Source organism: Notamacropus eugenii, chromosome 1, assembly GCF_028372415.1.
Source record: "Notamacropus eugenii isolate mMacEug1 chromosome 1, mMacEug1.pri_v2, whole genome shotgun sequence".
Classification (NCBI taxonomy): Eukaryota; Metazoa; Chordata; class Mammalia; order Diprotodontia; family Macropodidae; genus Notamacropus; species Notamacropus eugenii.
Genome location: NC_092872.1, coordinates 737,164,113 through 737,307,838, shown reverse-complemented (window position 1 = coordinate 737,307,838; position 143,726 = coordinate 737,164,113). Strand labels below are relative to the sequence as shown.

Here is a 143,726-nt window from a genome sequence, read left to right as displayed (position 1 = left end):
TCACTTCCTGACTCTACACTCATTTAACCAGAGGATGGGTCCAGATAAACAGTCCTGTGTTCCAGGTGGCAAGTCTGTGGCCAGGAGGCCAGAAGAGAGTTTCCCAAGGTTACTGAGAAGATCATGAGGTAAGCTGAGACTAGAACTGTGTGTACTGGGACTGCTCCCTCCCCCATGAGCTATATGGTAACATGTGCTGTTGGCAGGCACCTGAAGAGCTCGTGTGGGGAGAGGCCAACCCAGACAGGGTAGAGTCTGTCTGTAGGAAAGGCTCTGATCTCAGCTGCACAGAGAGAGATCAGCTCCATGACTAGATAGAGCTCTGGGTGGAAAGAGGCCTGCTAAGGACTCCAGCTCAGGCATCAGAGACTCCTGGGTCAGTGCTAGAGGGGATAGCAGAGATCATCCAGTGTCTTGGAATGGTTGCTTTCCTTCAAGCCTGAGCCTAAGGACCATCTTCTACAAAAGACCTTTCCTGTTACTCACCCCCAATTACTTGTACCTTCCCAAACTGTCTCATGTACATTTGGTATATATACGGCAAACATACATAAATACTTAGAGGCTGTATCCACTATAAGCCCCTTTGGGCCAGGCAGAGGCTGTTTCCATTTTGGTTTTGCATCACCATAATTCAACATGTCCTTGGCACAGAGTAAGTTCTTAGTGAAGCATATTGACCGATATCTTCCTAGAAGTTATAGTGGACAGAATGATGGACAAGACCTGAGTTTGAATCTGGCCTCAAATGCATAGTAGCTGTGTGACTCTGGGCAAATCCCTTAAATTCTGCTTGCCTCAGTTTCCTCATCTGTAAAATGGGGATAATAATAGCACCTACCTATCTGGGTTGTTGTAAAGATCAAATGACACATGGGAAGGGTTTGCCAGATGTGAAGCTGCTGTATAAATTATAGTTGTCCTAGGTATTCTAGTTTAACGCCCTCATTTTTCAGAAACAGAAGGAAAATGAATTGCCCAAAGTCATGCAACAATGTAGTAACCTGGCCTGGCCTTAGTTCCTGTGCTGGGCTTTATGCCAGCTCTACTTATTATGTGTGGAGCTCCATAAGGGAGGAACTATCTGCTTCTCCCTCCAAGATCTCTGGGTAGGGGCCACTCCTGCTTTTTTGGTTCTCTTTCAAAATGCAGAGCCATAAAGAGCGTGTGTCAGCCCTCCACAGCTGCCCAGCATGATTAGCACACCAGTGTACAAATCGCCCTGGTGTTGAAACCCTTCCCGGGCAAGAGCTTCGCCAGTGACTCTCAATGTCTCCCTGAGGTCAGGACCATCCCCCATTATAAGACGCTTGGCCAGAGACTGTTTGCAATGAGGGGCACACACTGAAGGCATGTCTGAAGTAAAGACAATGGCATGACCTACCAAGGCCAAATAGACTGCTGTACCTCTTGCTCACATTTTCTGTCTGGTACCCAGCTTTCTGCTGCCTCCAGTCCAAGATTCCCAAGATTCCTACTGAGTGGGACAAGTAATCTGCCCCATCTTATTGTCAGGGTCATCAGAAATTGCTTTGCCAGTCTCTTTTCTTTCCTCAGGTCCAGAGGAAAATAATAATTTAGGAATGTAAGAAGGCAACGTGTGGTCTCATGTATAATCCTCTTTTGGGTATGGCAACCCTCTAAGGTATCGTTTTACACATAGGGAGACTGAGGCTCTGAGAGATAAGTAACTTGATCAGGGTCCCTCAGCTGATGTCAGAAGAAGGATTTGAACCCAGGTCTCCCAGGTCTCCTTGACTCAGAGTTCAGAGTTCTGTCAAAGATTCTGTTCTAAGGGAACCTGGTGTTCAGCATCCTGTGAATAGGAGTTTTGTGGGAATATTTGAATGCTACTGATGGTCTTCCCTCTAAATTATTAAATAAGAGACTACAGGCTAGGGACTGGACCAATGATTTCATTGGTAAAACTTGGCAAAAGAAACTTCCTTTTACAAATGTAAGTCAGTACCTTCTCTGTACCTTACAGCATTATATAAAGCCCCATCCCCAGGGTGCCACAGTCAGTACGTCAGAGGCAGGACTTGAAACCAAGGCTTAGCAATTACATGGTGAGCTCCTTGAGAACAGGAACTGTGTTCTTGTCTGTCCAGTGCTCACTTAGAGCAATGCCTGGCACAGAGTAAGCACTTAATAAATGCTTCTTTTTGAGGGGGAAGGTGTTTGGGGTTAAGTGACTTGCCTAGGGTCACACAGCTAGTAAGTATCTGCAACTGAATTTGAACTCAGGTCCTCCTGACTCCAGGGCCAGTGCTCTGTCCACTTGCTATCTAAGTGCCCCTTAATAAATGCTTCTTGACTTGACTTGAAAGCTTCCAACCTGGCTCTCTATCTGCCATGCCAGGCTGCTTCTCACATGAAACTCAGTGCTACAAATATTTTCAACACAGGTGAGTTTCCCTGTGAGAATCAGCTTACTCATCCATCCCACTCCCACCATCCTCATACCACCAGACTGTGGGGGTCATCTCTAGTGCACAAGCTCCATGTATGGGCTCCTTCCTTTGCAAGGTGGGACGTAGTTTTCATTTGGAGCAGAGTGCTGGGTTTGGGCTTTGAGTCTGGACTGGCTGAAGGGATTCCTTGGGCATCCAATATCCCTGCAGCACTTTGGTGATCTCATCTGTGAAGTGAGATAATAATCATTTCCCTTCCTATTTCTCAAGGTGTTCATGTCCTTGCAGATCCTAATTGTCACCCACGAATAGCTATCACCCATTAGCATTTTCCATGCCAGAGGGTCCCGTGGGCTAATTAGTGGGGAAAAGGTCTGACCGAGTTTCATCCTTTCCCAGATGAGGGAGAAGAGAACCAGAGATAAAAGTCATTCCGTCAGGCCTTTCCTGCAGGCCAGACCAGGAGATTCCTGGGTCAAGTCAAGAGGCCTTGGAGTCCACTCCTCATATAAGGGTCTCTGAGCCCAGGGGGCTCCTGAGGAGTAAGCAGCAGAGCTAGGGTTGAACCCAGGACCTCTAACTCTAAAGCCTATGCTTTGCCCACCACCTGATTCTGCAATCCCCCACCCCTAAGGCGGGGACCTGGGAGGGAGGTGGAGGGCAATGCTCTCTTGCTTGTATTGTTGCTGGGAGAACTCAGCCAGAAGTTCAGCCTCAAGCCAAGGATGAGGGAACTTTCAGGGTGTGTCACTGGACCCAATAAAGACCTTTATGGTTCCTTTCTGATGACCCATGGGTAAAATGAGTAAATGGTCTCCTCCCAGCTCCAAGATGGAAAATCAAAGAAACTTCTCTGCTGGGCTTGCACAGGCAGCCTCCACTCCCTTCCATCAGTGGTGCTCCTCTGTCACTGCCTTGGTTACAAGGATAAATAGAGGAGGTTGGAGCTTTAGCAACAGGGACAACAGGATGTTTAGTGCCTTCTACAATTCCCAGAGCACAAAAACAAAGCCCCTATGTATAAAGAGGGAGACCCAGAAACATCTCTGGACAGCCTCACCCCTACCTGCAGAAAGCAAAGGGTCTCTTTAGGTTTTAGCTGAGCCAGGAGACTCTCAGGCCAATTTGTGAGCAACCTATAGCCCTTTCCCAGAAGGTTGGTCAGAAGGGCCCTAAGGAAAACTCTTCAGAGTCATCTACCTCGCGGACATTGACTCGTCCTACTTTAAAGAGGTTGTCCCACCTGACCTATCACAGTTAGGACAAAGACAAGGATGGCAAAGAATCTCCAGAGAATTTTTTCAATCCTTTACTTAAGGGAAGAGCCTATCAATCAATTTTTCCCAAGTGGCATCTTGGAGGATGGATTCAGGTTGGTTAAATCACTGACTTTAGTGAGAGCACTTGGATTCTAATCCCACCTCGACACTTACTACCTGTGTGACCCTGATCTCCCCAAGCTTCAGATTCTGTAACTACAAAATGACAGGGTTGGACAAGATGGTCTTAGAGGTCCATTCCAAGTCTAGATCTAGGATCACTGGGACTCAAATATGAAGCCTTTGAATGGGAAGGCTCCATGCTAGCGAAGGGAGACACACAAGAAGCCAAAGCCACCATTGCCTTCGTAATCAGTGGGAGAGATCATGCAATGATTACTGTAACACAGAATAATGCATGGACATTTCAGAGAGGTGCAAAGCAAAGTCTGAAGGAAAGTCCGAAGGGAGGACAGTCTCATTATTACCCAGAAGGGAGGTCAGAGAAAACTTTATAGAGGAGGGAATGTTTGAGGTGGTCCTTAAAAGATGGGTGAGAATTTAGCAGGTGAAGGGAATGAGAGAAGACATTTCAATCTTTAAAAGTCAATCAGTCAATTAAGTGCCCATTGTGTGCCAGGCAGGGCAAGCTAGATACCAGTGAATAGAGTACAGGATCTGGAGTTAGGAAGATTCATCTTCCTGAGTTCAAATTCAGCTTCAGACACCAGCTGTGTGACCTTGGGCAAGTCACGTCATCCTGTTTGTCTCAGTTTTCTCATGTGGAAAATGAGCTGGAGAAGGAAATGGCAAACCACTCCGGTATCTTTGCCAAGAAAATCTCCACTGGGGTCATGAAAAGTCAGGCACAACTGAAATGACTCCACAACAAAATGGGCCAGGCACTGTGTGATTTTTAGAGGGACTAGGCAGGCTGCCTGCCTGCAAAATATTTCCCTCAACATCCTGTAGGATACCACCAAGTCCACCTTTACAGCTTCATTCCTTTGGTTGTTGATTGGTTGGTTATTGGTTACTGAAGATTTTTCTAGAAGGAAAAATGTGTTGAGTCCTTATGAGGTAAACCCTTAGTCGCTGGAAGTAAAAGGACTCTCCCTATGCGAAGAAGCAGGAGAAAGGAGAGAGAAGAGAGTTCTGGAGCAAGGTCTTGCCTAGGGCAGGCTATGAGTGCACTGTAATTCTTTGTGAGTCAGATGTGGCAAGATATGCCTTTAGGGCTGCCCTGGTGCCCCTGCTTACCTAGTCCAGTACCTTGCACAAAATAGTCAATTAATTAAGGGTTGATGCATGAACTAGCTGCTGTGAGTCAGTCACCCTCTGGTACCACCATCTCCCTTTATCATCTTTAGTGCTGAAGATCTAGCTGCTGAGTGAGGTGTCTCTCCTGGACCTCCCAACTGCCCAGTACCTCCCCTCGGAGGCTCCCTTCCTCTGCTCTGGCTGAATTATTGTTCAAACCCAAATGTATACACTCTGTCTCCCTCATTCTAATGTCAGTTCCATGAGGCAGGGCCTGTTTCACCCAAGCATTTAGCACAGTTCCTAGCACACAGTAGACAAATGATTCGTTCACCCATTAAAGGTGGCTACAACTCTATAAGTCCCTAGCTATTACTGATATATCACTTTGAGGACTGCAAAAGAATTTACAAATATCTCATTGAAACCTCCCAACAGCCCTATAAAGCAGGGGCTACTACAATCGATGGCTTGTTCAGTAGTTTCTCAGTCTTGTCCAGCTTTTTGTGACCCCATTTGGGGTTTTCCTGGTAAAGATGCTAGAATGGTTTGCCATTTCCTTCTCCAACCCATTTAACAGATGAGGAACTAAGGCAAGGAGGATTAAATGCCTTAACCAGGGTCATGCTCCAGTGTCTGAGGCTGGATTTGAACTCAGGTCTTCCTGACTCCAGGCTTGGCACTCTATGCCTGTCCTAATCCTCATTTTACAGTTGAGGAAACTAAGGCAACAGAAGTTAAGTGATTTTGCCCAGGATCACACAGCTAGTGATCTAGGGCAAGATTTGAACCCTGGTCTTCCTAACTACTCAAGTCACTGAGATACCTAGCTAGTTAGCAGGAAGTTGCTTGACACTCAGAGAGGTTGAGTGATTTGCCCAGGGTCACACAGCTCCTAAGTGTCAAAGGATTTGAACCCAGTTTTCCCGTCAAGTTCACATTGAGTTTATTTCCTTCAGTTATACCAGAAAGATGCATCAGAGATGCTTCCCAGGTGAGACCATAATTAACCAGTGACTGACCCCACTGTGACCACCCAGGGAAAGATTCAGAATTGTCAAAAAGGTCAGTCAAGAAGCATTTATCAAGCCCTTGCCATGTACTGGGCACCATTCTGAGAGACAGTATATAAATAACTAGGTACAAATTAGCTTTATACAGAATAGATTGAAGGCACGAGCAGTTACAGGGGTCAGGAGAAGCTTCCAGTAAAAGCAGAATTTTCACTGGGCCTTGTCAGAAGTTAGGGAAGCCAGGAGGTGGGGATGAGGTCCATGAGAGACCAGCTCCCATTGAAAATGCCAGAGGTGGTGGATGGAATATCTTGTTTGAAGAGGAACTAAGAAGCTGGCATCATTGGATTATGTGTGTGGTGAGGAGTGAGGAGCGTAGAGTTTAAGAAGACCCCTTGGAAAGAGAACTAGGCGTATTGGGGCTTTCTTCCATTTTAAAAGAGCTTTCTACAGGAAGATCTATCTAAGTTTATTATGGGAAACCAGAGGATCATCCACAGCCAAGGGAAGCCAATTTGAATTCATTTATAACCTCACTTTAAAGAAAGACTAACCAAGCAACAGAGGCATTCGTAACACAAGGCATTTGGGCTTCTTACTCATTTCTCCAGTCTCTTTGCTTGCAAAGGCATTGATTAATATGGTGGGATCCCTGTTACTGTTCAACTCCACATACTTTTTTTCTGCTTCCTAATAGAAGGGTGTTATAATAATTAAAGAGTCAGGTTTGTCAGGATGTTAGTCATGGGAAAGAGCACTGTGCCATCATCAGGGTTACTGAAGCGTCCACAAATGTGAAGGAAAGGAGTCTACACCTGCCCCCAAAATGGGATAAAGGAGGGTTTTAAGAACTGTTGTGGAGGAGCAACAGGGGAAGGGTGGAGGGGAGTTACAAAGAGGCAGATAGAGGCTCCATGCCAGGAAAGCCATCCTGACACTGGGAGCTATCCAACAGTGGAAGGTGCCTGGCTCTCTCCTTCCTCTTCTTATAAGACACCATTCTTCGTATCCTTGTCAGAAGTGCCATGAGTGGCACAGTTTTCTCATTCTAATACTTGGCCATTTCTTCAGATCATCATCCCTTCCCTTCAGGGTCTCAGACATTTTGTTTTCCCAATGCCAGGAATACCCATGCAGCATCCTTAGCAGGGTTTCCATTCGTGCACCATTATATGATTGATGACTTGGGATACTGTTATGGAATTCACTCTACTCCAGTTCACTGTCATCCAATGTAAATAACTCTCCATCAATTCACAAGGATCTTTCTTTGTAGTCTCTCTTTTTGTTAGAATCAAGGTGACTCTGACATCGTTGCTTTTTATCACCTACACTGTTCAGATGCAAGGCCTTTCCAGGCTTCGATATTCCCTCTTTCCTGTTTATCAGTCTCTTGCTTAATAACTTAATCCACCTTTCTGCTAGGAGAATAAAGAACCTTTTCCTGGCACTATTTTGGGCATGATGACATTGCTGAGGCTACTGCTGGCCCTGCAGGCTCCTCCTGGACCCCAAGCTCCACGCTTCAGATAGCAGGATATTTGTCAGTTGCATTTATTTGAACCTCACTAGTACAGTTGCTAGATTCTTTTTTTCCCCCTTTCAGTTGAATGGTGAGAAGGATTATAAAGCCCAGTGTCACAGGATGGGAATTTTAGAAGCTCAGGGACATTCTTGATGGGTCTCTGCAAAGCAGTGATTCAGAATGTCCTCTGAGGAACCGCAGCTAGTGTCCAAACCCTGGCCATTCCCAGAGGTTTTCTCTGGGACCCAGCGTGGAGTCACCACACAATGCTCCAGAAATGAACCCTTTATTGGAGGAAGATAAGGGGGATAGAGCTGTAGGTTTGCTACACATGTAGGCTAAGAATGGGTGGGGATTCTCGTATTAGCTGTGTGACCATGGACAAATTACCTGACATCCCTGGGCCTCAATTTGTCCATTTGTAAAAATAAGAGGTCTATAAAGTCCCTCGTAGCTCTTAATTCCAGGTTCTGATAAACAGTAACTGGAGTCCAATCCCTAGAGACTTGGGGGAACAACAGGAGCTAGTTTGGACCAAGAAGGAGGTTGTTTTTCTTCATATTTTACTTGATACTTTTTTATTTTTACATCACTTTCACTTTCTAACACTTTCTTCCTCTTTCCTAAAGTCATCATTTACAACAAAGAGGGGGAAAAGTGTGGCAACAATAATCAACATCTCAGCCTAGTCTGATGTCATGAGCAGTCCCTAAGTCCCCAGTCCCTACGTAAAAGGCAGGGTGCTAGCAGGGAGAAGGAAGGGAAGGAGAGGAAGGGTTTTTCTTCTAACACTTTAGGGCCAAGTTGGATCATTATAACTTCAGAGCGTTTAGTTTTGATTTGTCGTGGTTGTTGTTTCCATTTATATTATTATGGTCATTCTGTACACTGTTTTCCTGGTTCTGCTTTCTTTACTCTGTATCAGTTTATATGTCCTCCATTATATCCCTAGAACTTAGTACAGGTGCTAGGCATATAGAATAGAGACATGGACTGAACCTCCCAGGCTTGGAGTCAGTAGGACTCATCTTCCTGAGTTCAGATCAATTCACTTCACTCTATTTATTTCAGTTTCCTCATCTGTAAAATGAGCTGTAGAAGGAAATGGCAAACCAGCATCTCTGCCAAGAAAACCTCAAATGAGGTCATGATTTGGACATGACTGAAAACGACTGATCAAAAAATAAACACAGGGAATTCCCTCTACCTTTGTAGTTTGACATTTTTTCCCTGCAACTTATGCTCTTGCTGAACACTTAAAGAAAAGTCATATGACTTACCCAGAGTCACATGGTCAGTAGGTGTCATGTTATGTGTCAGAAGCAGGTCTTCCTGGCTTTGCGGCCAGCTCTCTGTCCACTATACAACGCTACTTTTCAAGATTCACTGTTTCTTGGATCACAACAATTTTCTGTCGTATTCACATACTACAATTTGTTTAGCCATTCTCTTACAGAAGGGCATCTACTTTGTTTCCAGTTCATTGCTAAGACACACAAAAATTCTCCTACAAATATTTGGGCGAATATGGAACCTTTCTTTCTGTTTTTGACATCCTTAGGATCAAAACCAGTTTTATGTGAAGTGACCATACTTCAGACCAACAAGTGTGAGATATGATCAGGAACAGGAGCAAGACAGAGGAGAAGATGGATCCAATCATTCAATGTGGATTGGAGTTCTTACTATGTCTAAGCACTGTGCTAGGAGTCAGCAGTCAATCCTTTCTGCTCTGATGCACCCTTCTTACCCCTGTAGGAACTTGGAGGAGAACAAAAGATCCCTCAGGAGCCTCAAGCTCCAAACCCAACAGAGTTGATAGGACAGCTCAGCACATGCTTTAGGGAATAGATGGTGATGCTTGCCCAACCCCCTCCTCGCCCCCCCCCCCCCCAATTCCCCAGATCCAGTATGATGCTGTATAATTGCATAATGCATAGAAAGCTAGACCTGGAGTCCAGAGGGACTGATTTCCAGTCACCAGATGTATGACCCAGGGCAATAAGCTCTCCCACCCTCAATTTCTTCATCTGTAGAATGGGAATAATTTAGACCTTTTCACATAAGCCTGTTGTAGGGATCAGCTGAGATAATCTGTGCAAAGCACTATGCAGTCCTCAAAGCAATAAAGAGATAGATAGATTGATTGATAGATATTTAGATAGGTAGGTAGGTAGATGATACAGATTTATTATTGTTATTACCATTATTTACTTGCATGTGGCTAGTGTACTTTGAATGTGACATAATTTTGTGTCTTAGTGAAGTTTTAAGCTTTAATATTTGATTTAAGCTTTAATAGCTTGACACTGTCCTTAGTCTTTTTGGAGTGCCTCTATAATCCATACCTATAGCCTTTGGATATGTACTCCTTTCCCACTGCCAGGACCTGAGGAGTGCACAGATGGGGGAACTATGTAGAAGGAGAGAATCACAAGAGAGAAATGGAGCACACAGGAGCAGGTGCAAGTATGCACAGTCCTTGGGAAAATTCTGGGAAGGAAGAGGGGAAGGAAGAAAGGATGGACTAGGAAGGAAAGAAAGACAAGAAAGGGAGCAGAAGGGAGGGAGGGAAGGAGGAAGGAAGGACTAGAAAGGAAGGAAGGACTAGGAAGGAAAGAAGGAAGGAAGGAAGGAAGGATTTGGATGGAAGGAGGAAGGAAGGAAGGACTAAGAAGGAAGGAATCTAGGGAGGGAGGGAGAACATTGATGAGTTGACTAGTAGTCAGAGATGGGTGACGAGAGAATACTGAAGGGGCTGCAGTCTAATCCATCTATGGATCAGTTGAAGGATCTGGAGGTGTTTATTTTAGCAGCTGAGATGGTTCTTAACCTGGTCCTGGAGAAGCCTCTGGACCCCTTCTCAGAATCATGTTCTTAAATGCATAAAATAAAATGTATAAGATTACAAAGGAAACCAATTACATTGAATCACCATGATCAAAATAGTTTTTAAAATCAAGTTCATGGACCCCAAGTTCCAAACCATTATTTTTAGTTTAAAGAAGGCTCACATGCAGACATAAGAGTTTGGAAAGGGCTCATGGAGTTTTGGTGTGTTCTGCTTGGTCCCAGAGGGCAGACCTGGGTATCCAAAGGGCAGAACTTTCAGGGTGGCCACGTTAGGCTCCTGATTTTCTAAGATATAGTGCTATTCCAAAGTGGAAGGACCCCCTGAGGGCTTCCCCTCTCTAGAGGTTTTCAAGAAAAGACTTGAGTGACCACTTAATGAGAATATTGCAGAAGGAAGTCCAGGTCAATCCAATTTGATAGATATTTTATTAAGCACTTACTATGGTATGGCATGGTGGATAGAGAACTGACTCTGGAGCTGGATTCAAATCTCACCTTCAACACATATTGAGTGTGGGATTCGGAGAGCTTTTCACTCTCTGAGCTGTCCATAAATTGCTAATCAGGTGCCAGTATGCACTAGTAGAGGGAGTTTCTTCATTGGGAGTTCTCTATACCAGTGGTATCAAACTCAAATAGAATAAACCAACAAACCTGACAGAAGTTTCTGTGGCAGCTGCATACTGCCTTAGAAAACCACATATTAACATTAACTATGTCCTATTGCATTTTTATTTCCTCTGTTAAATATTTCCCAATTTTTACATTTTAATCTAGTTCCAGCCACAGGGGCCATAGTGCAGCTGACTGACATCATGTTTGACCTCTACCATGTACCAATGAAATTATGTGTGTGGTCAGAGAAAAACCAACAATCTAAAATACACATGACCCTGAATAGGGATATGGAATGGACCTATAATTTTATTCATACAGGGAACAACAGGGACACAAGAACAAAATTAACAATCTCACCCCTTGAGGAAATTATGTTTTACACAACAAGGGTAGAAGAAAATAATCAGATACATCATTCTATAGGTACAGAAGACTTATCTTTGAAGGGGAGTTAGGGACATAAGTTTATCTAGGGATTAGAGAAAAAAGGCCCTTGAAAGAGCCCAGAGTCCTCAGCCGTTCACTCAGCAAGGGCCCTTATCATCTCCTTGGGCTGTTACTTCTCTTCTCATGTAGGCATGTCATATCCCTATCCCAAACCCTAGTTGCCTACATAGTGTCTTTACTATTAGTAGATGTTCAAGTAACATTTCTCAAGTAGCTGATAAAAAAACCCTACAGTAAGTATATTTGAAAAGCATACTAATTACTAGTTGATTACTAAATGATCTGTTTCATAAGCCTAATTTTTTGTCTATAATATCTATGCTACCTTTAGTATGTCAATATATTGGTTATATGCGATTCTGTTAGTGTGAGAACTCTCTTGACCAATGTAGCTCATGTAATTTATAGATGTGTCGAGGATTGGAGGCAATGTTGTGAATTCAAGAGGTCTAGAGGTCCTGGGTACAATGAGGCAGTGACAGGAGCAGGAAAGTGGCAGGGAAAGCTTCTGCCTTAGACAGGGCAACCTCTAAAAAGAGGATTAGTCCGAGTTTTACCAGCAGGTGTGTGCCAGGAATGATTTGGACAGTGTAGCACCAAGGTGAAATGTAAAATGTGTAACTGACATCCTGCAGACTACTTCATGTGCTGATGAAGTTTAAGTATCAACCTTCTGATAGATTGTAACAGTAGTTAGAATTTAAGTTACCAAATCCTGTCCTGAGCTTGTCTAGTCAAATGCCATTTATGACCCTCCTGTGGTTAGTGTTTCTTTTGTGTACAGGAATAAATTACCTATCCCATACCTGACTCACATTATACATTGAGTATTTTTCTTATTCCTCTCATGTTGGAGAAGATCCTAGACATGATTCATAAATAAAATCATCCCTGAGGATGCCAGGGTGGGAGGTAAGTGAGCCAATGAGGGTAAGAACAGGGGGCCCCTTCTCCTTCTCCTCAAGGTTGAGCCTAGTCTAAACAAAATACTTGGTTCTGTAGCACAGGAGCCCCTTGAGTGGATGAGAACGCGAATGCCTTAGTACTTCAACTCCATGGGACCAACGTTAAATACCAGAGAACCAATATTGTGAGGACACCTTTAAGTTCCAAATTTACTCCTGTTGTAATGGAAAATCCCTCACTGACCTTAGTGGCTGAGGCAGCCAGTTTCCAATTGCACAGCACCTGGGATAAACCCAGCTTGGCATCTTCTGATACCTCTCCTCTTCACTAGTCATAAAGACACAGCAGTTAGAGCTGTCAGCAGAACAGGCCTGGCACACCACAGAGGACTTTCAAATTTGGCCAAGCTGTCTATCTCAAGAGTGAGCTTCAGCCATGGAGATGGAGGGACAATCATAGGACGGCAGGAAGTGGGGAAGAGGATCTTGAGACTTGGGAGCAAGTGAAATGGCAGCTGCGTGTCCCACTTTTCTGTTTGGGAAAATCCTTATTATGATTTTTCTATCCTGAACCAGAACTTTGCTTCCCCACTGTCTTGGAGCTGGGCAGGGATCTCATTTATGACTTCCACACATAAAGTGAGAAGGAGAAACTGCCCCTAGGCCAGATAGAGCATGTGTGACAGGGCTAAGAATAGATTGTCCGCCCTGTAGCCCCAGGCCAGACTCAGTTCTCATAGCCAGCCTGCCACTTTGCCCCCAAGTACAGGTCAGTCTGACCACTTCAGCGTGTGAATTGTTTGTGATGCCTAGGAGGAGGCAGGATTGCTCCATGGCTCAGGGACCCCTTCCTCCTCTTCCTCTTTTCCTCTGTGGAGACTACAAGAAATTCAGAGTTCTGCTGTACAGATATATTGAATCTAAGTTGGGCTCTCATCATGGCCCCCAACATTGGTATTGCTGAGTTGGGGTATGGGTGCAGGGGGAGATGGAAGGCTTAGACATAGTACATAGACCAAATGCTACCACTATGTGCTGTATACTTTTCCTCCTTCCCCCTCCCTCTTTTCTCTCTCTATTCCTCCTCTTTACTTTATCCCTCCCTATCTTCTGTCTTTATCTCTGCCTCTCATTTTGTCTTTTCAATTCTCTCCCACACTTCCTTTCTCGGCTTTCCTTGTTCCTTTCCTCTCTCTTTACCTCTCTCTCCCTCTGTCTTCCTTTCACCCCTCCTTCCCATCTCTCCCTCCTGCTCCCTCCCCCTTTCCTTCCCTTCCTCCTTCTCTGTCTGCCTTTTCCTCCCTCCCTCTGTCTCCCTTTCTTCCCCTCCTTCCATCCTTCTCTCTCCCTCTGTCTTCATCTCATTTATCTTTGGCTAGATTTCTTTCCCTCTGTAGGTCTCTCTTCCTTTCCCCTCTCTCTCCCTTCCTCTGTCTCTCCCTTCCCCCCCTTTCTATCTGTTTCTCTTCCTCTCTCCCTTGGAAAACACATGCTGCATCCCTGAGCCAATTTTACTCACACAGGGGATCCTTTGTAGCTTTTGTTTTTAAATTTTCAGAAGGCTTCCTTTCTACTTCTACCTTCTTTGAATATGACGAGGGGGGAAAGTCAATCCTCACAGCACAATTAGAAGATGCCAAAAACAGTGTGCCCTTGTAATATCCATCTAATTAAATAGCTGAACTGATGACAGCCCCAGACTGTGACACCACAAGGGCTTCTGTGGACACTCGGAATAACACTGCTCTCTCACGCCTTTGAATTTCACTATCTTCCTGAAGCTTGAACCAGAAGAGACCCTCAGAGGGTATCCAGTCTAAACCCCCTCATTTAACAGATTAGGAAACTGAGGCCCAGAGAGGTAAAGTGGTTTTCCAAAAGTCACACAGGTAAGAAGTGGCAGCTCTAGGATTTGAACCCTGATGTTTTAGCCCCCAAATCCACCCCCTTTCCAGGGCTCCTCTTATGGTCCCTTCCCATGAGGTGCCTCTTCAGTCTCATATGTACTGGGCTCATCCCTCGGAGTCAGGAAGCTCCTTAAGGCAGGGGGTAGGGACTGGACCTTGAATTTCTTTAGTACAGGTAGCTCCCAAAGGAGGGAACTCCCTCTACTAGTGATGACAGATAGCCTCTTGGAAGCTTAGTATCTAGGTGAAAGCAAGCTACCTCAAGGCCTGCAAGGCCAAGTTCTAAGAGTTTAGGTGACTTGCCCAAGGTCACACAGCCAAGATGTATCATAGGCAGATCTCGAACCCAGGATATGAGGCAGCTCTATAGGGACTGTATTTTACTTCTTCTGTAGCCCTCTTTTGCACCAGGCAAAGTGCTGGGCAAATCTGAGGGGAATAACACCCTTGTAGAAGTGGCCAGAGGCAGAATTTACAGAAGACTTGTTGGATGGGTGTCATCACTTTGCCTATTTAGGTCTCAGTTACCTCGTCTACAAAATAAATGTTTGCATCGAATAACCTTTAAGGTCCCTTCCAGAGCTAACCTCACTATCCTATACCCAGACAATGGGTCCTTTGAAACATTCAAGGACGTTTTAAGACTTTCTGTCCTGCTCTTTTCTGGTAAGGCACTCTTGGGGGTGACTGCGATCAGGCCAGTAACGGTGGGTGAGCTGAATTGCCACTTACTGTCTTACTTTAGATGTCAGCTGACACCCAGCAAGCCTCACCTTTAGTTCGGGTTCACATAGCCAAGGAGAATGCTCTCTGTCTCTGTCTCTCTCTGTCTCTGTCTCTCCCTATATATATATACACATATATGTATACATATACATATACATATACATATACATACATATCTGTGGTCCTTGTGTGTCTTTGCTTCTGAATTTCCTTCTGCTCTTTTCTAGGCTGTTTTAAAAATGCTTCAAAGACCCTCTTTTCTTTCTTCCTTTTTTTTTTTGGTGGTGGTGGGGGAACTCTGTCTATAGCTTCTCTCTCCTCACCTCTCCCTCAAATCCTTGAGCACAAATGAGTGTAGGTAAACAAAGCCAGCATCCATGGGTTGATCTATCATACTTCATCATTCTTCCAGAGCCAAGGTTGGTTGCTGCATTGATCAGAATTCCTTCCAAGGTGATTTTCTTTGAAACGTTGTTATTTCTGTATAAAACTTCCTCCCAATTATACACACTTCAGACTGCATGGGTTGGGTCCAAATTTCTCTGGAAAAGTCTCTTTCACCATCTCTTATTGTGCAACAATATTCTATAAAGCAGCTTTAATGACATTTCCACTGGTAAAAACAATTAGCCCAGCCTGCCTTCCTTTGCATCTAGCTGCTGGAAGCTGCTTTTATTGGCCCGTATGGTCACCTTCCTGCACTATTGGAAAAGAACCTCTGAGTTTCTTTCTAGCTTTTGCTGGGGAGCAGATTCTCGCTCTCTGGAAATCTGGGTGGAGGGCCAGCTAAATGTTCTTTGTAGCTGGGCAGTCACTATGCATGAGGTCTAAAATGGAAAATTGAAGCTAGGCCTCTTCCAACAGCACTTGGCTAAGAAGTGAGAGCTTTTGGCTTCCCTCCCTTTACTAGCCACATGCTGGCCCATAGACCTAGCCACAGACTGACTCTGCTCCCAACCGTAGGCCACAGGTTATCTTTCCCTGGCCACCAAGTATTTGTCCAGCACTCATAGCCCTGCCACCTTCATGCATGTCTCCACCCCTCCAACAACATCTCAGCCTCTTCTCCACCTAAAACCACCCTGAGCCCACATCTAGACCTCCATCTGAGGTCGATGACATCATCGTACATCTAGCATTCCCCTCCCCCTTTCCAGTTCCCCTTTGTGTGGTGTATTTCCCCTTTAGAATCCTTAGCACAGAGCCTGGCCCTTAGGAAGCCTTAACAAATACTTTGTCTATCAGTCTAAACCTTTCAAATATAAATTCCTTGAGGGTAAAAATTGTTGTTGGGTTTTTTTTTCCTTGGCCTCTCTCTGGAATCATTCAACCAATCAACAAACATTTGTTAAGTACCTATTATGATCTAGGTGCTGAATATACAAAAAAAGAAAAAAAAGAAAAAGTTCCTGTCCTTCAGTCGTCAATCAGTAAATAAACATTTATTAAGCACCTACTGTGTTCCAGGGACTGTATAAAGCTCCAAGGAGGAGACAAAAAGAAGCAAAAGACAGTCCTGGTCCTCAACGAGCTCACTGTCTAACAGAGTAGACTACATCCTGTCATGGGAAAGAACACAAAACATGTACAAAGTGAATGCAAGCTGAGGGGGAAGGGGTACTAAGACCTGAGGGATCAGGAAAGAAGAAGGCAGCATTTGAGCTGAGCTTTGAAGTCTAAGGGCGGTAAGACCCCAACACTTCAAAGGCTTTATACTAGATGTGCAAAGTCCCAGACTAATGATGCCACAGAGGGAAGTGTGGAGGTTTTAGCTGGGGAGATTTGGCTAAGCCCTGTGGGATTTGTATTACATAGAACATCAGTTCCAAATGTGGAAATCTGAGAATCTGGTAGCCCAGAGAGAGGCATAGGGGCTTTAAGAGCTGGGTTAGAAAGAATTAGTAGCACAGGGACAAGAGATGAAAGGAAAAAGAAAAAAAGAAAGACTGAGCTGTGAGACCAAAGCAAAAAACAGGACCAAAACACCCATTTTGTAGAGGAGGAAACTGAGACCCAGAGAAGGAAGGAGTCAAGGAGAGTCCCTTTCAGATCAGAGACTGAGGGAAGCCCTAAGAAAAAGTTCTTATCCTTCCCCAATTTCCCCTTTCTGCCTGTTAATAAACACTGTAACATGCTGTGTTTGATTCTTTTACCCCAATGTTGCTGGTAATCTGAATTTTCCTCAAGCACAAAGAGGTCAAGGATGAGCCAGCAATAAAGACAAACTGAAATTGAGGCAGAGAGCCAAATTATTGTTGTTGCTGTTCATTTGTTTTCAGTCATGTGTGACTATTTGTGATCCCATTTGGGGTTTTCTGGACCAAAAAGAACTGGAGTGGTTGGCCATTTCCTTCTCCAGCTCATTTTCTAGATGAGGAAAATGAGACAAACAGGGTTAAGTGACTTGTCCAGGGTCACACAGCTAGGAAGTGTTTGAGGCTTGCGACTCCAAGGCCTGGCAATCTGATCACTGCACCACCTAGCTTCCTAAGAGAGAATCAAACTTCTATTTAAACAACAGGAATTTTTCTGAGGGCTCTGAGCAACCTTGATTGTACCTCTAAATTTTTGTTTAACATAAACTCCCTAAAGCAAAATAGGAGAGAACCACGTGAACCTTAGGGGCTATTGCGATGGCCCTAGGCTTAAAATGACTTACATATGTAATTTATTAGAGTTAGGATGGCTCATTAAATTTCAAGACACAAAAGGAAGTTAGGGAATAAAGGGCAGGAATGACTTTATTTACTATCTCTAGTCACCTATACCCTAAGCAATGAGCCCTATCTGGTCTGATGTTAACAGGAAGAGACTAGAGATATGAGAAAACCAGAAGTTAGGAGAGAGGGAATTCCAGGTGTGGGAAACAGACTAGTTAAGGTCCATTGGTAGGCAGCAAAATGGCCTGAGTAAGGGATAGATAGCAAGTGAGCCAATTTGGCTGAACTAGGAATAATAAGTCTGGAAGGGCAGACTTGGCCCAGATTGTGACAAGCTTTAAATGCCAGGGGAATTTGTGGCTTTTCCAGTTTCATTGATTTATTATTCTGAACTTTAAAAAAACAACAAATAAAATGAAATATATTTCCATATATAGAGTAGAACAGGAGAGCACAATCCTGCAAACTTTTCTATGTACAGTTTGCTTTCCTGTAATTTATCCAGAGGTAAGAGGGAGTCCCTGGAGCTTCTTGAAAAGGAAGTGACATCATCAAATCTATGATTTATTAATATCCCTTTGGCCATTGTGTAGAGGCTGGATTGGAGATGGGAAAGATTGGAAGAAGGGAGGCCAATTAGGATGATATGGCAATGATCCAGGTGAAAAGTGAAGAGAGCGTGAACTAAGATGGCAGCCAATGTGAGTAGAGAGAAGGGGATGGATGCAAGAGCTGTTGCAAAGGTATAATTGACAAGATTGGCAACTGACTGTATGTGTATGGTGAGTGAGAATGAAGATCCAAGGATGAGTCTGAGTTTGTAAATCTGGATAATTGGAATGATGTTAGTGGTCTAGACAGAAACAGGGAAGTTCAGCAGGAAGATGGGTCCGAGGGGAAAAACAATGAGTTCTGTGCTGGACATAGGAAGTTTGAGATGCCTAGAAGTCATCCAGTTGGAACTGTCTAATGGATAGTGGTGATACAACACACCAAGGTATATGACAAACAGAGTGCTGAACCTGGGGTGAGGATTACCTGAAGTCAGACCTGACCTCTGACATCACTAGCTGTGTGACCATGGGCAAGTCATTTAACCTGGAAGTGCCTCAGTTTCCTCATCTATAAAATGGGAATAATAGCAGCCCCTATTTCACAGAGCTGTGGTGGTGAGGAGCAAATGAGATAATATGTGTAAAGTGCTCTGCAAACCTTGAAACACATAAATGTTAGCTGTCATTACGGCTAGTGTTGTTATTACTGTTGCTGATAATAGAGTTGAAGGTCAGGGGTCAAACAGGCTAGGGCTAGATCAATCGATCAATAAGCATTTATTAAGGGTTCAGAGGGCAGGGAGAGTGCCAGACTGAACAACAGCAAACACCACCAGTGGAAACCCAATGCATGTGACTTAACAGCTTCCTTAAGGTGTTACAGTCGCACCTCTTACTCCCTGTGGTCTGACAGTTTGCTTTCTTACTGACACTCAAACCAGGCTTTCTATGATATTTCTCATATGATCATCATTCTGTCAACTCAAAGCTACCCCTGGGAAGAACCTTGCTGGCACAGGCCATATCTTCCCACTAACCGTGCCATGTAAGCCCCCCCCTCACATTAAAGCTTCAGAATACCTTCTTTAGAAAACATTTCCTAATCAGCTTTTCCTGCTCTCCAGCCTGTCAGTACATTCCCTGACTCAGACCTCTCACTCAGAACACTTGAGTAATTACTGCGTTTTTGCATGTGTGCATAGTTCTATTGAAAATATGCCTGCTTGAGTTTTCAGAGGAAGAAATTAAAGCTATCTATAGTCATATGAGAAAATGCTCTAAATCACTATTGATTAGAGAGATGCAAATCAAAATAACTCTGAGGTACCACATCACACCTATCAGATTGGCTAACATGACAAAGAGGAAGGTGATAAATGTTGGAGAAGGTGTGGGAAAGTTGGAACACTAATTCATTGTTGGTGGAGTTGTGACCATTCTGAAGAGCAATTTGGAACTGTACCCAAAAGGTTACAAAAATGTGCATACTCTTTGACCCAGCAGTATCACTTCTAGGACTGTATCTCTAAGAGATCATAAAAATGGGAAAGGGTCCCACATGCACAAAAATATTTATAGCAGCACTCTTTGTGGTGGCCAAGAACTGGAAATCAAGGGGATATCAATCAATTGGGGAATGGCTGATCAAGCTGTGGTATAAGAATGTAATGGAATGCTATTGTGCTATAAGAAATGATGAACAAGAAGACTTCAGAGAGGCCTGGAAAGAGTTATATGAACTGATGCTGAGTGAAAGGAGCAGAACCAGGAGAACTTTGTACACAGCAACAACCACAGTCTGTGAGGAATTTTTCTGATAGACTTAGTCCTTCATAGCAATGCAAGGATCTGAAAAATTTCCAATGGACTTTAGAGGCAAAATGCCTTCCACATTCAGAGAAAGAACTGTGGAATTGGATTGCAAAATGAAGCAGACCATTTTATTTCGTGTTGTGTTTTGTTTTGTTTTATGATTTCTCCCATTCATTTTAATTCTTCTATTCAACATGACTGTGCTGAAATTGTATTTAATGGGAATGTATGTATAGAACCTATATAAGATTGCAAGCTGTCTCGAGGAGGGAATGGGGAGGGAGGGAGTAAGGAGGGGGAGGGACAGGAAAAAATCTAAGATGTGTGGAAGTGATTATAGAACACTGAAAACAAATAAAATAATTATATAAAAAAAAAAGAAAAAAAAAAGAAAATATGCCTGCCTGCCTTGTTTCTCCTATCAGGGAGCACACTCAGTGGGCAGCACTCATCATTTGTCTGTTCCCCCAGTGCCTATTAGTTATTTAATTATAATCAAACAATTCCTAGATTTGGAAAAGTAGGCACTGAGATTCAGAAGATCATCTAAACCTTAAGGATCATCTACTCTAACCTCCCAAGAATTCCCTCTACAAAGAAATGAACCCATCTGGACAAATTTTCTTTTTCCAGCAATCCTTTGTTTTGGTAGTAACTGAGAGGCTGCCCACCAATTGGGAAATGACTGAAAAAATTGTGGTTTGTTTTTTGAAAGTAATGGGAAAATGGTGAAGGGGATGGTTTCAGGAAAACTTGGGAAGACTTGCATGAGCTGATGAAAAGGAAAGGGAACAGAACCTGGAAAACGGTTTCTACAATGACAAGAACATGGTAAAATCGATCAACTTTAAAAGACTTTAGAACTAGTCAATGCAGTGACATGTTGAAACATGCTGCCCACCTTCTTCCCCTACTCCACTTAATAGTATTTTATTTTTTCCAATTACATGTAAAGATAGTTTTCAACATTCATTTTTGTAAGATTTTGAGTTCCAAAGTTTTTCCTTCCCTTCCTTCCCTCCCCTCTCCCCAAGACAGTAAACAATCTGATAAAGGTTATACATGTACAAACATATTAAACATATTTCCACATTAGTCATGCTGTGAAAGAAGAATCAGAACAAAAGAGGAAAACCACAAGAAAGAAAAAAAAGAAAATAGTATGCTTCGATCTGCATTCAGACTCCATAGTTCTTTCTCCAGATGTGGATGACATTTTTCATCATGAGTCTTTTGGAATTGTCTTAGATCATTGTGTTGCTGAGAAGAGTTAAGACTTTCAAAACTGGCCATTGCACAATGTGGCTGTTACTCTGTATGATGTTCTGGTTCTGCTTACTTCACTCAGCATCAGTTCATATAAGTCTTTCCAGGTTTTCCTGAAATCTGCATGCTCATCATTTCTTATAACACAATAGTATTCCATTACATTCATAGACTACAACTTGTTCGGTCATTCCCTGATGGATAGGCATCCCCTCAATTTCCAATTCTTTGCCACCACAAAAGAGCTGCTATAAATATTTTTGTACATGTGCCCACCTTCTGACTGTACAGATTGAATTTTATTCTTTTTGGAGCTGGCCTATGCAAAAATTCATTTTGCTTGACTATACATGTTTGTAACAGGGATTTTGTTCTTTCTCAATGTGGGGGGAAGGAAGGGAGGAGAAAGAAAAGGCAGATTTTTGTTGATGAAAAAAAAATTTAATTTAAAAAATGTCAATACACCATGAACAGATAGCAAAGTTTAATGACAATAAAAAATAATAACAATTCATGTTTCAATTTTTAAAAAGAACCTTCTCTAAAGAAGCTCCGGCAGGCTTAAATACTTCCAGTGACAGGAAATTACTTTTAAAAGTAAACCACTCCTTGGTCAACTATTCTGTTAGAAAATTTTTCCTTATACTATGTGAAAAATCTTCCCTTCTCCAAAATCCATTGGTCTTTGCTCTGCTTTCTAGAGAAACACCAGATACATTTATTCCTTCCACATACCAGACCTCCAAAGATTTAGAGACAGTGGTTGTACCCCTACTCCAATTTTCTCTGTTCTTAACTAAATCATTGCATATGCCTCAGTTGTTCCACATGTGACATGATGCCATTATCCCCAGCAGTTCTCTAAGCCTCTAGGTTGCCAATGAGTTGCCGATTTGTGTTTGCAGAAGGATTTTCCACACTGGAAGTTACTGATAGACTGATGAAACAGTTTGGGAGGGGAGGGGAAGAAGAAGTTTCCTTGTTCCAAAAAAGTAATAAAAGCCTTAAAGGAGGTATTTTGGCTACTTTTAAAGAAGAAGGCAAAGGAGAAGGAAAGTCTCCCACGTTCCAAGCTGACTGGTAGGAACTCAGAATCATAGGATTTTGTGGATGGAATAAACCACAGCAGCCATCAAATGCAACCTGGACCTCCTCTAGGATGACATCTACAACAAATGTGACAACACTCTTCTCACTCTGGTGTTCCCATTTCTGCCAAGCACACATCAGATCCCTCTTCCAGAGGATGGCTATTCGAGGATGTCCTTGATAGCAGTGGTCATGAAGCCTCATGAAAAGCTCAAGTTCTTTTCTTTTCAAGGCCAAAACCCTCAGTTCCCTTAAGAGATTCTTATATGTCATGATCCCAAAGCCCTTTGCCATCCTTTGCCCTCTTCAGGATGCTCTCCAGCTTGTCAATGTATTTCTTAAGCTGTTGTGCCTAGTACCCAACTCAAAACTTCAGATGGGGTCTAGCCAGGACAGACCACAGAGAAAAGAGTGGGGAAGTTCAATTCCATTTAATTAAATATAATAGTGATTTATTAACCACCTACTGCATGCAAGGTCAAGAGGAGAGGTGGTACCAATAAACAACTAGCAGAGAGGGTCTTGGGATTTGCTGATGAGGTACAGCAGAACAGTTGGTCCTCAACCCAATTGTCTATACCTGAATTCATTGTCTTCCATCACAAGCCCATAACCTTTCCTGACTTGGAAATCTCTTGCACTACCATTGCCTCAGCCACCTTCAGCTGAAGCCTGGGAATCATCTTTGGCTCCTTCCTCTCCATCATGTCCCATATTCCCTTGAGTCTGACATTTTCTTCCTTTCCAGTATTCCTTGAATCCGTTCCTTCCTTGACATTCCCTCGAACAGCATCTCACTTAAACTCTTCATTTCCTCAAGCGGTAGCCTCTTAATGGGTTTCTCTGACTCTGGGCTCATCCTACACTTTCCTGTCAGAGTCATCTTAGATTGGTATGTTGTCATTCATCCTTCATTTTGGAAGAAGACCAGTGACATCAGTGGTGATGACTTGTATATGAACTGGATTTAAGTGAAGCAGAATTACACAAAATTGTCAGGCTCACTCTCCCTGAGTCATCAAAGTCCAATGGCAGAACAAAAGTCAAGATGACTGGCAATGGCCCAGGATACAATGGATGACTTTGGCATCTTTGATTCCTGACCAAACTCTAAGTGCTATACAGCCTTTGGAACAAATTGTTCTCATTCACCCATTCTGTCAGGGAAAGTCGTCACATACTTGGGGTAGACCCTCCTAACTCACTGACAAATTCGAGACTTGTTGGTTATCGTCAACCTGGTTTAGCCAATCTGCCAAGACAGTTGTGCTGAGGTGTGGCCATTGCACATGTTGCACCTTCTTGGAGCCACAGGTGAGAGCTGGGTGATAGGTGGATGGCAAAATTGGATGAACAGCCCTGAAATGGGTTTGGCATGTCCTCACACCAGAGGTATGAGTCCTCCCTTGAATACCTCCCACACCCCAGATTGGTGTATTACCTGCCTCAAATGCCTTTTATAGCTTCTCATGACCTACAGAATAAAATCCAAATCACTTAGTCTGATATAGTCTGATATATAAAGATATCTACTACCTGGCTCATTTTTCTTTTGTACTCTAGTTAAATAGCTTATTCTACTTGAAGAAATGACTTTGCCACCATTTGTGCCTCTTAACATTCAAGGCCCAGGTTTCCCTGAAGACCTTCTCAGATAACCGTAGGCAGAAGTAATCATTTCTTTCTTGGAAATTTCATAATATTAACCACATGGTACATTTTTTTGCTACCTTTTAAATTAATTGTATTAACTAATTTTTTTCTGAACTTAACAAAAAGTATAATTGTCTTCCATAGACAATAGCAAAATAGGATTGTACATAAATTTGCAAATATCTATTATATCCAGCTTGCTTTTTTTTTTTAAAGCATATAATAAAAGTCAAAATGTAGCTTTCATTTGTGATCCCTGAACCAATTTCTGTTCTTATTGCATTATGGTATAAGAATGATGTTTTAATTATTTCTGCCTTTTTATATTTGTTGACAATTTCTCTGTGTCCTAATACATGTCAATTTTTGTAAAAGTTCCATGTGACACATAGAAATATGTATGTTCTTTTGCAGTAGTATTTAGAAGATGCCATAAGACTTTTAGTTTATCTAGAAATGTATTCAGTTTTACAGTTTGCCTTTTGGAAAATCTTTTTGTTAGACTTATCTAAAACTGATAGAGGGATATTAGAGTTTCCTGCCACTATTGTGTAACTGTCTATTTCAATACATAGTTACTATGTCTATGCACTGATAGTTGAGAGCCTGCTTTCCCTAGAAGTTCAGAGCTTTGCACATTGGGTATTACTGGGTTGCATCTCTCAGTAGCTTTTTGATCCTGAAAGGCTTTAACCAAGTTGGCTTTTGAGACTTGAGAAACTTTCCACAGCCTCAAGGTGGAGTCCTTAAGGCTCTGGAAGGAGTAAGGGGAGACTGGGGTATAGGGATGGGCTTTTATGCAGGCCTTTTTTGTAGTGTAGCCTCACTGGGGGTAGAGTAGAAAGTGTAAGAAGGCTACTGAATGAACTCAGGGTCAGCGAGCATCAGTTCTCAGGTGTGGGGTTTTTTTAAGCCTCTTTTGGATTCTTGGTGTCTTAGATCATGGAAACAGCTGAAGTTGCTTTATCCTTGACACATAATTTCTATTTTGGGGAGGTTTAAGGGTTTGTGGGGGTAGGAGAAAATGTCTAGTATGCCATCTTGTTGCCCACATGACCCAGAATCAATATGTAACTTTCAAAGTCGAACTACTTATGTCTGATTCCTCCTGGCCTTCCTTCTATTTTATTTTATTTTAAAATGGAAATAAACTCTAATTTATTTGGGAAAATCCATAAATATAATTTTGGTGAAATAATTATTGAAATAATGAACAACACATTAAAATCCAATTATTAAAAAAAAACATTGCAACTCTAAATGATTGGAAATGTCTAGTGAATCTTTCCCAGCATGAAGTCTAACCTGTTGAGATGCTTTGTGGTGAAGGAAGTTCTAATAAGCAAATTAATATATTACTGAGGCTGAATTATTTTATAGTAGTGTTAACGTAAATTCTGTTGCTTGTTAAAGTGGCCTTTGTTCATTTAGCCTTAATCTAATATGAACAATAGTCATTAAAAGAATCTGGAGGTGAATTAGAAAAAGAACCAAGCATAATAAGACTTTAATTGAAGTACAAAATGTTGAAGGGGATTTTTTCTTTCTTTCTTTTAAAATGTTTATTTATTTATTTTTAGTTTTCAACATTCGTTTCCATAACATTTTGAGTTCCAAATTTTCTCCCCCTTTCCTCTCCCCCCACTCCAAAACACCGTGCATTCTGATTACCCTTTCCCCCAATCTGCCCTCCCTTCCATCACACTCATCCCTTCCCTTATCCCCATCTTCTCTCTTATCTTGTAGGGCAAGATAAATTTCTATACCTCATTACCATTTCTTATTCCCAGTTGTATGCAAAAACAATTCTCAACATTCATTCCTAAAACTTTGAGTTCCAACTTCTCTCTCTTCCTCCCTCTCTACCCATCCCCACTGAGAAGGCAAGCAATTCAATATAAGTTATATATGTGTAGGTTTGCAAATAACTTCCATAATAGTCATGTTGTGTAAGGCTAACTATATTTCCTTCCATTCTATCCTGCCACCCATTTATTCTATTCTCTCTTTTAACCTTGTCCCTCCCCCAAAATGTTTACTTCTAATTGCTCCCTCCTCCCATTTGCCCTCCCTTCCATAATCCCCCCTACCCTGCTTATCTTCTTCTCCCCTATGTTCCTGTAGTGTAAGATCGATTTTCATACCAAATTGAGTGTTCATGTTATTCCTTCCTTAAGCCAAATGTGATGAGAGTAAGCTTCACTTTTTCCCTCTCACCTCCTCCCTTTTCCCCTCCATTGAAAAAGCTTTTTCTTTCCTCTTTAATGAGAGATAATTTGCCCCATTCCATTCCTTCCTTTCTCCTCCCAATATATTCTTCTCTCACCCCTTAATTTTATTTTTTTAGATATCATCCCTTCCTATTCAACTCACCCTGTGCTCTCTGTCACTCTCTCTCTATATATATATTTGTGTGTGTGTGTGTGTATGTGTGTGTGTACAATTCCTCTAACTCTAAATACTCAGAAAAGTTTCAAGAGTTACAAATATTATCTTTCCATGTAGGAATGGAAGAGTTCAACTTTAGTAAGTCCTTTATGATTTTTCTTCCCTGTTTACCTTTTCATACTTTTCTTGATTCTTGTGTTTGAAAGTCAAATTTTCTTTTCAGCTCTGGTATTTTCATCAAGAATGCTTGAAAGTCCTCTATTTCATTGAAAGACCAATTTTTCCCCTGAAGTATTATACTCAGTTTTGCTGGGTAGGTGATTCTTGGTTTTAATACTAGTTCTTTTGATTTCTGTAATATCATATTCCAAGCCCTTTGATCTCTTAATGTAGAAGCTGCTAGATCCTATGTTATCTTGATTGTATTTCCACAATGCTTGAATTGTTTCTTTCTAGCTGCTTGCAATATTTTCTCCTTGACCAAGGAACTCTGGAATTTGGCTACACTCTTCCTAGGAGTTTCTCTTTTTGGATCTCTTTCAGGTGGTGATCAGTGGATTCTTTCAATATTTATTTTGCCCTCTGGTTCTAGAATATCAGGGCAGTTTTCCTTGATAATTTCATGAAAGATGATGTCTAGGCTCTTTTTTTGATCATGGCTTTCAGGTAGTCCCATAATTTTAAAATTGTCTCTCCTGGATCTATTTTCCAGGTCAGTTGTTTTTCCAATGAGATATTTCACATTATCTTCCATTTTTTTCATTCTTTTAGTTTTGTTTTGTAATTTCCTGGTTTCTCATAAAGTCATTAGCTTTCATCTGCTCCATTCTAATTTTTAAAGAACTATTTTCTTCAGTGAACTTTTGAGCCTTCTTTTCCATTTGGCTAATTCTGCTTTTTAAAGTATTCTTCTCCTCATTGGCTTTTTGGACCTCTTTTTCCAGTTGAGTTAGCCTATTTTTAAAGGTATTATTTTCTTCAGTATTTTTTCAATCTCCTTTAGCAAGCTGTTGACTTGCTTTTCATGATTTTCTTGCATCTCACTCATTTCTCTTCCCAATTTTTCCTCCACCTCTCTTACTTGATTTTCAAAATCCTTTTTGAGCTCTTCCATGGCCTGAGACCACTGCATATTCATTTTGGAGGAGTCTAATGGTAAGTATTTTTCTTCCTCATCTGAAAGGATGGAAGAAAATACCTGTTCACCAAGAAAGTAACCTTCTTGGAGAAGGAGCCAAGATGGCAGACTAGAAAGACAGACTTATGTAGGGTCTCCCCATGCAGCCCACAAAATACCTGTAGACAGGGACTCTCAACAAATTCTGGAGCAGCAGAAGTGGAGAACAACAGAGTGGAGGAGATTTCCAGCCCACAGTGACATAAAAGGCCCATGGAAATGCTGGTTGTGCCAGACGTGGAGTGGAGCACAGAGCCTAGCCCAGCATTGGCCACAGTGACACTCAATGAGACTCTGGGAGGAGGACACCTCAGGGGTGGAATCTCCAGTTGCAACAGCGGGGCCTCAGATCCCTCAACCCACAGGCGCCAAAGGTCAGTGACGGGTTTTATCAGCTAGCCAGGAAGGGAGAAGGGCCTTCCCATAGCTCCAGCAGCAGGCAGCAGGCAGCAGCCACAGAGGGTGCACAGCAGCCCGTACAGACTACTCATTGTTGGAGCGTAAAAACCCCTGGTGACACTGAAGAGCTGAGTCTTACCTAAGCCCTGGGTGGAAGACCTGGTGGAGCTGATCTTTGTTTCACACTGAATGGCGGCCCTGCCCATCTAGCTTATCTGAAAATCAACCCCCAGTGCTGACTTGGCGGAACCGGAGGCTAGGTGGCTGTGGAGAGGTAATTGCTAAGATTCTGGACATAAAAATCCCTCTCTGCATCCAGACCAGTACACGCTTGACTGTGCCACTTTGGAGGAACTGAGATCTCACAGATTCTCAGAGTATACCGTACTCTTGACAAAGGACCCAAAAGTCAAGTAACTGGTTGGGAAAATGCCCCAAAAAGGGAAAAAAAAATAAGACCATAGAAGGTTACTTTCTTGGTGAACAGATATCTCCTCCCATCCTTTCAGATGAGGAAGAACAATGCTTACCATCAGGGAAAGACATAGAAGTCAAGGCTTCTGTATCCCAAACATCCAAAATAAATATTCAATGGGCTCAGGCCATGGAAGAGCTCAAAAAGGATTTTGAAAATCAAGTTAGAGAGGTGGAGGAAAAACTGGGAAGAGAAATGAGAGACATGCAAGAAAAGTATGAAAAGCAGGTCAATGCCTTGCTAAAGGAGACCCAAAAAAATGCTGAAGAAAATAACACCTTGAAAAATAGGCTAACTCAATTGGGAAAAGAGGTTCAAAAAGCCAATGAGGAGAAGAATACTTTAAAAAGCAGAATTAGCCAAATGGAAAAGGACCAAAAGCTCACTGAAGAAAACAGTTCTTTAAAAATTAGAATGGAACAGATGGAGGCTAATGACTTTATGAGAAACCAAGAAATCACAAAACAAAACCCAAAAGAATGAAAAAATGGAAGAAAATGTGAAATATCTCATTGGAAAAACAACTGACCTGGAAAATAGATCCAGGAGAGACAATTTTAAAATTATGGGACTACCTGAAAGCCATGATCAAAAAAAGAGCCTAGACATCATCTTTCATGAAATTATCAAGGAAAACTGCCCTGATATTCTAGAACCAGAGGGCAAAATAAATATTGAAAGAATCCACTGATCACCACCTGAAAGAGATCCAAAAAGAGAAACTCCTAGGATGAGTGTAGCCAAATTCCAGAGTTCCTTGTCAAGGAGAAAATATTGCAAGCAGCTAGAAAGAAACAATTCAAGTATTGTGGAAATACAATCAAGATAACACAAGATCTAGCAGCTTCTACATTAAGGGATTGAAGGGCGTGGAATAGGATATTCCAGAAGTCAAAGGAACTAGAACTAAAACCAAGAATCACCTACCCAGCAAAACTGAGTATAATACTTCAGGGGAAAAATTGGTCTTTCAATGAAATAGAGGACTTTCAAGCATTCTTGATGAAAATACCAGAGCTGAAAAGAAAATTTGACTTTCAAACATAAGAATGAAGAGAAGCATGAAAAGCTAAACAGCAAAGAGAAGTCATAAGGGACTTACTAAAGCTGAACTGTTTACATTCCTATATGGAAAGACACTATTTGTAACTCTTGAAACTTTTCAGTATCTGGGTAGTTGGTAGGATTACAAACGCACACACAGACAGAGAACAGAGTGAATTGAATAGGATGGGATCATATCTTTAAAAAATGAAATTAAGCCGTGAGAGAGAAATATATTGGGAGGAGAAAGGGAGAAATGGAATGGGGCAAATTATCTCTGATAAAAGAGGCAAGCAAAAGACTTTTCAGTCGAGGGAAAAAGAGGGGAGGAGAGAGAAAAACATGAAGCTTACTCTCATCACATTCGATTAAAGGAAGGAATAAAATGCACACTCATTTTGGTATGAAAACCTATCTTACAATACAGGAAAGTGGGGGAGAAGGGGATAAGCAGGGTGGGGGGACGATGGAAGGGAGGACAGTGGGAGAAGGGAGCAATTTGAAGTCAACACTCTTGGGGAGGGACAGGATCAAAAGAGAGAATAGAAGCAATGGGGGGCAGGATAGGATGAAGGGAAATATAGTTAGTCTTACACAACACGACTATTACAGAAGTCATTTGCAAAACTACACAGATATGGCGTATATTGAATTGCTTCCCTTCCCAAAGGGAATGGGTGGGGAGGGAAGGATGAAGAGAAGTTGGAAGTCAAAGTTTTAGGAACAACTATTGAGTATTGTTCTTGCTACTAGGAAATAGGAAATACAGGTAATGGGGTATAGAAAGTTGTCTGGCCCTACAGGACAAAAGAGAAGATGGAGAGAAGGGAAGGGAGGGATGTTAGAAGAGAGGGCAGATTGGTAATAGGGACAATTAGAATGCTTGGCGTTTTGGGGTAGGGGGAGGGGAGAAATGGGGAGAAAATTTGGAACCCCAAATTTTGTGAAAATGAATGTTAAAAGTTAAATAAATAAATAAATAAAAAGAAAGTAACCTTCTATAGTCTTATTTTTTTTCCTTTTTTTGGGCATTTTCCCAGCCAGTTACTTGGTTTTTGAGCCCTTTGTCAAGAGAGGGGTATACTCTGGGGACTTGTAAGTTCTCAGTTCCTCCAGGATGGCACAATCAAGGGAGAGGAGTTTACTCCTCTCCTGGACTGTGCTCTTGTCTGGGAGCTACCAAAACTTTTTTGCCCAGCATCTGCAAATTCCAGAGCCTCCACCAGCTCCACCACACCAGTCAGCACTCTTCCTCAGCCCCGGGCTGCCACTCAGGATTGAGACCCAGATCAGTGGGTCAATTCCCCCAGGGACTTTAGGTGGAGGGCTCCAAAAATGGACACTACTGCTTCTGTAGTGCCACCACCACCAGGGGTTGGGGTTAGGGGAGGACCCTACTCCCTTCTCACCCAGATGAAAAAGCTTTCTTATTGACTTTTGAAACTTTCTTTGGTGTTTATGGGTTGAGGGATCTGAGAACTGCAGCTGCTGCCGGGGATTCTGCCCCCAAGGACTGTTCTAGTCCTGTTCCTGCTGGTGCTGCATGGCCAAGGCTAGGCTGCACTACATGGACTGTGCTCTGCTCTGCACCCTGTGCCATAGATCTTTCCTGTCAGTCTTTTAGGTTACCTTGGTCTGGAAATCTCTTTCACTCTGTTGTTTTGTGACTTCTGCTGCTCTTGAATTTGTTTAGAGTCATATTTTTATAGGTATTTTAGGGGTTGTGGGGGAAGAGCTAGAGTATGTGGACATTTCTACTCTGCCGTCTTGGCTCTGTCTCTCCTTCTATTTTATTTCATGGATTTAAAACAAACTTCAGTGATGCTTTTAGTTTCTTTTAATTCTGTCTATGCGTTGCCTTTTCTATTAGACTGTAAGTTCCTTGAGGCCAAGAATTGTGTTTTGTATATCTCTGTATCCTTTGCAGGTTATAGGATTTAAAATTGTAAAGGGTTTAGATGTCACCTAGCACAATTTCCTTGTTTTACACATGAGAAAACTAAGTCCAAGAATACTTAAGTGGCTTAATTAATGTCATACTTGGGTAATAAGTAGCATCCAAGCTTTGATTTAACTCAGATATTCTGCCCCCCCCCCCAATCACTCTTTCTACTACATCATATTGCCTCCATAATACCTTGCATATATCATGTATTCAATAAATATGTATTGAATGAATGAAATGCTGATAGGCTTATTAATGAAAGGGTCTCACGAAATTAACACCCTACCTTTGTTGTCTAGTCATTGACTCTCAATGATAGGAATTTCAAGGCAAATTGAAGGGGACCTCTATGGTCTTTGGTGAACACTTTGGGAGAAAAGCAAGACATATTTCGGACTGTTCATGTGTCTGGAAAACTTTGGGAAGACCAGTAGTAAGAAGCGTATAACCTTTTGCTTTCTTTTAGCTTCTAACCTTACTATTCAATTGAAATCACAGTCTGCAAAGTTATCAATGATTTCTCAGTTCACTAGACTAATGGGATTTTCTTAGTCTTTCTTTTCCTTGTTGTCTCTGCATCATTTGACACTACTGAGTGCTCTCTCCTAGAGGGTAGATATTCTCTCTTCTCCATGTTTTCCTTTCATGACTCTCTCCTAGTTTTTGTCCTATCTGTTTGACCATTCCTTCTTAGTCTCCTTTGCTAGATCTTCATCTCTGTCATACTTAGTAACTGTTTGGGTTCCCCAAGGTTCTGTCTTGGTCCTGACTATCTTTTCCCAGTCTACTATCTCATTTGAATTCAATTCTTATTTCTTTGCAGATAAATCCCCAATCTATCTATCTAGCCCTAATGTTTCTCCTTGGCTCCAGCCTACCTGCCTATGAGACGTTTGAAGTGGATGACCCAGAGGCATCTCAAATTTAACACATTTGAAACAACACTCATTATCTTTCCTTCCAAATCCACCTTTTTCTCTAACTTCCCTATTTCTTTTATGGGCAGCAACATCCTTCCAGTTACCCAGAACTGTAACTTTGGTGTCATCCCCAACTCCTCACTCTCCTTTACTCAACATATGCTACCCATTGCTAAATCTTGCCATGACTGCAGCTACAACATGTGGCACCTCTGTCCTCTTCTCCTATCCACAAAACTACTATGGTATTTTGGGTCCTCACTATTTCCTAGACTATTGCAATGGCTCCTTAATTAGTCTTCCTGCCTCAGATCTCTCCCTACTCCAATCCTTCCTCCAACAACTGCCAAAGTGAAATTCCCATCAATGGGAAATCCTAGTCTCTGTCATCTTGAGGCCACATGTGGCCCTCTAGGTCCCTGGGTGTGATCTTTTGACTGAATCCAAGTTTTACAGAACAAATCCTTTTATTAAGGGGATTTGTTCTGTGAAGTTTGAATTCAATCAAAGGACAATACTTGAGGACCTAAGGGGCCACATGTGGCCTTGAGGCCGCAGGTCCCCAACCCCCTATTAGGTCCAGGACCTGGTTTCTGGGGTGAAAGTTATGAGAAATTATAGGGTAGCAAAACTGACCATTCTTTTCTAGTGTCTGTGATGGAGGAGGAGAAAGCTGGTCACAGTCTTCCCAGATTTCAGTTAGTTTAGAGGAAAGGTAGCTGGAATCTCATGGCCTAAAATTCTACTGGGGAAATCCTCCCACGAGGGCTAGCAAATTCTCAAGAATAAAAATCTGAAGACCTAAAGGAAAGTAATTCCAATGAATAAAACCAAGAGTTATCTTAAGAGACCAATGAGGATGGTTAGAGGTCTCACCAAGCAACTTAAATTTTAAAAGGATATGGATAGAAGGTCACAGGTCTGTTCTATATACAGAAGAAAACAAGGACTGGGAAGGAGGCTGAATACAAAAGCCTAGCAAGTTCCTATAAGGACAGTGTCAGGAATTATAAGGAGCTAATATATGAGTTGATAAGGAAAACCAAGAAATGGGAAAGGGTGTGTGTGTGTGTGTGTGTGTGTGTGTGTGTGTGTGTGTGTGTTGTGTTGTGTTTTAAAGCTACACTGAGAGTAGAGGAACAAAAAAGTGATGACAGCTATTCAGGGGAAGATGGAATGATAACTGGCAAGAAAGAGAAGACAGAGTTTCTGATTTTTATGTTGCTTCTATTTTCTCCACCAGGAAGAATGACCTTTGTATTCCAAATAACAGAAATGACTTATGGAGGGTTGATAGCTGGGATGAGTACAAAGATGTTGAGGCAGCCTCTAGTTGCCTTGGATGACTTCACTACACCCTCGGGTCCTGGCAGAACTCGCTGGTAGAATTCCCCTGCCACTGCCAGTGACATTTCAGAGAATCACAGAATTTCAGAGTTAGAAGAGACCATCTAGCCAACCCCTCAGAAAAAGGCATCCTCTGCTTGAAGACCTCCAGGGAGGAGGAGTCTAACATATCCCCAAAGCAGTCATTTCACTTTTGGAAAATTCTAATTTCTAGACAGTTTTTCCTGACATCAAGCCTAAATTTGCTCCTTTGTAACTTCATCCCTTATTACTGGGGTTTTGGTCTGGAATTAAATAGAACAAACCTAATCCTTCTTCTACTTGACAGACCTTTAGACTGTTGAATACATCAGTTCCATCTCTGTTGAGAATTCTCTAGACCTTCTTCAGTCCTTTCAATGGACCATCATCCTATGACATGGACTCAGGGGCCTTCATCAACTTGGTGGTCCTCTTCTGGACATATATCAACATCCTTCCTAAACTGTGGTGCCTTGAATAGGATGTAATTATAATAATTCTGACAAGGGCAGAGAACAGTGGGATGATCACTTCTCTCTTTCTAGAAGCCCTGTCCCCTTAATGTTACCCAAGATCTCATTAGCCTTTTTTGAGCTATCATATCATAACTGCTCATTCAGATTGAGCTTGCAGTCCACTAAAACCCTCAGAGCTTTCTCAGACTACTGTTTAATCATGCCTTGTACTTGCGAAACTGATTTTGCAAACCCAAGCATAAGACTTTCCATATTTATCTATACTGAATTTTATCTTACTAGGTTCAATTCAATGCAGGAGAAATAGTACCTTACCTGGAAAAGGGCACATGTACTGATTTTCAAGAGGGAAGAAAACAGAATCTGCACACAATATGCCAATGAATTTAAATTATATTCTTGGGTAAATTCTTTTTTTTGAGTAGAAGTTTATTTTTTTAATTAGCAAAAATCTGCCTCCTCTCTCTTTCTAGCCTCCCCATTTGAAAAAGAAAGAAAAAGAAAACACCTGTTATAAACATGTGTCATCAAGGAAAACAGATTTCCAAATTGACCATATGTAGACACACATATACGTACACATGTGTAGATATTCATACATACATACATGTGTATATGTACACACACACATATATGTATCTATATATCTCTGCACTGAGTCCTTCACCTCTCTCTCCAGAGGTAGTCAACATGTTTCATCACGAATCCATGGGAATCGTGGTTAGTCATCATTTTGATCAGAGTTTCTAAGTCTTTCAAAGTTGTTTGTCTTCACAATATTGTTGTGCACATATAAATTGTCCTGGTTCTTCTCATTTCACTCTGCATCAGTTCATAGAAGTATTCTCTGAAGCCATCCCCTTCCTCATTTCTTTCTGGGCACTAGTGTGCCATCACATTCATTTACTGTAACTCGTTTAGACATTTCCCATTCAATGGGCAACCTCTCACTTTCTAATTCTTTGCCACCACAACAAGAGCTACTTTAAATATTTTCTACATTCTTATGTTTGTCCTGCTTAGGATGAATCCCTTTCCAGTCTACCTTCTCTTTTATTCTCCTTTCTCCCTCCTCTTCTTTTCCTCCTCTTCCCTTATTGAATGAAATGTATTTCTATACCCAACTTCCCTCCTTTGACCAGCTCAGATGATAGCAAGTTTCAAGTATCTGCAATCTTGCCCTAGCCTTTCTTCCTATTTGTACTTTCACACCTGATTATATGAGATAGTGTTCCTTAACTTTCCTCTTCTGTTCCCCTCTTAGTGTATTCACAGAACCAATCTCATTCCTGGGCAAATTCCAGGGTCTGTTTCCAAAAAGATGGCTAGTAAATGTCTAGATAAGGATCATGAAGAACCATCATGACTTATCAAAGACAAGTCACCCTTGAATTTATCACATATACATATATATACGTGTCTTTTTGTATGTCACCATTTACATGTTTACTCCCCCCTTCGACTCTGAGTTCCTTGAAAGCTAGGACTGGTTTTTTGCCTTTCTTTGTATCCCCATTACTTAGCAAAGTTCTTGAATGTTAATAGGTGCTTAACAAAAGCTTGTTGACTGATTGATGATGAAAAATGATACCTACTTCTTGACACAGAGGCCTTGACTCTGGATACAAAATAAGACATAGCCTTTGAATAAGACCAATTTAGGAATTTATTTTGTTTGACTATACATATTTGTTAAAAGAGTATTATTTTTCTCTTTTTAATTTAATGGAAGTGTGGAGGTAGATGGGAGAGAATATAAATTTCTGTTAATCAAAAACAATTTAATTAAATTAAAAAAAAAGAAAAACGCTCTGGGAAAAGAAAACATTTTTAAAGAAATTTATTTATTTTTAGTTTTCAACATTCACTTTCATAAGTTTTAAATTTTCTCCCTCTTCTTCCCCCCTCCCTCCACAAGACAGTATACAATATGATATGGCTTTACACATACATTCCTATTAAACACATTTTCATCTTAGTCATCTTGCATTGAAAAATTATAATGAATGGGAGAGAACATGAAAAAGAAAAAACAAAACAAAACAACGCACAAAAAAAGAAAATAATCTACTTCGCTCTGCATTCTGACTCCATAGATCTTTCTCGGGATGTGGATGGCATTTACCATCATGAGTCCTTTGGAATTGTTTTAGATCCTTTCATTTCTGAGAAGGGCTAAGTCTATCAAAATCAGTCCTCGCACACTGTGAACTGTATTGTTTCTGTGAACAATATTCTCTTGATTCTGCTCATCAGTTCATATAAATCTTTCCAGGATTTTCTGAAGTCCATCTGTTCATCATTTGTTATAGCACAATAGTATTTTCATATACCACAACTTGTTCAGCCATTCCCCAATTGGTTGGCATCCCCTCAATTTCCAGTTCTTGGCTATCACAAAAAGAGCTACTGTAAATATTTTTGAACACATGGGTCCTTTTCCCATTTTTATGATCTCTTTGGGATACAGCCCTAAAACAATATTCCTGGGTTAAAGGGTAATCATATTTTAATAGCCCTTTGGGTATAGTTCCAAATTGGTCTCCAGAATGGTTGGATCAGCTCACAGCTCCACCAACAATGAATCAGTGTTCCAACTTTCCCATATCCTCTCCAAAATTTTTCATTTTCCTATTTTGTCATGTTAGTCAATCTGATAGGTGTGATATGGTACCTCAGAGTTGTTTTAATTTTATATTTATCTAATCAATAGTGATTTAGAGCATTTTTTCATATGACTATAGATAGCTTTAATTTCTTCCTCTGAAGACTGCCTGTACCTATCCTTTGACCATTTATCAATTGGGGAATGACTTGTATTCTTGTAAATTTGACTCAGTTCTCTCTATATTTTAGAAATGAGACCTTTATCAGAGACACTAGTTGTAAAAATTCCTAGTTTTCTGCTTCCCTCCTAATCTTGGTTGCATTGGCTTTGTTTGTAAAAACTTTTCAATTTAATGTAATCAAAATTATCCATTTTGCATTTCATAATGTTCTCTGTCTCTGGTCATAACTTACAAACCATTTTAAAATTACAATTTGTAGTATTCCCAAACAAAGACAACATTACATGCTAAGATAACACACAGAGAACTCAGTGAAATTTCAGCTTAACCATTTTGGTTATTCAAATAAAACAATAGTCATAGCTTGTGGTGAACCTTAGAGAATCACTTTCCTAAGAAAACATTCAAGCTCTCTCTAACAGAGCCTTTCAAGCATTCTTCTTTCAGAATAATCAAAGGAAAACTCAAGAGATGTTTCTACTAATTGAATTAAGAAAATGCTTCTTAGTCTTAATCAAACACTCTTGGTCTCATCAGTACCATTGTCACTTCAGGTAGGAGTCCTTCCTGGGCTGATCAGGCTCTTTATACATTTATTAGTCCTTAAATAAGAAGGATGTTAAAAATAATTCAGTGCTCAACGGTGTTTCAGAACTTCAGTTTCCTTCAGCAGAGAAAAGAGCTAACACACAGGATTAGGAAGTTAGTGTTAATGTCTCCACTCTGTGATTATTTCCAGTTTATTACATGATTACACACACTTGTATATATGTACATGTATATATGCAATATGCACACACAGATATAGATATGGTTATATATTGTTTGTACATAGTTGTCTGGATGTTATCTCTTCTATTACACTGTGAGCACCATAAGGGTAGGGACTGGTTTTTGCCTTTTTTTGTATCCCTAGAGCTACGCTTGGCATACAGTAGGTGCGTAGTATATGCTTTGTTTGACTTGATTCGACATTCTAGAACATTGGTCTGTATCAAGTAAGATGAAATTTAACAGGGCTACATGTCAAATCTCACCCTTAGATTCTAGGCCTCTAGGGGCTTTTCTGAACAGCCGGTTCAGTGTGATTCAGCAGTATATGACTCCCCCCAAGAGAATGCAATCTTTGGCTGGTTTAAGAATGATTCATTTAAATACCCCAAGCAGCACAGGGTTATATGCGGAAGGGACCACAAAGGGCTTCTCATCAAACTCCCTCATTTTATAAATGAGAGAGCTAAGACCCAGAGAGGATATTGGGCTCAGAGCCAGGAGGTGTCAGGGAGAATGTGAACTTGGGTCCTTGGACTTCAGAGCTGGTGCTGCTTCCACTTTACCCAGATGGGTAGCTTCCAGGTCCTGGCCTGATCATACCTGGGATCTTGTGTTCAGCTCTAGTTACCACAGTATAGGGAGGATACTGATGAGTGTAAGAGCGTCCAGAGGACAGCAACCCAGATAAGGAAGGGCCCTGAGATTGTGACAAAGGGTTAAAGGAACTGGGCATGTTTCCCCTAGAAAAGGAAAGCTCAGGAGAGAAATGCTGGCTGTCTTGAAGTAGTTGAAATAATACTATATGAAAAGTGATTTGATTTGTGTCCTCCCCTTGGCCTTCTAAGCTCAGGTTTCAGAGCTATCTTTTCTAGAATGCCTTTCCCACTCCCCCAGGCTACTAATACCCTCCCACCTCCTAAAAATACCATTCATTTGGTGTATATTAATTACATATATATGTTGTCTCCCCAGTAGAATGTGACCTCCTTGATTGGGAGGGAGAGGGCTTTCATTTTCAAAATCTTCATATTCCCAACATCTAGCCCAACACCTCGAACCAGGCAGGTATTTAAGAAATGCTTGCTGACTGACTCCAGAGAGGAAAACTACAAGCAAAGGCTGGACTATGGGAAGAGGCAGATCTAGGCTTAAAATTAGGAAAAAACTTGCTAATTATTGAAATTAAACTAAAGAAGAATGGGTGGCCAGAGGAGGCAGTGCCTTCCCCACATTGGAGGTCTGCTCAGTAGAGAGGGTACAAAATCAGAGCAAAAGGAGCTGGGTTTGAATCCTGCCTCTGTCTCTTATTCCCTGGGTGACCTTGGACATCCATACTCTTTGGGACACAGTTTCTTCTGCTATAAAAGAAAGGGATTGGATTAGATGATGTCTAAGGACTTTTCCTGCTCTACATCTAAAACATGATTATTTGTTGTATGATTCCAGTAGAGAAAACAGAAAATAATGCATATGGGGATGGAGAAAGTCTCAGAAACTCTCTACTCTAATTTACTCATTTTACAAAAGAGAAAATGGAGGCCCAGGGAAATCAAGCCTCTCGCCCAAGGTCGGATAGAAAACTCAGAGGCCAGATTGAACCCAGGTCCTCTGGCTCCACAGTAATGTCTTTCCTTTGCGTTGCCCTGGCATAATTGCAGATTACATTAGGGAACAACTTCAGGGGAGAAGAATGTTCATTTCAGCAGTTACTGGTTCAGTCCTGGTCCTTAGAGCTAACACAAGACATCCAAACGACTCTTCTCAGTTGTATCCCACCGAACCACCAAGATCTTTACCTTGACCCTTTGCCTTAGACTTGGCCGCCACGCTCAGGCTGCTACCCCTCACTGCTCTCTAGACCCCGATGTCTTTTGTTTTTACAGAAGTCAGAAATAGAGAGTCTTCTAAAAACCTCCATAGTGGAGTTCATTGTCAGACTGCCTTTACCTGACCCACTAACCATGGTGGAGGATGAGCCTCCCTAATCTCCCTCTTCACCTAGAACTTCCAGAAATCATAGCTCTTCCCTCTGCGGGCTTTACACTTATGTCATACTGGATTTCAAGCCCCATCACTCCCCTCATCTGTATTTAAGAAGATAAAAAGGTTTATTGATAGCTTTTGCTTATGCAATTTACATTTATCTGTCTATCTATCTGCCTGCCTGTCTACCTATTTATCTATCTACCTATCTATCTGTCTGTCTATCTATCTGTCTGTCTGTCTGTCTATCTGTCTGTCTATCTATCTCTCTGTCTGTCTGCCTGTCTATCTGTCTGTCTGTCTATCCATCTGTCTGTCTACCTATCCATTCATTCATTTACAGATATAAATTCTTCTTTGCCCCATAAAACCTTCTTTATAACAAAAACAATTAAGTAAGCTCAAGTCACCTGGTGACCTCCCTGGTTGTGTGTGTGTGTGTGTGTGTGTGTGTGTGTGTGTGTGTGTGTGTGTGTGTGTGTGTGTGTGTGTGTATGTTTTAAAGAACTATATTTCAGTAATAGCCAGCCTTTATATAAAACTTTGGGCAGCTAGGTGGTGCACTGAGGCAGGAGAACCTGAGTTCAAATCCAACCTCAGACACTTAATAGCTGTGTGGGCAAGTCACTTCACCCTGTTTGCCTCAGTTTCCTCATCTGTGAAATGAGCTGGAGAAGGAAATGGCAAACTACTCCAGTATCTTTTCAAGAAAACCCCAAATGGAGTCACAAAGAGTCAGACACAATTGAAATGATTGAACAACAACAAATATAGCACTTTAAGGTTTACAAAGTATCTTTTATATCTCTCATCTGATCCTCACAACAACCCTGGGAGATAGGTGCTATAATTATCCCCATTTTACAGTTGAGGAAACGGAGGCAAACAGAGTTTAAGTGGCTTACCCAGGGTCAAACAGCTTATGACTGAGGCCAGATTTGAACTCAGGTTTTTCTGACTTCATGTACAATGCTCTATCCACTGTATTATGTAGCTGCCCATATAATTTACACCCTTTGTAGGCCAAGTGGGGAATAATTTCTTATACTGTGCTAAGCACTTTACAATTTCTCATTCATTTGATCCTCACAACAACTCTGGGAGCTATTATTATCCTCATTTTACAGATGAGGAAACTGAGGCAGACAGAGGTTAAGTATCTTGCCAGAGTACCCTAGCTCCAAACTCAGGTCTTCCTGATTCTAGGCCCAGGGCTCTGTGCATCCCCTAACTTTGAAATACTTTGTGTCTTATTTTGTGCATTAAGAAACAGCCTTTTGAAATGGTGTTCGTAGGCTTCATCAGGCATGGTCCATGCCCTGCTCAAAAGGAAGGAAGAATATGAGATGTATTACCTGTTCTCCAGGATCAAGATTGACCATTTAAATTACTCAGAAGCTGGTTTCCTTTAGTATTCTCATTTACACCCTTCTAGTTAGGAAGCTATGTGGTGCCATGGATAGAGCACCGGACCTGGGGTCAAGAAGACCTGAGTTCACATCTAGCCTCAGAGACTTACTAGCTATATGACTCTGTGTAAGTCACTTTATCTCTGTCTGCCTGGATTTCCTCATCTATAAAATGGGTATAATAAAAGCACCTCCCTCCCTAGGTTTTTAGGAAAATCCAGTGAGATAATAACTGCAAGGCCCTTAGCACTGTGCCTGGCACATAGTAGGCACCATGGAAACGTTAGTCAGTGCTTATGGCAGTATTCTATGTGTGCCTGAACTCCTCAGCTGCCTTTTCTTAGGATATATTAATGTTCTACTGTATTCATATACTGATTTGTTACAGCTCCTCCCTCATTGATTAGCATCCACTTTGTTATCAGTTTCTTGATGCCACCAAAGCACTGTATTTTAGGTCAGGACTATGTCCGTGTTGTCTTTGTCTCCTAAGCACACTAGCACAAGGAGCACATAGTAGGTCCTTCATCAATGCTTGTTCATTGATCGCCTCTGACCTCCATGGACTTGGGCCTGGGAGCTCCTCTTTCCTCTTACTTCCCTCAAGGGTCCTTTACCCCCTCCTTCACTTTGGCTTTGTTTGTACAGATCCCTGCCTGCTGAATTCTGGGATAGGGGGAGGGGCACTCTACTTGGGGAGCAGAAGCACTTACTCTGTGTTATACTGTATTGTCCTTGAGCTCTATGGTTTTGAGTTTATCCTCCTTAGTGGCCCTGTCCTGGCTCCCCATTCATTAACCCAGCTGAGTGGATAGATCAGTACCTTTCTCCTTGGGGACAATGGCCGCTGGTCACTGTTCTTTGTTTCCATCTGTAGGGTTCAAGTACTTCCCTACTTCAGGATGCTAAACCATGAGTCTAGGTTTGGTCTGTATGATACCCAAAGACCATGTACTCCGGTTCCACAAATGTTCTGCACACCATGCTAAATAAAAAAATGAAAGTGACACAGATCCTGGCCTCAAGGAACCTATCATCTGAAAACAAAAATCAAAATGACCAAAAAAGAATGCACAGGCCTCCCTCCTTTCAGGAGAAAGGGGGGGATCTGCTGGTGCGAAATGTCTCATACTCGTCAGAGTCATGGGTCTTCCTAATTGTTTTCTTTGCTCTAATTTGGAGAGCACCCAGAATTGGTTGCCATGTCAAAACAAATTCATAAAACTTATTTTAAATCTGGGCCTCCCTCAAAACCAGTGTTCCAGGGGTCACATAGTTCATATGATCTTCCCAGTAATCTGGCAGTGCCATTTCATCACTGACGACCCTGGATAGTTGTGAAGGGAAATTGTAATGACCCCTTCTCTGCTCCCAGCACTGGGTGGAGGGAGCCTGAGTGGAGTCAGTCCTTTCACAGAGGACTCTGCAGAAGTTAAATGTCCCTGCAAGTACTGCAATGCTTATGTGAAGAAGCTGGTGGCAGTTTTCTGAGCCTCTGACTCAGCCCTGAGATCTTGAAGCTGCTAGTTTGGTTTATCAGTTGGCATGGCCAGATCTGACCTGGAGATTCTCCACTTTCACCTGGAGATGGGTTAGCCGTGAACATGGTGGCTTGAGGAGCTACTGGGCACGAGGGAGCCACAGGGCTCCCTCTGTGCATTTCTGAAGTGTATAACCAAGTCCAAGAAGTAGAATTCACAGGACAGCTTCCATTTTTGCTTTACTGATGTCCTTCAATTCATGCATCTTGTTTGTCCAAAGTAGTGTACACTTTGTCTCCCCCATTTGACTGTGAGATCCTTGGGAACAAGGACTGTGTTTTTGCTTTTCTTTGCATGTCCAGTACCTGGCACATAGTAAGCATTTAATAAATAATTGTTGATTTTGTATTAAAAAAAACTTTATAACAACTAGAGCTTTCCAACAATAGGATGGGAAGTGGTGAACTCTTTGTTAATGGAAGTATTCAAGCTGAGGCTGGACAGACATCTGTCTGGGATATTATGGAGATTATTACTGCCTTAGATGAGAGACCAGACTAAATAACCTTTCATGTTCCTTCCAACTCTCAGCTTCTATAAAAAGCAGGCTAGAATTGCCCTGATCCTGGGGCCGAGCCTTCTGCCTGGTTCATTTTCAGAGACAGCAGCCGAGCTTTTGATCCTTCCCCTGCACAGGTTTCTCTTGGCAACTTGGCAGAGATCCACCAAGGGTTGTTTCCCTAGGCCAGGGCAAAGCCCTTCCCTCCTTTTCCCTTCCCCCCATTAGAAAAACAAATAAGACTCTCCTGCTGGGCATCTGCAGGCATTTGTGCTTTCCCCAGGCATTTTGTAATCCCAGACTTCTTCCTCCCCTCAGGGCCTGGGACCACTTGGTGATGGCAGAGATGTTTCAAAGCCACAACCAAACACAGATCATTCCCCAGTAATCAATATTAGGCTTTAGTAGGTCTTTTGTGACGGTTTTTTCTTTCAAACTGTATTTCCTTTCACCAGTCCATCAGGTGTTCCTAAGAATGTGGCTCCAGAAGCATGTGGGGGCTAAGCCAAGCCAGTGGGAGCTGGGGCCAAAAAGTAGACAATTCCCCAAGCAGAGGGATTCTGGAGAGTCTCTGTGGAAGAAAACCCAGCACATAAAACAAGGTTTCACTCTCCCTTCCCTCCCCCCAGTCAAATTCATTCCAATCTAATTCAGCATATTTATTAAAGTATCTACTCTGGGCAAGGTGGTTGATTGTTGTCCTCCTTTCTCGAAGAAAACCAAAACGACATCACTGTTGGATGTTGGAGTCAAGATGCAATGTGTCTGACTTGGGTTGATAAGACAAGTATGAGCTCACAATGCTCTAGCACAGGGCAGGCACAAATAGTCCATATGGACTTTGGAGTGGGGATGTCTCTACGTTTGTGCATCTCCAGTTTCTTTTGAGCTACTACAAATCTGTTTTGCTCTTAGAGCACAGCACTGTTTTTTGGTGTGGCCAAGCCATGCCAGGTGATCCTCTGCCAGCATTATCCATGTCACCTGATTGATTCTAAAGTTCTTCAGACACAACTTGGAAGTGTATTGCTTTTTCTGCCCACCGCTTGCCTTGTGTGACTTCTCTGTAAAATAATCTTTTAGGCAAACATATGGTTGGCATTCAAACAACATGTCCAACCCATCAGAGTTGTGCTGTCTGCAGTAGAGTTTGAATAAGTGGCAGTTTAGTTCGAGAAAGGACCTCAGTCCAGTACTCTATCCTTCCAGGTGATCTTCAGCATCTTCCTAAGACAGTTCAAATGGAAGTGATTCAGTTTCCTGGCATGACGCTGGTAGACTGTCTAGGTTTCACAGGCGTATAGCAATGAGCTCGGCACAAAGGCTCTGTAGCTCTTCAGTTTGTAGTCTACTACCTCTTCTCTCTTACACTTTCCTCTGGAGCCTCCCAAACACTGAGCTATCTCTGGCAATGCATGTTTTAACAGCATCCTCTGTGTGGACATCCCTGGAAAGTATATTGCCAAAGTAAGTGAATTTATCCACAGTATTCAAAACTTTTCCATTTGCTGTAACCACTGGTTCCATCTATGGAGTGGTGGTGGCTGATAGAGCACCTGATTTTTTCAGTTAAAATAGTTTACCATTCGTGTGGTAGCTTACCTTGGTGCTGTGCTAATCCTCACTGAAGGCTTCTGACAACATCGCTGAAAATATCACGCTAAAAAGCATGGAAGCAAGCACACAGCCTTGTTTCACTCCACTGGTAACTGGGAAAGCTCAAGAGCATCTCCCATTATTCAGAACGCAGGCAAACTGTCATGAAATTGATGTACAAGACTGATGAACTTTTTGACATAATTTTCCACAAGCCCTCATGACTGACAGTATCAAAGGCGTTAGTCAGATTGAAGAACACTGTGTGCAGATCTCTGTTCTGTTCCTGGCATTTCTTCTGGAGTTGTTGGGCAGCACACCCCATATCAACCATTCTTTTGTCCTTTCTAAAGTCACACTGGCTCTCAGGTAGATGACTATCTTCCAGGTAAAGGATCAGCCTATTAAGGAGGACTCTGGCAAGAATCTTATGACTAAGAAAGAGACACCCTCCCCTTCCCTCCCACTGATTATCACAGGACAATCTATTTCTTTTATCTTTATAGAGATGGACAATGGAGGAGTCCTTGAACTTCTGGGAGATAATCTCCTGTTGTCATATAATACAGAAGATTCCAGTCAGCTTTCGTATGAGCAATAGACCCTCTGCCTCTGGGCAAGTATATGTCAGGGAGTAATTATTAGAACAGTGAATTTGGAATTGGAGGAATGGGATCCAAATCCCAGTTCTGCCACTGACTGGCTATGTGACCATGGGCAAAGCTTTTCCCTTCTGGGGGCCTCTGTTTCATCACCAGTGTAAGTGTCATATATGTAAAATGAGGGGCTTGGACCAGAAGAGTCCTTGAAACTCCAAATCAGCTGTGCTATATTTTAAAAATAAACCCTGACCCTGACCCTTCCAATGGTGAACTATCGATATTTCTAAAGCATTTGGTAGCTTGATCACAATCCCTCATCTCCTCCCAATTCCTGTCTCATCCCCTCTGCAGTCTTTTTTAGACTCTCCCTTGTAACAAATCAAGCCCACACATTGACCAGGTGTAAAAATGTTTGCTTTCTTCTGAGCCTCTAAGGATCCAGGGGCTCTTCGGAGAGCCTTATAAACAAACCAAAAAAATGTACTGGCCCATAATAGAGAAATGCATGTGAACTGTGTGGTTGCTATTTGCCTTCCTAGTCAAATGGTACTGTATAGCGAGATAAATTACATCAGCAGTTTTCCTCCTGGCTTATCAGGCAAAATTGCTACTTATCTAAGGCAAATAGGTGACTGGTTCTTTACAAGGCCACTTCCCAGCATTACATAAGCATATAAGGATTCCTTGATTCAAGCTGGCTCCAAGACTCTGGTCTTACCATGGACCAAGTCCAAGACCGGCGGCTGACCTCTATGAGGATTATTTCTTATCTTTGGCTCATTGCTGTCATCTGGAATTACTCCAGAAACAGTTCTAATATAGTCATAGTGTGGCTCATACTTGTCTCCCCAAACAAGGATATTAGAATACCGTTCATGTACCAATACTCAAGGTACCAAATATCCATTGGGTTCATCTCACAAAACCCACAAAAAATGTAAAAGATAACCTAGGGGTTCATCAGACACTCAATAAACTTTTTTTTTTTTATCAAGTGCCTACTATGTGCCTACTATGATGGGGGATACAAAGAAAGGCAAAAAATAGTTCCTACCCTCAGAGAGTTCAAATATAATCTAATGGGGAAACTACAACAATGCACAAATTGTGCAACAATGTATAAACAAGCTGTACGTAAATTGCAGATCATTCGTAGAGAGAAGACATTGGTGTAAAGGGGAATCGGAAAAGGCTATTTGAGCTGAAATGCAAAGGTGGAGATGCGGAGGGACAGTGTTTCAAGCACACAAGGGGAACTGCTCACTCAGTAGATACAGTAGCTGGTGTGCAAAATAATAAAGAGGCTAGTGTCGCCAGATTAAAGAGTATATGAGGAGACAGGAGAAGACTAGAAAGGTAGGAGGGGGCTGCGTGATGAAGGGCTTTGCACCACAGAGATTTTTTATTTGAGGAGCCGTTGTTGCTCAGTCTTATCCGACTCTTTGTGACAAAGGTGGTCTTTTTTGGCAAAGACAGTGGAGTGACTTGCCATTTTCTTCTCCAGCTCATTTTACAGATGAGGAAACTGAGCTTCTTTGAGGTTAAGGGATTTGCAAAGGGAGGGGAGAGATGGGGGCGCTATTACTGCCCTCCTCTTCCAACTGGGGACAACTGAAGGGAACACTGACGCCCAACTCTCAGGCCAGCGCTCTAACCACTGCACCACCCAGTTGCCTACAACGAGCCCCTGGAAACACAAGAGCAGATTTACAGAAAGACTTCACAAGTGCCTGCCTCGCGGCCCCATCGAGGTGCCCTTGCAACCTCCCCTTGTTTCTGCCACGGACGCGACGGAAGCTCTCTGCGCCTTTGTCCGGCGCGGGGAAGCTCCGGCCCCTCGCCAACCGTTCCCCGGCAAGCGAAGCCAAGACGTCACCTCTCGTTCTCGTTACAATTTTGACAACCAGGGAAATCCCATCAAGACCCACCCCCTAACTCAGAGCTTTCGTAATGCTGATTGGTCGATCCATATCAGAATGGCATCCCCTTCGACCAATAGAGCCGTGAGCAAGGCCGGTTCCTGTGTAAACAAACCCCCAAGGCACTAGCCGCCCTGGGCTCCTCCCCCACGTGGGGACCGTATTGGCCCCTGGGCCAATCCCGGGTCCGGATTTAGTCTGGTTTTAGCCAATCGGTGGCAACCTTTCCGTAGTGGTCTTGCTCCACCCCGGGGGTGGGGGGGACCCCGCCAGAAAACCGGAGTGCCGAATGAGGGGGCGGAATGACGTTTGCAGCAACCAACCAGAAGCAGGGAAGGACCAACTGAGGGGGCGGAGGGAAACTCGTTTCTGGACCAATCCGAGCCAGGGATTCTCCGTCGTTGGGGCTGAACGGCAGGCCCCTCGACCCAATGGGGCCAGCGGGGCGGGGAGCGGCAGCCAATGGGGCGGACGCGGGGGCGGGGCGCGAGGCGAGTGTGCCGAGTGTGGTAACGGAGCGAGTGGCATCGGCGGCGGCGAGGGCTCCGGAGCTCGGGCTGCCCTCTTGGTGCGTGAGGACCACGGCGGCGGTGGCAGTGACGGCGACGAGGGCGGCAGACTCCTGGCGGGCGGAGGAGCCTCTTCTGGGCCCAGGTGAGGAGCAGCTTGCGCGCCGCTGCGCTCCGGCCACGGGGGCGCCCCTCGCCGCGTGCTCCCGGACTCGGCGCGCCCCGTCCCCCCCGCCCCCCCCGTCCCCCGGTCCCGCGTGCGCGCTCCTGAACGCGCGTCCCCGAGGCAGGGGGGGAGGGGAGCGGCGCGGGCGCGCGCCCGGGATTCCTCCCCCGCCGGGCTGCTGCCGGGGGTTCGAATCCTGCCTCAGCCAGGCTTCCTCGGCCTCAGTTTCCTTATCTGTCGTAGATCCCAGAATCTTAGGGGTCACTGGGTCCCCTCTCTCCCGATTGTACGGAAGAGGAAACTGAGGCTCAGGGCCACAAAGCTAGTAAGGATTCGAACCCAGGTCTTTGAGCACTTTACTCACTTCACTTTACAGGCAAGCTCTAAACGTGTGCCAGCCCCAAACCCTGTGATCTCGGTGCCCCATAAACGCCTGTTCGTTCAGGCCCCTTTTTTGGGGTGGGGGTCTCGGACAGTTCGTCTCTCCCCCCTCCCCCAGTCAGTAGGCAGCCCTCGTAGGAGCCCTCCCTGCCGCCCCTGTGGCTGCCTGGAGCCGGGGTCTCGGACTTTGGGGCTCCCTGCCTCCTGCTGACTCGCTTTTCCCCTCACCTTGTCCCCCCCATTCCCCCTCCCCCTCCCCCACCCCGGCTCCGCCTGGAAGAGATTGCCCCGGGGCTCCATAAGCTGGTAAGAAACAAAACTCTTAAACACTGTGGCCTTCCACCCCCATCCTGCCCCCCCTCGGATGGCGAGGTGGCCCTGGTCCAGTCTGCTGAGAATCCCCAACGTGGGTGCTGAGAGTGTGAGGTCGGAGTCATTTCCGTGGCTCCTCCTGGAGGGGACCGTGTGCTTTGGCACCAACGGTGGGCATAGAGATTGAACCCCCCTTGTTGAGGACAGCCCAGGCTGATGGGCCAGGGGCCTTGCTGTCTGACTCTGGGCAGCTGTGGCCCACTGCTTATTGAGAGAATCTGCGTTTCCTAACTGATTTTGGAGGACTCAAAGTGTCCATTCAGCCACTAGATGGGGTGGATTTTTTTTTAATGGAATGAAATTTGGAGTGGAGGCTAAACAGAAGCCTTCCGCGGTTTTTCACTTTGAGTGTTTTTGTGAAAACCCTGCATTGTGCTCTTGACCCAATCCCTGCTTTGTCTCTGATTTTACCAGACTGATCTAGGTTGTCCTTGCTTAGTGGCAGGATGGGGGAGTGGGGAGAATAGCGGTGGGGTGTCCTCCTGTTTGTCACTGTCAGAGCCTTTCGGTGGTGGGGAGAAGTCCCCTTCTCGCCCTCACTTGCTTCCCAATACACTTGTATGGGGCTCTTTTTAAAAGATGAAGCTTCTGCATTTTAGTCAAACAAAATCAGGAGTGGTTGTATACAGCATTGTTCAGAATTGTTATTGTAAAATAACACACCGGCTGGAGGTGACACGTGGCCCTGACTTTCCATATGTTTGAACTGGGTACAATTGCAGCTGTCATTAGGAAAGTCTCCTTATGTTAGAAGTACATGTGAAATGCAGGTCTTGGCCTCTAATGCTACAAAAAGTCTAAGACAGATTTTGTCATTAAAAAAAAAAAAGTGGTTAGACAGTCTGTGTGCCAGAGAGGGGTCAGAGGGAGGAGCTCCAAGTGGTGGGGGGCTGCTTCTGTGAGGCCTTGCAGCCCCTGCCACACCTGCTTTCACCCTGCTTGGTCAACTTTCTCGAATTATCATCAAACTAACACCTGTGCTTAGGCGGTCATTCTTTCCCTGTAGCGAAAAGTACTGCATAGCTCCTTAGTTTTTGCTGAATTTTATAAAACCAATCGCAGGACCATAAGTTTAGGACTGGAAGGGACCAACTCTGTTGTTTTACAGGTGAGGCCCAGAGAGGTTCAGTGACTTCATAACTGTAAGTGGCAGGGTCAGAATTTGAACCCAGGATGTTTCACTCCCAATCCAGGCTTCTTTCCTCTTTCCCACATTTGTTAAGTAATCTCATGTTTGTCTTAGAATATTAACTTAATTCAACTGAGTTAAAAAAAAATTTCAAGTTAGACACTTCCCCACGGCCTTGATGAAGGCCATTTGTTTTGACCAGTAGCCAGTCTGTGTAATACAGACCAAAACTAATCATGCTATACAGGCCATCACATCATTCTTTTCTACTTCTCTGAACTTCTTTGCAAGAATAATGTTCATTTCATGTTTGATTGTAAAACAGATTTCTTTGTCTACGTGACGTCTTGAACGTACTATGGCTGTGCCATATTTTCTTTTGTATTTGTGCAGATGCTGGAGCAGTGAATTGTGGAATTCTCCTTCCTGTCTATCCTGCTTTTAGAACAGTCCTTAAAACATGACTTTCTATTGCCTGTGGCCCCTAGACAGTCTAGGAACCTCAGCCCGAGCTGTCAAGGCTGCCCAGGTTTCCACTGGTCTCCTGTGGCCTTCCTTCCACGCATCCTCTGCTCTCTGCACTCGTCTGTCATTGAACAGGATCCCTTTAGTTTTCATAAGGCTGTGCTTATGCTTTCCTCTGTTCTGCCTTCTCTTTGCTCCACATGCTATGTCGTTCAAGCATCAAGGCTTGTGTGAAAGTGCCAGGAACAGATTTGTTGGTTTATAACTTTTTTGAACTTTTCTAGCAGTCAGAAAGTCAGATTTGGAAGGGCTTCTGGAAGCCAACTAGTCTGGTCTGTACCTGAGCAGGTTTTATTTCTGTGACCTCCAGACTTGGCTTGAAGAACCAGTGACTGCCTCCTGATGCCTCCCATCCCTCTCTCGACTTCTATGAGCTCTCCCTTATGTGTCCTCTGAGTCTGCTTTCTTGGGCCAAGTAAAGCAAGTTTGTTCATCTCCCAGACCTGCTTCTATCTCTTCTCCTCTCAGTCTTCTCTTCTCCAGACTAAACATCCCCAGTTCCTTCAGCTGATTCTCATATGACATAGTCTTGGTCCCTCTGTCGGGCCCTGTTATTCTCCGAACGGTCTCCAGTTTACCAGAGCCTTTCTTAAAATGCCGCTTCCCAGCTGGAGTCAGTATTCCATGTCTGCTGTTACCACAAAGTACTATGGATTTGTGCTTCCCTCCTCCCAGGCAGTTCATTATTTAATACAGTCCAAGATCATGTTAGTGTTTTGGGGGTGCCGTGTCATACTCTTGGCTCAGACTGAACTTGAAGTCAACCAGAACCCAGAGGTTGGTTTTTTTTTCTCCAGATAAATGCCATGCTTCCCTCATCTGATCCTTTGTAAAATGAACTTTTTGAAATCACGTATAAAATTTTAATTTGTCTTAACTAAATTTCACTTTATCCATATCATGAAATTGAACAATTATTTATTCCCATGATGTTCTCTAAATGTTTTAAATGGTCTTGGTGACCCAGATAGAATGCAAGTTTCTTTACAAGGGTAAAGATCAGAACTTCATAGATCTAGCATGCTTACAGAAAATTATGATCAATTAATAAAAGCTTTCCATCTGTGGAGTATTTGGGTCCTATTCATAATTAAATGTATTAAATTGTTAGAAAACTATTCTTGTCTCTTGTGACAGATAGCTAGCTTTAGAGACTATTTCAAATTAATGACAAGAACATACGTTTTTTGTTGCAGTTGATTCATTTTAGTTTATATTCCTTAACCATGCTGGACAGGGAAATTTAATTGCAGTTGTGGTAAAAACTGCAGTTGAATACGGGTTGGATTTCATTGAGCAGCCAGTCATTCTACAAAAGGGAGTTCTGTCATGTGATTTCTTTGATGTAGTACCTCTTGGGGAATCTGGCAGTAATGATATCTATATATGTCCTTGTCAGAGGAATAGGCAGTTGGCTTCTCCGGCTGTATGTTTGTCAAAGACTTTGGGTTTCATTATGTGGACCATCTGAGCTCCAAAATTTAGTTTTTATTTTTTTAAAAAAGTGTTTATAATCAAGTCTTGGATCATGGAACCATAGATTTAGACCATGAGCATCAGCCAATTCCTTTCATTTTATAGATGAGGAAACTGAGGCCCAGAGATGGGAAAGGATCTTCCCATAGGTGGTAAGTGGCGGGACAGAGGTCAGACAGAGGTCATGGAACTCTACAGGCAAGACCTCTTAGGAGCCTGTCTATGCTTTTCCTGTGAGAGAGTTATCTTTTTTTGGCATCATCATCATTATCATGTTCTCATTTGAAAGATTAAAAAAAGATTTTCAAGAAAGACTATCAAAATGGTCAGGGAATTAATATTTGGAACCAGAAATTACTTCAGTGTAGGAGTCTGTCACCTAGTATCAAAAGAGATCTAATTGTCATCTAATGACTGGGCTTCTGAAACCCGTTTAGATGGAAGTCTCTTCCTTCTGGGCTGGGTAGCTCCATTGTTGGTTCTAAGTTTATATGCTGTTCCTATTTCCCTGAGACTGTAATAACTAACTTTCTGTCACCTTGCCAGAGCAATGTGCTTGGCATTGTGGGAACTGTATGACCCTGGTGAGATGGGGCAGGGTCATGGTTCCTGCAGACAATGGCTTGTGATAAGTGGCATGCTATTTAATTGTTTGGAGAGTTTTGCAAACCTTTGGATTGAGAGACTAGGATAGTACCTCTTGATGTATGTGTATGTAAAGTCACTATATATGTGTGTGTGTGTGTGTGTGTGTGTGTGTGTATGTGTGTGTGTGTGTACATATAGTTTCTCTCAATGCTTTTGTATGTATGTATATTTCACTGCTTTTGTTTTTTTCTGGAAGTTACATTCTCCAGATTCTGTCATGTTACAGGTGAATATAGCATTTGATTGTTTTTGCTAAATTTTATTGCAGGTTACTTAGCTACATTGAACCTTCATTACAGTTTGGTACCTTGTTTTTTAATATGTATGAGAGAAGCTGTGATCATCCTCTGTATGTGGGAGAAGCGGATAATTTTGTTTCCCATAGAAGCAGCTGTGGAGAAACTTTGATTTACTATTGATAAGTACTAAGATATCCAAATTCTCTCTTTTTTCATGAACTTTAAAAATTAATTCTAAATGGTGCTTGGAGCAGGAGTACAGATCAGAATTGAATTACTGCCAGAAAGATTTTTTTAATGGGATGAACCAGTATGGAAATTAGGGACACAACCTTTTAGAGTTCCTGATAGGATTGGGATATGGGAGGGAACATGTTTGAGAATGTATCCATGACTTCTGAGGATTGTTAGGCTTTCTTTGGAGTACTAGCACTTTGTTTGGATAACAGACCCCTACCTCCCACTTAAAAAACATCTCTCATCTCTATGTAGGTGAGTACCCTGTCTATTGAGTTTAGTATATTGGTGTGTATGTTTGGGACAGATATTTCAAGTCAAGTCAATAAGCTGTTTGTCAGCAAACATTTATTATGCACCTACTATGTGCTGCGTGCTAAGTGCTAGGCATGCAAAGAAAGGCAAAAACATTTCCTGATCTCAACAAGTTCATAATCGAACTGGAGAGACAACATCCACAAAACTCCTATTTCTACTAATATCATAACTGGGATTTCTAGAGTGCTTGAAGGTGACTTGATTTTATCCTCACAGCTGTCCTGGGAGGTAGGTGCTGTTATTAACTCTGTTTTACATATGAACACTGAGGAAGACAAGGAACCACAACTAGGGTCATACAACTAGAGTCTGAGACTGGCTTTGGACTTTGGTCTTCCTGCCTTGGAGTCCAGCGTGCTGCCCGTTGTACCATCTAACCACATTTATGTCCAAATAAGATGGATCACAAGATTGGTGATAGTAATAGAGGGGGGACATTGGGATGAAAGGGAATGGGGAAGGCATCTTGCAGAAGACAGAATTTTATCTGAGACTTGAAAGTACTCAGGAGCATTCTAGAGGGGGGAATGGCCAGCAAAAATGCACAGAACCTAGAGATTGTGTGAGGAAGAGCTTGGCAGCCACCAGCATCACTGGATCAAAGAGTATTCAGAGCAGAGTAAGTCAGCAAGCCCTAATTAAGTGCTTACTGTGTGCCAGGTACTGTGCTAAGCCCTGGAGTAAGATGTAAGAAGACTTGAAAGAGGGGAAGGACCAGGGTAGGAAAGGCTTTAAAAGCCAAATAGAGGTTTTTATGTTTTGATCCTGGGGGAGATAGGGAGCCACTGGAGTTTATTGAATAGGACATTGACATATTTAGACCTTTGATCGCTGAAGAGAGGATGTACTGGAGTGGAGACTTGTGTGGGGAAGGCCAACCAGTGGCTAGTTGTAGTGATCCAGGAAGGAAGTGATAAGGGGCTGCTCAAGACTGGTGGCACTGCCAGAGAAGAGATGTTAAGAAGAGAGACTTAGAAGCTGGCAACAGATTAGATATGGGAAGGGTCAGGGAAATACTGAGGTTTTGAGTCTGGGTAACTGGTAGGATAGTGGTGCCCTTGACAGAAATAGGGAAATTAGGAAGAAAGGAAGATTTTGGGGAAAAGAAAATGAATTCAATTTTGAATGTATTTGGCTTAAGATGTTTGTGAGACATCCAGTTCAAAATGTCCAGTGGACATCTTGGTGTAACCCCAGAGTGGAGGTCAGCCAAGAGGTTTCAGCTTAATAAATGGATCTGAGAATCAAATGCAGAGATGATCATTGAATCCATGGGAGCTGATGTGATCACTACTGGAAATAATGTAGAAGGAGAAGAGAAGGCGGCTCCAGACAGACCCTGAGAGACGCTGACCTGGATGAAGATCCAGCAAAGCAGATGGAAGACCTAGAGAGAAGAAAGTATCAAGGGGAAGAGAGTGATAGTGTCAGAGGTTGTAGAGAGGTCAGGAAGGAGGAGGATTGAGAAAAGGCCATTAGATTTGCCAAAATTAGGAGGTCACAGTAACTTTGGAGAAAGCAGTTTCTTTTGAATGATGAAGTCAGAAAACAGATTGCAGAGAGTCGAGAAGAGAGGGAGAGGAAAGGAAGTGGAGGCACGTATTGTAGATGGCCTTCTCCAGTAAAAAGGAATGGAGATAGATGGGCCAGATGAAGGTTTTTTGAGGATGAGGGAGACACAGGCATGTTTGTAGGGAGTAGGGGAGCATCCAGTAGCCAAGGAGAAGATTGAAGATAAGGGAGAGAGTAGGGGTGAGAAGGGGCATCTGCTGGAGGAAATGGGGTGGAATGTTGGCCATGTAGAAGGTTGATTTTGGCAAGGAAAAGGGCTCTCTACTGTTATGCAGCTCTATGTCAATGGACTAATGCACGTAGAAAGCTTCCATATTGTCCAGAATTTTAAGTGACAATCAATTCTAAAGGGTTATGTGATGTATTGCAAAAGGAACTCAATTATTACTCAATTAACTCACTGACTTGACATGGGTAGGACTCTACCTGTCTTACTCCTGTCTATAAAACTGATTTAATTTTCCTTTTATGTACTATTTGCTCAGCTATCAGTTGGACAGTTCCAGCTGGATGGCCCTGTAGATATTTAAAAGCAGCATGCTCAAAGAGTTCATTATCTTTCTCCCTCTTCTAGCCCTCCTCTATTTCTGACTCCCCTGTTACTATTGAGGGTTCCACTGTCCTTGTTCCTATTTGCCCAGGTTTAATATCTTTGACTGTTCCTTCTCCATCTCTCTTTATTTCCATCCCTTAGAATCAATCCTTGACTTCCTCAGGTGCTGCTTCTGATGGTAGTTCTAGCCTGATCTCTCCCCCTTACTCCAAACTGCTTTGTATACGTATATGTGTCCATGTTTTAAACCCAGTTAAGGATACAAGCTTCTCAGGGACAGGGATTGTTTCACTGTTGCATGTTTCCCCAGTGTGTTGTGCCAGGGTCCCTGGACCTCTGATGGGCTAACACTCATCGTTTTTAGCCTGACCCCAACCAAGTTTTCTCTTCATGCTTTTCTCCTGTGATCCAGGCTCCACATCCTGCCAGGCATGTCACTGACCCACCTAGGATACCTGGACTTCCAGCTGAGCATTTCTAGCCCAGTTCAGCCCTCCATGCTGCTGTTCTCACTCTGCCTTCTCATCATGCTGCTGTCAGCTCTGACAGCAGTAACCAAATCATCTTTACTATTTCTGGAAGGACATGTCAGATCCTTGCTCTGTGACTACACTTACTATCCCCATGACTTTATTCACCAAAATACACCTTCCTGTTCCCCACTCCCAGATGTGTGATCTTCTGTGGTTAGGATGTATCCTCTTTGAGAACAGGCTTTTTCTGTTCGTATTATTAGTGTTCAGCATCACACGTGGCACATAGTAAGTACCTAATAAATGCCCATTGAATGAATGAGTGAGTGTTACTTTTATTTTGTGAAGAAAACCCATGTACTTTCTAAAAAAAAAAGTTTTTAGATGTTAAGTAAAATTTCAGTTACAGAGTAACAGGAATGAGTTTCAAGAAATGATACTTTGAGATATGCTTAACTATTGAACTAAACTGGTTGTTTGGCTATCTGCAACCCCAAGCAAAAATGGTATTCGTCTCCCTGGAATTGTACCACGTCAAAGATTACAGTTTTAAAATTCTTTATTTAGGACCTACTATGTTCTAGGTGGTGGGCTTTGTGCCGAGAGGAAGGGGGATATCATTGAAAACGTTTCAGCGGGCCCTATGTGGTGACCAAAACTATTAGGAAGCATAATTAATCAGTCAGGGGCATGCAGAGTGAACTGGACAGGGTTTGTGTTTGGATCCAATTCTAATGGACATGACTTAGCCCTCTTCACTATTTTGCTTAGTGACCTCATCAGCTCCCGTGGATTCAGTGATCATCTTTATGATTCCTACTTCTCCTTGTCCAACTTCTGACTTCTGATGTCTTCCTGAACTTCCACTCTCCTGTCTTCAACTTTCCATCTGGCATTTGGAACTGGATGTCCCACAGATATCTTAAACCATACATGTACAAAGCTGAACTCTTTATCTTTTCCCGAGATCTCACCCTCTTCCTAGCTTCCTTATTGTTGTCAAGGGCACCACCATCTTCCAGTTACCCAGGCTTACACCTTTGGTCAGATCATCACCAGCTCCTCACTCACACCCCCATATTCAGTCTGCTGCCTGGAGGTTATTTGATCCTGATTACTTCCAAGATCAAATGTAAAAATCCTATTTTGAAGCCTCTTTGAGCTCTGATGCTAGGATCTCAGGATATTGTGAAAATGGTCAGTAATTCTCAAAGGTGTAAGGTGATATGGAGGGTGATATTAGAGAGCCATGGTTATGTAACCAGGTAACATTTCCATCAAAGCTTTTAATGCATTTGGTCCTCATAGCAGTCCTATGAGGGAGGTGCTAATACTTTTAAAATGGGGAAAATAACAACCTTCCCTGTGGGACTTTTTGTCTTCTTGTTTTGAAAGTGGAGAAGAGAAGAAAGGAGAAGCCACACCTGCTGCTTTTCTTGGAAGAGTTTTGCTTCAGCCAGTTTTTCTTGTCTGTGATAGAACCTCCCAATTTCCATTTCTCTGCTGTGGCTAGATTCAGAAATGGCGGTGGGAAGCCTTGCTGGGTATGGCCTGGTGTAACCTGTGGTCTGTACTTGGAAGCTGACATCTGCCCTGTTTTCCCCCCAGGAGGAGGAGCAAGGGGAGGGGGGTGTGCACTGCCGAGAGGAAGGGTGGAGCCCGGAGCCTGCTGTCTAGACACATCTGGCAAACTGTTCCGACCAAACAGTGTGATGTCATCTCTGAGTCTGGAACCCATCCCAGTTCTCCCAGAAGATCCACGTGTCACATGGAGGGGTTCCATTATCTTCTTGAGGTTGGGTGGGAGACCCAGGATACAATTCCAGGGCTGGAACTTTGACTACAATAACATGGGTCTTGGCCAAATTTTCTTTTCCTTCCCAAGGTCTCAGGCCGTTGTTCTGAGTCCTTGGAGTCAGGGAAGAGCCAGGTTTCTTTTGGATTTCTGTAATTGGATAGGATATTGCAGCACACTCTGCACTTCCCCTGCCCCTCATCCGCAGTGGTTCCTAGGGGGGCTCTGGAGAAGCTCTTGGGCTGGGGTTTTTTACCTAGTCACATAGGAGGGAGACAAGAACAGCTTTCAGAAGCATCTGTAAGTGTAGGTCTCTCCTTAGAATATTTGTTGGGCTCCTCGCCAGAGCCTTCCCTTCAGCCATGATATTTCCCTAGAGCTGGTCTCTGTGCCGGTGTACCATTTCATGGAGAGCCTTCGGGTTCTCACGGTGCTTGAACTGGTGTCACAAAGTGCCCCAAATTACTAGGTACTTAGTGAGGTGGGTGTGTTTCTTTTTCTGAAAGTCATATTGTAATAATGAGTCTTTACTGAGTGTCCCAGGTTGGTTAGTCTGTTGGAATGATAACATCACAAACCTGTTAGGAAAAGCTGTTTATTTAATGTGCTTATTAAGGCTCAAACCTGGGTTTGAGGAGGATGGAGGCTGCCTTGACTTCTGTTGTTAATTGAATGATGTCTCCTCATGAAAATGGGGAGTGGTTTCAGGGGTGTTGCTGTCTCAGGTTAGAAGCCAGGACTTACCTAGTACTCTGAATTCACCAGGTATTTTTTATTGAGCACTTGGCACATCCCCAGGTTGGTGCCAGGAGCTGTAGGAAACACAAACAGAGGAGATCCTCAAGAAGCTTACCTAGCTGAACATGGATGGAGCAGGGAGAGCCTGGGTAAGCTTCCCTCTAGCTTTACAGCCTTGCTACAAGAGCAGTTTGCACAATACACAGACTGCAGCGTGGTCTTAATTTCTAATCATTCAGCATAAACCAGTCCTTATTAAGTGGTAGGATAAGACTCAAGTTCTTAGGCTACTAAGGAGAGGTCAGTAGGGTCATTTTGGTAGCTGATTAGCATTGTCATTTGTTTGAAAGGATGGTAATTAGAACTACATTTCTTAATTTCTTTTTTTGGCTCTGCCGTTGATTCATTCTGTGACCATATTAAAAATTCTTTAGTTGACCTAAAACTCGGTTTTTTAACATAAATTGGTTATCAAGGCAGGACCCAGTTTGTGAAGAGGTTGTGTTTTTAAAAAGTTTTTTGTAATTCAAAATACATGTTCTAATTAAAAAGAAGTATAATTCCAGTCCAGCTGTCTGTTATCTGTCCTGCAGCACTGACTTAGGACTGAGGAGATAAATAGGTAATGAGTCTGTTAAGTCCTTACTGTGTGCCGCCCTTTGCTAAAGACTGAGAATACAAATGAGAGCAAAAAAGACAGAGGAGCTTACGTGGGAAGGGGTGAAGATGGCGCCTAAAACCAGACAACCAGCATTTATGAAGCACCTGCTGCGTACCAAGCTTAAAGGTTGGGGGGAGAAGTGGGCAAGGGGCAAAGTGAGAGCATGGCTGTCTTGGGCACTTCCTCCACTGGAGGTTCTCCAGAAGACTTCTCCAATCAGAGGCAGAAGTTGAAGGGGTGGAGGTGGAGTTCAGAGAGTCAGGAGAGGACCCAGGAGAAGATATATAGGACCCCCCCAAAAAAGGAAAAACCAGCAACCAGACACAGACCCTGCTCTAAAAGAAATTAGATTCTACTACATAAACCAAAAGGTATATGTCTGATGATTTGAGATGTTGCCAAGGGAATCAACCAGAGTTCCAGGTAGGAGACTTCCCTGGGGAAGGAGGCTTGAGATTCTTAGAGGTAGAGGTGAAGAGGGAGGGCATTCTAGACCTGGGGCATGCCTTGGGCTAGGGGGAGAGGGCACAGAAGCGGGACCAGGGGATGAGTAAGGGGCCCAGTTTAACTAGAAGGCCGAGTGTGGGAAAGGGAGCGTCGTGCAATAAGGAATTGGTCACTAGGTTTCCATGCTACTGTCAGAGTATTCATCTTCAATTTGTAGTCCTGTGAACTGTGGGTCAGGTGGCACAAGAAGGATGAGGGAATCACCTCTCTTTTTCTGGGTGGATAGCTGTTCTTTCCCAAAACCTTTTCAAACGCAGTTTGTTTCTGTGATTATCTCCCAGGGTATTCCCCTGCCCCTGCTGAACCCCAGCATCACTGGGCTCAGCTCACCTCTGAGGCTCCTGTCTCCTCCTATGATTGAACTATTTTAAGATCATGAGTATGGTTTTAAAGATAATTCTTATTGAATACAAATGAATCTCCGATTGGTAGAATTTCCGACAGCATCAGGGAAGAGATTTCAGGGAGTAGGAAGACTGCCACATATGTCCCCCTTACTTGAGAGTCTGGACCTTTCCTTCTTCCCATTCATTTTAGCTACCACACACCATTGCTGACTTCCTAGCTTATCGCTTTCATTTTTGAACCCACAGGCTATCTAAAAGTTAGATGCTTTCATAATGACATCATGGCAGTGAGGCCTCAGGTGGTTTGGGGGGGAGAAGGGAGGCCAGGGAGGAGAGTTTGGAATTTGGGGAAAGTTACCTGTTCCCTACGAAGTTAGTCAGAGGGCCCTTGGTTAGTAGAATGATTGATGCGTTGATCCAAAGGTGAATTGCTAGTTATATAATATTACATGGGTTTCTTCCAAGATTTCGTCAGAGTTGTCTTTCTTTGAAAAGCTCACCAGGCAATCCTGAACAACTCCCCTTACTTCTGTGTTTATCACACTGTATTTATTCATCTTAGTAAATTCCTTTTTCCTGAAATACCTGCTTCCCTGTTCATCAGGTATTTTCCCTTTATTCATAAATTTCCCACAATCCTACTCTTCTTTCACACAAACACTGCAAATGGGAAGATGCTGGTTTCTTTTCATTTCCTTCTTAGTCACATTTATTTCAGCGCAGCTTATAAATTTCTCCATTTTGAGCCCTCAGTTCTATTTTAGGTTGTGGATTCTTTGTGTGTCTCAGTCATGGTGGTGGGGCGCTGTTTTTCGGGTATTCTCACTTTTCATTGAAGGCAAAGACTGTGTTTAAGTCCTCTTGTGTACAGTCCCCCTCGCCCTGCCCCCCATGTGCTGATGTTTACTTTGGAGGCCTTGAAATGGCCAGGAGCAGGGGAGGCCAAACTCTGTCTCCTTGAGTCAGCATCTTCACTGCAGAACTAACCTCTCAGGGCTCTGGTAAGAACAAAAAAGATGCTGTTTATAAAGCATTTTGCACACCTTCTTCAGATGTTACATAAATGCTGCAACTTGGGTCCAGCTCTGAGGAGGCTGGATTTGATTCAGTTGGTTATTACAGGGAAGGCACCAGAGGAAATGATAACCAAAAGATTCCTTGTCCTTTAGGGCCTGTGTTCTGGTGTGGGAGAAGAGGCAGAGAACAGGGAGGGGGGAGGAGGGCTTCCACGTGCTGGCAGAGCAGACTTGAAGAGGCCTCGGAGGCAGAGTGGAGTAGGCATGGCCTGGCTGGTGTGGCTTTATGCAAGTGGAAGAAGGAGTATCTGGTTTGGCTTGAATCTAGAGGATGTAAAGTGGAGTAATAGGACAGAAGCCCAGAGGGGTCAGTGGCAGCCAGCTCGTGGAGAGCTAAAAACACCAGGCCGAGATTTTGTATTGTAATCTAGAACACAGGTGGGGAACCTGCAGCTTCAAGGCAACATGTGGTCCCCTAGGTCCTCAAGTGCGGCCCTTTGACTGAATCCAAACTTTACAGAATGAATCCCCTTCATAAAAGGATTTGTTCTGTAAAACTTGGACTTGGTCAAAAGGCTGCACCTAAATAGTTTCCCTACCCTGATCTAGAGGTTCCGAGAGCAGCTGGAGTTTTTAGAAGGGCAGTAACAGGGAGAGCCTTGGTCCTTAGGTAGATTCCTTTGGCATCTGTGAGTAAGAGTGATTCGAGAGGATATGGAGGCCACTTGGGAGGCTGTTAGAATCATCTGGGCCTGAACATGGAGGAGGGGAAGTGGCAGCTCATGTTTTGGGAGGGAGAGGCCAGGGGGACATCAGGGAGGGTGGATTGATTGTGAGGGAAAATAATTCCCTGTGTTTTTGACTGGTTGAGTTAGTGATTCAGAAAGTTGAGTATGTGGGAGCTGGAATTCTGATGAGAATTTTTTGGGGCTGGCTGTGTAGATTGTGGAATCATTTGCATGGATAGAATAGAACTCCTGGGAATGGATGGGAACATTAAATCAGCCAACAGGTGTTTACTAAGCACTTACTGTATGCCAGAAATACAAAAAAAACAACCAAAAATATAAACGTAAGGTAAACTCTCCAGGAGCTTACATTCTGGTAGAGAAGACAGTATGGACAACATTTTGCATGTGTACGATTGTATAGCGTATGGTGAGAGAAGAGAAAAGTCCCCAGGACAGAACATTCACTGAGAGATCCCAACACTTCAAGGGCTGTGGCAGTAAAGACTGAGGAGGAATGATGAGATCAGTAGGAGAACCAGGACATGGCTCCATCAGGGAGGTCTGGGAGGGAGACAGTGTCCAGGAAGAGGAGGTAGACTAGGGTCAAAAGTCAAAGGCTAAGGAAAGGTGGTTGAGCTTGGCAGTGAATGGGTGGAGGTGTAGGGCAGTAGTATGAGGGAATGGTTAGGTCCACAATGAGGCAGTGGCAAGCAGCCAGTATGCAGGGAGAGACTGAGAGAGGGGAGGAGGGAGGGCGTGGAGCTAGCATGAGAACAAGGGCGCATGCAGAGGAGATGAGAAGAGAGGCTGAATGGAGATGGGGGGTTATTGTGGTGTGCAGGGGGAGGGAGGCAGGGGACCCTCAGTTTTAACAAATGGTTTTTACTATGGACTTCACAAATATCCACAAGCATGAGTGTAAAATGGATTGTATTTCAGAGCCTGAGCATTTATTATTTAGTTTCTTGCACTTGTATTCACTTTAACATAATTTGTGTCACCTTCTGAACTTTAAGGCCACACTCTTGAGGCTAGTCCCCTACACGTGCCGCCATATTCATTCTCATCTCACATTTGAGTCACTCCGAGTGCTATTATAATTACTAAAATTATAATCTCATTAGTTAGTGAATCAGTTCTAAGCCCCCATCCCAGTTTGTTAAATAATATTAATTTGATAAACTGTAGAAATATCTTTCCCTATAAGCAGTTCTTCTTGTCTCTCTTTAGAGCCAAACCTTTCATCTCCTATGAAGTAAACATAAAAGCCACTAGCTATGGGATTTATTAACAGTAGAATAAATAAGACAAAAGCGTCCATGATCATCTACAGTGTTTCCACTGTGAGAACTCTCCCCAAGCACCTCTAACCAGCACTTAACTGCTGGTGTCTCAGTTCTGGAATACAGCTTTCCCCCGTCTAGTAGCCAAAGCTGTTCAAGAATTCTCTTCCTAGTGCTGATTCCCAGGAGGGAGGTGCAGCCATCTTGGTGGCCTACGCTTCTGATGCCTCCTGCAGGGGGAGGCTGAGGTTGGCCCACTGCTAGAGCCAGGACTGGCTTTGCTTTTCTCTACGCTCAGTGCTTTGCACGTGTTGACTCAATAAATGCTTGTATATTCACTCAATGGAGAGTGTCAGGTTTGGGGGTTTTTTGTATCTAACACTAGGATTTATAGGATGTAGTCACAAAGCATATGGTAATGAATCTTTTTTTTAAAAACTAAATTTCCTACCTAAATTTCCCCCAGTATATTTTCCCATTCTTTCTTTTCTCAATCCATTTCTCATAACAAAGAATTTTTTTAAATAGAGAGGAAAGATGTTCAGCCAAACCAATCCATACATTGAATAAATCCGACATCATGTGCTGTGTCACCCTTGGGCCCCCTGCCTTTTTAAGGGGGTGAGGAGGTGTCTTTCCGTATCTGTTCTTCGTAGCCGACTTTGCTCTTTATCATTTTGCGCCATTTGTTCTGGCTTGCTTTGGGCGCTTGGTTTTTACTTCTGCTTGCTGTAGTCATTACGTATATGTTTTTTCCTTGGTTCTGCTGACTTTACTCTGTTTCACTTAATGTAAGTCATCCCATTCTCCGTATTCATCAATATTCATTTTTCTTAAAACAGTCATGTTGCATTTCATTTATGCACCACAGTTTGTTAATTAGGCATTCTCCAGTTGATGTGTGTTCTTTGTTTCTAGATCTTTGCTTCTATAAAAACTGTTTCTTTTTGTCGGTAAGAGGGTATTGTCGTTTTAGTCATTTTATTTGCCTCATTTCAAATTTCTTGGCAGAATGGATGTACTGATTCCCAACTCCACCAGCTGTGTCTTAGTGGGCCTTTCTCCAGCCCCTCCATTATTGATTATTCCCATCTTTGCCTGTTTGCTGCATCTGAATTGAAACGTCATGGTTTGTTTTTTTTTTATATTTCTCTTATTGGTAGCGATTTTCAGTCAACAAGTATTTGTTAAACACCTACTGTGTATGAGGCATTGTGCTAAATGCTGATGATACAAAGAAAGACAGAAACTGTCCCTGACCCTAAGGAGCCCACAGTCTGATGGGGGAAACAACATGCGAACAAGATGTGTGCAGGAGCTAATCAGCAGGGGAAGGCTGTAGCGTTGAGGGGGAGAAGGAAAGGCTTCTTGTAGAAAGTGGGAGTACAATATTTCTGCCTTAATATAATTTCCATGGATAAAACGGTGTCTACTGTTGAACCATTTGATGATGCCAAAGACTTTGGTGGCAGGCTTTTTCCAGCTTGTAAGTAGTTGTTGCTTTGGTGGAGGTGGGGATTGTAGAAGGAGTTACTCAGGCCATATCTCCACTGGGATCACTCAGCTGAGGGATGGCTTTGAGGACTGGGCTGAAAGCAGAATGGATGGTTAAGGGTTTTTTAGTGGGGGAAGCTGCAGAGTAGAAGGTACTATTAGTATTGCAACACTAAGAAAGGAAAGAAAAAAATACAAGGAAATATAAAATACACAGAGAACAGATAGCTGTTCAGAGACAATCAGGACATTGTGGAATTACTATGTTACATTTTTTACATGTTTTTAAAAATAATTACATATTTGAGATTCATGGTTTCACACACAATTCTCTTTTTCTGTTGTTTGCATAAGGATATGATCATGTTTGTTGATATCTGTGAAGTTCATAGTAGTCAATAAAGTAGAAGGTGGCACCTGGCTGGGCCTGCCTGGACTAGTGAGCCAAGTGAGCCAGCCCAGGAGGCCTGCAGGCCCCATTCTTGAGAAGCCCTGACATCACTGGGGTAATGCTACACATGTTGTATCAGATAAATCTGCTAAATATATATTTTTTAATTTTTTTCAACATTGGTTTTCTTTTCTTTATTTTTTAAGAATATCCTGGTTTCGCCAATGATATGTAAAACCAGATTTGACTTTTTTCTAAAGTTTTGAGTTCCAAAATTCTGTCCCTCCCCTTTCCCTTCCTGAGATGGTAAATAATCTGATATAGGTTATACATGTGCAATCAAGTAAAACATTTCTACATTAGTCGTTTTGTGGAAGAAATCTCAAACTAAAATTAAAAAAAGGAAATGAAAAATGGTGCAGTTCAGTGTGTTTCAGACATCATCACTTGAGTCCTTTGGAGTCGTCTCAGATCATCATATTGCTGAGAAGAGCTAAGTCATGCATAGTTGTTCATCATATAATATTGCTGTGATTGTGGACAGTATTCTCCTGGCCCTGTTCACTTTACTCTTTATTAGTTCATGCAAGGCTTTCCAGGTTTTTCTGAAATCATCCTGCTTGTCACTTCTTAAAGCACAATAATATTCCATTACATTCATATACCACAAATTATTCAGCCATTCTCCTATTGAAGGGAAACCCTTGAGTTTCCGCTAATTAGCCACCACAAAAAGAGCTGCTTGAAGTATTTTTGTACAAAAATGTTTTTGATCTCTTTGGGATACAGACCTAGCAGTGGTGTTGCTGGATCAAAGGATATGCACAGTTTTATAGCCCTTTGAGCATAGTTCCAAAGTGCTCTCCGGTCCATGATTGGATCAGTTCACAATTCCACCAGCATTGCATTAGTGTCCCAGTTTGCACACATCCCCACCAGCATTTATCATTTTCCTTTTCTGTCATATTAGCCAATATAGTGGGTGTGAGGTGCTACTTCAGAGTTGTTTTAATTTGCATTTCTCAAGTCAGTAATGATGTAGAGCATTTTTTCATATGCCTATAGATAACTGATTTCTTTGTCTGAAAACTGCCAGTTCATATCCTTTGATCATTTATCAGTTTGGGAATGATATGTATTGTTATAAATTTGACTCAATTCTCTATAAATTTGAGATCTTTTTAAACCTGCTTTGGTTTTGTTTGTGCAAAATCTTTTTAATTTTATGTAATCAGAATTATCCATTTTACATTTTGTAATGCTCTCTATGGTTTGTTTGGTGCTAAAATTTATGACCTAAATTCTTCCTTTATACATAGATCTGACAGGTAAACTATTCCATGATCTCCTAATTTGCTTATGGTATCAACCTTTTTGTCTAAATCATGTAACTATTTTAACCTTATCTTGGTGTACAGTGTAAGATGTTGGTCTGTATCTAGTTTCTGCTATACTTCAACATTCATTTAAAAACAATGTTAAGTTCCAAATTCTTTCCCTCTGTCTAGTCCCTTCCCTGCCCATCGAGAAGGCCAGCGATATGATTCCTGTTATACGTGAAGAGTCGTGTAAAACATTTCCATATTAGCCATGTCCTCTGCCACCTCCCCAAAAAAAGCTCTATGATTTTTAGACAATTGACTTACCTTCCTTCTCTAAGTTCTGTTCTCCTCATCTCTATAATCTGGGCTGCATTTTGCCCAAGACACTGTCTGTTCCAGCTCTGACATTCTTTGACTAAAGACTTACCCAGAACTGTTTTCCCCCTAGGAATAACTATGAAAGCAGGCCTCTATATGGGAGGGAAGCTGTATACCACAATAAATCAATGCCATCAAGGCAGCATGGACCCTCTACCTTCACTCTGTCTGGTGGAAGGTACCCAGACTCTTTGTACCATGCTATTAAGTGACGTTCCCTCTTACACCAGGTGCTTCTTTGGCACATGTTAAGATTATACGGGAATCCATGATAGATCTAAACATCAAGTTAAATTAACGACTTCAGGATTATTTAACAGCATCAATTGAAAAGGTGTTGGCCAGTCTCATGAAGGACATCCTATGAAAAGGCCAAATAGAAAAGGCTTCCCTGGAGATGTTGAGGTTTTCCAGGTGTTCTTTGAGGTTGTTGCTGTACTGATCACATGGGGTCCCAGAATTATTATTGAGCTTCCTCAGTGAGATCAAGAGCCTTTCAAAAGAGATTAGTCCAACAGTTCACCGAGGAAGAACCAAGTGGATGGAGAATGCGTATTACTCATGTGCATTTGGAAGAGCAATCAGGTAAGTTGGTCTGGTAGTACGTTTTTGTTTTTTCGAACAGACACTAAAAATGGACATTGAGCTGAGCCCAGAACTGAAAGGAAAAAGCCAACTGGGTCACATTCTGGAATCTGCGCTGAGCTTCAGTGATCTCAGAATAGTTCTGGGCCAAAAGCACTCTTTTTTTTTAAAGAGCATTATTCTTTTATTGCCTCTGTAAAAGTCCTCCTCTGATGTCTCGTGATGATAACATGGAGCTTACCCAAGTTCTCTCAGGCCAGGCTGACAGTGCACAAGCTTTGACAGGTTTTTCTGAGCTAGAAAGTCTTTGGTTGTGGCCCTGGTCACAAACAGTGTCTGTGGGAAAAACCAGCCCAGTCAATCCAGCAGCAGGTCTACTTCTGTTTCCGGTCATGCATTTACTTAATCATGTCTGTCTGTCTGTCTGTCTCTCTCTCTCTGTCTCTCCCTCCCTCTCTCTCTCTCTTTTGCCAAATAATAATAACATCTTTTTCTTCCCAAATGACTGTTCTTACTGTGCTCACCTTAAGTTGGATTATTCAGATTACTTCTCTGTTTGCTCTTTATATAATGTAGGGCCTCCCATCCAGTTGGTCACAAAGCCCAGCTTGGTTGATGGCAAGATAGCATACTTGCCATGTTCCCCTTCTCAGAGCAAGAGAGAATTGCCATGAGGGAGGCCATAGCTCAGAAGGCTGCCACCTTTCTGCTCTCCCTTCATCCCCCGTGTATACTCACTTTAGCCATGGATTTAGCATCCAGCATTTGCTACTCTCAAGGCTTAAGAAAAATACAAAGTAAGCTCTTTCTGTAGGAAGATTGGAAAAGTGATTTACAGTATGGGACATTTTCAGCTTAAAATTACTATCCAGAAAGTTTATACATATTCTGAAAGTTGGTGGTTTAGAATTTAGAATTCATTTTTCCATGGAAACAGTGTTAGGAATTATAAAGACTTTTGCTGAGATTCTGAAGGGGACTTCTGGGCACTTTCAAGGGCATTAGAGGTTGATGACACTGGTTATTATGTCTAATTTTGTTTTATAACTTAATGATTTTCCTTTTTCTGAATACAGATTTATCATTCACACTTCGTGCTTCTCAGTAACGATCAAGGTCACTTTTGGGGCACACAAATGGAATGAAGAGAGGGACAGAGGGAGAGCACAGGAGAAGAGAGGGAAAGACAGTTTCCTGAGGTAACTGGGGAAGAGTTAGAGAAAAAAAGAGAAGAAAGAAAGGGGGGAGGGGATTAGAGATTTGTATGTGCCTATGAGAGAAAATCTGTATAAACTATAATTCATTGAGCCATGGGGAGGAAAGGAGGTGGTTGAGAAGAGACTTTGTGTTAAGTGTTTCTCTTGCCAGTCACTAGACAGGGAGGGTAGCCTTGGTTAGAGTGGAACACACAGTTTGTAACTAATTTTTGATGACTATAAGATGGCTTTAACCCAGGGAGAACTTTATATGTCTTTTAAAGGGGATTAAGTATGTTTCACTATGAGCCTAAAGGAGATTAGGGAATATCTGTTATTGAAATAGGGCAGCTATGGGACACAGTGGATAGAGCACTGCATCTGGAGTCAGGAAGACTCATCTTCCTGAGTTCAAATCCAGCCTCAGACACTTCCTCACTGTGTGATCCTGGACAAGTCACTTAACCCTGTTTCCTCATCTGTAAAATGAGCTGGAGAAGGAAAGGGTATCTTTGCTCAGAAAACCACAAATGGGGTCATGACAAATTGGATACAACTCAAAATTGTTGAAATAGCTCCTTAGTATTTGAGAAATTTAGGCAGCTATGACTATAAATTGTTGAACAAAGTTTCTAGTTTGCTTTGGTAAAGTATACCCCAACTCAGTGAAATCAGAGGTCCAGACTAAAATCTGAGTGATCCCAGGGCTTGAGCCCAGTGTTAGGGACCGTACTGCTATGGCAAACTAAGGAAAATAAGATTCTTTGTAAACCATAAAGCTCTCTGTCAATGAATGGTTACATTTTCAGCATCCCTGGGGCTTTGCAAGATAACTCGGTGGGGTATGGGTTTTACCTTTTTGACATCATTGAGCAACCATAACAAAAATAGAGTGGAAAATAGGTTAGAACCTAGTGACATCATGTCAGATTTCAGTTATTTCTTCTGCTTGCAATTTACATTTAAAATAAAGTTGGTTTCCTTTTTGCCTTTTTAACATCTTTTTCCATGGACAATTGCTTGAAACCTCCCCTTTCCCCCAACACTTTCTTGGCTTCTTTACATGTTGAGCTTTTGAACACTTACTGTCAGACTTCTTTGGGTGAATGAAATCAATGTTGTGTGTACTTCCAAGGCACAGGCGACACCTTTTTACTTGGATTCAGTGTAAGGCTGCTAAGGCAGCAGCATTTGTACACCAAAGCTGCTGATGGATCATTTGCAGGGCGGATGCCAAGAAATCCCTTTATGATCTCTTAGAATACCACACTTCTTAGGGAGCAAATAGAATGAATGGTACCCTGCATGGAGGAGATGGACTGTCATTTTGAGACCGACATAGGACAGTAGACACATGCACACACATGCACACGCACACGCACACACACACACACACACACACACACACACACACACACACACACACACTCTCTCTGTCTCTCTCTGTCTCTCTCTCTCTCTCTTAGCCCAGACTTACATCTCTTCCTGGGAGATCCCAGAGAAGAGCAGTGGGTTCATTTAGTAAATGAGAGAGCGGATAGTGATGTTGAAAACAATAGAAATGTAGTTGTGATTTTTCATGAAAAATGTTTGACTTATCCTATAGCTTATTTTTCAAATATTTTTGTCTTTGAATTTTATTTTTAAAGGAGGCTCTAAGTCTTTAGTTCATTATACTCAAGTCACTAAAGTTAAAGACAGGAAATGTGTACAAAACAAGGTTCAGCCTGAAAAGAAAAATATTTGGCAAAATACCTGGAAATAAAAGAATCCTGTACTGAAGAAGAAATCGGAGGGTTAGACAACAGTGGTAAGGTCACAGGTTGCCTAGCTAGAAGTGAGGAATAGACGACAGAGGGAAGGAAGAACGGACGAAAAATGAAGCTGGTGAAAGTGATCAAGGAAAAGCAGCCTGAAATGTGGCTCCTGGAGGAGCGAATTGGAATCTGCAACTCTCCCTAAGAGTGAGGAGTTCCTATACGCTAGTTAAACCAGACTGTTCTGTGTGTTCTGCACACTAAGTAGTCCTTACATTGAAGGCACTCTTCCGAGTTCAGGCCTATAAAGACGGTCCAGTCTCTGTCTCAAAGAAATTACAGCCAGTAAAGGAGATGAGATACACACAAGTAATAACTGTAAAGCAGGGGGAAAAATGACCACCTACATTGAAGAGATCAAAGAGAGTGAACTGAGATAAAAAGAGGGGCAGGAGCATTTCAGGGGTGAAGGGAGGTGGCAGCTTAGCCAGGTCTAGAGAGATGGGAGGAAAGAGTCACATACCATCTCAGGCATGGGGGCAGGGGCAGGGAAGGAAATTCTAGAGGACAGAAGGAGGTCAGGAAGCACACCGTTTGAGAAGAAGATGGGATTCCGCAGAATTGGAATACTTGATTCAATATAAATTAATGGGGAACTTAAAGGATCTAACCCTTTAGAGAATTCTGAGACATGGCTTCTCAGAATTCAAATTTTAAGACTTTGACTCCGAGAGCAGAAAGAACTAGAACCTTTGGGGTTACAGAAGGAACTTGCAAACAGGGAGAGCTGTCCAGCAGTGGAAGACACTGCTTTGAGAGCAAATGAAGTGAATACTGGCCAGTGTTCAAGCTAGAGGCTGTCAGGTATGGAGTAGAGAGATGCATTCTTGCATGCGGTGGGAGGATGAGTTCCATGACCTTGAGGCAATTCAGCCCTTAAGGTTCAGTGATATTGCTTATGCTGGCAACATGCTAGCATCTGGGTTAGAGAACATCAAAGGGAAACAAAAATGAATGGAACCTAAGCCTGGAATGATGCTGCTTGATGTCAGTAGATCTAGGGTTGGTAATTGTCCCAACGGAAACATCAGTGGTTTCAAATTAGATTGGATGAAATGGCTAAAATACTGAAGGCCTCCAAGCAGTCCTTCTCAAACACGTGCCCCAGTTGTAGCTTGGTGTGGTGTATGTGAATTGTTGGGGACTTGTGCCTGTGTGCACAGGCAAGGCTTTTCAAATTCTGTACCACAACAGAACTCCTCATGGCAAAGAATCCCATTGGGCCTTGAGCAGAAAAAGTTTTAAGAAGTCCTGTGAGTGGGCAGATGACTCATTTTTGCCCCCGTTGCCCCAGCAGGCACTTTCTGGTTCTTCATAAATTAGTTCCAAGGCTGGCATGGATTGGCAGATACAGTGTCACAGCAAATGAAGACCTTGGAGTTCAAAGCACAGCTGGTTTTCAGGTCTAAAACACTGGATTTTCAGGGTGCAAAACTGATGAAATGTGTACATGAGATTTAATGTAACATTTGTAGATATGAGCTGCCCCAGGCCAATCTCAGCCACTGTCTTTTATTTGCAGACCCTAATCCGTAATGGAGTGTACTGGACCAAATTGTTGCTTAAGCATTTTTTTGGTAGTAAAAAGAACCATATGCTTTCTGTCTTGAGCCAGAATGCACAGCTGCTGTTTCCCATCTTCCAGAAATTTTTCATTAACTTCTCTGTAGAAAAGAGTCTGGTTTTTAAAAAAAATCAAGTTTGGCTTTCAGAATATAGTTGAGATCTAAGCTTCAGAAATACCCAAACCGAGCATGTAACCCCTTACCTGTCACAACTGTTGGTGGGAAGTTGCCTGGAATGATAAGCTTCCACAGCCTAGCAGTGACCTATAGGCTTGGTTGTTTGACCTTTTGTTTTGGGTAGGTGAAAGGCATCATGGCACCTAGTGTTTAATTTCTCTTGATTAGTATTTATTGAACTTGCTGTAGGTATTACGGTATGTTAGATCCTAGGGATGTTATAAAGAAGAAGTGATCCCTGCTCTGTAAAAGCATACAGTTAGATCGGGTAGAGGGGACAGTAATATATACACCTCTCAATCAAGCAACAGATGTACAGAACCAACTACATATAAATGTGAAGGGATAAATTTGAATGGAATTTCTAAACCCAAATGTAGTGAGATGCAAAGGCTTTGTGGAGGCTTGTAGGTTTTTGTTGTGAAGGAGTATGGGCATTTAGGGAGAAGGACCACATGCTAAGGTTTCAATCCAGGGAACATAAGATATTGGCAGGTAAGAGCAAATTGACTCTATTGGAGGGCAGAGCACAGGTGAGGATGGTGCTCCTCAGCAGCAAGTATTTCCAGTGGATTGAAGAGATGAGAAAGAATTCCAAGATGGTGCTTTAACTTCTTTGGAATTCATTTTTCTAGTACCCTAAATTAAGGGACCATTAAGAATTCTGTGGATGATCTTTCAGCAGAACCAGTATCTCCAAGCAGAACACTTCTTTAAGTGTTACGTAACGTTTTTCTAACCCTGAGCGATGTTGGAACACATTCTGCCCTGAGACTTGTTGGGCCAGCTATTTATTAGCCCAACTCATATGTGATTTTTAAAATTTTCCATTTTCTCCCAATGGGTTTTCTTCTGTGTTTTGGCTCCAAATGGGGATTTCCTTGCTCCAGTTAATATAGATAAATGTCCCCTTCTAAGGAAAGGTGAATATTTTTTCACTTAAACTATTAACAGATCCACTTCCAAATGCATATGTGGAAGCTTTATTCATTGTTCTGACAGAAAAATGCTTTTCACCTGAATCGTCTGCTCATTGTAGCTAAAGCAGAATTCTCACCTGTGCTGCCAAGATAACTTAACCGTGAAATCTGGAATGAGAGGAGTGTTTGTTCTTTGGGTGCCTTTCTCATTGACTTCTTGCCTCCCGGGATTATTTCAGAGAAATCCTGAAAAAGAAATTAGTTGGTTTGAAGGTACTTGATTCCTCTTTACAATATTATTTTTTCTTATGAAAAATTTAATTTGCCTTTTGATCCATCTTGTAACAGAAAGGTGATGAGTTTGGCAGCATCGCTCAGAGCAGGACTGGCCACTTTTCAGAGGTGGTGCCAAATCATCATTAATCCTCTGTCTCAAAAGGGAGAAGGCAGAGACAAGGGTAGACAAGTCCCTACTTGATGGAAAGATTTATAGTCTAAGAACACAGTGTAGGTGTTAAATGTTGGATTTAAATCTGTGTATAAAGGTCAAGTAGACCATTGAAGCCAAGGGGACTTTTCTTTTTTCCCCCGCAGTGAATACATTTTATTTTTTTCCAGTTACATATAAAGATAGTTTTCAACATTCATTTTTGTGAGATTTTGAATTTTTCTCCTTCCCTTCCCTCTCTCCCCCCTCTCCAAGATAGCAAGCAATCTGGTAGAGGTTATACATGTACAATCGTATTAAACATATTTCCACATTAGTCATGTTATGAAAGAAGAATCAGAACAAAAGGGGAAAACCAGGAGAAAGAAAAATAAACAGCAAAAAAGTGAAAATAGTTGACTTCCATATGCATTCAGACTCCATAGCTCTTTCTCTGGATGTGGACAGCATTTTCCATCATGAGTCTAGATATTGTCTTGGATCATTGCATTGCTGAGAAGAGCTAAGTCTGTCATAGTTGATCATCAGACAGTGTTGCTGCTACTCTGTACAGTGTTCTCCTGGTTCTGCGCACTTCACTATTGGTTCATGTAAGTCTTTCCAGGTTTTTCTGAAGTCTGCCTGCTTATTTTTTATAGTGCAATAGTATTCCATTACATTAACATGCCACAGTTTGTTCAGCCATTCCCCAATTGATGGGCATCCCTGCAATTTCCAGTTGTTTGCCACCACAAAAAGAGCTGCTGTAAATATTTTTGTGTACGTGGGTTCTTTTCCCTTTTTTATGATCTGTTTGGGATACAGACCTAGAAGTGGTTGTTGTTGTGCTTGTTCTTCGTTCTTGAAGAGGACCGTGACATCAAGATGATGACATGACTTGCAGTTGACTTTGATTTGAGTGAGGAAGGGCTGTGCAAGGTCACCAACCTCACCTTCTTCTCCTGAGCCATCTGGATCAGGACGACTGGAGATGGCCCAGGATGCAATGGGAGACCTGGGCCCTTTCAGGCCAAGGTCTTATAGCATTCTCACTTTGGGTGAGATACACCCATTCAATGAATAGACTTCTTTAAGTAGTTTCTCAAGGGATGGCCCCTTTAATAATAACAAAAAAAAAAACCCAACATCAAATTGGGAGGGGAAGACCCTCAGGGTTCCTAGAAGTGATTTTGCTGGGCCAAGGGGGCTTTTCTAAGAGTTTCTCTAAATTGGTCTGTCAATAGCACCCACCCCCCCAGTGGAGGATAGCAGACCCTTGTTGTCATTTTGGACCTTACTTGTAAGGGTACAAGTCTTTAAGGTGCTAGTCTAAAAAATCATGGTATATTCTTGGTCTTGTTAACATTGTGATTCCCCTGTGTTAAATCGGAAGGTTTTTAGTTTTGTCGACTTTTAAGGGATACAAACCGATCCAAGTCTGGACTGCGTAGGAGCTCACACTCTAATGGAGGGGACAACATGCAGATTTCTACCTAGAGATAAGAGGGACCCACTGGAGTTGGCAGAATAAGGGAGTGACATGGCCAGACCTGAGCTTTAGGAATATCATTTTGAGTGGAAGATGGACTGGAGTGGGGAGAGGCTTATGGCAGGAAGGCCAACCAGCAGGTTACTTCAGACGTCCTAGCATGAAGTGATAGGGCCTGCACTGGTGTGGTAGGTGGAGAGGGTTGGAGCCCACAAGATGTGGCATCCGACTGACTCTGGAGGTGAGAGATGTAGGAGTGGAGGACCACACTTGGCTCTAGATTCTCTCTGGAACCAGACACTGCTCCTCACTTTTCAAGCCTAGGGTTATCTCCCCTCACCCCACTTCCTAATCCCTCTTCCCATCTAGAATTTCCAGATTTGACTAGAGCAGTAATGGATGCTAGTTGCCGAAGCTCCCCTTTCTTGTTATTAAGGAAGAGGACAAAGGATCTCAGCTTTCAGTCAAGGGCCTGCTGTGGGCCAGGTAGGGGCCCGCACTGGGGACACAGGGCCCTTGGCTCACTTTCATAGTGCCATGCTGTTTCCCATGACACTGTAAGCTTCTTGAGGACAGGCACTGCCTTTTGCCTTTCCATGGATCTCCATGCTTAGCACTGTGTCTGGCACATGGTAGGCACTTCATAAATGTTTACTGATTCCTCCACAGGCAGCTAGGTGATGCAGCGGATAGAGCACTGGTGCAGGAGTCAGGAGGACCTGAGTTCAAATCTCACCTCAGATACTTGGCACTCACTAGCTGTGTGACCTTGGGCAAGTCACTTAACCCCAATTGCCTCATCCTGGGTCATCACCAGTTATCCTGATGAAGGTCTGGTCACTGGGTTCAGGTGACTTTGGAGGAGAAGTGAGGCTGGTGACCTGCACAGCCCTCCCTCACTCAAAAAACAAAGTGAAATGCAAGTCATATCATCATTTCTGTGATGGTGTGGTCTTCTTTAGCAACGAAGGATGGACACACACACTGACTCCTCCAGATAGTTAAGTAGATGATACCTGTTCCCCTGCCATTGACCTTCTCTTTTGACCTCTGTAAATCAGCACGCTTCACTTTGAGGAGCCCTGATAAAAGAAAATCCTTGATTGACGATCATAGAATGATGAATTTAGGGTTGGAAGGGACTTTGGAAAGTCTCTGATTGAGTTTCCTCATTTCACCAATGAGGAAACTGAGCCTGGGGGAGAAGTAACTTGCTGAGTCTGCCAGTGAGTAGGGCATCCACGTTGGAGCCCATGCCCTCTGCCCCTCTCCTGAAGGAGAGACTGTAGAGCCCTAGAACAGGGTCACTCTACTGAGATTTAAGAGCGTGTTTATAAAACCAAATCACATTTTAAATATCCCAAGGGAGCTATTGAAAAGACTCCTGTTGGATTTACTTCCTTTGAAAACATGCATAAAACTTATAGCTGTGTAGTTCTGTGACTGTGGCGCGCTGATCAGTCTGAGCTTGCTTCGCCCTCTAGTGCCAGGTTTTGTAAATGTTCTAGCTTGATTCCATGTGCGAAGGTGTAGTGGGACTGAAGGGAGTGAGCCCTTCCTTAACTGTTATTTACTGGGATTCAGGATATTTAGTTTCTGGTCACCAGACTTCTCTATCTGCAGATGAGGCTTGGTCTGCATGTTGTCCAAGGACACTTCCGGTGTTAGGCCTGCTTCTGATATAACTGAATGTTAGTTGTTCTTCAAAGTTTATACCAACAATGCTGCCCTCAAAGCATTTGAAGAACTGCTCTCAGAGTCTGGAACATTCTTTGAACATTCAAGCTGGTGGTGTATTCTTCGATGGTGGATCTGATTTTTTGTGTGTGTGTGTGATAACCAAAAGTCATTTAAAACGAAATCTGGTGGTCAAATTGGGTAATGACATTTTGGAATTTAGGAACAAAATTGTGACTGTTAATCAGTGAAACATATTTTCTAGTGTGGCTTGTGTCCTGTCTCTGAAGGCACTTTTTAGAATGAGGAATTTACAAAAGATGATCCCTAATGTGGTTTGGGCATTAGCATCATCGTTGGAGCACATGAGTGAATTTTCAAATTTACTACTTTGAAAGAACACACTCATTGACATGGATTAATCTCGGTATGTTAAATGTTCAGTCTTGTTGTTTTATTAGTAGAAATCCTATTACACAGATGTCTTAGTGGCTCTGTCCCATTTCCTGTTATGAGATACCAGGTCACTGGCCCTAGTCTGGCACTACATCCAAGGGCAAAGTATGACTAGAATTAGGAATGATTCAGCTGGAGGCTATATTTAATGGGATAATAATTTTACCTTAGGGACCATAACAGTCTGACTTGCTTTCTTGTCTTACCCATGTGGATGTTAAGTGAATATGGTTGGTAGTGTTTGCTTCCAGTTTTCTGTACTTAACATAAGAATCCATGCTGTCTGTCCGGATTGGCATGTACCTGGAAACTCTAAGTGCCAGGCTAAAACGGTGAAATGTCTAGTGATGATTAATGGGGAGCTTAGCTTTCTCTGTGTGCTGATCCCTGCTTTGACTTTGCCTGAGTCCACACAAGGAAGTTCAGTGACCGAAGGCAAAGGAAGAGTGTGCCTCCGAGAGATTTCTGCCACCATTTGGACACGAGCTCCTGTCACACACACACCCAGACTTGTGCATGGCTTATTTGGCTTCTCACAATGTACTGAGGAAGTATACGGTGTGCTAACGTGGAACACTGCCTCTGGAAATGTCTTGAGAAGTCAGCTACCCACTGGGTATTCTCCAAAGAGAGCTTGAAGTATATCAGAATGTCCTGGAAATTTTCAGCTCATCCTTTTTTCTGACTTGAGAATTACTAAAAGAACCTTGAAGCAGATTGGTCATGATTTGGGGGATCTTTCAAAGACTAGTTTCAACATGAATGTTTCGTTCTTTCTTTGGCTGGAGAAGAGAGGTGCTTGCTGGCATCTGGGACTGATGCATCACACATATTAGCTGCTTGGTAGCATTTTTCCAAAATGTTATATTTTTGTATTCCTGTCTATTAAGCTTGATTTTTAATATCAAACTAAAGATTTTTTTCTTGCTTGTTGTCTTGAGTTGTTTCTCCCGATTAATAAATACAGGCTAACTGATTGAACCAGCTTTGCTTTTATAGTTTCTTGCAGGGACTGATGTAGGCCTTGCACCTCCATGGTACAGTCTCTTCTTCCTCAGCCTTTCCACTGAGGCTGCAGGAGCACCGTGGCAGGTGGACTACAAAGCTCCAGCCCTTTGGCACCGCTGTCCTCAGACCCCTTCACACCTTTGCTTAGCATTCCAGATGCTACAACTGTAATCTTTTCACCTTTTTTGTCTTTTCAAGTTTCATAGATGGCTTTTGTTTTTACATTAAAGTTGTTTTAGAGTATTAATGTGACTGCTTCCACACTCTGATCTCAGTCGAATTCTCCCTTCCGACAACATCTTGTTAAACCAAAGCAACTGACATTGTGATCCATGCAACATTGCCCACCTGAATGACCTACCAGTCTGCTGAGAGAAGAGAGTCCTCACCATCTTCTGGGGACCGAGATTGGTCATCACCATTACATAGAGATCACTTTTCTTTTGGGGTTTCTGTGCAGCTCTTAGCAGCACTTTCTTTGATATCGCCTATTCCTACCTACATGTTTTACAGTGTAATAATTTTCCATTACATTCATGGACCACAATTTGTCCCACAAAAAATGTCCCATTTAGGGGCATCTAGGTAATGTAGATAGAGTACTTGAGTTACAAAAAGCCTATGTTCCCATCCTGTCTCAAATACTTAACATTTATGTGACCCTGGGGAAGACATTTAACTTCTTCTAGCCTCAGCATATTTACCTGTAGAAATGAAAAGACAATAAAGCACCTATGTCCCATGCTTGTTGAAAGAATCAAGTGAGATAATGTATGTAAAGCATTTCACACACCTTTAAGCTCTGTAGGTGTTTGCTATGATTATTATTAATTGATAGGCAGCTTGAGTACCTTTGTTCTCTGGATGCCTTTTTGAAATCCCCATAATGAGTTTCATACTGAGTAGAAACCAAACATGAATTTCTGTGAAAAAGCCTGGTAAGAGGCATAAAGTTGGATCCACGCTAGCTGCTAGTGTGGGTGAAAAGCCCATCTCGCAGTCTGTCCCAGTCTTGCTGAGGTGTCTGGATTATTCTGGGTGCTTCCTCACAAACATAGCCTTATGATTGGCTGCTTATGTTCCTGTCTTGTTGCTCGAGCAGTAGGGTGATTGGTGCCTCCTTCCTCTTAGCCTTCCAAAAAGATTTGATTAGTTTCTCTGGCTTAGGCAGATGTTTCAGAGAACTGAGCTTTAGTTTTCTGTGGATGCTCTCCACTTGGGTAGGGAGAAATGAGCTGGCCATTTGTTATATCTGCCAAGTGCTTTTCAGGAGGGGAATGTTGTAGCTTGCCCTTTCAGCAAGGTGAAGGATGTTACTATGAAACTTCATTCAGTGTGTATGGCTCATTTTGTTGTGAGAGTCGTTGCTGGTCCTGCTTTGAGGATATCCTCTTGCCTGTGTGGCCCATATGGCATTGGCAATAGGCTTGCCAACTGTCCAATAGATGTAATAGAATTCAGTGTGGTAGAAATGTTTTAGGAGGAGCATTTGATAGCAACATCCTGAGGAATGATCCATACCTCCTCCAAGAGGCTACGTAGGGAAATTTCATCTTGGGTGACCTGTTTTAACGTCTGTACTGTCTCTTGTCTTGCCTTTAGCAGCCTGTGTTATTTTCCTCCTCCACATACACATTAGAAAATGGCATAGATTCTGCTTAAGGATGGACCTAGGTTACAGATCATGGATTTGGAGCTGGAAGGAACTTTGGAGTTCCTTTATTTCAGGCATTTGTTACAGGTTTGCCTCCATGGAGCAGATTGTTATGTTTGTCTACAGAGCAAGAACATAGAAACAAGAAGGGTATGTTTTAGGGAGCAGGGTATTGGTGACCACTAGACTTGGAGCCAAGGCCTTGATTGAGTTCTGATCCCCTGATTGACTGGCCATTGGGCCTTGGGCAAGCCTCATTTTCTCTCTGTGTATATTAGGGTTATAAGATCATGGATGCAGAGTTGAAAGGGACCTCAGAGATGATCTTGCCCAGGCCTGTCATTTGGTGGATGAGGAAACTGAAGCTGAGAGCCTTCTTGTTGCCTCCCTTTTCTCTCCAAGATCATCCCCTTCACCATCAAACCTGCTTTCTCACTTACATTCAGTCTCTCCTTGTCTCCTGGCTGTTTCACTGCTGCTGCAAACTGCACCCCCCCCCCCCCCCGACTCTGCCAGGAGTCATCCTCTCTCCCTCCTCCGGAGACCATCCACAGCAGGTGCCTCCTCTGCAGCCTGGCCTCTGACTCTTAGTGGCTGAGCTGAGCGCCTTTTGTAATCTTGTCCTTCTTGGCTCTCACTCTCTGTGCCTCGAGATGCTCTATGTGTTGTCATGGCCCTCCTTTCTCCTGCTTCTCCTCCTGCCTGTCTGTCCACTGCACAGTCACTAAAATGTGTCCTTCAGGGCTGTGTGCTGGGGTCTTGGGGATCTCTTCATTCCCAGGTCTCTGTCCAGCTCCCATTTCTTTCCTGGTCTCCAGTCTTGCATCTCCAACTGCCTTGCCTGTAAGACATCCTGAATCACATGTCCTGTAAGCATCTTAAATTTAACACATCCAAAATGAAACTCATTGTCTTTTTCCCCAAAACTATTCTTCCTGACTTTCCTTTGACTGTCTCAGGCATCCAGGCTAATAGCTTAGGTGTCATTCCTCACTCTCACCCCCTCCCCTTTCTAATCTGCTGCTAATTCCAATGGGTTCTGCCTTTTTACTGTCTCTTATAGGACTCCTCTTCTGACGCTGCTACAGCCTTGTAAAGTCTTTTATCACCTCCTGCCTGGCTTAAGCAAGAGCCAACTGGTTGGTCTCTGTATCTCAAGTCCATTCTCCACTCCAGCTATCATAGTGGGATTCCTAAAGCCCAGGTCTAACCAGGTAATCCCCACATTGATTAGACTCTACTGGCTTTCTATTGCTTTCAGGATAAAACAGAAAATCCATCATAATCTGGCCCTTTCCATTCCTCTTCTACGTTATTCACCCCATGTACTCTGTGAGCCGGTGACATTGGTCTTTAGCTCTTGAACAGAACACAAGGCTTTCCATATGCCAACTCCTAGGCTGAGAATGCTCTCCCTCCTCTTTTAGGTCTCCTGGCTTCCTTCAAATCCCAGCTAAAATCCTACCTTCTGATCTTCCTCAGTCTGTTTTCAGTTTGTCCCACACAGTTGTTCTGTGTCATCTTCGTCTTGTCTTCTGGACTCTCCTTTCCCTTGTGTCCTGTGCTTGACCCAGAGCAGCAGCATTGCTGCCCATTGCCCAGCGATGCTGCAGCTGGACGTGGTGTTGGTGCCCCCTGCCTGGGGACGCAGCGGCCAGATGCAGCATTGGTGCCCATTGCCCAGTGATGTTGCAGCTGGACATGGTGTTGGTGCCCACTGCTTAGTGACAAAGTGGCTGGATGTGGGGTTGGTGCCCACTGCCCAGTAATGCAGCGACCGGACCAGGCAGTGTTCTATTTTCCCTACTCTCCATTGTTCATTTAAAGGCTCTTTCTGTCAGATATCACATGGCCCTTGAGTACGTGTGGGAGGGGCAAAAGCAGAAGGTCACATACCAGCCACCAGGGAGGGAGGAGACGATCCAGGGAGAGAACAACCCCGTTGTCACTGAATGATTTTGAGCTTCTCCTGATGTGGCAAACACAGACTAGAACCCTGGAGTCTATGGCTGTGTGACCTAAGGTAAGTCACGTACCTCTTTGGAACCTCCCTGACACTTAGGCTACCTCTTTCCCTGGGTGTGCTGATCAGATGGGGATAGTCTGTCTCTTTGCTCATGCCATCTGTTTAAAGCAGCTGTTATTTCTCATCCTTACCCTCCCTTCCAGTCTGGTGGAGGAAAACTACTGAGGGCTTAGCCGGGGGGCCCTGACCAGCCAACTGTGCATGCTTCTGTCTGGCTTGGAGGAAGGGCAAGGAGCGGCACAAACTAACTCCTAGGAGAAGTCTTCGAGGGTCGTGAACCTTGAGTTAGGTAACATTGGAAGTATGGCCAGGAGCTGTGCAGACGGGGAGGGGCAGGGAGGCGTTTGAGGTGGGGGAGCTGGGCCTGGCCTCAGAGAAAGCCCTGAGCATGGCACAGGGCAGGCAGAGGGGAGGGTGGTTGGACTGGAGAGGGTTGGGAAGTAAGGGTGCCGAGGGAGCATGGGACCAGCGTTGGGATTGGCAAAGCCAGCACAGAGAAGGTTTGGGAACATGATGAGAACCATACTGTAAGGGATCACTCCGACGCTCTCTCTTTGAAGCTGAAAAGGACCTTGGAGGCCATGAAGTCTGGCCTCTTCATTTTTCAGATGAGGAGCTAAGTCAGCTAGTAAGTGCCCACAGGCACACGGTGTCTGGACCAGTCTCACTGAGACCCAGCCCAGAGCTCTGCTCTCCTCCAAGCTGTGTTTCCTAACCTGGAAGAAGCAGAAGCTTTCCAACCATGAGACCCACTAGGGGTTATAATCTAGGTGTAAGGTGAGGAAGGTTTGGACTGGGATGGGAATAGCAAGCCTGGAAATGAAAGAGTTAATCTGACAGCTAGTTGTAGATCAAGGGGGGAATCCACAGCAGTTTGTGATTAACTGTGGGGAATATTGTAATAAGCGGAGACAGTGACAGTAAGTTTGTAAAAAGCGTCAGTGAAACATTTATCTTTTTAGAAGTCATAGCTGCTTCTCAGATTGGGAGCTCTCTTAGGGCAGGGAGCACGTCTTCTGTGTCTCGGTATTTTCCTCTTGTGGTAGGGATTCTTAATTTCTACAGACATTTATTTATAGTTTAGAGCTATGGTGTCAAACTAAAATAGAAACAGGGCCACTGATTCATGTATTAGGATCCCTGAGGCCATGTATTGACAGTTTTAAAATGTATTTTGTCTCTTTTATTGAACTTTTACTCTTTTGGTTAAATATTTCCCAAGTATGTTTTAATTTGGTTGAGTGGCATTGGGGCATGTTGGTGGCCACATGTGGCCCCTGAGCTATGTTGGAAGCCTCTGGTGTAAGGGATAAAGAGCTGGCCCCGTGTCCAAGAGATGCGCCTCTCATCCGTGCTGGCTGTGTGACCCTTAGAGAGTCTTAGGCTCTCATTAGCTCATGCCTGGATCTCTCCCTGTTCCAGTCCATTCTCCACTCAGTTACCAAAGCAGTTTGTTAAAAATATGGATGTAATCTAGTCACTGCCCAACTCTCCACTCTGTAAACTCAGCTGGCTCCCTGTTATCTCTTGGGTCAATTATAAGATCCTTTTGTTTGACTTTTAAAGTCCTCTCCAGCCTGGACTCTTCCTGCCTTTCCCTTCTTATGCTCTGCTCCATCCATATGTTCTAAAACTCAGAGACGCCAGCCTTTCCTTGATGCATCCCTTTTCACCTGCTCCCCGCCATTCTCCTTCTCAAACTTTTGGCTCCTTCCAGACTTAGTTCAAATTCCAGTGTAAAGGTGGCTTTTCTGATTTTTCCTTTTCCCTCTCCTAGCACTTCTCTCAGAGATCTGTGTAGCTCTGTGTGTGTGTGTGTTGTATCTTACCCAGCAAATGCTTAATAAATACTTGTTGACCTACCCAGTCAACTCCAGTGGCTTCCTGTTGCCTCTCAACCACATATAAACTCCTCTGTTCAGCTTTTAAGTCTCATTTTCCAGCCTTTGCAGGCATTACTGCGCTTTCTGTACCCTTCAGTCCAGCCAGATCGACCCTCTCTCAGTTCCTTGGTGCGCTCCCATACCCGTGGTACGCTCCCTTGTCCCTGCTTCCTCAGAGCCTTCTGTTCTTTTTTTTTTTTTTTTTTTTTAAATTTATTTATTTAACTTTTAACATTCATTTTCACAAAATTTTGGGTTACAAATTTTCTCCCCTTTTATCCCCTCCCCCCCCAAACACCAAGCATTCTAATTGCCCCTATGACCAATCTGCTCTCTCTTCTATCATCCCTCTCTGCCCTTGTCTCCATCTTCTCTTTTGTCCTGTAGGGGCAGATAGCTTTCTATACCCCTTTACCTGTTTTTCTTATTTCCTAGTGGCAAGAACATTACTTGACAGTTGATCCTAACACTTTGAGTTCCAACTTCTCTTCCTCCCTCCCTCCCCACCCCTTCCCTTTGGAAGGCAAGCAATTCAATATAGGCCATATCTGTGCAGTTTTGCAAATGACTTCCATAATAGTTGTGTTGTATAGGACTAACTATATTTCCCTCCATCCTATCCTGTCCCCCATTACTTCTATTCTCTTTTGATCCTATCCCTCCCCATGAGTGTCGACCTCGAATTGCACTCTCCTCCTCATGCCCCGCCTTCTATCATCCCCCCCACCCTGCTTGTCCCCTTATCCCCCACTTTCCTGTATTGTGAGATAGGTTTTCCTACCAAAAAGAGTGTGCACTTTATTCTTTTCTTTAGTGGAATGTGATGAGAGTAGACTTCATGTTTTTCTCTCACCTCCCCTCTTTATCCCTCCACTAATGAGTCTTTTGATTGCCTCTTTTATGAGAGATAATTTGCCCCATTCAATTTCTCCCTTTCTCTTCCCAATATATTTCTCTCTCACTGCTTGATTTCATTTTGTTTTAAAGATATGATCCCAACCTATTCAATTCACTCTGTGCACTCTGTCTCTATGTATGTGAGCGTGTGTGCATGTGTAATCCCACCCAGTACCCAGATACTGAAATGTTTCAAGAGTTACAAATATTGTCTTTCCATGTAGGAATGTAAACAGTTCAGCTTTAGTAAGTCCCTTATGACTTCACTTTGCTGTTCACCTTTTCATGGTTCTCTTCATTCTTGTGTTTGAAAGTCAAATTTTCTTTTCAGCTCTGGTCTTTTCATCAAGAATACTTGAAAATCCTCTATTTCATTGAAAGACCATTTTTTCCCCTGAAGTATTATACTCAGTTTTGCTGGGTAGGTGATTCTTGGTTTTAGTCCTAGTTCCTTTGACTTCTGGAATATACTGTTCCATGCCCTTCGATCCCTTAATGTAGAGGCTGCTAGATCTTGTGTTATCCTGATTGTATTTCCACAATACTTGAATTGTTTCTTTCTAGCTGCCTGCAGTATTTTCTCCTTGACCTGGGAACTCTGGAATTTGGCCACAATGTTCCTAGGAGTTTCTCTTTTTGGATCTCTTTCAGGCGGTGTTCTGTGGATTCCTTGAATATTTATTTTGCCCTCTGGTTCTAGAATCTCAGGGCAGTTTTCCTTGATAATTTCATGAAGGATGATGTCTAGGCTCTTCTTTTGATCATGGCTTTCAGGTAGTCCCATAATTTTTAAATTGTCTCTCCTGGATCTATTTTCCAGGTCTGTTGTTTTTCCAGTGAGATATTTCACATTATCTTCCATTTTTCCATTCTTCTCTCTTTGTTCTGTGATTTCTTGGTTTTGCATAAAGTCATTAGCCTCCATCTGTGCCATTCTAATTTTGAAAGAACTATTTTCTTCAGTGAGCTTTTGAATCTCCTTTTCCATTTGGCTAATTCTGCTTTTGAAAGCATTCTTCTCCTCATTGGCTTTTTGAACCTCTTTTGCCAATTGAGTTAGGCTAGTTTTTAAGGTGTTAATTTCTTCAACATTTTTTTGGGTCTCCCTTAGCAGGGAGCTGATCTGCTGTTCATGCTTTGACTTCATGTCTCTCATTTCTCTTCCCAGCTTTTCCTCCACCTCTCTAACTTGATTTTCAAAATTCTTTTTGAGCTCTTCCATGGCCTGAGCCCATTGGGTGGGCTGGGACACAGAGTCCTTGATTTCTGTGTCTTTGCCTGATGGTAAGCATTGTTCTTCCTCATCAGAAAGGAAGGGAGGAAATGCCTGTTCGCCAAGAAAGTAACCTTCTATAGTCTTATTTCTTTTCCCTTTTCTGGGCATTTTCCCAGCCAGTGACTTGACCTCTGAATATTTTCCTCACACCCACCTCACCTCCTGATCCTCCCAGCCCGTGTTTGTGGTCTGAGATTCAAATGCTGCTTCCAGCCTCAGGGCTTTTGGCGGGGGCAGGGCTGCTATTCAGTATGAGATTATGATCTGGTGCTGAGATCGGGGCAGGGCTGCCTCTCAGGCTCAGTTCCCTCAGGGGGTTTATGCACAGACCTTCCGCAATGGATTCAAGCTCCCGCCCGCTTGGGGAGCCCCTGTCTGCAGCCGCCTCTCAGCTTCTACCTCCGGGGGGGGGGGCCTGAGTTATGGGGGCACCCCACTCCCCTCTCGACCCGCCAAAGAGACTCTCTCACCCACCCCTGTCACCTGTGGGTGGAGGGACTTGTGCGGCCGCTGGAGATCCAGTCCCTGAAGCCTGCTCGGATCTGTTTCTCTCGGTGCCGCAGCCGTGGCCGCAGCAGGTCTGGGCTGGGCTTTGTGTCTGCAGCGCGACGAACCTTTTGCGAGAGGTTTGCAGATCCCTCTGTGGGTGGAGGGACCCGCGTGGCCGCTGGAGATCCTGTCTGTGAAGCCTGCTCGGATCTTTTCCTCTCGGTGCCGCGGCCGCGGCAGGGCTGCACTCAGCTCCCAGTCCCGGCTCCCAGTCCGCGGCGCGAAGGACCCCCCCGCGAGAGGTTTGCAGGTCTCTCTGGAACAGAAATCTCCCTCGCTCCAATGTTCCGTGGCCTCTGGGTGTGGAATTCGCCGTGAGTTACTTCCCTGTAGCCATTCTATGGGTTGTGGGTTCAGCGCTATGTGTATATGCGTCTTTCTACTCCGCCATCTTGGCTCCCGAGCCTTCTGTTCTTTCAGCACCTAGTTCATGCTCCCTTCCCTGACCCACCTAACAGACAGGTCATGCCTTTCTTCCCAAACTGCCTTGTATTTATTCACTTTATGTTTATGCTCCATATATATGTATGTGTGTATACATGTGTGTATGTGTGTATATATGTATGTACATGTTTGTTGTGTGTATGGGGTGTTCAGGGAGGACTGGCACCTCTGGGCTGAGGACTGCTCATCCACCTTTGGTGTCCACCTTCACCTAGCTCTTCCCCAGAAATCCAAGAAGCTGTAGCATATGCAGCAGTCACACCTAGTAAACCATCTCAGCAGATGGGCTGAATCAGGCTGAGGGTAGCCAGCAGGTCACAAACAGGTGAAGACTTCCCTCCGTGGAATGGGTGAGTAAGAGCAGTTTGCTCCAGTGGCCATAACGATTGTCTGGAGAGCTTTGTCAGAGAGCAGAGACCGTAAGGTCACCCACCGCATTCTAGGCCATCACCAGTCATCCTGACTCTTGTCCTGTCATTGGACTTTGGAGACTCTGGAAGAGAGAGTGAGGCTGACAACTCTGTGCAACTCTACCTCACTTAGATCCATGACCCAGTGATGTCATCGGTTCCCTTTGACAACCAGAGACCACCACCACTGACAACACAGGTGCATGTGCTTGTTGTTTCCCCATTGGAACATAAGTTTCATGCAAATAGAGACTGCTTCATTCTTTGGGCCTGACAGTACCTGGCCTATTGGTTAAATGCCCAAGCACTTAATGCTTTGATTGATGACCAGATGTGGCTCAGGAGAAGAGAAAGTTCCTCCCTGTCCCTCCCCAGCATGGCGAGAACTCTGCAGACGTCTCTCCCTTGGTACACACTGGTCACTTCTGCAGAACTGCTTCGTTCCTTTCTTCATTCTTTGTTACAAGGCGTAGTTGGAAATGTTGGGTCAGGCAGAAGGGAAGTGATCAAAATGAGATAAAATGATGACTGCTTTTACAATGTTAATATGTTCTCTGTACATGTTAAGGGACACTCCCATATCCTATATAAGTAGGTCACAAGAGAATTGGAATTCAGAGTAAGATGACCTAGTTTGGAATCCCTGCTTTACATCATGGTGCTGTCGACAGTGACAGGAAGGTTTTTTGGAGAAATATTAGGAGTTTTGTTTTGGAGATGTTGAGTTTGGGATACCAATGGAACATCCAGTTTGAGGTATTCAACAGGGGAGAGACAGCATTCAGGAGAAACATTGGGGCTGGATGCATGATTCTGGGAATCATTTACATAAACCCATGAGAGTTAAGGAGATCACCAAGTGAGGCAGAATAGAGGGCCCCTGACAGAGGCTTGGGGGACACCCATGGTTAAAGGGGAGTGACCTGGAGGAAAATCCATCTAAGGACTAAGAAAGCTTGGTCAGACAAGAGGAAAACCAGGAGAGAGAGAGAGCGGTGCCCCAGAACCTAGAGAAGAGACTCGGGTGATCATTGAGTCATCAGTTGCAGAGAGGTCAGCAAGGATGAAAATTGAGAAAAGGAGATTTGTGGATCAAGAGCTAATAACATGGGAGAATGCAGTTTCAGTTGAATGGTGACAGCAGAAGCCAGAATGTAGAGTTCAGAAAACCTGAGCAGACTTAGGGTCAGGGGCTCACCTGCCAAGGCACACCCAAGCACAGAAATGTTCAGCAATATAAATGAGCGTGCTGTACAGCTGAGATCAGGCTCACATGCCACCTGCAGGCCTCTAGTCTATTTCTCCAGAAGCTTAGCTGAGGAGATAAAGGGTTGGTGTAGGCAAGGTTTTTAAGAAGAGACAATACCTTCACAGGTTTGTGGGCAGAGTGAGAGTGAGGATTAGAGCATGGCCAGGGAAGATGGCAGGGGATGGGGTCAGGGATGTGTGTATAGGGGTTTTCCTTGGCCAGGCACCTGAGCATTGTGAGATAGAGGGGAAAAGAGGAAGCTCTAGTGGAGTTGTGAGGCCTGCCAGCTTTAACTGATAGAGGAGGAAATGAGAAGGATTGAAGCACAGTTCACTCATCACAGTGATGAGTGAGATTGGGATTCGTTAAGGGAGGTGGAGCAGGGCACCGAGAGCCCAACTGTGATTGTGTAACATAAACTGTAGTGTAGCTGGTTTCTAGGGTTTTGTGCCTTTCTCTTGCTTCATTCATAGTACATGAACAGGAGCCAAGGATGCAGATGGAAGGAGTAACCTTAGTTTGAGGTCTGCTAAGGAAGGAAAGGCCACAGAAAGAGGATGGTACCTGAGCTAGACTTTATAGAAGGCAATTCTCTGAGACAGGGGTGAGGAAGACACCTGTTCCAGACATGAGGGATCACTTGTGCCACTACAGAAAGGGAAGAGGAGAGAGGTATTGGTCTGTATATGAACAGTTAACAGAGAAGTTTGATGGAAAAGGACAATGGGAGATGGAAAGTTAGAAGAAACAAGACTGGGAAGGTTTATGGGAGCCAAAGTGGGTGGGCTTAAATGCCAGGCCAAGCAATCTGTATTCTGTTCTGGAGGGAACAGGGAGTCTTTGAAGAGTTTTGACTGGAAATAGGAAAATTTAAAAACAGGCGTGAATGTTACAAGTTTAGTTTTGTACTTGTGATCCTTATAAGGTGCAGATATCCAACAGGAAGTTGGTATTGCAGAACTGAAGTTTGGGGGAGGGATTAGGTCTGGATATCTGGTCTATATAAAATATGAAATGTAGATCTACATAAAGCTGATAATTGAGTTCCTGGGAGCTGGGGAGATCACCATGGCGGAGTCTATCTACAGAAGAGAAGAGGACTGGGGATGTAGCTGAGAGGGCTGCCCATAATTAGAATCTGAGAGACAGATGATCCAACAAAAGAGACTGAGGACAGGTCAGGTGGGTGGGATGGAAAGCCAAGAGGTGGCATTGGTGTGGATGCCAAGGGAGAACAGTGTCCAATGCTAGCATTTTTATAGCACAGTCAGGCCTTCAAAGCTCTGTGAGAACTGCACTGAGGTCAAGTAGAGTGAGGTCTTATCAAAGGCCATTGAACTGAACATTTAAGAGATCGTTGGTGCCCTTGGAGAACAGTTAGGGTTGGTGTGAGTTTAGAGAAGTAAGTGTGAAGCTAAGAAATGGAGGCTTGGGAAAGAGAGGATATAGAAAAGATGAGAAAAGAAGGGCAGGGCCAAATGAAGGCTTTTTAAGCATAAGGGAGACCTAGACATGTTGATAAATTGTGGATGAATGAGGAGAGAATGAAATCACTATCATAGCTCTTGAGATGGACGATGCCGTGCCAGTTACTTCAAGCCCTGGATGACCTAGGGCCTCTTAGCTGAGTCCTTAACCACTGAAAAGGAACACCTCATCATTCATAACTTGGAAAGAACCAGACATGAAGAATTTCTGCACTAGGATTTAAGGGCAAATGGACAACAGATTGGGCCCAGGATTAAACTGGATGATGAGGAGAGTGAACTGGATTGCCTTTAGGGAATTATGAAACTCTTTTAATGACCTGAAACTTTTCAACAGAAATGAAAGATCATCTTTCTTCATATCTGAATTCTCCCATTGTTTTATGACTGTGATTCGCGCAACACTAAAATCTTTGGAGACTTAAAAATGAGTTACTCTGGGGGTAGTGCAGAGGCATGGCAGGGTGTGTGCATGTGTGTGTGTGTGTGTGTGCGTGTGTGCATGTGCATGTGTGTGCACACTCACATAGGCTGCAGTATGACAACAGTTTTAGAAGGGACCCAGAGGAAAGGATATAGTTAGAGAAATAAATGCAATAGTGATAATAAATGAGCTAAATGGTAGCAGCGGAGGACCGCTGGTGGACAGCCTGTTGGTGTTTCGGGAGGCTCGACCCCTCCTGGTCTGCAGGGAATGGAGCAGGTTCCCAAAGAGAGATGGAGAGGGGGATACATTGTAGAGCATGAGTGGGAGGGGTCCATGCTTGCACAGAGGCTAGAGAAGATGAGGAAAGAATCAGGGGACAGCAGACCGTGGCTTTGAGCTGCAGTGGGGAAGGGAATTCTACATTTTCTGTTTAAAATGAAGCCACTAACAAGTTCCCTTCACTTCTCCATGACATCCTTCGGATAGGGATCGATCTGATTTGTGCCTTTTTATATGTTGCCATGCTGTTCTCCCAAAGTTAGTCCATGGTCCCACCAATAATGTAATAGGGTGTGTTTATCAGAAGCCCTGTAAATAATCATCCCTTCCACATCGAGACTTTCCCCATTGTGGTTGGATCATAGATCAGCATAAGAAATTAAATGGGAATTTGGGGGGAGTTTTGTAGAAGCTGCAGACAACACAGAAAAAGATCAGAAACTCAGAAATGCATAAAATATATGTGTAGTGTTTTATAATATCACGGGTTTTATCTTTTAATGCCATAGTAATTCAGACTTCTTCTGTAGTACAAAGGGAGGGCCAAAAAATTTTATGCAAATTTTCCACATCTTGGGTTCTGGTGGAGAGAGGGGCACCCTGCCCCTAACCCCCAGAGGTGGAAGGAATAACGTATTGGATCTTGTTTGGGGGGGGCCTAGGTTTTCCCATTTAGTGGGTGTAAGGTGTTATCTTAAAGTTACCTTGCTTTGAATTTCAGAGTGTCAGCATCCCTTCATGTGGCTATAATCAGCAGTTTGTATTTCAGAAATTCTGTTTATGCCCAGTGTTGTCTCATCGAAGAGCAGTGTGTATTACTTTTATAATTATATACTGTTCTTTATATATGTCAGATTTCACTTTGATTTATCTGTTGAAAATATCTTCCTCGATCTATTGCTTTTTATTTTTGTTATTTTGCATTTGATGTACAAAATCCTTATATTTGGATGATCATTAGTGATTTTGTTTGGCTATATAGCTTACCCCCTCTCCATGTCAGAGTCAGTATGTATGTGTGCACAACATGTAAACACCGAGGTCGCAACTAAGTTTTATGTTGGTGACTGTGGGGAAGTGTGTGCCTAATTCCCCCCTCCCTCCCCGCCCCCCCAAGTAATACAGGTGCTCCCTTCCCCTAGCTTAGCAAACATTCTCCTCCTGTCAGCTTTTGGAGTTAATGCTTTTTAGTACATTTTTGTCTAAATAGAGCAAGTTTTTTGCTCAGTTCTTATTCATAATCTTTACATTAACAGAAATACATAATCCCCTATAACCAAGCTAATGGCAAGGCCTGATGATATCACCTTTGTGACTTCTCCCAAATGGTCCCCTTCTCTCCTGGAACACTGATGCCATCCTGGCGCAGGCCCTCATCACCGCCTGCCTGGCCTATTGCTGTAGTTCTGGTGGTAGTTCTGCCAGCCTGAAATCCCTCCCCTCTCCTCTCCATCCTCCATTCAGCCACAGAAGTCTGACCATGTCACCCCCCACTCTCTAGTGGATTACTGTAGTCTGTATAAACTGTGCTGTTTGGCATTCACAGTTCTTCATAACCTAGCCCCTCCTACCTTCTGGTCTTCTTACAGTACCTTCCTTTCCAAAACATACTCTTCAGTCCAGTGACACTGGTCCTGACTGTTCCATGTCCAGGTACGAGACCCTCCATCTGGCATCCAGACACTGGCTGTTCTCTGTGTCTGGAATGCTTTCCCTCCTCCCCCCTACCCCCTGACCTCCCTGGTCTCTTTAAGTTCCATGGTGTCATGCATGACAACAACTTCTCCAACTAAAATCCCATCTTTTATGGGAAGCTTTCCCCCACCTCTCTTAGTTCTAGTACCTTCTCTTTGTTTGTTCTCTCCTAATTATCTTGTATGTATCTTGCTTTGTATATATTTAGAATGGAAATTCCTTGAGAGCAGGGACTGTATTTTGCCTCTTCTGTAACTCCTTGTTGATTGATTGATGATACCTTGTTAGAGAAGAAAGAAACTCTGTAAAGTGCCTGGCCTGGAATCTAGAAGTCTCATCTTCCTGAGTTCAAATCTGGCCTCAGACGCTTATTAGCTGTGTGACCCTGGCCAAGTCACTTAGCGCACTTTGCCTCAGTTTCTTCATCTGTAAAATGATCTGGAGAAGGAAATGTCAAACTATTCTTGCTTTTCCAAAAACAAAAAACCAAACAACCCAAATGGCATTTCAAAGAGTTGGACACATCTGAAACAACTGGACAGCATCCCCTTGTTACAGAAGCATTTAAGTAATTTAAGAAACTATTTGTTGTACTTGCCTTTAAGGATATTTTTGTATATGTTGTAACTGTTAACCAGAATATTTCAAGTAATCATACAAGTTTTAGAGCCACAAAAGGGACTGCAGCACCCAGTCACCTAAGATATGCCCCTTCTTTTACAGTAAAGATGGAGAAACTGAAACAGAGGGCAAAGCTCTTTGCTCCAGATCAGTTTGGAGAGTAAGTGCCCGGGCCACTGTGTGCTCAAACCCATATCTCTCTTGTGCTATTCCTGGTCAGACTGGAGTTTCATGTACCGAGCACGTGCAGTATACATATATATGTGGGCAGCTGTGTGGGCAGTTGGCTCCAGTGGGTTTATAGTTCTTAGGGAGTTCCTTAAGGCCCACTTCCACCCCCCCAAAGGAAAGGAAAAGTAGACTAAGCTCTTTTAAGATGTACAGCCTTGAAGGAGCAGCAATTACATATGCTCTGATTTCTTTTTTAATGTTCCTGCTTATGGTTAACACACCCATGGAGCAGTGACAAAGCCATGGCCTTGGGCCTGCTGGACATCGATATGAGACAACAGCGTAGCACGAATAGCTATTTCCATGTGCTTGTTTTCTAGCTCCCTGTGCAGTACAGACATTTGTGCACTTGATAACTGGAGACGTGGGCCTTATGGGACAGGAGCTCAGCTTTGTTGGTGTTAACTGCAGATACTGGAGTTGTAGAAGATGGAGTCGGGGCCACGTTGCTAGTCTCCTTCACACTTTCTTTTTCTTTTTTTAGATTCTTTAATGATGAATGGGTCCAACGTTGCCAACACAACACCCAATGCAAAATCCAAAGAGGACCAGGTAGTGAATGGGCGTGACGAGAAGGAAAACAACCCCTTTGCCGAGTACATGTGGATGGAGAACGAAGAGGACTTCAATAGACAGGTAAAGGAACGTGTGAGTACCAATCCTCTTTGGTTTTTGGATGCCCCCCTGGGCCTCTCCAGGCTTCCACCTTCTGGCCCCCACCCTATCGCCGGCCTCCGGGCCACGCCAGCCTTCTCTCTGTTCTCTGTCCCAGCTCTGGGCTTTCCACAGATGGTCCCTCATGCCTTGCTCTGTTTCCTTTCTCATTTACCTCTTGGCCTCTCTCATCATTCCCCTTCATGCTAGTGCCTTCCCTGTGTTGATTATCTCCAATTTATCCTGGTATAGCTGGTTTGTACATAACTCTATTAGATTTGAGCCCCTTGATGGTCCCTGTCCATCTCTTGCTTTTCTTGTCTTCCCTGTGCTTTTTACCACAGTGCCTGGCATATCGTGTGGGTGCTTAATAAATGTTTATTGACTGGTCCCGGGCTTTGGAGGGTGAATGTGATTTGATAATAGGTACTTCCCAGATCCGCTTACCTTGGAGTGTCCAAAGATTAATTAGAGAACTTTATTGTTTGTGGCTTTTCTGGAGAGGCTTTGGTTCAGAACTGGCTCAGGCTGGGTAGGGAGGCTCTGTTCTAGTCTCTGGGTGCCTCATGGGGCCTTCTTTTAGTTAAGCTATTCTGGAAAGACTCTAGAAGATCACTAATGAAATAACAGCTTGATTTCTTAGGCTAGAGCTCCCCCAGTCGCAAGCTTAGACATAAAAGGGATCATCTAATCCAGCCCTCTCACTTTTTATAGAGCAAGAAACTGAGTCGTCAGTGAACAGAACTGGTATTTGGATCGGGTTCTCTGACTGCAAGCAGCATTCTTTCTACTGAACCACAATTAGCTTAGTTTGGAGTCTGTCTTCCTAGTTGACTCTCACAAGTGGTCTGACCAGGACAAAGTGCCATCATTAACACTTGCTTCTTGAGGTCCCCGACCTCTGCTTTTTATCCTGCTTTGTTTCACGTCTTTTTCTTTTCCCGCTCCACGTAACTGAATTATAGCCAAAATGATAGCAGAATCATGGTATTTATCAAATGTCCACGTGGCACTAGGTGAGAGAGAGGTTGAGGAACTCTTCTGATGAAGACCAAGAGTCTGAGTCAGCTTGCAGTCTGCCTAGTCTCAGTGGACTTAGAATGATTTTAACAGCCTGTCTAGAATAGCAGGATGCTTTCTGACCTTCCCCTTGTCCTACTTGGTTGGATTCTAGGGGCTTCATTGCTATCTGGTGACCTAAAATGGAGGCTGACGCATACTGAGAGAGGGACAAAATTTACACAAGTAATTCTGCTTCATTCACAAAACGGTGCAGTGGATTGGACTAACTTGGATTTTCTGTAATTTTCTACTGTGAGACAGGAAGCTTTCTTTTGATGCTTGAAATATCCTACTTTTTAGAGTTGCGTATCACAGAATTTGAGAATTGGCAAGGACCCCAGAGGCCAACCAGTCCAACCCCCACACAGAAGGAGTCCCCCTGTTCCCCCCTCCAACAAATGGTGATCCAGGTCTAGCCAGCCCATTCCAGTTTGGGCCAGCCTTCATTGAGGGAAAGCTTTCTTCACTGTGCTCCCATCCCTCAGATCTAGATTGGCCCCTCTGCAATTCTGCCCATTGCTCCTTGTTCTGACCTCTGGGCCAGACTGGTTCTTCCTTCTGCTGACAGAGCCTCAAATGTCTGAAAACCATGTTCACGTCCATCCTCAGTCTTCTCCAAGCTCAGCACACTCATCTTTCTTCCTCATCATGGTTATCCTCTGTAACATCATCCTTAATCCAGAACGACCCAGGACTCTCCATGAAGCTAACCAGAGCAGAGAGCAGTAGGACTGTGGTCTTTCTTCCTGGCAGCTCTGTCCTTTTTCATTAGTGTTTTTTAAATGTCCTATTGCATGGCTAACTCATTGAGTTCGAAGCTAACTAAAACCCCAGATATTTTTCAGAACAATTTCTGTCTAATAGCATTTTGTACTTGTGAAGTTTATTTTTTTGTACCCAAACAAAAGCCCTTACATTCAGCTATATTGAATTTCATCTTCATAGTGAGCCCAGCCCTCAAGCGTCTTGATCCTGACTGTCCCCCACTGTTAGCTTTACCTCCCAGCTTTGTCTGCACATTTGATGACCTTTCCATCTATGCCTTGTTTCAAGCCATTGATAAATAGGCTGAGGCCCAGCACAGATCCCCGGGGGTGCTCCTGCTGCATGGATGTTCATGACTACTCTTTGGAGTCCAAACCTGCAGCCAGGTCTGGCCGTCTTTCAAATGCTCTGCAAAACTTGTATGAGATGCTTTGTCATAAGCTTGGCTAAAATATAGGTAAACTACTTAATGATCCTTCCAAGAATTTATCCAGGAACCAGAGTCAAGCTTATTGACCTATAGTTGGCAGACTGTATTCTCCCTCCTGAGCTGACTTACTCTAAGCAGCACTGAAGGAGTTGAGAGTGGAAAAAAGTTTATGAAGCTCTGCCCTAAAACACCATATTCCATGGGATTGTACTTATGTTTCCTCTGAATTCATTAACAGCTGCTTTCCCAAAACCTAGGGTGCCTGTTAGACTGTGCCCAGAGTGCCCGTCCTCTCTTATGAACTCTAGCTGTAATTGGTTACTTTCCTTCAACTGTTCCCGTCATTGCCACATCAGTACTCTCCACTAGTAAGAATCAGATCCAGAATAGGATTTTCCCTGATCAGTTCCTCTATCTTTTAAGGGATGAAAATGTGACTAAGACTACTCCAGAAAATCATTAGCTGTTCTGTTCCGGTGAGTGTCTGGATAGTTGAAATCTCCCTTCTCCAGATAGCTTTCCTCTGTGCCAGACCTGTGATGTGACCCTTACTCGGGGTCCCTGTCCAGATCCCATCACCTCTCACATAGACCCACAAGGTCAGGTGTGTCACTGTGTGTCCCAGCTTCTAGTTCCTGTTCAGCCATGAGCTTCATTGTCTTTCTTCTGAATGAAAAATGCAAAGTTGAAAATGGCATTTAATTTATACCAGGACAGAGAGGTAAAGAGAATGTGGCTCCCATCTGAGCCTCAGAGGAATCTGGGCATTCACAGGCACAGGGTGCACAGAGGTGAGCGATAGGGCTTCTCCTAGTCCCTTTGGCTGGATTGTCAAAAGGAAGAAAGATGAGACAGTGCTGGGAAAAGACAGCTTGTAGTCAGGTTAGGGAGGTCCTGAAATGTTGGGCCACTGGTTTGGTATTTTGTCCAAGCATTAGGGTGCCGCCGGAAGTTTTTTAATACGAAGATAGCATTGGCTGCTATTGGGAGAATGAATTGGACAAGAGAGAGACTGGAAGTCAGTAAACCATTAGGAGGCTGGGGCAGATTTGAAAACCTGGGACCCAAACAGGTCATTTCTTTTGTGGGGGAAGGGAAGGTGGGAATAGTGTGAAATCAGTATACAGGCAAAAAGTGATCAAGAAACAGAGCCACCTGGGTTTAGAAGGAGAGTTTGGGGTGTTAAAAGCCTTAGAGAAGTTTCAGAAGTTGGTGCCTTCTCCAGAACATCTTCTAGGAGTGCATGCAGGGCCAAGAGGGAACTGAGCCACTTTGAGGGGTAATTCTTACATCCCTAACCCTCTCATAGCATCACCTCAGTTCAGTGGCATCTCCCTCATCACCGCTGTGCCATCTTCCTTTCTGAGCATTTCCCAAGGAACTCCCTGACCCTTTTCTTCCTCTCTGGAAGAGTCACAACTTTCAGAATGTGGCATCCCGACCTTCTATTACCCTTGGAGACATTCCTGAATAACCTTGTTCTGAACAGTGCCATTTTGTGACTGGCATTTTCTAGATAATGGCTGCAAGGGAGTGCCGTAGTGCACAGAGCACCAGGCCTGCAGTCAGGGAGGCTCTGAGTTCAGATCTTCGTGTGTGACCCTGAGCAAGTCACTTAACTCTGTTTGCCTCAGTTTCCTGGAAAAGAAAATGGCAAACCACTTCAGTGTCTTTGCCATGAAAACCCCAACCCCACTGGATTCATAAAGGGTCAGACACTACTGAAAAACATCTCAACAACATTTTCTAGAGGACTACTTTTTTTAAAAAATAGAATTTTATTTTTTGCACTGACATGCAGAGATAGTTTTCAGCTTTCATTCTTTACAACATTTTGAGTTCCAGATTTTTCTCTCTGTCTTTCCTCCCCCTCCTGAAAATGACAGGCTATCTGATAGAGGTTATATGTGTGCAACCATGCAAGCACATTGCCACATTTTACATGTTGTGAAAGAAGAAACAAGATGAAAGGGAAAGCCATGAAAAACAAAAACAAGTGAAAATAGTGTGCTTCATGGGTGACTACTTTCAAGAATGTTGTCAAGTGGGATCTTGTTGAGGTTCAGATTGCCCTGAATTGGCCCCTGGGGCCCCTTCCCACCAAGGGCAGTGGTCCTCTGACTTCTCCCTTGTCCCAGATGATACAAACCTTTGCCAAGAATGGGAAAGTCTCTCACTGTTCATTCCCTTTTCAAGAGGTCGCTTGGGTCACGTTCCTCACTGGTTGGCACATTTTACATGTGCACAGCCGTGCAGAGTGCGGTGCTTTGTCCAAGGATGCAATTAGAAAGAGCTAAAGAGGGGGGAGGTAGGAAGAAGTTTATTAGAGTTTTAGCTTGACTGAAGACTCTTGAGTAGTTTACTTTTGGGGTTTCATTTGTAAGATGAAGGTTGGATTTAATGTTCAAGGACCCTTGCAGAAGAAAGAACTTCAAAGATAGAGAGGACAATGTGGCTTCATAGGTGATGCACAGGGAAAGAATACACCATTACACTGGGCTTAGAAGTTTGTCCTGGGGAGATAACAAAAAACATACTTTAAGACCCAGGTAGAGCCATTTCTCCCCTTCTTTCCTAACTTGGCTCTGAGAGGGGAGTTTTATTGTCTTGTGTGAAGAGGCCTCCAGCCTCAAAACTGGAATGAGAGTGGGGGTACCTTATCTGTCAAGTGGAGATGATGACATCTTATGGGTTCCCTCTCAGGGTCAGTGTGAGGAAAGTCCTCTGTGGACCATAGGGCATTCTAGAGATCTAAGTAGTCTCAGCAGAACTTGCTCCCAGACAATACTCTAGACCAAATAATAGAAACAGCTGACATTTCTAGAGTCCTTGAAGGCTTGTAGACAACCACGTCCTTTTCACATCTGCGTCTCTGAACCTGGGACCACATTGGATCCTTACAAAGAGGAGGCAGCAGATGGTGCAGTGGGCAGTGCACCTGGAGTCAGGAAGACCCGGGTTGAAATCCAGCCTCTGACAATTCTGTTGTAAGACTCTGGACAAGTCACTAATCTCTGCCTCAGTTTCCTCAGCTGAAAGTGGGGATAATAGCCACTCTCTCTCCGGTTGTTATGAGGGCCAAATGAGATAATTTTAAAAAGCTCTTTCCATAGAGCCTGGTGTATAGTAAGTGCTCTACAAATCCTTGTTCCCTTTCTCGCAATCCTGTGAGGCATATCTCTATTTTATAGATCAGCTCAGCCTGAGTGAAGCTAAGTGATTTGCCCAGGGAGACCCAGCTGATAAATGTCAGTGGCCGATCCTTCCTGATCCTTCCTGACTGCCAAGTCCAGTGTTTGAGCCACTGTATACTGTCCTTTCCCTGTGAAAGCCATGGAATGAAGTCTAGTTAAGTCACCAAATGAGTTGTAAGCCTGTGAAAATATCTGAGGAAGGCAGCGTCCTGAGGGACTAGTGAAGGCCATGGAAAACCATTAACCTTAATTCAAAGTATTTTTCACTCACTCAAATAATTACCAAGTGATAAGTGTTTTTTGTGACCTTTGATGCTTGTAATGTCTGAGGTAAGGATTTCTTTTTGGAAAATATAAATCTAAAAGCTCAGTAAGATAGGACTGAAACAGGCTGAAAGGAAGAAAACCTGAACCTTTTATGGCATTAAAAAACTCAGTTTGTTCTAGCACTTGTATCTTTGTGTAGCCCCCTTGAGTCCTTTGACTTTTTCAGACCTGTCACTCATTGCACACTGAGATCTATGGCATATCCTCTTTGGTAAATTGGGAATGGTTCCCAGACCTTTTTTTTTTTTTTATTACATCCAGTACACCTGGGACATGAGTAAATTAAGGAGGAAAAATCAGTTTCACTTTCATATCTATTATCAAATCAATTTCTTCTTGGATAGACCATTCAGGCTTTTAATATGCAGAGAATAAGAAAGCATTTGAAGGAAATCAGTGGCCCACCTATTTTTAGTCAGCACGACTAGTCTGGTATCTTGAAGAACCTGAGTACAGTTTGTTCTGTCTTTTTTCTTTCTGTAATGTTTTCTTTGGAGTAGAGTGGCTGGTTGGTTTGGGAGAGTGAAGCAGAGGGCACTTTGCACAATTGTGGGGGAATTTTCTTGCCCTAATGATAGTGATCCTTGCCAGGGATTATCTGTGCCCCTCACAGTGACAGCTGCAGACACACACACACTCCATTGGCTCCTGTGCTCAGAACGCTTGGTCTTGGGGGTGCTGAGCCTGACCTGGTCTGGAATATGGCCGTTCACAGAGCACAGACCACAGGACAATGGTTTGGGGCCTGCGTATAGATGGCAGGTACCATCGGCAGTGATTTCCAACTAGAGAGGCAGGCTGTGGTTATAACACGTAAGTGGGGTCAGGAGAAGCCATCAGTGGCTCTGACCCAGTGGGAATCATGAAGGATAGTGGAGAGTATGACCTGAAGATGTACATGAAGGGCTTGAGTTTGTCTCCCAGGGCTGGCCGTGTCACTTTGGTCAAGTTGGCCAACTCTGCATTTGTGTTTCCTCTGGAAGAAATGGAGAGGTTTAAATGAGATGATTTCAGCTTCAAGCCCATGGTCCTGTGGCTCTGCTGTCACGTAGCAGAGAGACCAGACATCAATGCAGTTCAGATAAAAAGTTAACAGGGCCATGACCAGCAAGGGGAGGAGAAGTCCTGGAGCCAGAGTCAGGAAAACTCAGGTTCAGTTACTGCCTTGGACACTTGCCAGTGATGTGACCTTGGCCAGTCACTTAAGCTCTGCCTGCCCTAGTTTCTCATATATATCTATACATATATATCTATATACGTGTATATATACACATATGTACATACATATGTATGTATGTACACATACATACATATATGTGTGTGTGCGTGTATATATATATAAATAGTATGTGAACCTTAAAGTGCTATATAAACGCTAGCTATTATTATCCTCATAACTCCTCAGACTTTTCAGGACCCCCTCACCCAATATTCATTGACCCGTACAAAACCCAAGTCTGTTCCCTCCCCATTTCCCAGTGCTGCAGAAAATCCAAAGACAGAAACTTTAGTCTGAGACAGCAGCCTGGCAGTGCTTTTTGCTATGGCAGAGTTTAGTTAGAGACTTGGGGAGTAGTAGGAAGTATGACTGGACACCTTGTGTGGGGCTGGGTGGCAATCCCCTAAGCCAAGAGAACCCAGCATCCAGCTAGGGCCAGTTCTTTCTCCCCAGAACTCATCTGGGGACAGGAACTAAGGCTACTAAAATGTCAATTGCCCAGTGTGGGTTATAACTCTGAAGTTCAATCTCTGGGAAACCTCCATCAAAGGAGTCAGAAAGTGAACTGTAGGGGATATAAGGAAAACAGATTGATATCAGGAGGAAGAAAATTCAGTGAAGGACCTTGTGTGTAAGCAGACAAACCAACAGGAAAACTATTAATAACATAAGGGGATATGGCTTTCAGATCAGCCAGAAGAGTCCACAGATCTATAAATAAATATTCTTACAATATTGGACAAAGGAAAAAGAATCAACACCTGATGAGGTAGGGGACCCTGGGGATTCCCAAGAGATGGAACCACAATGGAATGTTCCCAAATGGTCTAAAAGAGAAATAAGAATTGGGAAAGAAAAACGTATGGCCTTCGAAGCAGAGATCATTGTCAGACTAGAAAAACTTGAATCTACTGTGATAAGAATCCCCAAAGGAACCAAAGAGACAATAACCGATTGGGAACGCGGACACAGAGAAGGGAAGGTCAGTCTGGAAGATGAAGTAATAACATTAAAAAAAACACTCTCAATACAAAGCAAAACATGTGATCTTGATAGAATGCGGAGAAACAGCTTAGGGATTATAGGTCTCCCAGAAGAATAGGAATCAAAAAGCCTGAATACCACAGTGCAAAAAATCATTCAAAAAAACTGCCTGGAAGGAACTTCTGAGTGCAGAAAACAAAGTGACAATTGGAAGATTGCCTCCAGAAATAAAGCCTGGTGCTGCAAACGTTTAGCTCATAATTAGCTGGCATTTACTAAGCCCCATGCTAAGATCTGGATCACAAGTACACACAAAAAAGGACCTGACATTGTAACTGAATGAATTCTTCCAGTCTCCAGAGGAAGTGTGAGCTCTAAGATTACAGTGACCTTCCAGGAGGAGGAGGCTTCTGTGGCCTGATGGGAAAGTCCAGAGGAGCACGTCCCCTGCAACCTGGAGCCCAGCCATTTATGTAGAAAGATGCATGGTCAGTCAGAGGAGGTGTTTGAAGCTTTCCTAGAAAGAAAATCAAACCTGAAGAGATTATCTGCTCCTCAAACACCCTTGGCACTAGAAATATGAGAATGAACACAAAAACAGCAGCCAAGGACAACAGCAGAGAGACCAGTCAGATCTAAATGTACGTGAGAAAAGGGTGAAAGTGGAAGTTACATACGTGATAGTGGAGAAATAGGCTTGAACCATTCTGGACTAAACCTCACAACACTCTGCCTACAGATGTATGAAGAGGTTGGGTTGTTTGTTTTTTGTGGGACTAAATTACAAAATGAGATGACATAAAAGGGGGAGGGGAAGAAGATGAGAGAGGTTAATAGGTAATGTACCCTAACAATAAAGGGAAAATAGTTACTGTAGTCCCTCAGGAACATGAACTCCTGAGGAGAATGGGCAAAGAGGCAAAAGGAGGGACTGAAACAGGGAAGGAAAGGGGGAAGTTTTATTTCAGTGATAAGCATAACCATGACAGAAGAGAGATATTCTATAAAGGGAGAGGGAGCCTTACAGAAGTAGGATTCTCCAGGATTTGGGTGCTCAAAGAAACTGCTCATCTGGCTTCAGGAAAAGGGGGATCAGAGCTCCTGTGGACTACTCATTGAGACAGTAGCCTCAGCAGAGTTGCAGGCTACAAAATAAACCCTGAGAAATCAAAGCCATTTGTATATAACTATTATAGGATTCAAGAGGCAAAGGGAAATCCCATTTCAAGTAACTACAAAATTAATTAACTATGTGGAGATCAATCTACCACAACACACAAAATGCTTGTATATATTCAATTACCAAATGCTCCTTAAAGAAATAAAGGATAACTTTAATAGTTGGAGGTATATTCAATGCTTATGGCTAGGCCATGCTAATGTAATAAAAATGACAATACTGCCTAAGTGAATTTATAGTTTTAGTGCTATACCAGTTAATATATGTTATAGAACTTGATAAAATAACTAAATTCATTTAAAAAAATAAAAGATTTAGAAAATCAAGAGAAATAATAAAAAATGTAAGGGTGAAATGGGAATGGGACCTCCAGACCTCAAACTGTACTATATAGAAGCGATCATCACAACCATCTGTAATTGTTTAAAAATTAGAGAGGTAGAACAATAGAACAGACTGGACAAGAGAAAATTAGAAACAATGAAACTCAGTATTCCAATGTTGAGTAAACCAGTCAGTAAAGAGTTCCCTATTTGATAAAAACTATTGGGAAAACTAGAAATCTATCTGGCAGAAAACAGGCTTAAAACAGTATCTTACTTATACCATGCTCCACAATACATTCTAAATAGATATGTTAAAGATCATTCTGTTTTTAAAAATTAGAGGAGAAGCAGATTTATACCTTGTCAGTGTGAGTAGGAGATGTATTCCTTTTTTTCTTTCTTTTTTTGTCTTTATTTTTTTAATGTAAATTTATAAATTTTCAGTTTTCAACATTCACTTCCACAAAATTTTGAATTTTAAATTTTATCCCCATCTCCCTCTACCCCCACCCCAGGACAGCATGTATTCTGATTGCCCTTTCCTCCAATCTGTCCCTCCTTCTGTTCCTCCCCCACCCCATACCCTTCCCTTCTGTTTTCCTGTAAGGTAAGAGAGATTTCTATACCCCATTGTTTATGTGTCTTATTTACTACTTGCATGTAAATACAACCTCTAACATTAATCTTTAAAGCTTTGAGTTCCACATCCTCTCCCTTGCCCCCTCCCCACCCACCCTCATTGAGAAGGCAAGCATTCGATACAGGTTATTCGTGTGTGGTCATGCAAAATACCTCCATAACAGTTATGTTGTGAAAGACTATTTCCCTCTATCCTGTCCTGCCCTCCATTTATTCACTTCTCTCCTTTAACCTGTCCCTTTACCAAAGTGTTTATTTCTGATTACCCTTTCCCCAATCTGCAGTCCCTTCTGTTATTCCCCCTTCTCTTATCCCTTTCCCTCACTGCTTCCCTGTAGGGTAAGATAAACTTCCATATTCAATTGAATGTGATTGTTATTCCCTCCTGAAATCAAATCTGATGAAAGGAAGTCTCACTTGTTCCCTCTCATCTTCCCCTTCCTCCCCTCCGTTGTAAAAGCTTTTTCTTGCTTCTTTTGTGTGAGATGATTTACTACATTCTACCACCTGGAGATGTATTCTTAACCAAACAAAGATAAAAGTCTATTAGAAAAGATAAAATAGGTAACTTTTTATGATGTGAAAATGAACAACTTCTACACAAACAAAATCAGTGTACCTAGGATAAGAAAGATGGGTTGAAATAATCCGAAAAACCTATAGATCAGATTTTTCTGATAAAGGGTTTAATATCCAAGATTAAAACTCTCTTTCTCTGCCTCTGTCTGTCTCCCTCTCTCTTGTGTGCATACATACATACAAATACATATATATGACCAAAAAGTGAATCAAGGGATATAAGCAGTTTTCAAAAAAAGAATCTCAAAATGTTAACAGTATATGAAAGAACTGTCCAGTTCATTAATAAGAGAAATAAAAATTAAAAAAAAACCTAAGGTTTTGCATCACATCCTGCAAATTGGTAAAGACAACAAAAGATGGCAAGAGTTAATGTTGGAGGAGTTGTAGGAAGAGAGGCACACTAGTGCATTGTTGGTGGAGCTGTGAATCAGAATTGCTTTGGAAAGCTGTGACTGAAATGTCTGTACATCTATTAGCCTTATACCCCAAGTTGGTGATTGATAAGAAGAAAATCTCCATTTACACCAAAACACTTAAAGTAGCCCTTTTTGTTACAGCAAAAAATTGGAAACAAAGTACATGCTCATTAATTATGTAATGACTAAACAAATTGTGGTATGTGACCGTAATGAAGTGTAACATGGAATATTACCTACTGTAAGAAATGAATGTGATGAATACAGAAAAGCATGGAGAGATCCACATAAACTGAAGCAGAAAAAGTGAGCAGCCAAGAGAACAGTACACACAGCGCTCCCTTGTAAATGGAAAGGAAAACACTAAAAAACCCGAAACAAATATTGCAAAATTATACAGAACGTGTGGCTTGAAAAAAAATAAATAAGCAAATCTGCTCCCCCCCCTTCTCTGTTGCATAGGGAAGACGTCTACAAATGTTATGCATGGCCCATATTTTCAGATTATTTTGATTTATTGATCCAGGATGCTGATTTTTCCCCTTTATCTTTTTTAATCCTTAAAAAATACTATTTTTGTATAGAATGGTCTCTAGATGGGAGATTCGGGGTGAAATTATGGTGATGTAAAAAAAGCAAACCGAAGACATCAATTAAAAACTCATTTAAAATAGAGTAATGAGTAGTTTCAAAGGTCAAAATTGTCTGTCACATACTCAGCATTTAAAGAAATAATGTGGTCAAATTAAGTTTTAATTTTCTGAATTTCCATTCTTCTCTTCATCCTAGGAAGTTATGAAGTGTCTGCAAGTTAGGCAGCCAGAGACAGAACCATAGGAAGCAGAGTCTGTGTAGCTTGCAGACTTAATACTTAATCAGTTTTTACATAGGTGATCTTTGAAATAATTTTGTACAGTTTTTATAGATGTTACCAAATTAAAAGGTCTCTTGTTTCTTTTTAGAGAAATACTCCTTAAGGAAACAGAAATCAAGATTTGTTTTAAGCATTCATGGGCTTCTTATTTTGAAAAATGAAAAAAACATGTTCATTTCAGTGAGAGGCCAAGTGTTGACCACGGTGTTCTTCATAGAAGGGTTTTGAGTGTACCTAGGTGCCAGGCCACTTCCCAGTTGGCCTTCTCAGTTCTTCCCCATTATAAATGTCGAGGGCATCCCCCCAGAGCAGCTTTGGGAAGAGGAGTCAGAGCCATAAGGCCCAAATTCGTCAGTCCCTCAGGCCAGATTGTTTTGTGTCTCATGATGGAGGAACTCTCATATCATTCGGAGCAGAAGTTCCCTTCTCACATTTGTGGAGTTTACAGTTGATTGAGATCTTTGAGGCCCTGTTGAAACATAGGACTGGACTGAAAATGGGCTGTTTCTTTGTTCTCCAGCTCCGCCTGAGTCATACCAGTCATCTGGTCTTTCTGCGGGCCTGGCTGACAACATTTTTAGAATGGTTGCCCTTTTCACATTTATTTCTCTGCCCACCACTCAACAAGCCTCCCCCTGTAACAAAGATTAAAAAGATAAACAGATTCAGTAAGACCAAATGTGGCTCAACCAGTGACCATTTATTACGCACTCACTGTGTGTCAGGAACTGTGTTAATTGCTAGGATTACAAAAAGAGACAAAACAGTCCCTGGCCTCAAAGATTTTACATTCTGATGGAGGTGATAGTATGTAAGTAACCAGGTACATTCAAGAGACATACAATAGACAGAAGGTAACCTCCAAGCTGCAGGCTCCAGCCAAGGGTCAAGCCAAGGGCCTTCTGCAGAGGGAGGCCAGACAAAGTGAGAGATCCCAAAAGGAAGAACTGAGGCGGGAGGGGACAGCCATGGCCAGGCGCCTCCCCTCCCCTTCCTTCTCCCCCCTTCCTCATCTCCCTCCCCCTCCTCTTCCTTGTGTTTGAGGAGGTCCCTATGACTTTTCTGTCCAGAATCTGAAAGGTGGAGGAAAGAAAGTGTAAGAAGACTGGACCAGGAGCAGAGGGCCAGGTCATGGAGAGCTTTCAGTACAAAAGATAGGGCTCTGTACTTAAGACAGTCCAGGGAGGAAGGTGTGTTTTCTGTCCTCTGGGTGCACCCATGGTCCTCACAGCTCCCTAGGGCTTTGTGTCTGTTGCATTCCCTTGCACCGAGCTGTGGTCCTTGTGCATGTAGCTTCCCTGCCCTGCTTACCCACCTCTCTTTCAGGCCACAAAGGTCCTTTCTGACTCTGAAGGCCCCCAGGCACTTTATCACCCTTCCTTCCTGCTAGGTGGAGGAAGAACTTGAGGAACAAGAATTCCTGGACCGCTGTTTCCAGGAGATGCTGGATGAAGAAGATCAGGACTGGTTCATCCCCTCTCGAGACCTGCCCCAGGGCATTGGGCAGCTGCAGCAGCAGCTCAGCGGGCTTTCTGTCAGCGACAGTCACAGTTCAGAAGATATCTTGGTAAGGCTTGCTGGGGAGAGCACCACCACTTTTTCTCTAGGCTCTCCATAGTGTACTCTCCTTCTGTCTTACTGACTCGAGAAAGGAGACTGCCATTGTGGGGAGAGGGTGAAAGCTGGGTCTGGGCTTAGTGCTGTGTAGCTTGCCTTCCTCCTCAGCCTGTCTCCTCAATAGGGTGCTGAGTCCTGTAGGGATTGGCTTGGGGCTTGAGAAGGGTTCTTCAAGGCTGTTGTTCAGCCTAGAAAGTAGAAGCCCAAACCTATTCCACATTCTAGCTTGGGAATGAGTTTTATATCAGTGTCTAGGGCAGCGTAACTTCAACAGCACTTTGCCAGCAGGTGTGTGAAGGGTTCAAGTATTTGTTCACTTGCTAGCAGACAGCCTTCTAAAATCAGAAATTAAGGCAGGGTGGGGGGCAGGAAATGAGCACTAAGTAACCGAGCTAAAAAATAGCCTCAGTCTTATCTTGTGTTGGCTTTGCTTTGTAGGCTGAGAACTCAGCTCTTTCTGTCAGACATAGAGGTTCTTGCAGTAAGATTTTAGAAGGTGTCATGGAGCGGATTTGCTGACAGGGGAGACTGGCTGAAGGACTGGGGAGAAACAGCCTGGCCTCCCCCTTGTGCTCCCTGAGGTCTTCGTCTAGTTAGACACGAGCAATGGGATACCTTGCTTCAGTTGTTCAGGTCCCACTGAAAGCAAGAGAAAATGAGGGCTTTTCCTGAAGCTTGGGCTGCCTCCACAGGAGACATCAGTGCTAGGAGCTGGTTAGGATCTCTGACTTCTGGTTCTTAACCATCTTCTTTTGATTCCTCATTTCAGAGCAAAAGTAACCTGAACCCCGATGCCAAGGAGTTTATTCCAGGAGTGAAGTACTGAATCTTCCTGAAACCTTTCAGGAGGACTTGGGGGACCCTCTTTCCAGGCACAAAACTGCACAAAGAGGCGGGGGCTGGAGGGGGTGGGGGGTGCTCAGGGGAGGGGAAAGGAAGAGCTCGACACTGTGAATCGAGTCACTCTAACGTGGGCAATCTTATGGACAAGCTTCTGCGTCTCTCTTTTGTTCTGCTAGCCTGCATTTGGACACTTTGGATTGTTTTTTTATGTTTTCTTTCTATTTTTCCCTTTTTCTTTTAACATAATGGCTCTTTTTTCCTTTTTTTGTTTGTTTTTGTGTGAGAGGATTGCAGCCTACTTGTCTTTCCTTTCCCTTCTGTAGAGGATGTTTGTATGTGTTAAGCATCTTTTTCCAGGATTAGTATTTAGAGAATGCCCTTCCCATCTTGCAGCAGACTCATCCGATTCAAGGAGAACCTGAAGAATTCCTTCCCATATCCACTGAGCTGGGTGAGGAGGAGGAAGAAGGGAGAGTGGGGAGGAGAGGTGAGTTCCACACTCCCATACCCAGAGGGGGCCTGGTGGAACTTCTGTCAACCTCCTTTTCTCTCTACAAAGAACTCCATCCTAGGACATCCAGAGAGCACAGCCTGAGCAGCAGGATGCAATCAGTCATGAATTCTCCTTTCAAAAGTCGTCATTGCCAAGGTCTCTGGTCCTTGGGGTCCTACGATGGAGCTCTTAACTGTCTGTTTATAGCCATCTTCAGTCTCATTGTATGGGAAGGAAAAAGAACAGTGGGGTCAGTTGGCCATCTCCTCCTCCAGCATCCTGGCCCTTCTTCTGCCTCCTCTCCCCCATGATTCCCTTGGCTTTTAAGACAGTGTTACCACCGCGCAGCTCAGGCCTAGGGAATTCCTGTGAGGATGATTTTAACTCAGAAGTCGAGCTGCACAACTGTGATTTTCACAATACTTACCTCTGTTAGCGTTTGGTACTGTCTTTACCTCTGCCAGCTTTCTTCTTCATAAAGGCTTTATTCCCTGGGCACTGTACACAGCAGGGTGGGTGATGTCCAAAGATTTCTCTCCAGGCTAGTTCTTATTATTCACATGGGTCCCTCCCTGGATGCGAGGGGAGGGGCACATTCACCTCCCTGTCTGTTATGTCTGTCCTGCCAGACCTGCTGAGGCTGTTACACATGCTAGCATCCTGTGTGTCTCCTTGGGTGCTCCTCCTTACCAGAGGGGGTCTTTGTTCCTCCTACTCATGAGAGAGACTTAACCAAACACTAGCTGTCGTGGTCAGGGAAAGAAGCCTGCCAAACTTTCCTTCCCTCTGAGGCCTAGCACTTGCCACCACATCTGGGTGCCTGTGCAGTAGCTCTGGGGGCAGCCAGGAAGAACAGATGACCACTTTGGCATAGCTGGGAGCATGTTGGAATGCCCAAGCTGTTGATGAGAAGAGCCACTCTTCAAAAGCCTTTGATTTCTTGACGAGCCAGATTAGGGTCATTTTTTAAAACTCTGGACTGTTTCTCTTCCTTCCATAATGTACCCTGGTATTTTTTGCCCTGCTCATTTGGAGAAAACTGTCTCCCAGTCTTGGCTGGGTACAGAGCACTACTCCTCGGAGAGCAGGTCGCCCATTCAGAGATGCCAGCAGGGTCTCCTTCCATCCCTGCCTTAACTAGAGATGATAGCATGCCACTTTCAACTCTGGGCATCAGATACTCCTGTTTATATACCCAGATCCCAGAGGGTCAGGGAGCTTATGAAATAAGGTCTCGCTGCACTTCCTGAGCCTTTAGGGGTAGTTGTGATGGGGAAGGGGATGGTGGCTTTAAGTAACCATCATCTACAATCAGGGGTGCAGGTGGAAGGGCTTCATGGGTGACCTGGAGCCCCAGCCCTTTCCTCTGTCCTGCTTCCGGGGTCTTGGCCTTCTGCCAACACAATCTCTATCCCGTCGCCTATTTGGCCAGTACCATATCCCTGTGGGCAGAGGAGCCTTTGGTACCAGGCTTCCTTGGAAGCCAGGGGAGCAACTTTTCATTGGTGGCAGGTTGTTCATTCAGATCCTCCCCATTGATCTCCCTGGCTGCCTTCTTTTCACCCAGCTAGCCCCTGTTGCTGTCCCAAATTGAGTGGGGGGCAGGGATGGGAAGGGGTGGCTCCTTTGAGCTTTGTGGGGAGAGGAGGAGGAGGAGGAGCCCCTTGAAAGGTAAAGCTTGTATTTTAGAGGCCTCTTTAGAAGGGGTTGGGCCTAAGTGATGATTTATTTCAACTTCAGTATCTTTTACTTGGAAATGGAACTTGTATAGTTGTAGGGTCATAGAATAAAGCTGAAATGGACCTTAGAGGCCATTGAGTCCAACCTCTCTATTTTACAGTGAGGAAAATGAGGCAGACAGAGGCTAAGTGATTTACCCAGGTCACACAGCTAATAAGTGTCTGAGGTTGGATTTGAACTCAGGTCTTCCTGGCTCCAGGCCCAGCTGCTTCTCCAGTACTGGCTTTTGTATGCACTTAACCCTGGGTCCTGGTCAAGCCTAGAAATCCTAAGTTAGGAGGGATTATAATTCAGGATCGGTTTAATGATTAAGAAGAATTCCTCACTGAGAGGTTTTTTTTTTTTTAAATTCTCTCTTTAAAATGGTGGCAGTCACCTTTGCCTTTTCAGGTTTCCCCTCAATCCCAGCTGCAGACTTTACTGGTATCTCCTTAGGTTCTGACTTCAGATCCCCATTGCCGGTGCGGAGACTGAGACTCGAGAGTGTGGGGGGAGTGGCAGATAGGAACCAGAAACACATGAAAAGCTTGAATCATGCCCCCTAAGCATCGGTAAATTAGGGTGTTTGGGGAGGCCAAGTAGCAGCAATGTTGATTAAGTTTGCCGTTATGCATGTTTAGAGTTTTCAAGAAATGTCCAGCATTGTTGTGATGGCAGCAGAAAGTGGAGATGAGGGAACTCAAGGTCAGTGCAGATGGTGGGCAAAACTGCTGTGGTTTGAATGGTTGGTTGTGTGAGAAGAAAGATGAAGAGAGAGATGGAATAGCGCTTTTCTTGTCCAGAGTGACACTGACAGTCTACACATAAGAACACTGGATGGGGATAGAGTACAGAAGCAGGCTCTAGCCTTAATATGTGGTGTGTCAGAGCCTTGAAAAGAGTGTGATTGAATTGGTGGGAAGGTCAGTGGACATGTTGAGAAATGATGGACCAGCCTGGAAGGGATGGTCAGATCTTGGGGGTCTCACGGCTTTGTGCTACCCCCTTAACTCCTGGCTGTACCAAATTAGTAATTTGGAGAGGTAGGCAGAAGGGGAAGTAAGAAAGGGGCTTTAGCTATAGACTTATTTTCTAGTTTGCACTGGCTGACCTCCTCCCTCGTTTCCCCCCAGATCCCATGGGAATGTCCAGTTCTGATGGTTGGTTATCTCCAGTGACTTGTGGAAGCCTATCCACTGCACCTTCCACTGTCACAGACTAGAGTTGCAGTTCTAGACAACAGTCTAATAACAAAGTTCTGGGGCAGGGGGAAGAGGGGAATATCTATGTGTGCATGTATACATATACATATATACATACATTTATATATTTTTTCCATCCCTCCTTGCTAAGGGAGTTGGACCTGCAAGAAGGAAACAGTGTCTTGCATTTCCCATTAGCCCTTTGATTTTCTCTCCCCCTGCCAGTCTTGTACAGGAGGCTGAGCACACGGGCCTTGTAGGTTTCCCAGCTCACATGCCTGTCCCTGGGGCAGAGGAAAGACCTTGAGGTCTTCCTGTTGCTAAGCACACTCATTTGTCCAATTAATTGTTCCCATGCTGGTCACTTCCACTTGGAAAATAGAAGCACATGGCAAAAGCAGAAACTTTGGTTCTTTAAAACTATAAAAATACAGAGTTTACTGTAGCCATTACTGAATGATAACTGTGCCCTGTCTAAGAATTCAGAGCCCTTCCTGTTTGCTGCTCTGATGAGGATCCTTCATCACAAACACAAAGCACACCTTGGCTTTCAGCTGCCGTTACCTCAAGAAGAGCCATAGGAACAGTCAGAAAGTGGCCCAGACCTGGCTCCCTCCAAAGGAAAGACCCTTCAGAGCCAGTTTCATTTCATACACTATTTTCCAGGAGCCAGAAAGTTTGTGTTTGTTTTTTAAATGACAACTTTTGCTTCTCATTGAAAGGCTCCGATCCCATCTTCCCTCTGTGCAAACAGCCCTGGTGACTTCCAGGGCACCTAATGATGGGGTAGATCATGGAGCAACAAATGGACAGAACTTGAAAGCACCGAGTAGAGCCGCCTCTCCAGCCCAGTGTTCTGATCAATGTGGTGACCTCCCTCCACGGATTGTGCTGCCTTTGTTTGCTGGGGTTGGGGGAAGGCAGAGGAGGGAGAAAAGGGGCTCCAGGGGAGCTCCAACAACAAAGGAGGCACATACTGGGGTGTCTAGACTACCTTTTTGAGCTGCTGCTGCTGGAATTGGCCCCTTGTTGCCTCTTGTCCCTGCAGCCTCCCGGGGGTGGGGGGTAGACTTTCGGGTGTGGCTCTTGCAGTTCATGTCTTGCAGAAATATTCAAAAGCACTTTGGAGAAACACGTGCTACATAGTAGTTGGGTGAAGAGCTGTCTACAATATTTTGTTGGGAGAGGGAGAACAGAAGTTTAAAATTGAATTTTTTTTTCATAAAAATGTCAAAAAGGGGAAAAAAAGTTGTTTTCTGAACTTTGCTATTCAAACCAAATGGCAGCTCTTGAAAATTTCAATAAAATGAGAAGGCAATGATCAGCTGTGGTAGTCAGTCCTTCTGCGTGGGTCCTTCCTACATCAATCTCAACTGCTCTGAAGTCTGCAGCAAAGACTAAGGACTCCTACCACCTTCTCTCCACACCTTTCTGGCCCAAGGTCCCCTGCTTCACTGTGTGAGTATGCTTTGCTGTTTCAGAAGGCTGTGTGCAGCCCTGTGCAAAGGTTAGAATAGTTAGGGCTCCTGGTCCCCAAGGAGATTACTACCTCATGAGAAGGATGCCAACTTACTTTTCCATTCATGTTCATCCAGTGCCCCCTTTCCATTCTCTGTGATTCAGGCATCCTGGACTTTTGGGGTGTTTCTCATATAAAACACTCCATTGCAATCCCTGCGTCTTTATAAAACATGTCCCAAGCCTGAATGCCTTCTCTCCTCTTTATTTCTTAGAATCCCTTGTTACCTTCTACCTGAAGTTTTCCTGACCCATTCCCCTACCCCCCAGATTACTTCATATTTGGGCACTTGGATGAGATCTCCATGGAAGGGAAGTCTATCGGTAGGAAGGAGCCATTTCATCTCTGTCCATCACCAGAGCCTGGCATAGAATACCAACATCTCTTGTGATTGCTTAGTAGATAGGGAAGCAGGTGAGCCTAGCTCACTCCAAGTGAGGAGGGGGTCAGTAGCTGCCTATCTGGACAAAAAGCCTAGCCACTGGCCCCTGTGAAACAGCCGTGGGCAGAGGGAGATGGGGAGAAAGCATAGGAACTAGGTCCTGCCTCTCCCAGTCCTAGGAGTAGGTAGTATCAGCACATTGAAGAGCCCTAGGCTAGAAGAAGGAGTGCTAGGTTCAAATTGCAGTACCGACACTTGACAGATACATGGCCCAAGGAAAGTTCATCTCACCTGTCTGCCTCAGTGTCCCTATCCAAAATGGGGATGGTGAGAATAGCTTTCATCAGCATAATGGCTTTATGGATTACAAAATGCTTTAGGGACAGCGTCTCATTTGATCCTTAAAAACCTCTCCTCCCCAACGAGGTCAGCATCTATAGTTTCTGGTGGGGAAACCAGTTTACCCAACAGTGAATCTGCCGTGGTCACACAACTAGTTGGGACAAACCTAGGTCTCACTTGACTCTAGAAGCGGAAGTCTGTCCCTTGTGGTGGCTCCACTCCTCGTTCTTCGGAGCAGTGGACATCCGACCCAAGTTAGACCCTTTCATACACCCTAGTGACATGACGTGTCCAGTGAGAATCCCATCTGCCCTGCCTTCCTCAGGGAGATGTGATGAGCAAAGATCTTGTGAAAGATTCCCCTCATCAAGAAGTCCTGTGTCCTTGGCCTAGGGTGATTGTGTCCCTCCCGTGCTTGAGAAGTTCCAGAGCTCCCTGTGACCTCTAGGCTTAGCCTATCTTTCCACATTTGTTCTCTCTCCCCTTCATGTCAGTTCCCAGAGGAGGCTGGGACTGCTCCTTTTTCATCTGTGTTCTTAACGCATCATAGTTGATAGTTCATAGCTATGGCCATTTGCAGATGAGGTAATGATCTGCATAGGCCAGCCAGACTGGCCCTGAGGCGCCTCACATACCTTTCCATCTTCTGTGCAGGAGGTTCTCCATGGCTACAATGCTCCTCCTCCTCACCTAATTCTTTGAAGCTCAGGCCATTGGCCACCAGCCTGTCTATATTCTGAATGGACTTCTACGTGGATGCAACATGAGCCCCAACAAAGTGTAAAATCCTTCAAGGTGGGGACTTTTTCTATCTGCTGGACCTAGCACAGAGCCTGACACAGTAGGCACCTCAATGCTTATTGATTGGGGAAGCAGCTTTATTATAGACTGTACGTTATGGGGCCCAAATGCCAACATTTTGGCACTGTCAACTATGAAATAATGGGATCTTTTGACAAGGAGTCTGTGATATTCAGGGGTGGGGTGGGGGGATTGTGGAGAGCAGTAACCACCATCTCAGCATCTCATACACGGAGGGAGTTGCCTAGAAGGAACATAGAGACCGAGGGTCACAGAACTAGGGTCAGAGGTGAAATCTGAATCTAGGTCTTGCACAAAGGGACTTAATAAAAATCTGAACTGTGTCTTCTCCATAGCCTTATCTGTAGGGAGTGTAGTGTAGTAGGCACACCTCACTGAGGCGGGTGAGACATAAAAGTTTGAGAGACATAATTTCTGGGTAATTAGTTATTTTATCAATGTCAGCATTTTAAGAAGTCAGTGGTACTCTCAAATGCCAAAGATGGCAGTGGACTCATGGCTTATAAATCATTTTTCTCCTTGTTCTTGTGGCTCAGGGTCAAGATTGGAGTCAAAGGAGACATTCAGAGAACGTCTGCCTGGTAATAAGAGGTTTACTTAGCCTTAACGTGGAAAAAGGAGGACAAAACAATTGGTTCAAAGAGATGCCGGCCCCTCTCCTGGCCAGCAGAGCAGGGGGTGGTGACTCACATGCACCCTTGAACACTGGCTAAGAGGAAAGACCTCCAATTTCCTTTATGCTGCTGGGTGACCAGGAAGCCACGGATTGAGCATTGGCTTTTGCTGGGTATTTTCTCCTATCATGTGTAGTAAGGACACCCTACCGATAAGCATACTGAGGCTCAAATGACTGCCAGGCTAGCAGGGAATACAGGTGGGGTGACTCTCAGGCCTTGGTTCTTTCCAACAGGTGGCAGGAACTGTTTTTAGAGCTAGGCCAAGGAAGAGACCTGGCATTAAAGCAGCATGTCTGAAGACAGGAGCAAAGATGGTTTATTTTCTTTCATATGTGACTGATTCAGAAGCAGGTAGTAGGGGACACTGTGGATAGAGTGCTTGACTTGGAAGTTACCTGAATTAAAATCCTGCCTGAGGCACACTACCTTACCCCTAGTAGGTATCATTCAAATAGGGATGATAATGACTTGGGCAAAGGCACAGATGGTATGTTTCTCACATTTGCAGGTTACACCGCTGGTAGATAACTAACCCACCACTGGGTGACAGGCAGAAAAATGCTAGAATTAGGTTCAATCAAATCAGATGAAGCTTAACAAGAATAAATGCAAAGCCTTACTCTTGGGACAAAAATCAACTTCATCCAGTTTAAGATTGGGGAAGTAGTTCAGAAAGAGACCTGGGAAGGACAACAGGGTGATGGGGACACTGGCTGCATCATCTAGGTGGTGCTAAGTCCCCAATCAGACCTCATCTGAGTGTTAGCAACTACAACTTAAGGCAAGTGATCAGCCAAGATGGTGAAGGGCCTTGGGTCCATTCCATTGAAGACTGGTTGAAGGGCCTAGAAGCTTTGGCTGGAGAAAAGGCTCAGGGAGAAATGCTGTTTTCCAGGATGTTCACAGCAAGGTCAGACCAGAGGATGATTAGGAGCAGTAGATAGATGACGCAAAGAGGCAGATTTAAGCTTGAAATCAAGAAAAAAAAAATCTAAACAATTAGAAAGGTCCAAAAGGGAGATGGGCAGCCTCCCAAGGTGGTTGGCTCCAGCAGAAACCGGTCAGCCACCTGTGGGGTGCCCTGGAGGAAGGAGGCCTTTTATGTATAGGTTGAACTCAACATGAGGATCTCTCCAACTCTCCAGTTATGTGACATGGTTTCTGGACCTCGCTCTGATATACGGATAAAGTCCTAATAAATTTTAGCTTCTTTATTCATTAACAAAAGCATTTTAGTTTTCAGCATCTGATGTCCACTGGCCTTACAGTGGAAACGCCGGCCCTAACTAAGGAAGGTGTGTTCAAAGAAGATATCCACATGGTTGTTATACTCCAGGGGAAGGACCTTCCCTATAAACTGAGCCCCCAAGCTGGCTCCCCCCAGGGCAGAGGAGTACTTCAGTTTGAGCAGGGTGAACTTGGAGAATGCCTTCTGGACATACCTTCCCTCGGTCAGAGTGGAGACAAAGGCTAAAATGGGAGAGAGAACAAGGGTTTGGGCACTGGGCAGGCCATGGGGCACTGTCCAGAAGCTCAGGTGTGGCAGATTTCCTTGGGTAGTATGTGGTGGCTGGGCCCATTCCTCTCACCCCTCCCTGCCTGCTCCTCACTCGGATCCCTGTTCACCTTCTTCCATCAGCTCCCAGCTCTTCCATACGGAGCCTACACAAACGATGGGGAGGCCCAGTGGCCCGTGGAAAAGCATCTGAGGGGAGATGAGAGAGTTATTACTAATGCTGACTCTGAGAAGGGAGAAGCTACCAGCTCTGGGTCTTTCAGCAGCCTGGCCTCTTCCCATAACTCCCAGACTGAGGGGGCCTCAAAGTGGTTGGAAGTGGTGGATGGGGGTTAATGGGAGGTCAGAGGAATTCAGGACTTGGAGATCATTTAGTCCAATACCTTCATTTTATATTGGAGGAAACAGGTCAGGCCAATGAAGTATCTTGGCCAAGGTAGACCAGGTCCCACAGGAGCTATCAAGGGGCAGAACAAGGATTCTAACTCAGACCCACTGTCTGCATACCCAGTGTTCTCTGTCTGCCATGCTCTACCACTCCCCTTTACAAAGTGTGTGTATGTGTGTTGGGGGAGGGGAGTCTAGCCCTGTGATTTATTCCAGGGAACTTCCTGTGTGGCAGTATCTGCTCTCAGTGGAGATGGGCAGTTCCTGTATACGTAAGTCTGTTTTTAGCCCAAATGGGCTCTTCTCCTTACACAACAGCTTATCCCCTGACTTTATACAGGCTGTTCTCCCAGGCCTGTAACTACTCCCTTCTCACCCCCCTGTAAGAAGGCCTAGTTTCTTTCAAGGTTCGGCTCCAGAGCTTCCTCAGCAATTCCTGATCCCCACCTTGTTCATGCCTCCCCCCAACTCCTTTCCCTACTCTATATTTACTCATCTGCATAGATAGAGGGCACATTTATTAAGCACTTGTGAGGTTTCTCCTATACAATGTGAGCTCCCTGAGGGCAGGCATTATTTGTTTCTTTCTGTTCTCAGCACAGTGCCTAAAAATAATTAAGTCTTGCTGAATTGGAGTGAATTAGAAAGTTGCCCAAGGATCTCTATAGGGGAAGTAAGCTCCTCAGGGTCTCCCACCCGGCCATTATGTAAGTCAGGGCTTCCTAACTCCAAGGCCAGCCATCTGTCTACTACATCATGCTGCCTCTTGAAGAAACAAACTCAGGTTAAGTGAGAGAAGGACAGAGATGTGGGTGAATGGGGACAAGGAGCTAGAATAGATAGAGATAAATGGAGTCAAAGTGAGGCTCATTTTCAGCAACCATGAAGATGGTTATTTCTTTGCTTGTCTATTGCCCAGCCCCACAGTGCCCAGCTTCCCCATTCCCCACCTCCACTTACCACATGCATCTTGGGTAACACAGCCAGTATATGTCTGGCCAACAATTCTCCAGCCTTCTCAAAAATGTAACGGCAGAGGGTGTCACCCTCATAAGCACCTAAAATGGAAAAGCAAGGGAACTGAAGAACCAGAAAGCCTGGGCTCAGCTTTGTCTAGCCATTCATTCATTCACCTATACATCATAGAATCAGGGCTTTACAGAGCATCTCTTATGTGTCCGACCCTGACACTTCAAGGAACGGAAGAGGAGAGAGATATGAAGTTACTGCGATGGGGAGCTGGAGAAACCTGATCCAGTGAGAACTTCTGAGCAAAAGAACAGATGGTCAGTTCCAATTCCATGCATGAAGAAGCTTGATCTAGCAGCCACTGAGTGTGAAGAGCGAATGCAGGAATCCCTGATGGCCAGCATTGCAACAGCCCAGGGGGTGGCAATGAGGGCTAGTCAGAGGGTGGTGGCAGTGGGCATGGTGAACATACAAAACAGTCAGCATTTGGTGATATATTGTACGTGGAGGTGGGAAGGACTCTTGGGGCTGGTCTAGAACCAGTAAATTTTAGCTCTTTTGGATTTAAGGGAAAATAAAGAAGGAAGTCAGGGAAAAGTTTTATCAAAGTCCAAAGTTTTGGTTTTGGTTTTGGTTTTTCATTATTGCTGCCTCTTTTTCCAGAAAGAGACGGGTGCTCAGTGACCTGGGCCTACTGAAAGAGAACATGTTTTAGAGTGAGGCCAAGCCTTAAAAAAATCATTCAGTCCAATCTGTTCATTGGAAAGATGAAAAAATTGAGCAACAGGAAGAGAGCCAAGGAAATACTTGTTTAAATGCACAGAGAACAGAAAAAAGTTCAAAATGAAGCCCAGACAAGCAAGGCAGTTATGAAAATAATATGCAGAAATCATACATATTCTTTACAAGCACACAAGGAAATGGAGATTCAGTTTCATAGAAAATCATCTTTGTGTGATCTGCGGATATGGAAATGCGTGTATGCGTGTGTGTGTGTGTGTGTGTGTGTGTGTGTGTGTGTGTGTGTGTGTGTGTGTGTGTGTGTGTGTGTGTGTATGTGTGTGTATAGAAAAAAAAAGTTCAACAAAGTTTCCAGAGTAGGACAAAAGTTGATGGGGTTTGGTTGGAGTGAGGTCTGATTCCTGATTCCCATCTCTGCTACCTGCCCTTCCCCTTATGGGGGCCCTGCAGGAACCAAGCTGGACAAGACCACAAGGGGATGCTTCCCACCCCATCCCTCCTGTACCTTCTGCAACTTTCCGGCAAAATCCAGCAAATTTGGATTTGTCAAAGTTTCTATATAAGTGGTTGAGGAGTCCCATCCGGTCAGACACCTGAGGGGACAGAAAAGAAAGCTTTCCCAGGCAGCCCTCCAGTCCCATCATGAGGAGGGGCAGCTGTATGGTCTGAAGACCACTGGAGGAATGACTGGACTTCATCATAGAAATTCTATGAAACCTGAGAACTGTATTGTTAAAGGCTCAAAGTGACCTTAACAGAATCAGAGCCACAGAATTACCAGAGAATGCACCTGAGGATCATCTAGTCCAACGCCCTCATTTTACAAATGAATAGACTGACCCTTACAGGGGACAGAACCTGTCCCAGGCCACCAATCTCCTAGAGCCAGCACTAGAATTAGGTCTCCAGACATTCATTCCAGGTTACTATCCACTTCTGCCTTTTTCCTAACCAGTAGCCTCTTTTGTAGGAAAAGCTAATTCCTAAGACTTCATCCTGAAACCAGAGACCATCTAGAGTGTAGATCAAAGCCTTCATTTTATGACAGAAGAAAACCAAGGCCTAGAAAGAAGCTCTGAATTGAAGGTGTTCAGGTTTTGAGTCCACCCCGAAAAAAAACACAGCTTCCTGAAATTTCAGTCCAAGACTTTGTCCCCACCTGTACTCAAGAATTAAATAATTAAAAAAAAAATCAAATCACCAGTATCAAAAATTAAAAAGGTGAATATACCACTAATGAAGAGGAAATCAAAGCAGTTAGGAGTTATTTTTGATATTCTAAGGATAGCATGATATCCTAATAAATTTAACAATTTAAGTGAGACAGAAGAATATTTACAAAAAGATAAAATAACTAGATTACCAGAAGAGGAAATAGAATATCTAAATAAACCTGTTTTAGAAAAAGAAATTAAACAGGCCATTAAACATGCTTTCTAAGAAAAAAGCATCAGGACCAGATAGATTTGTAACTGAATTCTACTAAAGATGAACTTCGAATATTAAATAAATTATTTGGAATGATAGGCAAAGGAGTCCTACCAGACTTCTTTTATGAAACAAATGTAGTGCTGCTCCTGAAACCAAAAAGAGCAAAAACAGAGAAAGAAGATTACAGACCAATTTCACTGATGAACAGGGCAGCAAAAATCCTAAATAAAATCCCAGGTAGGAAGCTACAACAACACATCACAAAGCTTATACCTTGTGACCAAGTGGGATTTACACCAGGAATACAAGGATGAGTTAACCTAAGAAAAACTATTAGCATAATTAATTATGTCAAGAAAAGTAACAAAAATCATAAAATATCAATAGAGAAAAAGATTTTGACAAAATACAACACTCCTTAAAAACACTTCAAAGCCTAGGTATAAATGAATTATTCCTTATAATGGTAAGAAGTATCTACCTAAAACAGGGGTGGGGAACTTGCAGCCTTAAGGCCGTATGTGGCCTTCTAGGTCCTTAAATGTAGCCTTGACTGAATCCAAATTTTACAGAACAAATTTGTTGACTAGAGGAGGACTAATGTCCCAAATTACAAAAACGAAAAAAGAAAAGAAAAGAGCCTGCAAACTTTTGGCCAGTGAGCTTGACTTTGATTCCTGGGAAAATTCTAGACTAGATTATTAAAAGGTGGTTGGTGAACATCCAGAAAGGGAAGCAGTGATATAAGAGCCAGCAGGGGCTTCACTGAGAGTGGGTGATGCCAGACTAATTCTTCACCTCTGTTTTCCTCATCTTGTAAAATGGAGAAGTTGGACTTAGAGGTATCTAAGCTCATGGCCCCTGACATTGTACCCACACACCTGTAAGCTGGTCTTGTTCACCTATCTTTATAGGCTCACATTATCCTGGCTCCATTTATCCAGCCTCTTGCTACATGTGTGTATATGTGTTATCGTGCTACCCAGAATCCTGCTGTGACAAAATGTAGACTTCCTCCCCTTCCCTCCCAGCCAAGGTAGGTGTAGGGAAGGTACTCCTCTCCTTACCACTGGCTCTTCTCTTTCCCTTCCACCGCACAGAGCCTGGGACAGATGAGACTTGGGGGAGGAGAGACTTACCTGGAAGTAGTTGTACATGGCTTTTTTGAGGTAGTCTATATTATGTGGAGATGCCTGCAGGCCATCCATGCTGTCAAAAATTATCTTCACTGCCTTATGTGCAATCCAGTAGGCTGTGGAGGAAATGGGTATGCTCAGGGCTAGAAGGGAGCTAGTCTCCTCTGTGGTGCAAGTGAGGAAGCTGAGGCCCAGAGGGTCAGTAAGTCACACAGCAAAGGAGCATAAGGGCAGACACCAGAGGTCTGGGCTTCCTGACTAAGGCTCTGGTGCCACAGTAAAGTCAGAACTGGATGTGGTGCAAAGGCCTCTGGATTTGGAACCAGAGGATATAGATTCAATCTACGCCAACTCGGGCATGTTACTTCCCTTCCCTTCCTTGGGGCTCAGTTTCCTTATCTGTAAAATGAGATGGTTGGATTAGATGATTTCTGAGGTCCCCTCCACCTAAAATCCTACGATCCTACCCCCACCTGGGACCTAGGGGAAGGTGTCCCATCATCTCCAGAGTGGTTGGAGTGTGGTGACTCTGCCGTACTCTGGTGTCCACTCAGAGACATGTTAGCATCTGGAGACTAGGAGGGCTGAGGAAGGAACTGGGAGTGTTTAGCTTGGAGGGGAGAAGATTCAGGTGGGGCATGATCGAAATCTTCAAGGGGCTTAAAGGGCCTGGTGATAAACTCAGACTTGTTCTGTGGCCCCCACAAGACAGAACAAGCCTCAGTGGGCTGCCTCGTGGGGGTGGGGGGGAAAAGAGTGGGTTCTCTCTCATTGGAAGCAAAGGTAGAAGAACCCCTTGTTGGAATATCACAGGGGATTCCCAGAGGTAGGCAGCTAGGTGGATGAGGGGAGAGAGCTCCAGGCTTGGAGTCAGGAAGACCAGAGTTCAAATCCATGACCCTCTACTCTTGAGGGCATTGGGCAGGGAGAGATACAGCTGACGTCCCACCATTTCCCATTCTCACCAGAGCCGTCATCACCTATGATGTGTCCCCAGCCACCACAGCCTTCCTCAGAGCCATTTGGGTTGACCAGTCTGCAGTTGGACCCTGTCCCAGAAATGAGCACCACTCCACCTGGAGGGAGAGAGGGCATGGCTCAGCAATTTTCCATTGGCAGAGACACAGTTAAACACCTGCTCCCTGGAGCCTAGAGGATCTGTGGCAGGAATCTTGTTCTTCAGCTAAGGAGAGTTTTCAGACCTCTGCTGAGGATAACACAGTACATCCTCCCAGAAAGACTTTATTTTGTGGGGTCCTTTTTCCCAAGGAGTGAGGATTGTATCTGGAAAAGAAACGGTATAATCTGAACCCTGGATTTCCCAGTCAGTAGGCTGGCTACCCTAGAAGGGACTGTACCACCTGGCTAGCTGCCAGATCCCCCTTCTTTAGAAAAACCCTAATCTGGACATACTCTGCACTAACATTTAACCCTGTCACTTTGACTTTCCTTCTTTGACATTTCTCTGCTTCCAAAGCAGGGGTTCTTAGCTTGGAGTCCAGGAATTTGTTGTTTTTAATATTCCGATATCTGTATTTCAATATAATTCTATTTTATGTATACTTTATTTTATATACTAAAAAACATGATTCTGAGAGAGGGTCCATGACACAAGAAAAGTTCTTGAAGCCCTGCTCTAGAGGGTCCCTAACTTTGGACTCCTCCCCAACACTTTTTCCCTTTCATCAAAATCTGTCTCCTGCCCTCCCTGCTCTGGGTTACCTGGAGGGGGACAGAAGGTGAAGTCGGACGACCCTCAGAGGACGTCTAGGGTGAGGCTTAGGACCTAAGGAAGTTGGTACCAGCTGTTTCCTCCAGGGAGCAGAGAACTCTGGAGGGAGCCAGGCCTCTGAGTATCCGAAGTTAGAGGTCCTGGGGCCCTGTCAGTGAGGCCGCTCTTACCGTTGGCTGTGGCCGTGGCAATGGACCCGGCTGCATCTGTAGAGACGTAGTAGTTGTCACTCAGCTGAGGATTCAGGATTTGCAGATTTTCAGTCAAGGAGGTCACTGCAGTGCTCTGTTCTGCCCCGCTCAGGCTGAGGCCCTGCCGTTGGGAAAAGGTCTGAGTTCAGGGATGGTGCTGCCATCTCCAGAACCCTCTTCAGTAGATTCTTCACTGTCTGCAGAATCCCACCCAACCTCTTTATCCTACAAGTTAGGGGTCTTTCCCCCTGGCTCCAATTTGCCTCTGCTGCCTCATCTTCATCCAAACTCCACTCCAACCAAGCCAGTCTCCCCCACTATCTAACTAGGCCAGCCTTGGAGTCAGAAAGACCTGTGTGCACACCCCTGCTTCTGGCACATATGATGGCACATGGGGAAATGATTCAGTACAAAAACAAAAATCCCCAGCACCTAACACAGGGTCTGGCGCACAGTAAACTCTTCATAAATTCATACTGAAATGAAGTCAGGAGGGAGAACTTGTTTTGAGGAGATAATAATGGGTGTGGTTTGGGACATGCTAGCAAAACATGGAGCAGTGTGATACCCTAGAAGGGTTGATGGATGTCCCTAACCTTGGGCAGATCACTTAACCTCTATGGACCTCAGTTTTCTCTTACTCTGTTGTTTTGGAGGCAACTGGGGTTAAGTGACTTGCTCACGGTCACACAGCTAGTAAGTGAACTCAGGTCCTCCTGACTCCAGGGCCAGTGCTCTGTCCACTCTATCTAGCAGTTCCAACCTCAGTTTTCTCACCTGTTAGATGAGAGGGTCAGACTAAATGATATCCATGCTTTCTTGCCCTGTTATCTGCTCATTTATCCCCTACTGGTGACTTGGGGGATTCTGTAGGCCTAGCTTTTCATTTCCCAAATCCCTCCTCGGTCTTCTGCCCCAGACTCACCAGGCTTTGCAGTGGTACAGTGACCCTGATCCCAGCTTTCTTCTTGGCCTCATTCACCATGTCATTGATCCTTTTTGCACATTCCTCCAGCCCAATCAGCTGGTCCCAGGAGAGAGAGGGAGTTAAATAAGGCTTTGGACCATCCCATCTACCTCCCCCCCACCCCCATCAGTCCCTTTCCCAATCTTTCCTCTCCAGAGCTTTTTCCCAGGCCACAGAATGATATGGTCACAGATGCTCAAGTGAGCACCAACCCTGTCTTACCCATTGGTTGGTGCTTGGTCCTTCAGCTTCAGATACAATTTTTCCTTTTTCATTCAGCAGCACGACCTTGGAGTGAGTGGCCCCCCTAGGGAACAGCCCAAACTCAAACTCAACTCTGGTTCGATGGCAGAGAACCTGCCCCTGCCCTCAGGAAGCCCTTGGTCTGATGGAGAAGATACAATCCTAACTCCTCTTCATCAAATCCTACCCATCTGTCAAGGCCTACCCTTAATTCCATGGGGACTCTGTTTCCCTTTCTCCTCTGAGAGGTCCTGTAGCATGAACTTGTATGATCACTTAATCTTGGACAGTAGAGGACCAGACCTGTGGGGTTACTGATGCAGGGAAGTCCCAGTGAATAAATTCCCCCTGTAGATCTGAACTATTTATCATCTTAGGCAGTTAGCTGGCATTACGTAGCCAGTGGGTGTATAGGTAAGACCTGAACCCAGGCCTTTCTGACTCCAAAGCCTGCACTCTGTCCACTAGGTCACAGATGCCTCTGGTAACAGCAGTTGGCCTTTATGCAGAATTCCAGAAGATCCTATTCAAGTTTCCTACCTCTGCTAGTTAAATGCCTTTAGGCCCCTGGGCAAGGCACTCCTAATAACTCTACATCAAGATTCCTGGGAATCAGATTGTGATCTCGGCTGTAGCTGACTTGCGTGAGCATGTCACACATGGCCCTTGAGGGGCCTCAGTTCCCAGCCTCCCTGGGAAATAAGGAACTATCACTTCCAGGGATACAGCCACAGTCTAAAGGGGTCTTAGATATCATCCCTCTCCATCTCTTCATTTTACAAATGAAACGGACGCCCAGGCAGGAAGCAACATGCCCAAAGACCATACTGTTAGCTAACAGCAAGAAAGGAACTGAAACCCAGCGTCTTGGCTCCCAATGCAGTGTTCTTAAGATCAAGCCCCCTCTGAAGGAACAATGTGGTATGGCGTGCTAGATATGACGTAAATGGCCACTGGTTCAAATCTAGCATAGTGTGACCTTGAGTTCCCCTCTCTGAGCTGGTATCAAGTAAGGGGGTTGGTCCAGATGACTCCCAGAGCCCAATAATCCAATGAGGTATAAGTATAAAACTGTGACCCAATAGTACACACAGAGTCAGATTAGACTATCCATAAATTATTATTGTACCCATCGTACTTGGGATCAGGAGGGAACTAGGATCGAATCCTGGCTCTGACAATGGCTAGCTGTATGACTTTGGGCAAATCACTTCTCTCTTCTCTGTTTCCTCATGTGGAAAATGGTAATTGCACTCATACCACCTGCCCCAGAGTAAAGAAAGATCTCAGTATAACTCACAGTACTCTAAACATGTGAGCTCAAGTGTCATAGGAATGAACTCAGCCTCAAGGACAGCTAGGCGTCCAAGTGGAAGTGGATAGAGTGTTGGACCTGGAGACAGAAAGACTCCTCTTCCTGAGTTCAAATCCAGCCTCAGATATTTACTAGTTGTGTGGCCCTGAGTAAGTCACTTCACTCTGCTTGTCTCAGTTTCCTCTTCTGTAAAATGAGCTGGAGAAAGAAATGGCAAACCATTCCAGTATCTTTGCCAAGAAAACCCCCAAATGGGGTCAAGAAGAAACGAACGTGACTAAAAACAACCAGGCTCTCTGCAGACTCTCCTCCCTCCCTCCAGAGCCAATTGAGATAAGAAGATTAGGGCCCCTACAGGAAACTGAGATAAAGTAGTATTTGAGGAATGTCTGGGTGGAAGATCCAACCTATCTCTCCATATTCCATCCTGCTACACTGCCTCATATTCCAACCAACTGATGGGTTACTCACCTGACCTCTCTCCTCACTACACAGGTGATATTCTATCACTTCCACCTCTTAGAACATCCCCTTCTACTTAAGGTGTTCCTGATCCTCCAGATGGCATTTTCCTGTCCCCCTTCTATCACTTTTATCAACTCATCTGTGCACATGCTGTTTTCCCCAAGCGACATAAGTGGCTCGATTTTCATCTCTGTATCTCCAGAATCTAATTCAGTACCTGGGTTGTAGTAGGAATTAATGAATGCTAACTGAATTGAATAAATGTTTGCTAAATTAAAAGGCAGCTACCACCCATCCTGGCAGGAAGGGAAGAGAGCCTTGGGCCAGAGTAGCAGCCTGGATAACAGAGGGTGGGGCTCAGGAGAGATTTAAGGAAGAATTAGCAGATTCACAGGATCTACTACTTCTCCCCTGACCTCCAATCTCCAACACCCTCTCAGAAATCTGGAATTGGAAGACCTCTGGAACTCCACATGCCCAAAACTGAACTCATTTCTCCCTCTAAACCATTCTACTCTCCTTTCTTCCCTATTACTAGGGGGTACCACCGGCCTCCCGGTGCCCCTGGTCTCCTGGCTATCTCTTGCCCCTCTACATCCAGTCTCCTGCCTTTGCAGCATCATCTCTCATCTCTTTCCCTCTGGCTCTGGACCACTCCCCCTCATCCCCTCATGCCTGCACTTTCAACCTCCACTCAGATGTCAAATAGACCTTTCTAAAGTGCAGTTTTGACCACATCACCCCCATATTTAATAAACTTCAGTGGTTCTTCGTTAGCTCCAGAAAACAATATAAAATCACGTTTAGTCCTTTTTTTCAGGTCCTTCCTAACCTGGCCCGCCCCTCCCTCCCTTTCCAATCTTACTCTGGAAGTAACTGCATGCACTGGGAGTCGGTGGCCTTGGCCTCCCGCCCGTTTCCACAAAACACATGTATCTCTCCACCCCGGGCTCTCCCTCCCTGGAACGCTCTGCCCTCTTTCGGCTAACATCCCTCGCTCATTCCTGCCTTCCTAGGATCCGTGCCTTCCTTCAGAGACGACCTCCGATGGATACAGTCTATCCAGTTCGCAGATACTTGTTTCCACGTACAAGGAAGCACTCTGAGGACAGACTATTTGCTTCTCACGCACCAGCAGCTTAACGCCAGGACGTTGGGGAAAGGAGGGAGGTAGGAGAAGGGTGTTTACAAGGCTCTTAGGTTCCAATCCGGACTCAGCCGTCGGACGCCCGGCCGGAGGCTTTCATTCTCTCCGCCTCAGTTTCCCCCTCTGTCACGCGGAGGGGCTGCGAGCGCCCTCTCACACCCCCACACCATCACAAAGGAGGGCGGACGTACCTGGACCAGCGGGGCCGCCCCTGGACCACCCCCCCTCCGGGAGGGGGCAGCCCTCCGGGCCGGGCCCCTAGCCCCGCACTTACCCCTCCACGCCCCCGAACAGCTGCGCCATGGCGCCGCGCTCCGACCCCCGCCTCGGGCTCCGGCTCCCGACCGCGCGGCGCCCCGAGCCCTCTGCGCGCTCGGCCGGACTCCAGCCACGTCCGGCTCAGGCTCGGGCCGGCCCGTCATGTGACGGCCTCATTGTCTCGCCAGCAATTGATTTCCGCAAAACCCGGGGGGGCGGAGCGCCGGGGTCCCGCCCCGAGGAGGAGCGAGCCCGTGCTGGGGGAGCGTGGCTGCGGGGGCGCTGCGGGCAGCCTCCAGCCTGCGGAGCGGGCTGTGCGGTCCTGGGGGACCCAGGGCGGGGCGGGGCTGTCTGAGCCTTCCCGAGGGGTCGGGGCAGTGGGAGCGCTCGCCTGTCCAAGGCGTGACGTGGGGCTCTAACCCTGAGCTTTCGTCTGGGAGTTAGGCTGCGCGAGAGTGAGTGTGTGTGTGTGCGTGAGTGTTGAGTGTGTGTGTGTGTGTGTATGTGTGCGTGAGTGTGTGTATGTGTGCGTGAGGGTTGTGTGTGTGTGCGTGCGTGCGTGTGTGTGCATCTGGGTACCTGGGTGAGCCTACGACAGGGTCTGCAAAGGGTGCGCCGCCCCTGCGTTGCTCGGTTTGGCGTGGAGGCGGACTGGGATCTTCCTCCCCCCTTCCCTCTCCGAAACTTGTGGAGACTGGGTAAAGATTGCGCGGGCTGGAGGCCCCGAGCAGCCAGGAGGGGGCCCCCCAGATCAGCTAGTGAATTTCCACCCGTGGACGTCTTTCCCATCCAAAAATGGACCACAGGAGGAGAAGAGTCCCCGGCCAGACCCTGCCACCCAGTGCTCCTCAGATCCACGATCGCTCTCTCCACGGCTGTCCCATCACACCGCCCACCCCAACATATGCAGCTGTTAATCTGGGACCAAGGGGGTGACGTCCTGTGAAGAGACACAAAGAAATGCATCCATTCATTTACCCATCAACAGAAAAAAATCAGCACAGACTGGAGGGGGGATCACACATCTATAGGATTCAAGATTGAGAGCTGGAAGAACCTTCAAAAGGCCGAACCCTTCGTTTTGCAGAAGAGGAAATGCGAAGGCCATTTCCAAAGGTCACCCAAGCGGCAGAGATGGATTTGAACCAGCTTTTCTGACTGTAGATTTCCAGGATTCTGCCATTTCTTAGAAGGAAAACGTATTTCTGAGTTTTCAGTGTTAAAAAAAAAAGTTGATGGAAGAGATGACCTCTGAGGTGGGCCCTAGCTCTTCCAAGGCCTTATTCCATACACACACTGACCCCCAGTTGCACAGCATCTATCCACACAAAGACACAGGAGGCTTACAGCCAACATACACAGACTCACAGAAATACACACAGCCTGCCTCCATCTTCCACCAAGGAGCCTGCAGATGCTGATGAGGGAGTGTTTCCTTCCTAAGTAGACTTCTCCCCTAGATGTTATCAGGAAGTACAGATGAGAACCGTTCCTGCCATGACAAGGATCAGCCTCCTCCATTCTATTTTCCATGTTGCCTCCCCAAAAAGGCCACCTAGAATTCTGTTCTATTGCTTTCACCTGCTAGAGGCAGCTGGGGGTGGATAGAGTGCTAGACTTGAAGCCAAGAAGACCTGAATTCAAATATAGGTTCAGAAGATGGATTTAAAATCAGAGGAACTGGGTTCCAGTCTCGTCACCGTCCTTTAGCCTCTGTGTGCATTGCTCAGCTCTCTGTTTCCTCACCTGTAAAATGAAGGGGCTGGGCTCAGTGACTTCTAAGGTCCCTTCCAGCTCTCAATCCATCTACTAGAAACTCCTATTAATAGCAAAGTATTAAAGGTCACTTAGATTGGATCTCCTACATAAAAACAAAACAAGCAAGAACCATTTACTTAAAATGAGTCAATTGGATATCAAGAAAATGCTGGTGCTCTTAATACCTGTGGCCTCACATGAGCTGATCCCAATCCCCTGCTCCAGCAACTGAAGACTGTGAACCCACCTCACTCTGGGAGCCAGCCTCTGTCTAGGGGTCATTGAAAGAGTAACTTGCCATTCAAATAAGACTACCCCATCGTATGCTGGATCCAGAACTGGAGAGGACCTCAAAAGTCATCGCGGTCCTGGAGTCAGGAAGAGTTACCTTCCTGAGTTCAAATCTGGTTTCCAACACTTACTAGCTGTGGGACCCTAGGCAAATCATTTGACTGTTTGCCTCAGTTTCCTCATCTGTGAAATGAGCTGGAGAAGGAAATGGCAAACCACTCCAGTATCTTTGCCAAGAAAACCTCAAATGGGGTCATGGAGAGTCAAACCAGATAGGATTGCACAATAGCAACAACCCCCCCTTTAGATTGTAAAGTCCTTGAAGATAGGGACTGAATTTCTTTTTGCTAATAATATCTACTCTGATTCAGCTTTACTTGCCTGCCTGCTATTCATCACACGCTATGCTCCATCTCCCATCTCCAGATCTTTGCCCTGACTGGTCCTTTTTCCTGGAATGCCTTTCACCCTTACCTCTACCTCTTGAAGTCTCTGGTTTCCTTCAAAACTCAGCTCAAATGCTTCCTTCTGCAAGAGGCCTTCCTTGATCTCCCCAGCACCTTTTCCCAAGATAGCCTTCCATTTGCTTCATCTGTATCTTGTATGTCTACCTGTACATGGACATTCCATCTGGTGCTTCATCTCTGGGGGCTTCATCAGTACAGAGGCCTCACAGCCCGCCTCTGACCCCAGCAGCTGGGAAGGAGCAACCTTCAAGCCTCCAAACCCCAAGCAGGATCAGCTTTGTCACCCTTTCTTCTCCCCATCTCCTCTTCCCAGGGTCTCTGTTAAAGACTTCTGCTAGAGTGGGACGCACATTTTTGGACACAGCCAACGTGGCAATTTGTTTTGCTTGACTATGGTTATTTGGAGGCAATTATGTGTGGAAGTGATTAGAGTAGGGGGATTTACGATCAGAAAGACCTACTTTGGAATTATGTGTCACTATCTGTGTGACACTGGGCAAATCACCTAACTGCTCTGTGCCTCAGTTTCCTCATCTGTAAAATGAGGGTAATAATACCTTACTTACTGAGCTGCTGTGAAGTGAAGATCAAATCAGATAATATATGTAAAGTGTTTTACAATTCTTAAAAACTATAATAAATGCTATTTATTATTTATTGGAAGGGTTGTTGGGAGAAAAAAATAAATGCTTGATCACGGAAAGTAATTAATTTTTTAAAACCTATGAGCGCATGTACACATGCTTCCAATCGGAGTCCACAGTGGACTGTAATTATCAATTATCAATGAGATTTCAAAGGCAAGAAAAGAAATTTCCAAGAAGCTATCTAAAGTGCCTTAGGTAATTTAAATAACCACATCCAATTGATCCCAGGACTTAAGGGACATTTTTGTTTAATGAGTAAATTTTGTTTTGACTAATCATATATCTGGGGTTCTTAGCCTGGGGTCTGGGAACTTGATTTTGAGGAACATTAGTATTATGCTATTATATTAATAACCAATTATTAATTTGAGATCTCTCTTTTTCCTCCTATTTTTGTCAAGACCCCAATGCTGAAGAGTCTAATCAGTCTCTGAAGGACATAGCCACTAACGTGATCACTCCAATCCCCTAGGTGTCTGATCGTTAACTACTTTGAACTAATCTCTACCCAAATGGGATCCTGGCTTTTGTTTAGCCTGTAAATAGAAGCCTACTAGAACTGGTGGACTCCACCCAGAGACGTCCCAGCGTCCTTGGGCTCTTCGTTAGAGTTTGGGGCAGCCTAGCTCATGAAGGAGAAAGCAAGCTGAAGAGACCCTGAGGGGGGTGTTTGAACCTCACGACCACACCACATTCTCAACTGATCTCCCACCCTCCAAGGACCGGGAGGGGCTGAGTCTTAGCCCACCTCCCTCATTAAGGGTCCACCAATCAGGATTGTCAGAGAACACCCCAATATTGTTCTTCATTTTTGAAGAAGGCCAGTGATATCACTGGGTGATGTCTTAATCTGCATTGAATTGGATTTAAGTGAGGCACAGTTGCACAAAGTTGTCAGCCTGACTCTCTCTTCCTGAGTCATTGAAGTCCAGCAGGGGAACAAAAGTCAGGATGATTGGTGATGGCCCAGGATGCAGTGGATGACCTTGGGTCTTTGATCTGACCAAACTCCCCAAATTGTTCTCATCTTAGCATTCCACAAGGGGAAGTCTTTACGTCCTTGGGGTAGACATCCCCTTAACACACTGAAGGGTTTGAGGCCCATCAGTTACCCTCCACTTGGTTTAGCCCACACCCTGGTTTCTCAAAATGTGGCTGCTGCATGTGCTACCGCTTCTTGAAGTAATAGTGGATTACACAGAGATAGCTAAATCATTTCTTTGAAAGGAAAACCAATGGACATTTAAGGTGGCTCAGAGACTCCCTTCTTTGATTGCTGAGAGAAATCACTGATCATCAATTTATTGACCCTTGGCTGACCTAATTAATAAACTTAGTTTAAATACCAAGAACTCTGTTTTGTGGAATTCTATTCACAAGTTTTAAAAAAATTGATTATACTTCGATTATAAATAGCTTCTTTTGTATTTTATTTTACATATCATTATGCTTTTTTATTGCATAAACAGATGTTCTTATGTATTTTTATTCATTTGAAAACATAATTCTGATAAGAGGTCCATGGGCTTCGACTGCCAAAAGGGTACAGGACATGGAAAAGGAGAAAAAATCTTGGCATTCACAAATAGATCCCCAACCAAAATACAGTCCCAGATAGCAGTTAAACAAGACAGCAGAAAAAAGCAATTGTCACTCATAGTACATAAAATCTTACTTTTTTTATGGCTGGCTTTTAGTTAAAAAAAAGGGGAGGGCAGATGTTTTAGCTCTAATAAGTTAGCACCAATGAACTCTATTTACTGCATAGGAGCGGGACTTCGGTTGCTATTTACAGCTGTCTCTGTTTACAGAATTGTAGTGCATATGATCTCCTGATTCTGTTTTCTTTACTCTGGCTTCACTGCATAAAAGCCTGCCCATGTATCTTTGAATTCTTAACATTCCTCATTCCTTACAGCACAGGTTTTATTCAGCTGTTTCTTAACACTGGAAGGAACCTAAGAGGCCATGAAGTCCAACCCCCTCACTTTATAGATAAGGAAACTGAGGCAGATGGGGGAAGTGACCTGCCCAAGGTCACACAGCTAATACGTTTTCTGATGCAGGGTTTGAACTAAGGTCTTGTCTCCAGGTCCAGTTGAAATAGTTTTGCTATTTCAAATAATGCTCTGATTATGATAAATATATGATTATATTTATATGTGTAAATATTATATTTACTATATCATATGTCATATTTAACAGTAATATTTAATACGTAATGATATGTACTCACAATACATGCATGCATATACATGTGCCCTAATCATATGTACATATCTACATACATGTAGATATGGCCATAAACATAAACACGATATGCACATGTGCATATAGTTTACAGAGAGTTTCTTACTGTCCGTAACATGCTTTGGGGTCTGAATCTAGTTGTGAGATCACTGGATCAAAGGTAATAAATAATTTCGTGGTTATGGCTTTCATTACTAAATCCAATTCTCCTGAAGTGGTTGAACAAGTTAAGCACTGTAGCTATAGAGAACGTTACAGACTGGTGTTAACAAATGTTTGGATGGCTTTTTCCCCTTGAAAGAAAAGGAAGTGATCTAGGTCTTCGCTAAGGACTCTGGGACTTGGAGTTTTTGGCTACTTTTCTAGCTCAAGAAAAGGATGGGTGGAACTATGGGACGGATTAGACATCGGGTGGAGGTGCTGCCACGATGGGACATTTTAGGACGAAAGTGCCTGGGAGTCGGGGAGAAGCTTTGACCAGTGGATGGCAGAGCCAGAGAAGGATGGTGTTGGGTACACCAGGGCCTGATCACTATGCTGAGCACCTTTCTCCCCTGGAAATGGATGACGGCAGGGACCAAAGTGGGTGGGAGATAAATTTAAATTATTTAAATAAACTTTTCGGGGAGGGGCAAGGTTGCCTCCTTTTCCTTTCTTCTCTCTCTTCTCCCTCCCTTTTCTATCTGAAAGGTTTAAATCCAGAGGCCTCCTGTCTTTTTAAAACTGTTCCTTATTGTTTCCATAGTACTTTCAATCTGGCTTTCTTTAGTTTAGGGGGCTCTTCAACTTTGATGTGTCGAAGACCCCCTTGGTCAGCCTGGTGAAGCCTATAGCCCTGTGTCAGAATAATTTAAATGTGTTTAAATTTAGTGTGTATCATTTAAATGTTTATAATTTAAGTGCTTAAGTGCATAGAATAAAATGGAAAAGATTACAAAGGAAACTGATTATACTGAAATACCATGAACAAAATATCTTTTTTAAGTTTTTTAAGTGCATGGACTCTCCCAGTAAAGAACCCCTCCCTGGCTCAGGATAAAAGATAAGATCCATTTTAATGGTTTCCATTTATGCAATTACAATGATAAGGTGAAAGCAAACAACTTTGAAAGACTTAGGAACTCTGATCAACATAATGACCAAGACCAAAGGAGAAACCTGCTTCCTGAATCCTGACAGAGAAGGGAAAGTCTCAGAGGCAAACAGAGATGTATATTGGACATGACCAAAGTGGAAATTTGTCTTAACTATACATGTTCATAACAAGGGTTTTGTTTTTATTTCATTCTCAAAGTGGTTGGGGTGGGAGGGAGAGAAGATGGATTTTTGCTGATTGAAAAAAATATATAATTTAAAAAAAAATCTTGTTTGAAGTGTATCTTTTTAATTGTGTTCAGAGACAGCACACAAGAAGCCTGTGACTAACTACTTGGAGTCATTTAATTATCTGAATTGTTTCCTTCCCAGCTAGATGCCTCCTGGGGGCATGAAGTTATTTTTTTTTTGTGATTATAATTCTATAATCATCCTACACGTACAATCTTAAACTGAATCTATGGTTTCTCTTTCTACGCTAGACTAATGAGTTTATTGCTGTAACTGGGTGTGGCTAGTGACAGAAAAGTCAGGGATTTGTTCATAAGTACTTATTAACATGCAGAGATGTCAGAATAATCGGTTTATCGTATCCTCAGTGTACAATCCCAGGGTACTTAGAAACCAGTGGATCCCAAGTAACACTTTTCAGCAGGCTTTTTAAAGGTTCCAGAGGATATATACAGTGGGAATTTTAGAGAGGGCAAAGGAGAGGGAGCCCCAGTGGGATGATATTGGCCTGGTTTGGGGTGATGCCACTCCACCCCTTTCCCTGGACCTCCCCCCTCCTTGGAGGTCCTCAGGCAGAGTGGATGACCAAGTGGTGGATATGTTATAATGGATAGGAACTAGGAAGGAATGAGGAGGGATTACCAACCAGTCAGCTTGGCTCTCCACGGAGACAGCATTGATTTGCACCATGGTCTTATCAACATTAAATTTTTTCGTCTTTGCAGATTTGATTGGGTTAAAGAAATACCTCAGGCTTCTTTTAATTTGCAGCTCCAGACAAGACATTTGGTGGGACATGGGAGAGTTTTATGGAGATAACCATTAAAGAGACAGGAGAAGTTCGAACCCAGGCCCACTGCCCACAAGCCCACTGGATCATGTAGACAACCTCTCTCTGAGGCAAATATCTTTTGACCGAAAGCGTTGGTGCCACTAAGAGCCTATGATGCAACTTAATTACTGCGACTCTGGTCCACCAGTCAACTTTAGGATCAGGGGAGTCTGGGGGTGATTGTGTTTGTTTGGATTTGCTACAAGGGTCTGTTACAAATATCTTTGACAAAGGTTCACCCGGAGGAAGTCATCAGTAAGTGGGAGGCAGAAGGCACAAGCTGGATTGGAGGAAGGAGAGACAAGAGGCAGGGAGGGAATCTGCCTGGAGGTTGCCACCAGGCTCCTCTAAGTGTTTGTGTTTGTGTGTGTGTGTGTGTGTGTGTGTGTGTGTGTGTGTGTGTGTGTGTGTGTGTGTGTGTGTGTGTGTGTGTGTGTGTGGTGGTGGGGAGGAGAGATTGATGTAGGAGGTGATACAGACTGGGGCAGCAAGCTCTAGGGAATGAGCAAGACTGGGGCAGAGACAATACATCCTAACTGACTCTCTGTGGATCTGGGGCAGGGAACTGTAGTTTGGTTTTTACTCTTTGAGGAAAGGAGAGGACTAGGGGAGGGGCCTCCTATTCCACCTGTTTAGGGATGGACTAGGGGAAGGGTGCTGGATTGTCCCTAGATGGGGAAGGCCTCAGTAGAAGCTTGGAAATGATTAGGGTGGAAGGGGTCGGCAGCTAGGGCCAAAGCCTCATTAAGTCTGGGCTGGACTGAATGGCTGGCACCCGTCAGTCTGTCCCCAAAGGCTCCGTGGGCTGGGGGAGGGGAAGGATAAGAAAAGGGGAAGTGAGAACCAACTTCTGCCTTCCTCTGAATCTGTCCTGAAGTTATGCAGATGCCGGGTAGTGCCTGGAGAGATGCAGGAACAAGACTGGTGAGTGTGTGCATGCATGTGCTTGTGTGTTTGAGCTGGTGCAAGGGTGTGAAAATGAGCACATCTACAAATTTGAGTCTTCAGAGCTCTGTGTGTGTATGTGGGAATGTGTGGGTATGGATGCATGACTCATGTGCATGTATATTCTGTGCAGTTGGATGTGTACATGAGTCTACGTACATACATGTGCGTGCAGTCCATGGGCTGGGTGGCATGTTCTTCATTTATCCCCAAGGGCATATGCGGGGGGAACTATCAGTGAAGGACCATTGGCTGCTCAGTACCTTCTCCTCTCCCCAGCAACATTCCACTCCTTTGGAGCCCCTGCAGGTGGTTCCATGGCCTGATGAGAGCCAAGGAAAGGAAGCAGGAGCAGAGAGAAGCTGCTTTGAAGAGCTGGGACCCTGGGAGACTTCCCAAGAGCCAGGGGTTGGGGTCTGCTCAGCTTGGTTTTAGGAAGGGGCTCTGAGGTTGACTAAGCACATCCGATGGAATGAGACCTGAGGATTCCTCAGAGGTCACCGGGGTTCTGAGAACAGGTCAATGTCTTTTAAAACTACATGTGTATGTATACGTGTATATATATAGATGTGTGTATGTATGTAATATACATATATGTATATATAATTTTCTTATGATTATTACTTAATAAGGAAGCATGGCAAAGTGGATAGAGGGGTAGCCTCAAAGTTAGGAAGACTGGATTCAAGTCCTGACATATTCTGTCGGTATGACTTTGGGAAAATCACCTAATCTTTTTGTGCCCCAGGCAATTCTCCAAGATTATAGGTTACAGATAATCTGCAAAGGTAGTCTCTTCCAGAGTGACCCATACTGATAAAATCATAGGTCCAGACCACTAAAAAAATGTATTATCTATAGATTTCAATAATTATTATTTAATTGAAATGCAGCATGAGTTCTGGACTTGGTGGTAGAAAGTCTGGGGTTCACATATCACTTTGGACACTTACTGGCTGTGTGACCAAAAGCACCTTCCGGAGACTTTTGTCCTGAGTTGTAGATGAGCTGAGAAGGGCATTACCACATCTAGGAAATAACAGGCTGTTGACCTATTATCATCAATCTAATTTACTTTGCAATTTAAAAAATCAATAATACATTCAAGCAACCACAGCAGTGGAAAACCATAAACTTCTGGACACCTCCTAATTGATTGCGCAACTTTCTTTTGAAATCATTGCCACATGTGCGAATGCAATCTTCTGGGTCTTCCTTTTGCCTCTTTGCTACACATTTCTGACTTCAGCTAAACCCTTGATTTGTTGTTCATGTGGACACAGCTTCCATTGCATTAATGTCCCATACTCTGCTGTTTCTGGGTTCTTGCTATTATGTAGAAACAGCTACAAAGGCTTTTGGACAGAGTCTCTTTTTCCTTTTTGTTCTATCTGTTCATAGTTCCTGACATGAGATTATTGGTCCAAAGGGCAGGTCAATTTTATGGTTTGTGGATTATGCTCAGTATCATTTCAGGAATGGCTACACCAGCCTGTGCTGGTGCTTCAGAATGGTGAGACTCCCTGCTTCTCCACAGCCCCACCAACAATGGGCTTAAACATTTCGATTTGAAATGTTTGTTTTACTTTATTCTTGGCAAATGTTCCTGACCCAAGTCCTTTTTGGGGGCATCAAGGTTTGGGAACAGACTCTGGCTTCATGAAGGCTTGGGAGAGTCCCACAAGGTAGAAGGGCTTTCATTCCCTGTGATCAATGGACTGTGTACCTGTCACCTAAGAATGTGCTTTACTGATAAGAGGTTCATCAAGGGAACAACGTACTGATTTTTTTTTCACTCAACAGCCTAAGAAGATGCCCTTCAAAGGCAGGCTAGATAGCACAGAAGTAATAGGAACTGTTCTGTTCCTTGTATTTATAATATTAGGGGCTTAATAAATGTTTATTGATTGATTGACTGAGGATCCTTTCAGGACTTTGTCATATTGTCAGGTTCTCTCATACCTCTGTTCCTTGGAACCCATAAGACTGAAAGTATCAAGTGGAGAAAGGGGCCTTCTCTCTCAGTACCAACGCCTGAGGCCCTGTTCTGCTTCCCATGCCTCAGGAAAAAAGCTCATGAAATACTCCCTGCAGAAGTTGGATAATGGTGAGGAAAAGTAGGATATCTCTTGGGTTCCCGTGATCCAGCACACTGACAGGAACATAAGACAATTGCAGGATGCTAGGGCTGGGATGGTTTAAGAAATTTTGAGGCTCTTAAGCACCAAAGCTTTCAAGATTTTTCCTACTGGTTCGTAATCATACACTCACACTCACACATACACACACACTCACACATACATACACTATGGTATCCTTCTGAAAAACATTTTTAAAAAATGATGCTATTTAAAAAAGCTAGCCATTACAACAGGCATGATGGTGAGAATGAGATCTGCATCTGTATAACTCTTTATAGTTTACAAAGACATGTATTATATCCTCCTAGCTTTACTGCAGGCCCCTGAGGCAGCTAACACAGGTTTTATTACACCCATTTTATAGATGAAGAAACTGGGGCTCAGAGGGCTGAAATGATTCACCCATGGCCACAGAACCTAATAAATGTCAGATGTGAAACCTCCAGAATCCAGGCCTTGCAAGGATAGCAATGCCTTGAATGGGATACAAGATTATTCACAAGATGCCAGAAGAGTCTTATCAAGCATTCCCTCGATCATTCAAATGGCAAACAAGTATTTATTTTTCTATTAAAACTTTATTGATTCAAAAATTTTATATCACTTAAATTTCCCCCATCTCAGGCCATCTCACATATCAAAGCTTGTTTTAAAGAAGAGGAGAAAAAAATAATAAAACTGATTAGAAAATTGAATTCATTCTGACGACGTATGCAATATCCCCCGCCTGTGTTCCCCCACCTCTGCATAGGTGTGGGTGAGGGTCAAACAAGCATTTATTAAGCAATTACTGTGTACTCTGCGCTGGGTTTACAAAGACAAAAGTCAAACCTGTCCTTAAAAACTGACTTTTTAACAGGAGGAGGTTGCACGTACTTACGGAAACGTTGAGAATGTTTACAAAATGAATATAACATAATTTTGGGGAGGGAGGGCACTAGCATCTGTGTAGATTGAGAAAGGCTTCATGCAGAAGATGAACAGACAATAGAATCTGTAACGTTTGGGGCAGGGGTCAAGGGCAAGGGCGGGGAGGGGCGTGCAGCTGTGTTCTAGCTGGGGTAGTAAACATGCTTTGCTGACTGTGTCTCGGTCTTGCCACTGCTGGAGGAACGATTCTTGGAGGAAACCATGAGGCAGCAGGGAGGGAGTAGATGCTGCCAAATGCGAGGCAATTGCCTGGACTGTTTACTTCCACATCGCTGCTGAGCAATTCCAATTCCTTTTTCCTTTTTCCCCATCAGAGTTAACAAGTCCAGCTATGAGGAGAGGCAGATTGGAAATCGGTCCTTTCTGTCCAAAAAAATAATGTTGTAAAAGTCCCGAGGTGCTAGTGATCCTGGGATGTGCAGTTTGGGTTCAAGACCAGAGAAGGGAGGATAGATGTGAGGGGTCACTCCCCCTTCTGAGCATAAGGACCCCCAGATGCCTTTTCTGCTAACCTTCCCTCCTTCCTAACACCAACGACAGAGGAACCTGGGAAATCTGGTTCCAAAGAGGTCTAAATCCTTCCATCCCAGGCAGTAGAAAGGTCAGAAAAGCTTGGTGGCTATTAACCAGTGCTCTGATAAGTCAATTTGAGGGTTACTAGGGTCCCCATCTTTGAGATATTTCATTGACATCATTGTTTAGTGAATTAAAGAGCTGGGTTTTGAGTCAGGAAGAGATCTGTGTTCAAAATCTCCCTCTGGCACTAGCTACGTGACCTCCTCCACCTCTGCAGAGGAGCTTATGCTGCTTCACATTTTCCTCGGTAATTTAAAGGCATACATAGCGTACTTACTAATTTGAAAATAAGATAGTAACACTGGATGATGGATCTAAAAAGATTTTGATAGTCAAGGGAATTGGAAGGAATCTAACAAGATGAAATTCAGCAAAGATAAATGTGAAGTCTTTACTTGGGTTCAAAAACTCATCTTCGTAAGTATAAGAATGGGGAGGGATGGCTAGAGAGCAGTTCATCTGAAAAAAATCTGGGGGTTTTAGTAGACCTCAAGCTCAATAATGGAAAACTAATGAGATCTTAGGTTCAACAGTGTAGTTAGAGGTCTTCAAACAGAATCCGGAGGATTGTTTCTCGGCTGTGTTTTAATGGGAGATTCCTTTCTGAGAAGGGTTGGCCTAATGGACCACTGAGGTCCCTTTCAAGATTCTAAAATTTTATAACTCTCTGAATTTCTGCTTCCTCCTCATCTGGGCAATTAGGATACTAAGTCATTTCCTGAAGGTCCCAATTATTCACCCAGTCACCTCTGCTGAACAATTCCTGAGAAAAGACAGGCAGGAGGAGACACAGCTCCATCTTCCTGGGGCTGCCTCCACCGGATGATATTGCTGAGCAGATGGGAGAGATGAGCTCTCCAACTCCACAGAGGTGAAGGCCATGGTCCAGAAGGGAGTTTTTTTTTTTTTTTCGGAGAGGCTTGCTGGATGAGGAAGACAGGGAAGAGGAGGAGGCAGCAGACGAGTGTTTGAATGATAACAGGGATCTTGTTCCAGAGGGTTGGGGACCCGGAGGCATCCTCCATCAAAAGAATCCTTATTTTTGGAATTAGAGGACCAGGGAGGCCAGCCCTCTCATTTCACGGAGGAGGTCTCTGAGGGCTGAGTTCTAATCCCCCCCCCACACACTACACTGCCTCTCATGCCCATGGATCTCCTTGTTTCTTTCTTGGGATTTTTCTTCCCTACCCTTCCCTCTGCCCTGCATGGCACTCAGTGCCTTCATGGTGTCTCCTGAATCATCCCATCAGAGGAAAAATGATCAAATTGAGTCAGGCCCACCAGAGTGTCTGCTTGGGTCAGTGCTTACATTTTTAAAGAGGCTTCCTGGGAGGGGGACGCTAAATTGAGACATGTGGGATTTTCAGCAACATAACAAGGTTATGAGATTTGGGGCGGGAGGGACACAGCCCATCAGCCCTTGTCTCAGTGCAGCTGTCCTCACCCTCCCTGATTTTACGGTGTCTGTGAGTGAGTGGGGAGAAGAGGGTCCTCTCCATGCCTCACATGGCCCAGTCCCACGTGGCCACGCATTCACGGTTCAGCACTCTGCTGAGGCCTGAGCAGAGTGGACAGCAGAACCTTTCTCAGAACAGGCAGGGAGATAGTATCAGCCACGGCTGACCGAGCGGTGACCCGAGGCCCATCACAGAGCCAATTAGCACCCACTGAAGTAGCGGGCAGCTCCTAACGGCTTCTGGAGGAGGCGCCTCGCGCAACGGGCATGTCAGGCCAAGTTAGTGCCAGGAAGGATGAGTGGAACAGCCTGGGCGACGGTGCTAGATGGGAAGAAGGGAGGGAGAGGGAAGAGGCTGCTCTCCCCGGAGCTCTACTGGACTGGGCTGGAGGGGGGGCTGCATGCGTGTGTCAGAGCACGTTTGCATGGGGATAAATGGGCCCACTACTGTCTGTCAGTCAGCGTGTGTGCACATACATGTACCCATCTGCAGGTTGTGAATCTACGGGTCTGGGGAGTACACTTTGGTCTGTGGCACACATGCATGTATAAGGCAGCCATGCATGGCCACATGCATGTGATCTCTATACACATGTTTATATATGCAGAAGCCACATGTGTAATAAGGCCTTGCACGAGCATGCTTGAGGGTTATTATGAGCATGGGTATGGGAAAGGTTAGCATTCTGGGATTTAACATTCCTGGATGCTTCCTTTTGCAACTGCTAGCATGAATACTCATGCTCCCATGTAAGTGGATGGCTGTGTGTGTTGTAGCAGGCCAGCACAGACCCAGGCCAGTCAGCCTGTTCACTCAGCTTGAGACTGAGAGAAATGGAACATTCACAGAACATCCCATAGTGAGCAAAGTGAAGTTGGCTCGGCTTAAGCATGGGTGGGATATTTAGCAAGGACATGGCATTGATTTATCTGGGCACAGTTTCCCTGCCTCTGGGTTGGCTGTGTTGGTCCTTGGTCAGAAGCCTAAGGGAAGAACCAGGTTAAGCTTCTGTCCTTAGGAAAAGTGCTGTCAATAGCCTGATCCTTGAGAGACAGAGCCAATTAAGTTTTGAGGACAGTTTTAGTCAACAGTCAGCAAGCATCTGTTAAATGCTTGCTATGTTCCTGGTGCAGGGATAGAGCACTGGGGCCCGGAGTCAGGAAAACTGGGTTCAAATCCAGCCTCTGATACTAGCTGTGTGACCCTGGACAAGTCACTTCACTTTATTTGCCTCAGTTTCTTCCTTTGTAAAATGAACCTGAGAAGGAAAAGACAAACTCTGCCAAGAAAACCTCAAATGAGGTCATGAAGAGATGGTCACAACTGAAAATCACTGAAGACAATAACATTCCTGGCACTCTGCTAAGCCCTGGGGATCTGAATACCAGCTAGCAAAAGTCCCTGCCTTCAAGTTTACTTCTAGGGGGACACTAAACAGAAGAGGAAACTAGTAAGGGCATGGGAGGAGTAAAGTCTAGAGATCCTTTTAAGGAAAATCTAGACTGGTTTTGAATGGCTTCAGGATAATGGTCTCACCATATTGGTGTGTAATTTGTACAAAACCGTGTAAGTGGCATGTGTATGTGTGCGTTGTTACGTAGCTCTGCTCGCGTGTAGGATCTCAAGCTTCTCTACCTACAGTTGGAGCCTGAGATGACCCAATGTGTGTATTTCGTTGGGATGTTCTTGGGGGATTTCAGGGAGGCTGTGCTGGGACCTGGGTGCTAAGGCAGAGACAACAATGCTTTGGAAAAGTGTGTCTTGAAATGAAAAATAAAGGCCTGCAATTCAAATAATAATGGTTAACTGCTTTGCAGGCTTAGAGAATTGGAGGACTCTTTATGTTGTTTAGAGGTATGTGTGAACATGGGAGTGTGTGTGTGTGTGTGTGTGTTTGTGTATATGTGTGCTCAGTGGGGTGAGGCAAGCAGGAGACACATCCCTCGATGACCACATGTGACGAAGCATCTGACTCCGTTGCCCTGATATGCATAGTGGGAGACCTGCTGGATTGGGAGGCTGAAGACTGGAGTTTGAACTCTGCAGTCACCATCCATCTACCAGCAGCAGGTCATTTCTTCATGGTGGGGGAGGGATCGCTTCCCCTTTAGGGGCCTCAGTTTGACTCTGTGAGATAAGGGGGTTGAATAGAATGACCTCCAAGTGCCCTTGCAGCTCTATTCCTTTACAAGTGGATTTGATTGGTTTTCCTTCAGTAAAGGTTCAGCCACACCTTGATCCTACTCCAAAGGCCAACGAGGGTGGGCCAGTCTTACATCTGGAGAATGGCAAACTCTCTCAATGCACATTCCTCAGCATATAGGAATCTCCCTCATTGTATATCATCCCAAAGAAGGGTTCAAATATTC

The 143,726-nt window shown here is 44.0% G+C and overlaps 2 protein-coding genes across 16 annotated transcripts; one reads left to right on the top strand and one right to left on the bottom strand.

Annotated features, from left to right (window-relative positions):
* The first annotated feature begins 47,734 nt into the window (after positions 1–47,734).
* PAIP2B (poly(A) binding protein interacting protein 2B) lies at positions 47,735–112,818 on the top strand. 7 transcript variants are annotated; one of them, XM_072641403.1, is made up of 4 exons: positions 47,735–47,919; positions 93,456–93,607; positions 107,014–107,190; positions 108,010–112,818. In XM_072641403.1, the coding sequence occupies exons 2-4, from the start codon at positions 93,464–93,466 to the stop codon at positions 108,064–108,066; spliced, it is 378 nt and encodes a 125-aa protein (XP_072497504.1). In that variant the 5' UTR covers positions 47,735–47,919; positions 93,456–93,463; the 3' UTR covers positions 108,067–112,818. The 7 variants fall into 7 exon arrangements, with proteins under 7 accessions (XP_072497504.1, XP_072494297.1, XP_072495182.1 ...); XM_072638196.1 differs by having other exon boundaries at positions 47,757–47,919; positions 93,456–93,619; XM_072639081.1 differs by lacking the exon at positions 47,735–47,919 and adding an exon at positions 67,998–68,118 and having other exon boundaries at positions 93,456–93,619.
* On the bottom strand, positions 112,399–127,980 carry NAGK (N-acetylglucosamine kinase). 9 transcript variants are annotated; one of them, XM_072636230.1, is made up of 10 exons: positions 127,754–127,980; positions 124,532–124,616; positions 124,268–124,366; positions 123,322–123,463; positions 122,385–122,495; positions 121,423–121,535; positions 119,358–119,445; positions 118,103–118,200; positions 116,829–116,944; positions 112,399–114,785 (listed from the first exon to the last, which is right to left on the bottom strand). In XM_072636230.1, exons 1-9 carry the CDS (start codon positions 127,780–127,782, stop codon positions 116,846–116,848), a joined length of 864 nt encoding a protein of 287 aa, XP_072492331.1. In that variant the 5' UTR covers positions 127,783–127,980; the 3' UTR covers positions 112,399–114,785; positions 116,829–116,845. The 9 variants fall into 9 exon arrangements, with proteins under 9 accessions (XP_072492331.1, XP_072493118.1, XP_072491523.1 ...); XM_072637017.1 differs by having other exon boundaries at positions 116,866–116,944; XM_072635422.1 differs by lacking the exon at positions 112,399–114,785 and adding an exon at positions 116,436–116,709.
* Between the last annotated feature and the right edge of the window lie 15,746 nt (positions 127,981–143,726).

Bases quoted from the DNA above. Each gene is read 5' to 3' on its own strand.
- NAGK (XM_072631559.1), bottom strand. From the start codon at position 127,782: ATGGCGCAGCTGTTCGGGGGCGTGGAGGG. The intron at 124,617-127,753 runs GTAAGTGCGGGG...GCTGTTCCCTAG, and splicing joins CTGTTCGGGGGCGTGGAGGG to GGGGGCCACTCACTCCAAGG. The intron at 119,446-121,422 runs GTAAGTCTCTCC...CTGTCCCCTCAG, and splicing joins CCATGTACAACTACTTCCAG to GTGTCTGACCGGATGGGACT.
- PAIP2B (XM_072638196.1), top strand. From the start codon at position 93,464: ATGATGAATGGGTCCAACGTTGCCAACACAACACCCAATGCAAAATCC. The intron at 93,620-107,013 runs GTGAGTACCAAT...CCTTCCTGCTAG, and splicing joins ATAGACAGGTAAAGGAACGT to GTGGAGGAAGAACTTGAGGA. The intron at 107,191-108,009 runs GTAAGGCTTGCT...TCCTCATTTCAG, and splicing joins ACAGTTCAGAAGATATCTTG to AGCAAAAGTAACCTGAACCC.